Raw genomic sequence first — 121,896 nt, forward strand, 5'->3', positions numbered from 1 at the left:
GCACATATTGCGGGCGGCAGTTATTAATTGTTGTCGTTATCATCGCCGCATCGCGAAACAATTTGTTAACCGGCACACAATACAAATTACACGGTGTTTTCTAGAGAAACAATATGCCGCGTCGGACGGAAAACATACTGCAGTATAGATAAAATTTACGACGACAGCATACTAAAAATTATTATTCCATAACTACCATTCTGTAATAAAACACGGGCAGTTGTTGTTATTTTTTTGAAACGCGACTCTACGTTTCTGGATGCTGGCCAAATGTGTATAGTATTATAATAGAGTACGGCACTTGAAATCGGGATACGTGGATTCACCTATACAGACTACAGACAAAACATAAAAAACTATTGATCCAAGAAGACAAACCGAAATATACATAAATATAATAAAATACTAGCTGTATTACCAGCCGTTGCCCGGGTATAATGAAATCGAAATGGGCATCCACCTGCGGCGAATAGTAATAAGTAACTTATTTTTCTTACGTGAAACCAATTGCAAGCAGAAATAAACGAATATGCGGTTATGATTTTAATATTATTGATACAGGGTAGTCTCACCCTATATAAAACAACTAGGTTGTTTAATCAATTATCTAAACATTCTTAACCTTTCTTTAATCATAAAAATCGATTGAGATATTTTTGGATATTAACCTCAATTGTGTATTTTTTGACGCATATATAATATTAACTATCATTTAATTTTACATTTATAAAAAATAGCTATACCTATACTAGAAAATTATATCCAATCGTAATAATTTATTTTATTATATCTGTAACCAATGGCAACCCTATATAAATGCAAAACATTTTTGATTTTTGTGAGCTGAAACAAAATTTATGTGTGTATTCGACCTATAAGGGTTGAAATACAAAGCTACACAAACCCTCCGAGAGTCTCGAGGAATCTATTGATATTACTTTTATTGAAAACAGTCTGCAATAGTTGTTGAGTCTATTATAGCGGATAAAGAAAAAATAAACTTTCATTTTTATACATATAGATAGATAGATAAATCAAGCATAACTTTAGGAACATAAAAAACGTTAGTTTGAAATTCATTATTGTTTGACATTTCAAATGTTAACTATAAATTTCCTGCAGTATCATCTACGAATATAATGTCTTATTCTACATTTATGTTCAGCCCTAAAAAGTAAAAACCATCAAAACAGTTTATGAAAAAAGTAGTCTGAGAAAACTATAAGCCACTCCGACACCACGACAAGTTAAATGCCATTTGTATACCGGTGAAACATCTCTCACACACGCGTGCACTCGAGTGAGGCACATAGACATTGAACAAAAAACGTTGATCAATATCATCGCGCACAAGAAACAAAACGCTATCGTATTAATAATACTCTTTTAGACTGCACTACTGCAGTGCACAAGTTTTTGATTTCCTAACAAATAATATTAATATTATACGTGATAGCCTATAGATAATATTATTTGATTGTTGTAAAAGGCGCACACGCTCAAATACACAATATCCGGTGCTGTTTTATACTGTTGTCACATGTCAATTGAGTCTTTACAATGGATACACGATACCCGTATACACTGTCACAGATCTTTCTAATTTAGTAAAACGCTACTACTAAAAATAAAATTTTGGGCGTCTAGGGTAAATATTATAATTCTTACACCCATCTCCAAATTTGTAGAGGATACTATTTTTTAGATTTTCTATCCTATAGTTTTTGTAAAATAATGTTTAACAAAGGAGTTACAGCATTTTACACACTATATTATACTATTATTATAGTACTACAAAATATATTGTACCTCAGCATCATGAAATAGTAATAAGTGTTTGAAACTTTGAACTCTCATATTAATCTATAAACGCCGCAGTTTGAATTTTGCTATATGACTCTAATTGGATGGACAGAGATGAATACACAAACGAGCCGTATCGGCGAGCGACATGATATCGAAACGTACGCCGCGACCGTCGTACCAGTCCGCGACAACGCCCCCACATCACCGCCCAACCGTATCAATGACGTACACAGTACCGTCAAACGAGTGCCGCAGCCGCGGCCAGCCGGCTGTACCCCTGGTATGCGGTGATCTCGTTGGAGGTGAATATGGCTGCGATAAAGGGCATGCGATGAGCTGCGGCAGCCACGGAACCACTTTCCGCGGTCGACTCGGAAACGGAACCAACCGGCCGCGGCGATACCAGTGCCGGTGGTACAGCCGCTCGTCCGCTACTGTCGGGTACGTACGATATTTTTCGTTCGGCGTAATATTAATATTGTTATCGTATGCTATACGCCGTGTTAGGTATGATTGTAATAGGTAATAGTATTTTCTTATTATGGTGTTTGTGACCGACGACGGACGAACCACGGTTCCAACCGCCGCCGCCGCCGCGGTCCCGGTTGCCGCGGTTACCGTTTGTTGTCGTCGACTAGACCGTGAGCTGCGCTTAAAATTATTACTTTATGGCAACGTGAAAATTCGTTTAAAGTTCTTCGAGTGTAATTTTATGATGGAAAAAAATAAAATATCTAAAGTGTCTGGGTGAACAAAAAAAAAACATGTTTTGACAGCTCTCGTGGTTATGGGCAACGCATTGCGGTTTAAATGTATAAATTGTGCGAACGCAGACCAACGGCAACGCAGGTAACGATATTGCATAATGATAAGGCGTTTAATAGAAAATTGATTAGGATTCGGTTAGTGCCCGTGTTATTGTGTTGAAGTCCTGAACGAATGACAAATAAATGATGGTTCTTATTCAAAAATTAAAATTTCAATGTCATTTTTGTATACCTATTCGATATAAAAATAAATCGAATATAGTTTGAGCCAGAGTAATACAACTAAACTGTTTACATATCAATTGGTATTGATTATCATATTTCATGTTATATATTTGATAAAATAATGCTACCACGAGTGCCTAAGATTATTAATGATTCTAAAATTAAAATTATTGTCTTTATGTTAAGTTATAGGATTATTATTTTAAATGTAATAAGTTTAAAAAAAAATCAAAATAATAAGACTGTTCGGGACTTTTTCTTCAGAAAAATGAATGAAATCAAGTTTTCTAATTGTTACATCAAGCACTTCAATTTCAATCCAGTATAGTTTATGTACTATCTTATATATTAGCTTATTTTTAATTGAACTTGAATAATTAATAAAATCGTAACCTAATAGCTAGCTTGTATACGAAGTTATGTTAAAGTTAATCAAAATAATTCATGTTAACATCAAGTTGTATTAATATTATAATTATCTATATACTATATAGAGTATACAATTTAGTCTAACAAGCTTTATTTATAAGCTCGGTACCAAGCATTAGTTGGTTATAAACACTATAGTCTTATTTTATAATTTAAAAATCCAAAACATAACTTTTTACATACACTTATAGGAATGCTGATTCTATTAATTTAAATATATATGATCTCAAACTTAAATACAATTTTGAACACAAAAGAATCTTTAATAAAATATAATCCTTTCAGAATGTATATTACCTCGAGTACAAAGATTTTAAATTATAAACATAATTCTAGTTATCTAATAAACTTTTAACAAAAACTTTAAGAATATATAAAAAATTGTATTTATTAATCTTTATCTTATAACTCTATACAAAATATTGTATACAATTATTTAAAATTCTTTTTAACTTTTAATTTATCCTATATAATCCTTAATAATAGTCTATGACTTTTGACTTAAACGTCATGAAAATAAATTGTTTCATAAATCTAAAGATTCCCTTTATGATCGTTGATTTTGTATTCGTTATAACTATTTATGAAAATATTATATTTTCAAAGCTATTTGTAAGACAATTTGTACATTTTCAAGTTTTTTGAATAAAAAAAAAAATATATTTTATCAACATAAATTGAAAAAAATCAGACATTTCAAATTTCTCATCGAGTTATAAATTAAAAACAACCAAAATATTTTTAAAATAATTATAGTAACATGTTTATAAAGTGCTAATATAAATATTTTATAAACATTTTAAGCGTGTACGATAATTTATTTTTGAAATATGAAAAAATTATAACTTTTTTTTAATGTTTTCGGATTAGATACTCTTAAAAAGTAATTGAATTTTTCGAATATCGGTTAGATCCAATTTACCATCGGAAACTACCATTATAGTTAAAAATTGTAACATTCATAGTGCTTCTAAAGACGAATTTGTACTAATCATTAGCCAGTAGTTTAGTATCTACACTAATTAATTAGACGAAATTTTTGTACATACATCAAAAATTTTAATTTAAACCAAACATCACACATCGTCACATTAACCATCTCAAAACCAAAATATTCAATTTATTAATATAAATCATTAAATATTTTTTGGAATCGAACAACGGGTCACTTTTTATTTAAACAATTTATAGTAACCGGGAAATTTTTTTGTTACTCGATAAACCGAACATTTATATACAATTGTACATGTGTATAACTTTATGTATGTATACAAATTTGTATTTTTAAATCTATTTTTATAATTACTTATATTTATTTAATATAATTTTAAAAATAATTGTTAGTTGCTTTTTTTTTTATGTGATATATTAGAAAAATCACTGTACTCCTGGTTGGTTTGGACAACGCTGGAAAGACTTGTACTGTTAAAAGTATTATGAAAGGTAATCTTAAATTGATAATTATATATTTTATAGATAGTTTACAATTATTTGTTTAATTTTGCGTTTGATTATTTGTAAATTTTAAATTTAAAAACTGTCTTTTAGAAAAACAAAAAAATATTCTTTCTACTGTTGGGTTTTCGTCTTCCAATTGTAATTATCAAGACAATGCTATAACTATTTACGATTTAGGTGGTCACAAACAGATCAGAGATATATGGGAGCAGTATTTTGCTGATGTAATGTATTATTATTAATTACTTTTTAGTTTTTTAATTATTGATGTATAAGTTATATGTATTTATTTGAATATCGATTATTAGGTACATGGTGTAATATTTGTCGTGGATTCGGCGGATCTTAGTCGGTTAAATGAATGCAAAGAGGTTTTTCATAATTTACTTGGACACAAAAATATTGCTGGAAAACCAGTACTATTGTAAGATTAAAAAATACCTACCGATTTTTAAAATTGACTAAAAATTATATTTTATTAGATTTGCTAATAAGCAAGACAAACCAGGGGCTCTAGATGAGTTGGACATAGTAGATCGACTAAATGTAGAGACTGTAGTGAATACAAATAAGTGCCCAACACTTGTAGAAACATGTACTGCTCTACATATGGCACCTATTAATTACTGTAGTTCTGCTTTTATTGATCCAAGCATTGAAAGTGGATTTAGGTAAAATTTTAAATCCATTAAAATTAAATAAATAATTTAATTTTAAATATTCTTTAAATTATAATATATTACTTTAAATTTATCTAAATTAAGGAAAAATAAAAGTTGTGTATTATAACGATATAATAGTTAATGAATAATCGTAATAATAATACTAACATATAAAAGTTGATGATATTGTAAAAATATTGTTTTAATATACATTTATAATAATTAACTAGGTATATGCCTATGTATAAAGTATAATATTGCCAGGAGGTATAAAGTTCTTTATTTGACTTAGTTGGCTGATATTACATATTGTAAAACTATATGATACGCTCAACCGCCGTGTCATGGAAGACATGGCACAATATAAAGCTCAAGTGGATAAAAAGATTGAAGAGTGGAAAAAAAATCAACAGAATTCAAACGACTCATATTTACTATCGTTTAACGCACCACACCGGAGGTCTACCAGACGCAATCCGTTTAGAAGAATTAATAAAGTCATAGTAAGATTTTGTTTATATACGTCTGTTCAATTTTATTTTTCGTATATCTTAAGACAAGCAACCATAGCGTGTAAATTAATAATTTAAGTACTTATTTAATAATTTTGATTTTAGTAATTTTTATACTAATTAGTTATAGGTAATCTTAAATCTAACATTATATAATATGATTAAAAATTAAATGTAAATTATCTAGGTTTAAATTAAGAATTATTATTTTTCATTTATGGTACTAAGTTCTAACTTATCTATAAACTAAATATTTTTCAATAAATTTACTATACCTAACTTTATTTTAATAAACATTGCTAGCTATTGTTAATGATTTGTAATTGTTTCAAGTAATTTTAATGATAAACTTAATATTTAATAAAAACAAATTAATCTAAAGTACACAAAAATTATGTTTTTGTTTATCTATTATAACCATAATATTTGGTCATAATGTATGTATAATAAATTATCTTTATGCCTTTAATAATGCTTTTAAATTAATCCCAAAGGCCAAAATCAATTTCTGGTATTTAAATAAATATATAAAAACCCTATGAATATTTTTTTCGGATAAAGCGCATATTATATTTTGAATTTTAATCTTGGAAATTAATGCAATAGGAATTAATTATAAACATACCATATCGTATTTACTATACATAAAAACCTAATAACTATTGTATTCATAATATTAATAGATATAGAGGTATTTTTAAGTAAGTAAATAGTATAAATATGCAGTATAATTGTACCTTTATACGGTAATTTAAATATCTGACAGAATTTAAATATCCGAATAACCTAAACAGATATATAAATATCAAACTTAATTATAATTATAACGAAAAACTTCTAAATTATAATAGACAGATTCTATAAGCAACATAAAAAATTAAAAGTTATAAAAGCCATAACCAGTAGATATATAATAGTATAATAATTACTAGCAACAAACTTTATACTTTGCATTTTATTAATAAATTATTAAATCAATGGTTAAAGTTGGAATGAATTATGTTTAACTCTTTAATTCATCGTTCAACGGTCATGAAACTAGAAATATGACCAAATTAATTTATAACCAGCTTTGCAATACTTATAATTTGTATGTAAATCGGTATGCCTGCAGGATAGTTTTGATTCAAAAGCATCAAACTTGATGACTGAAATGGGGAGTACATCATATATTATACCACTTAGAAGTGAATCCGATGAGGAGTACGAACCACCTGATCTTCAACCACAGCCTGAGACAACTGCATTCCGAAATAAAGTCGCCCCAATATTACCGACAAAAATACAAACAGAATCAATGCCATCGGTCAAATCGCGATCACCACTTTTTAGGGCCAAGTCCAGAGAGTATGATAGGAATTTAGTCGAAGCCGTAACGACCACCGCTAATACCACTACCACCATTAGCTCCACTGAATTGTTTATTCAAAACGAATCTGCAGGCACAGCAAAAATGAAACGATCTATTTTTAGCAATAAGTCAAATTCAGCTGGTGCTAGTGGTAGTGGTACTACTCGTTCATCAAAACCTAATCGGTCGTCTAGTGCTAAGTCATTAAAGAAAAGTAAATATTCAAAATAACCTTATGCCAGCCATATGGTAGAGAACATTATATAATAATTGATTTTCGTTTTTTCACAGGTGAATCATCCAACAAACAAGATGATAATCAGAAATCAGAAAAGTTGTATCCAAACGATGAAGAAGATGTGGTTGTACAACAGCCGGATGTATCAATCGTTAGTTCAGAAATAATAGGCCATATGTGATTACGACTGATGGTTATAAGACAATTTACACAATTATTATTGTTTTATTGAATAAAAATAAGCGACTGTTGCTTAATAAAATAGTTTAAATGATTATCTATCTACTTCTATTTATAAATTATAAAATTCTAATATTGTCAATTTATATAGAAAAAGGCCAAATCCATTTTAAATAATCAGATTTAATATTAAATTCATTCATTTGGTAAGAGTATTTTTAATTTTAAATAAAAAATGTATATTTTATAGGTATGCTATTATGCTATATTTTTTTATTCAAGCTTAATAATTATAACATTAAAATAGATGGATTTATTAAAAAAAGCAAACAATTTTGTAGTTTACCTGTATTGTAAACTGTACTTATATAAGTAATGTATACAGTACAATATATTAATTATTAATAAACAATTTTTTAACATGGTATATCATATACTTATACAGTCCATGTATATTTTAATAATCATTAAAAGCGTATGTACCTATACACAATACAATATTGCCAAGATAGATGGACTGAAAATTAATAAATATTTAAGTTTTTTTTTATTAAATTTCATATTAATTATTAAAATAAAAATGCATAAATAATACTATTGTTTGACGTTTTTATGAATAATTACCTAAGAACTAAGATTTTAGAAAACAACTGTTTACAAAGAATTTGATATACAATAGTATTATAAATCGAGCTTGCTTTATTGACTCTCTAAAGTGGATTTTAGTTGAATACAAAACATTAATATATACCTACATATTACATTAAATATTTAACGCGTAGACATACAGCTGCAGATAAAAATAAATCATAGCAATAATGTAATAATTCCTCTAATAAAATTACCTTTTGTAAAACGAGCATGGTAAACTCTTACTTTTAAACTCCATATAACTTATTAATTTTCAAATAACTGCACGCTATAATAACAGCTTACATTAGTTTTTTTTTTTTTTTGATAATTTAATGCTTATTGCTTTAATTATAGAATTGTAAATTCGATTTTAATTAATGGTATTCATCATAAATTGAGGCGCAAAATTAAATTAATTAATTTTATTTATAGATAATTATAGTATAATCAAGATTCAAAGTAACATAATAGGCAATATAAATAAAAAATACTTGTTAAATGTTGATTACTAATATTAATCTAAAAGAAATCGAATTATTTTGAAAAATAAGTTTCTATATGCAAATTTCTTTATTATATGCATTATCTGAGTAAAGGAAATAGTTTTGACTTTTAAAACTTCACATCCACGATAAGGTTTGTTGCCAAAACGATATACGCGTACAAAAATGTAAAAAGTTACAATTTTCTCATATGGTCTACGATTCCATATTAAAAATTTGTTGAAAAAAAAACTAATTTTACGTCTTTTTAAGATTATAGACTGGCTGTGAGACTTCTACAAATAGGCTAGGTATATATGTATATATTATGTATGAAAATGTATGAAAGAATGTAGTTTATCTTTTAAAACAGTAAAAATTTCGAAAATCTTAAATTCCATTATGAAAGTACTCGAAAACCCGTTTTTTGAAAAACAAACTACATTGCTTCTTCTCAGACTGAACAGAGTGAATTAAATTTTACAATTATGTATGGTTTTTTTTGTTTTATATAAGTTAATATTATATGGTAATAGTAAATATTTATATTATTATAATAATTAAATACCAATAAACACAATATTTTCAGGAAAAATTATATAAATATACCATAGTACCTATTAAAAATAAAATAAATTAATTTAATAGTTAACAATACATAACTTTATCAAAGTATATCAAAAACACATATAAAATATAGTTTGTCATTTAGGCTGATACATCGTCTCGCTCAGAAACAATGATAGGTATAATATTGAATTCAAATGTACACACCCATAATAGTAACCTACTCGGCAACTCGACACCTAATGTATGGCAGAGCAGTACCCATATTTCAAACTTTTAGTTTAATGAACTTTACAATAACATATTAATACTTCCAGCACTCTCATTTTTTTTTAATGATTAAATTTTATTTCATTCTATTAACAATACATTCTCTAAAATCGATAGATGACACGGCTATTTTAATATCGTTATACTAGGAATATAAAAATGTATCTCGGCTCCTATACTACTATACATAGTATAGTATATATTATGTAACATACCTATGTATACTTTAGACTTAAGGTTATAATATAACAGGGGTGGCCAACATGAATGGTTTCGCGGGCCACATGATTAAATATAATGATACCAAGAGCAATCATTTAAAATAATAATAATAATACAATAATAAATAATATATATTATATTATTATTGTTATATTTTAATAAGTAAATTTTAATTTTATAAATAAGACGCGAGCCGCATCTGACGATGATGAAAGCCTCATGCGGCTCGTGAGCCTCAAGTTGGCCACCCCTGTAATATAATCTACGAGTATTCTGTATAAGTAGGAACTTACCAAAAATGTATAAATATTAATATATTATATGTATAACGTAAAGTGTAAAGAACAATCAACAAAGTTCAAGTATAAAAATAACTCAAATAACCATAACTAATAAAGACGTAGATATGAATTCATGATATAGCTGACATAAATATTTGGCACGTACGCGTTTTACTTTGATTCGTTATGGTCTTCGAATGGTAATCTTCGGTAAACGAGTGAAGCATTTTTTCGAAACAGAAACGACGAGGATCGCAAATCGCAAATATAGGAGATATATATATATTATATACAAAATTAGCTCTGCTGAAATATCATCGCACTGTGCACATGCTACATCACTTTTGTTTGTACACATTTGTAAACAACGAACGCGTAAATTGCCATTCAGGTCGAATGGTAGGATGGGTACGGCAAACGCGGAGAAAATTTCAGGTGACGACTACGTTTTCTAAGATTCACTGTTTAACGACGGAAATTATTGAGATTACCCGCCCGCAAGTATACCGTCGTAAACAATGTGAACTGAGGTCATAGAATTTATACCACAGTCGAAGTGACCATTGTCCACCGGCATAATCCTTATCATAATATGTCGTTTACGTTAATACATATTATCTAAACCAAGTTTATATAACTATACATCATCAGTCATGTCGTTTTTATCGTATTTTTTAACTGAAGATTGGCTGTTCTACCCCACACGGCAATATTATATTTTGAAAATATTTTCAACATGTTGCAAGAAAAGTTTAAGTATTAATATAATGTACTATGTTAAGGTTGTGATGTCCAGAATGTTTTTGAACGATGTCAACATATCGTCACATCGTGTTTTGTCAACACTTTTTTAGTAAAACTTTGCAACAGTATTATCATGGTGTATATTTTCAACATATTTTATGATATAGTCTGTGACAGCGTTTGATTGTATTTATTTGCCGCAATATTATACCATACATTTTACCACGTTTATATGCGGCAGTTAATGCACATTGAGTTAGTCCAAGACTCGGGTGCATATAAACACACTTTTAATTCGCATTAAAGTATTAAACTAATTCACATTTATTATTTAATTCGATTCGTCAAATCGAATAAACTCTTACTCCAGGATTAAGAAACGCGTTTAAACGCTTTAATGCGAATTAATAATTTTAGCAGGAGTTTTATAATGTAAAATAATTATTATTTTGGTCGTGATGGGATCCCAAGTATAAAGCATGGACTTAAAAACATTCGCATTACCTTTTAATTTTATTCAACATCTAATCTTTAGGTGCATATAAACCAGTTCCCTAATGCGAATTAACGCGATACACATTGAGTTAATGCGTGTTTGTAATAATAATCGATCGTAAATATTATGGTCAGTATATCGTTAGTATGCGTTTGTCATATTCACTGTACGTCTCACTATACGCATTACGGTATCATTCACTAACCACGATCTATCAGAAAATTTCTAGAATCGGGTAGAACTTAAATCCTTTATACGCGACACGATAAACGACGTATACGTCACGTTATATTATTGCTATAGCTGCGAACCCGACTTAATTCGTGAGTTGGAAACCGCGATGTTTTCTGTCGATCCGTCTGTCAGTCTCGAGGGAAAACGGTCACGGTAACCGTTGACTGTTTTTCTCACGTCAGCCACGCCGTCCGATTCTCGTTGAAATTGTTCTCACAGCCCCGTGACGCCGTGAGTGATGAGTACTTATATAAATGTTATGCAATGCGACGACATTTGAACGCTCCAACATCATATATAGTTATAGTGTATAGTAATGTTTATTTTTGGGAGGCTCACCACTTTCGGTCTGTAATGAAACGTTTTCGAAAACGGCACTCAAGGAAAAATGGCAGACGCATATCAATCAACCACATGATATTATGTATGTTATATTCACATATGTTTTACGTATACTTAGCACTACCGCTGTTTAAAATGTACCTACTGTAGTTGCACATAATGCGCGAAATAAATACCTAGTGTAAGATGTGAAATTATAGGTTTATAAAAACCAAAATAAAACATTGATAAAATATTTATGTAATCACCAAAACCCTGCTGCTCCCATTGTTGATATATTTTTTTATAGAGAATAAGAATAATTCATGCTATTTTATTAATACATTTGTTTAAAATACCTACTGTGTCTAAATACCACAATAGAATATTTAAAAAAAATATCTACAGAGTCCATACTTAAGTGTTCGAAAAAACATCATAAATTAAGATTTGAATAAATTTATATTCTAACCGTAAGAAAAGTTCAAAAAGTATAATGTTAAGTTAAGTTTGTATACCAATATTGTTTTAGTATTGTCATATTAACATAACATAAATTATAAAGTAACAGCAAGGCTACTTGAAAAGTGCACTCGGAAAACGGTGCGGTTGGTTGGCACGTGTATTATATATAGTACATTATATATTATATACACTATTATTGTGTATAGTATATATATATATACGGTGTGGCCTGTGCCCTACTCGCCATCGATTTTTAACACCCATACAACGACGCAGTACTGCAGCAGATAGTATAGTTAGAATAAGGTCCTAAATATTTACATAAGACCTATATATTACACGACATGTATCCTGCGGTATTCATTATTTGTGACGATTTTAATAACTTGAATCCATCATTAAGTATAATATATGTAGTCTACGATAGTTAGCGTTCATTATATAATGTTAATATGTTATATACTTATATCTAATCTAACCTTACTATATAAATTGAATTAAAATGTGTAGGTACTTTCCTCTCCGAGCTTTACCTACAGTAAATAAAATCTAATTGAAATAGACAAGACTCGCGACTCGAATCTTGAAAATTGAAGTTAAATACTAAAAAAATATTAACGCTCAAAAAAGTAAATTAATCAATAATAATTAAAATAATATGTATTTAATAATTAAATAATAAAAATGGGGTAAGTATATAACCGTTACGCTGTACAAAAGAAATCGAGTGGGCCTTATCATTTAGTAGGCATTGTAATGAGTATTGACTAATGGACGTGTTAAATTTAAATTCAATAATAAATCATTTTATACAATGAAAAACTATTCTGAGCGAAGATGTTCTATTTAAAGTTACCAAATAATTATTTTAATAATAATATTGACATTTTAACAAATGTTCATAATATTTTTTTATTTTTTTATTATTTAAAAAAAATACTGAATTTTTTCAATTTCCACATCTCAGAATAAGTATCAACTAGATCTAATTTTGTATCAAAAACCTCCCTTGAGATTGACGATCGGAGAATTTTTTCTACTAGAAAAAGTTTCTTCACAAAAATAAAAAAAATCACATATCACTGTAAAATCAATACATTTAGTGTTCTGTTCAGAAACTAAAATTAAAATAATGAAATAGGTATATAAATAATATTGGATTGTTAGCTTATACCCCTGTTGTTGATATTTAAAAAAAATGTAAAATAAATATTAAATAGACGATGATATGTAATAGATATTACAAAAAAATTTAATATCGTAATAATTATGATTGAAGATCTATCTTACCATTCAAAACAAAGTTAATTATACAGTAGGTGATATAATATGTATACACAGAAAAAAATATAATATGTATATTAAAACAACCTTATACCAATTAAGGTATAATTATAATAAGTTATACTAAAAAACAAAAAACATAAAACTGAAATAAATTTATGTAGGACATACCCGCTATAGGTACCTAATTATCATAGCATTTTTGCTTAACTGTTTAACTGAAATAACAGTATATACTAAAAATCATATCATGTAATACAGTAACACGTAAACTTTTTAGTTTTTCGATAAATAAAACAATAATTTGTTCAAATGGTAACTGCTGCTATTTTTTCTAGTATAGGTTTAAGAAAATAAGAGCCCTATACGACAACATCTGCGTTTTCGTTTATTGATCGACTTTAAAATTATATTTTAACATTTTACATTTCGTTCCATCTACTTTTACAGTATTGCAATAATAATATCATTGTCGACACGACAAAAACCACTCTATATAGTACATACAAATGTATACGAACCGAATATCCAATACACACATAGACCACATATAGACCATAGATCTAAAGATACACCTACGTTTTTACTTAAAGGGCTGGGTCTTGAGTGACGTCAATTCGCTACACATAAAAAGCAAGTAAATTTTTAATAATTGTTTACTGTTTTGTAAAGATACTTACGTGGTTTTTGATATTACATTAAATTGCTATCGTACTAATAAGTACATTCAAAAGCCATTCAAACGTCGACTAAATATCGTCTAAACGCTTAAAACACCAATTATCGTTTGAGTACTTAACACAAAAACAATAAATTATAATCGACCGTTATTGTTGTTTCTAAGTATACGGTTGAATGAGCATACACCGCGTATCTACATCTAACATATAGATTACTGCGGTACAATTAATATTAATATTGAATTATTATTATTGTTATTATTATATATCAACTTACACAATAATAGTCTTACTTCATTCATCGTGTACAAATCTTTTGGCCATTAGGAGGTAGGTACCTATGTATAGTATTATAGCATACATTTAAACACTATACTTCGATCTCGTTTTGAATTTCGTACTTGATCCGTCTATGGTAGGTATATTATTTTTGAAAACTACCTATTGCTGAAAGTACACGCTTGTCTCAAAGTGAATACCTACTGAACATAGAAATCAACTAAATAAATGTCAATAATGTTACTTTAGTCATAATTATTTGACCACGAACTTGGTATTTACGTAGGTATGTCGTGTAACACGTTCTACGCACAATATATACCGATTATCTATTAATGCAATTTCATTAAGGACCGAAGTGTCCGTAAAGATATTAGAATATTTTATTATTATTACGTTTTATAAGGTAGTTACATCATCACTATATACTTATCCTTCTCATTAATTTACTTGCATATTTTGATTATTATCCTATATTATTTGATGATCGCGCATTGTACAGAAAATGCACGAGAAAATTATCTTCATAAAGGATAATAATATTTGTGTTTTAGTTTTATTTAAAATTAGGTTTTTTATTACTTAAATACTCATCAGTCATCCCTAATTCGCCGTTTACTAAACGTTCAAATAAATCGATCTGCAGTTCCTATTATCTGGTATGAGATGAAAATAAATACTTCTTTCACTTTAAAAAGCAGTTATAAAATAACTAAATAGAAACTGAAATAACTGCTAAATATTCGTGATTTCACAAATATAGTTTTGCATATTATTTGAAATCGTTAGAAAATTATATTGTGGGTTGTGGCCTATAGGAGCCCTGAATCTGTAACCTAGTTTGCCCTACCCTAAATCCGGTCCTATTCCCGCCCCATAATGTTTTTAAAATATAGATGTGTTTAATTAGAAAATAAATAAAATAATATAAAATAAATGAAGATAAATAATTGCATACAAAAAATGATTTTAAGTGGAGACAATTAGTAGAACTTATGGTTCTATTTAATCAATATAATATAATAATTTCTACATTCTACAAACATAATATCAAGTATGCAACTAGCAACAATGGAACCACTTGTAAGTTACTTTGAATTAATATTTAAATATATTTAAGATTCATTATTTAAATTTTTATCAAATTTAATTCAAATAAACCATAATAAACCGTTTCAAAAGGTCTCATAATATAAAAATGTACTGTACAATTTTACTATTAAGTTGTAGGCTTAAATTTGGTTTGTTAGAAGGGAGGGTTAAAATTATAAACATAGAAAAGTCTAGCGAAGGGCTTTGCACCCGCACCCCCTACATATAAATATTACAATTGTATTATAACATTTATTGTAGATAGATTATAAAAACTTAAAAATTATTTATTTAACAAAACCACACAAATTTTAATTTAATTATTAATAAGATTTTTTTCATATTAATTTAACATAACGTATATATTTATGTTCATCTGTAAGTTGCTTAATAATGGTCTAACTGGAATAATTTTTCTGATTAACGATAATAATAGAAGCTAAATACATTACACGTCACCATTTATAGAAATCTATTTTGTTATGGTGTACATAACCTGTTATTATTGCAGTTATAAAATATTAACGTAGCTCAATCATTGAAACTTTAATAAAAAATTACAATACAAAATGCATACATGAACATTAAACGTTCACATAACACATATCTATCGGATATCCTGCTTAGGAATTACGTAGTACATATTATAATTTTCTCTAATTTAATATATGAAATTTGTTAAGAAATTTTAAAAAAAAATGTAAGGGGACTATACAAATGTTTGTAATTTACACCTATATAGGCTATATATAAAGTATCAACTAATTTTAATAAAAAAAATAAACAGAAAATTATCAATGAGAGTGAAATAATGATTGTAATAATTATTTTTAATATTTGGAAATATATGCATAGGTAACAAATTAACTTAATTCAAAAAAATATTTATCTACTATCTTTATCTAAAATATTTTTCTACTGAATTTCAATGGATAATTTGAGGAATTAATTACCAGTATTAGAAAAAGAATAATAAGATTCATAAATAATAAATTAGAGCTTTGTTCAAATTATTATAGGAGCAACTGTCTCAAAGGAATTTTGAAATAAATTTGATTAGGTATTAAATGAATAAAAGTAACATGAGCTTATTTCAACTTATACCGATTCATATATTATAATTTTAAGTTACAATAAATAATATTACCTAATAAACATAATAATAATAATAATAATTATAATAATATAATAATCATAATGATAATAATTAAATTAAAACCCACTGACGCGAGAAAATGACAAAGTCAATAATAAACACAACTCTAAACATCTATACAACAACAAGTCATCTATAATGGCAGAAATGGGCCTACTTATACTTTTGAGAAATAAAAAATTTCAACATTATAATTATTAATAAATTTGGTACAAATAATTTATTTTTAAATATTCTATGAAAATCTTATTTGATAAGTTTTGTGTTAATCAGATTAGTAAGAACATAATGATAGAAATCTGGATCATACATTATTGGTAACAAAAAAAAAAAAAAATAATAATAATAAATAATAATACAAATATTACAAATTAAAATCATGGACGGCAAATCTGCGAATGTGAATAATCGTACAATATTTTGTAGTTTTTAATAGTAGATAACCTTATTAATTATAAATGGACCAAAATAATAATATCAAAATTAAGTGTTAACAACTACATTGATATTTTGTTTAGTTAAGTAAACTATGTATAATTGGACGATTACAATTTAAGAGGTTATTTAAACTAATTGATAGCAATTTAGTCAACAAGAGAAACAATGAAGAATATCATATTACCCATGTAATCTATTGCTCGTCCATAGTTATTAAATAATATTATGTAGTTTATGAAAAAAAATCTCCTAATATACAATTAATTATGTGACCTTAAATTTAATTACAGGAGTATTTTCATATTATGCTGTTTATAAAACATATGAAGAAAAATTGTAAAATTAAAGTGCAATACACTATACTTTTTATAAATCATACAATTAAAACATAAATCATAAATATAATGTATAAAAAAAACGAATATAAAATTAATATAATGACCTACTGAAAGTAAGTATATAACATGTTAGAAGGGTTTGGTGAAAAAAATGGCACAAGGTAGAAGGGGGAAGAGGAATACAATTTAATAATCTGTTATCTATCTAATAATATTTACTTTTAATACATTCATTAAATAAAATGGGAGTACACACAACCGTACATTTACTATAGTAGTTAGTTAATAATAATAATTAATACATATAATACGCCAAATACTCTGGAGTATAAACATTGTTAATCCTATTGAGAAAAAAATGTTTTTGTTAATTTTGGAACACATACACAGCATAATACCTAATTTATAATACTAATAAAAATTGTTCAAAAAAAAAAAAAAAGCACTGAATCTAAAAACTGCATTGTAGTTAAGGGTTATGATAATTATGAACTTAGACAAATTTTGTTCGCTCTTTACTTGTTGGAAAATATTATTTATTATAACTGTTCAGTAGTTGTTCTGAAACATAAAACATAATGTCATAATAAATTATAAGTTTTTTTCATTTTATCATTGGTGTATTACATTACTGTGATAAAATTGTTATTTAATATTTTAATGGATAAGAATATGTATTAATTAAAAGTATACATAATTAAAATTCACATAGCAGAATACATATAGTGGTTGAAAACTACACATTAAGGATTTGTTAAGCTTTCTCGGAGTTAAAAAGTTAGTAAGAATATGCATTAATTTATAATTTATGTTTAACAGCATTTACATGTTAAGCTCAAAACATCTATATAAAAACAAAAAGGTTTAGGTATCTATAACTCTAATTATGTAACATTTATACTATTATCATCAGCAGGGGGTTACAATTAATTAATGACACAAACCAAGTAAGTTAATTTATTTGCTTTTATTTTTATAAAAGTTGAACATTATAAAACAAATTTTCTAAAACTAAATTTATTATTATGCTTCAAAAGAGCAATAACTAAATATTTTGGTATCATTTGGTTTTAAATTAATAATTTTATTATTATGGTAGTAATGTAGCATATTACATAAAAAATATTACAATACAATCCTCTAAATTTTAATTTAGGTAAAAAGTTAATTTGAGGTAATATCAATTTTTGATTGTTATTAAATTTATCATAGTTACTTTTTCTATACAAATGTTCTGTATAATTGATTATATATTTATATCCTCATCAATTCTATAGTTTAAATTATTTTAATATTAATAAATATCACTTTTTATTGTTGGTATATTTCATAGTATAGTAATGGTATCATTAGCATAAAGAAAGGGAAAGTAAAAATTTGCCCTGTCTAATTTAAAAAGCAGTTCAATTGCTGAATGTTAATAAAATACAATATTGTTTAATTACTAAACAATTATTGTTACAATAATTAACTAATATTTATAGTTTATAAGTTTAAATTTACTCTATACCCACCTTTATTGGATATATGTATTTTTAAGTATGAACTATTACAATTTATTCTTATTCTTTTGTCAAATGGAAAAACGTGGATATTATACAGGTTCACATTTATAAAGATTTACAGGTAGTAAAGTAAATTATGTTAGAAAGTGGTACCTAAATATATGTATGTAAAATAAATATTAAATACTTGAATTTACCAGTGATTGATGATAGAATTGTTTTTTAAAATTCCAAAGACTGATCTGCGCTGCCTTCTACTTCTGAGTCTCCATCTTCATCATCCATATCAGTATCACTGTCTAATATACCATTATCCACTGATTTATCTTTTTGGTTATCTTCTTTTCCATACCATAAGGCTGCTGCAAAGTGAATTTAATTCATGTTTAATACATTTATTACATTCAATTGTCTAGATAGGTTATATAGACTATAATAGTACACTTACAGCAATTTGGTTTTCCTCGAACACGCGAGTTAGGCACTTCTACACCATGTTTATCTACACACCAGCACATGCCTACTGAAGAATGACATTGAGTATGTTCATAGTATCCTTCTGCATCACAAGCTGGGACATAAACACCTAAAAATATACATTTATATATAATATAACAAATATGGTTTCTTAGTATTGTTTTTTCAAACATAAATGTACCAAAAGTAAAAAAAGCATTAATTAAAAGTCTATTAATTGTATAATTAAAAAATATAATCAATTAAATTTATTATAGTATTACTACTAGTATTGCAGGATTTCATTGTATACTTATTGGTATTTAAAATTGTTAATACCTAGAGCATTTGGTGATATTCTTCGTTTAATAGCTGTGCATGGGCGATCGGTTTTGTCAAAACATCGACACCATTCATAAGGGCTCACAAAAATGTCACTAAAAGATAAATATTTAGAATGAAATTAATTTTTTAGAACATATATTTTATATGAAATCCATACCCATCAGTATCACAAGTATCTAAGAAAGGTTTAATGCACATTTCATTTTTATCATGTTCTAAGTCATAGAGTTCTTGTAATGACAATTTTCCATCTGAATCCAAATCCAGATGTTGGTACATCCAACGAACTTCCCACTTACATCCATTAATAAATTTTACCGCTACAAAACATTTCAAAGTAAAATACAATTTACTTAATAACATTATAACATTAATTTAACTACCTTTTCCCTTATTCTTTGTACGTCTGCGTTTAGCATCAGCCATGATCACTGAAAACCAATCCAATAATCGGTCACCCATAGTTTGCAATGCAGAAGGTGGGCAGTCTTTGTTCCAAGAATGATGAGATACTTGGTTTGTTGCAATAATTTCATTATCCATTTTTTCATGGCGTTTGTCTTTTATTGGTTCAAAATTAGAGTTCTATAAGTAAAATCAATAAATATTATAAGATAATACATTTGTGGACAAAGGTTATTAATTTACAAACCTTGGATATTTGATTGTTGTTTTTTATATATTTGATGTATTTATAATGTTTGTTTTCATACTTGAAATCTTCTGGTGCAAAAATATACTTTTCTTCATACTTGGATACTGGAGCAACAGTACTCTGTTTCAATTTCTCACTTTCAAGTGTAGCTTTGTATTTGTTCATAAAGTTTGTCATACGTTCAGCTTGTTTTTGTTTTTTACGTTCAACATCTTCTTGTTCTGTTAAACGATAGAATTCCAAATAATAATAATAAAAGTATAATTACTTTATAAGTATTAATTATTTAATTCATACCTTTACACGGACAAAATCCCTTGCAGTTTACTTTAATGTTTGTAGTATGAAGACAATTATGATAATCTAGACGACATAGTGAACTATATGTGCGATTATCAGAACCACATAGGAATGTGGGTTTCATTACAGGACATGGGTTGCATCTACTGAAAGTTTAAATTTAATTAGTAATGATTAAATAATAATTTAAATTTAAAAATATTTGATTCAAAATCAATAACGATATTATTATTAAAAATGTCAGGCTTTTAGCATATTTCTGAAAATCCAAATGAAATAAGTTCTTTAAGGTAGTAATTGATAAAATATTGAAATATTATTTTATTTTTTAAAATTGAAAACAAAATCGTTCTTTGAATTTACTTTTTGAATAATTTATACTCGTAAATGTTTAAACATTATTATTTTATGAAACTTTATCTTCCAGTTTCTGCAATTAAGCTTTACAGTTGTTAGCAATAAATACGGCTTATATAAATAACTAACAATGACATTATTTTGTCCCTATTTAGTGTATAGTATACACTGTATACTATTAATTACACTGATTTTATAAACTTATTTTTTAAATTATATTATTTAACAAGTATCTAAACCTAAAGTGTTTTATATTACAATTGTAAAATCTTGAAAATCTGATACTTTATTGTCGGAGTATTTGTTCGTTAAAAATGTTAAGAGCTTATGTAATTTTATGTTAGTTGAGATCACGGGGTACCAATAGTAACACGGAGCGCTGTTTTTGAAAACTTGGATTGGTAGAATATTAGATAGTTTAACAGGGCTCTCCAAATGTGTCTACCATATTATGACCAAACTGATGGTTTTATTATGGCTTTGTATAGAAGTAATTCTATACATGATTATAAAAATACCTATACGTTAACCTTTTAGTCATCCGTGATTCAGAAATATTTTTATCCTTATAAAATGAAACTTTTTACAATATTTTTATTATTTACTGCATGTTAAGAAAACATAACTCTGATGTTGTCAAATAATAATATGTATATTAAGTACCTAGTTGTTTTACACAAATATTATGTATATAAGTACATTTTTCTTTTGACAGAAAAAAAACTAATACTATACATTTTTGAGCTCTTTACTTTTTATGAGTCTTTGTTAAGACGATAACAATTTATACCTAGTATTTATTCCATTGAAGAATATTTAGAACTTGTTTTCTTCCTTTAAAACTTGGTCCCTATTCAACTTTTTAAGTGAAACAACCAACAAAGGCCTTTAAACCGACGTGTATGAGGCGGGGATAAAACTTTCTTGGCGGATACCTTTACGGAAATAAGAACATTATTTTCCACAAGTATTCTACCATAGACATCTATATTTTATTTTTTATCCTAACACGAATTAGTCATAAATGAGTTTCTCAGTTCATAATAAAACATACACCTTAACACATAATAAAGTAATAAATCTTCAACTCACGCCTAATATATTAGGCCATAGATTCGAAATTAAAAACTGAATAAACTATAATACCTATAGGCAGGCATACTATAATTAAGAACCATTTAAAGTATCAACATGTTATGCATATTGTTACTAAACATCAGTTTAATAAGGCTTATACGATTCATATGCTTATAAACATATTTAAATATGTTACAATAAATGTGGTACAACAAGACCATGATTCAAGATAGACGATAGTCAAATCAATATAAACAATAAAGATAATATATATATATATATACTCAAGGTTATTATTTAAACATTTATTTATAAAATATCACCAATCATAATTATTAATTACAATTAGAATGACAAACTATACGTATAATTAACAGATTTGGTTACCAAGGTATTAATTTTAGATTCAAATAATATTAGTTGTTTCACATTTTTATACCTGTAATAGGTATTAATATAACAAAATGTTAAAAAAAAATTTATATTTTTTTTAAACGAACACATAACCTCACACTTATGTACAATTGCAATAATAGTTTAATGGAAGATAAATTAGATACTCCTAATTTTTGTCAAAATAAGTTTTATACGAGAAAGCTGTAAAATTATTCAATGTGGGATGTGTTCAATGTAAAATATTCAGCCCACAAAATATAATTACATTGTATTTTGTAAAATAGACGGCGCTGTATGGTAGGTATATACAAGTTACTATATATGGTTACTTGTTAAACTATGCGTAACATATAAAACTATTTTTGCATATATAAAAAATATATGTGCGTAATACCGAATGAGTGATAAAGTTAATAAATACTTTGCTTGAATCTTTTGAAATTTGAAATTTTAATTAAACTTATTTTTCGAGTAGTCTTAATTTAATATAACGTAATTTTTATTATATTGGCTTAACTATATCGAAATTCTTTACTATAAAATATTATTTATACGTTTTCATAAGTGACTGATGTTCATACATCGTCTAAAATACAAATTTCTTTTAATAAACAGTTTTACTTTAAAAATTAAATTTTTTATTAACAACAAAATAATAAAATGTATAACTTTCAAGTTAATAACGGACGAAATTACAAGGTTTCTTGAAGTTTGCTATAAATTCATAACTTATAAATTGCATAGGTACAGCGATTTTATCGAATAATAAATAATTAATAAAAAAATAACCGAGAAAAAATTTTTTATAGCTATCTAAAAAAGGCACTATTTAATATATTTAAACAGGCGTTTTAATTTTTAACACCTCCCTCCCCCCCGAAATGTCACGAACAAAAAATAAATTATTTGACCTATAAATGAATAGTATGAAAAATTTTCAACCCCCTCCTCCCGAAATTTTTTCCAGCGTTCACGCCTGTATTTATATAATGAATTGTTTTGATTATATTTTCATTTTTCATGATATTAATACTATTCAAAACTTCAAAAGTATTTAAGACATTGTTTTGTTACAATTGATTATTTGATCCACATTTTAAGCTATACCTAGCTTAGTAAAATACCTATTATTATTAAAATAATTTCATTAGTATTTATATTTTTGAGGTCCAAGAATAATGAATTATAATAATTTTTTTTCTACATTATGTTTCATTTAATTGTTATGTTATGTATGTCATAATTTTTTTATTTATAAAACAATATCAAGTTATTGGTCACCATTACACTTACTTAAATATTTTTATTTATTATTTTGGCGATAATTAATAAAAGTTAAAGTAAAAAATGTGATGATTGTAAATAGGTTCAAAATACAGGTAAAAATAAAATAAACTGCGGTGGGTTTTTTTTTTATCTAAAGTGAAAATAGTCGATGGAAATTACGTACTGTTTATAATTAGTTTATCACCATGTATAGTTAATAAAATAAATAACATATAAATACGAATAAATAATATGAAAAATACAAATTATATAATTTTTGACTGTCTTAGGATAATTATTAAAATATAATAATATAATTAATCATATAATTTGCACGCAGTCATCAGGTTAAATAAATTAATAGTAAGATATTGTTGATATAAACTGGTTCATTGTCGATTGATATTTTAATATTTCATTATTTGTATTTACCAAACGCATGATTTCATTTCAAGATTTAGAAAATTCTTTTATTTAATAAGTCTCTATTTGAATAAAGGCTAGAATAAATTAATATTAAAAATGTTTAGTTAATTGAATCACAAAAAGTACTAGCAGATCAATGCCACTAGATTATATAATATACTGATTAGATAAGATTATCTTAACTTTCTAAGAGATAACGTATATCATAGATATTTTTATAAAAATCATGATTTTGACTAAAATTAATATTTCTTTACCTAGTCTAATTTCAAGTATTTGTTTCAGGTACCTTTACAGTTTACATTTAATAATTATTATAACCTCAGTACAGTTAATAATCCAGACGAATTTTACTAAAAAGTTGAGCAGTTTACGTATGCCCAAAAAACGTTCATACTAAAGAGGAATATGTTATTAAAATTTAGTTGTATGGAAATAAAGAAGATATTTCTTGTTTATATAATTAATGAATTTGGTACAAAAAAAAATATTTTACTTGTTTGTAGACAACGAACTGCTAATAACACTATCATAAAATATATCATCGTCATCTTCCTCATCTTCTTCGATATCATCACTATCGTCTTCATCATCCTCGTCTTCAGCTAAAGCCTCTTCGAGAGCTTTTTTTCGAGCTGCTTCTTCAGCCATAAATTTCTCTCGGCTTATGATCACATCGCCATTCTTGTGAATTTCTTTTTTGCTCACACATACTGCTGTATATGCATCTTCAAGAAGACAGAGTTCTTTTTTTTTGCAACGCAGAGGTGTGCAAAGGTCACCTAAATTTAAAATTTAGCTAATTAGTAAAATATATAAATAGTTTAAAAGCACTATATATACTTTTTATAGGAACTTAATAATAAAAGTTTTACAAGTTCAGAAAAAAAACTGTATATATTATTTTGTAAATCTATACTTTCAAAAGCAGACTGTTGGCAATTTTCTACAGTTATTACTAAAGAAAATAAAAAAATCGTGAATTTTTATGTATCTTGTACATATCAAAAAGCACTTTTTTCGTGACTATAACATTATATTACTTCTCTTTCTCAACGACAGTTTCTCGATTGAAATTTTTCTGGGTTCGAGCCAATCCAATATAATCCCATAGCCAGTACATAAAAGTAAATAAATTCACTAATACTATAAGAGTAACGTGTCAATTGTATAAATCGATATTTTAATGTTAAGAAATACGGTGATTCATCACTATAATGTATACAATTATAATTGATGTATAATAAAATAAGAAGGTAATACAATGATGAGAAATGAAAATTTCAAATATTTTTAAAATTATTATCTTAATAATTATGTATAAAATTAAAGCATATTGTAATAAAAAAAAAGTAAATATTATCATCAATTGTTATAGCTAAGATAAAATATAATTAAGTTAAAATACGAGGCCAACTCCCATCATAAAATGATGAGTCAACCGCGAAAAATTAATATTTGAGTTAGCTATTATACAACTAGAGAACTGATTATTATTATATATTAATGAGTATTATATACATAAATAATAATAATAGTAACTATAGGTATTATTAAGTAATAATATTGCTGAATAATACCTATACGTGAAAACTGTATGGATTTAAAAATAAAGAAGCCAACCATATTATCGGTTTTTAAAGTTGTAATTTTGTATAGACTTCTTATTAACTTAAATACTATATTTCAAAAAAACAAAAACTAAATTAAAAAAATAAATAAACGAACTTAGATACACTTCTATGAAAATCAATTTCATAAATTAGCAAGGGAATTTACATTTCAAAATTAAATGAAAGGAAGCAATGTATATTTATTTTGATATTTCCGTGGTATTGTCTGCAACACTTGTGTAGCCCGTGTTTTCTTAAAATACAAACACGAACTTGGTCGATACCCCATAACTGAAGTTTAAGCATTTTTAGTACCTACCTACGCTTAGCTTCTTAACCTGTCAAATATGGAAGACATATTAGAACCGCACCCATTTTTATATAAATAATAATGTTTCAAAAAAAGTATGAAGTACCTATACTGCACGTACCGATAATGCGCCACACCCTATAAGATATACATATCACACAAATTCGACACCTGAGAAGACTTTTAAGTTATGAAGAACTACAAGGGGCTATAACGACTTCAATCTTATGAAATGGTCTACCAGTTTTAATTCTATCGCGGGGAAGGCATATATACTCCATTTCGTCTACAGTCATAAAGATCTTTTATTATACTCTGGAGATTATATTTTTGGAACAAATGTAATACTTCCCTCGTCACAATACCATTAATATGCAAATTCGAAAAGTTCAAATAACCTATATTGTATATATATAATGTTATATGCAAGACTTAAATCTTTTAAGAGTACAAAGTAAATGAAACATCCAACTTCCAAGAAAAGAAACTAATTAATTGAGATTGGCACTTACTATTCGGATCATGAATCCATCTCTTTTTTTCTCCAAACTTTCCGATATCATTTGCAGGCTTTGAGTTTTCCTGTAAACAATTAATTACAATTATTTTTTACTAATTCATTTTTAAAATATTTGTAAAAATACTTATTTTGATATAAAATTAAATAATAGTATTTACGATCATATCATAAAGATTAACATATTTTATTAAATGTTTAACTAGTTCATTTTTTTATTTAACTAGTTTTCTATATGAGATAAAATAAACATTTTCTTTTTTCATCAGTACTCATTTTTTATTTAGATGAAAACAATTTATTTCTAAAAGAAACTTTGCATGTCAGTCAATGTGAGATACATGGATTTTGACACAGTGAATGTTAATACTTGATTATTTTATTTTATAATTTTGAAGAATTATATTACTTTAAAATATGCATGACTATAATTGTTGATTAAAAAAAATATAGAAAAAAATGAATTTTATTAATTATCAAATATTAAATATAATTTATAAAAATAATATAATAAAATTGTATTAAAAAAATAGTAAAAAGACATTTAATTGTATTCTTTACCAGACATTTTTAGTAAGGACACTTTTAAAACCATACGTAGGTAAATTGTATAGTAAAAGTATAGAAAATTTGTTTGATTTTGAATTTAAAATGTGTTTAGGTAAACATATAAATTATTTTATATAATATTTTATTATATTTTAATTTTTTAATTATGTATATTTTATATTATCTAATCAAACTTTGGTCATAAATTAAAATATTCGATAAAAGTGCTCATTTTTTTACTATATACAATATGACAATGTTATTGTTAATAATTTAATTCATTCTACATTCTATCAATCAGTATAATCGTACTTTGAATAATAATTATTATAATACCTTATAAAAGCTTGTTTAATTTACTTATTAATTACAAATAGTATTTATTTTTTTATTATTTTTCACCCTATTAAATGTACGTAAACTATTAAATTTCAGAAATACAAAATAAAAATACATTGACAGTAATAATACATATTATTATGTTTCACGAAACAATAGCAACATTAAAATTCTGTTTACAATTCTAATGCAATTTACATGGATGATACGGATTAATGACCCTTTTATATTTGACGTATAATTGCCTAGTCTATAGTAATTGGGGTTTAATATCGTTATGCCTAAACGAAACTATTTTACACATCCATTGTCACTATGACACTATATACCAAACATGATACATTTATAAATCGATTATATGTGAAGATTAAAAATGCAAATGAAAGCTCAAACAAATAAACCTCATCACGGATAAACGAACGTTTCGAGAAGAAGACATGCATTGTTATATAGTTGAAGGCTCAATTTAAGGTTTAAACCTTAGAATATACTATATGAATGAGTAATCCACAACTATACGACGTACCTATACATAATAATGCTAATGCTATATAGTATACCTATTATAGCTACTACTTACTGCTACTAAACCTACCTACTCGTGTGTGCACACGATTACACGAATATAATTTAATTTGAATGTCGTTTATCCACGCGTATTACACATTGCGCAAACGTACCTATACACAACGAGCGCGGTTAGCGTTTATAATAATGTTAAATTATACAGCCGACGCTTTTGATATAAATTTATAAAGCCCGACCATAGATGTGTACCTCTATACCCCATGACTGTGCGGTACGCAGTGCGAGCGTATACTATCACAGTCGAGTTATCCGATATATAAATTATTCTAAGTCACATAGGCGAAAATCTTATTTTCAATATCGCGGTAATTTGTCGAAGCCGCATGCAAGTAGCGTCGATCACGCGTGACGGGGCCAGCGCAAGGGCGAAGTGAAAAAGTCTGTTTTTACACTTTACATGTTAATAATACACGCGCAATACATACATAATATTATATATATTATATACACAGATCGAGAAAAACGCGCATCAAATGTGACGTTTAATTTTGCGCATAATATACGTGTACACAAACTTACACTGCACCCGTGGAAAGCCAAACAATAGTTTTTAATATTTTTTATTTTTCACACGTTTTACACATTCTATTTTGTCGTAGCATGCAGTAATAATAATAATATTTCATAAATGATTAAACCATCCCCCAACCATCACCGTCATCACATAGTCGAAAGAATTTTTTTTCGCGTGCCAAATTATAATAATAACGTGGCACTCGACGGCGGTTACCTATTATAATACATTATATATAATATTTTTAAGTGCGGCAGTAAATATATGTGTAATATCATTCAAACTGCACATACACGCACGCAAACGAGATACAAATTACTGGATTATAATTATTATAACATTATACCGGTAGAAAGAGCATATCGTTGTTATACCGGCCGAGGGGGAAAATCGTGCAAAAGTAAAAGCTAAGGATGTTGATAATGAAAATACTTTGCACACTACGTATACGCGTGTACGTGTGTTGTGAGCGCGTAAATGGGTAAAGCCACGTATAAAGAGTACAAGCTGCCGAGAGGACGATGGGGTTGATGATGAGGAAAAGGATGATGTAGTGGGATGGGATGGCTGATGTGCGAAGGGGGTGTGGTGGTGGTGTCCCGCACCTACTCCGTGCCAAAGGACGCGGAGGCGGCAATCCATGTCGGCGGTGTATTGATTTTTATACTACCACTACTACTACCTACACTACCACTGCCGCCGCCGCCGCCGCCACCACTACTACAGCGGCGACGATGACGACGGCGACGACGACTACGACGTCGCCGCTGCGCGCCGGTTGCTCGTAGTGGCCGCCGCCGCGCTACGTGTCCGTACAATATTGGCCTCCAAAAACAGCATTTCAACCCTCAATCCCGACGACCCGACGCTGCACCCGAACGGATTTTACGCGCCCACACCTGGCGATTACCTTATTTACCATTATCGGTCGATATCCATTATTGATGAACCACCGGTCACCGTATATAGTTGGGGATCGATGCACGACGGCCGCGCGAGAAAAATATGATTTTTTCCACTCTTCCAGTACAATGTTATTATATATTATAATGTATACCGACGCAACTGGGCGTGCGGAATCGGAGACTGGGGCGAGTTATGTTAGCTAACGTTAATATAGCCCGAAATACCTATATGCACGTTATATATGTACGTACACATACAATCGTCTTCTTTACGATCCTATATAATATTATATACGCATAAACTGTATATGTGTGTGTGTGTGTGTGTGTACTCATGTATTACGCACTTCATATCAGAGACGCAAACGATTACACCCCGTCGAGCCTTATTGTATACTCGAAATGAATTGAATTTACATAATTAGATAAGCCACGAGAAATCGCCATCTTTCCAAAGAAATACACCCACACACACACATATTTGTATACAATGCGTTTGTGAATTTAATACACGACCGACAAAATTCGAACGATCTGAGGTCTGAACTTATACATAACTGTCATACATAATATGTAAATAAATATTACTTAAAAGCCATAGTAGATATTTTTCAATAAAGTACTTTTAGATTGATGTCTTGAAAAATATGTTCTTTATATGCGCTCGTACAAGTCATATAATATTATTATCTCATAACTTATTACGGACTATACCAACAATACCACATACAAACCAGCAATTTCCGAGTGCATAATATATTACAATTTAATAATTATACATATTATAAGTCTTACACAATAACATATTCAACTTCTTATTTTTAAATCATTAAGAACTCAAAAAACTTTGACCAGGAAAAAATTGTTTATAATCTCTAAAATAATATTGAAACAATCCATACACTAACCAATGTATAATAGTATGAAATGCTTTGATAAGTTTTTAGAGTTACGACAAGATATAAAAATCGATATTGATACAATTTCAAGAATTAGGCTTTATACAGTTCACTGCTTAATTATAGTAAACTATTAAGAAATAGTACAGAATATTGTACGATTAAGACAGTTTTAATGCTAATAAAAAATCAAAATAATTATTAGAATACAACAATTAATTTTTAAATATTTAGTAATATATATTTGCATACTTTTTAATAATGGAATTATTCAGTGAAATTTTATATTTTTTCGTAAAAAGAAATTTATTTAGTTTTATTGAAGATACCAGTAATATATTATACAAGTATTGATATCGAGTAACATTAAATTACATAAGATTGTTTTAATTGTAGTACTTAATATAGTTTAATATTAAATACTTGTATTTTTTTCTCAGTTAAGTAAAATGGTATAAATTGGATATTTGTACATCGGTGTAGTACCTTTAGTATAATCAATTCAAATAACTATTATAATATCTTTTCGAAATTAAAATCAAGAAACGCTAATATACATTGATGCACTTTATAACCATCTTTACAACGGATAATAATGTAATTAAATTATATTTGATCAAACGCACTTTATATAATGATTGTGATATAATTAATTGCATTTTTTCCCTCGACTAATTCTAACAATAGCTACGATCATCATACAATACAATTTATAAATTGCAAAAAAATATTATAACAAAGTTAATTTACATATTAATTTTCAATTATGATATAAATACATAATATCATTAAATTTAATAAAAAAAATTAAATATATAATAATATCTTATTTACCAATCTTATTCAATTTAACTAATGAGGTAAAGCTATATTTTTTAATGAAATAGTATCTTAAATTAACTTACATTTAAAGATAATACAATTTAGGATTTACAACGAAAGATTGACCTTTCATTAAATGTAATAATTGTAATTTAATTACATATTAATAGAAATCAGTAACCGGGTTTAAGATAAACAAAAATGTAGACTTTTTAAATATTCTTATTATAAATTTATATTACTAGTACCTAAATAATTATTAAATTGTGCTAGCCAAATACCAATGTACTCGTACGTTAGTAATAACTTATTTGATTAAGAACTACATTATAAGTTAATTATATTTTTAGATTTCAGATTTATGTGTAACAAGATACAATAATAAAATAATTATGAGAAATATGACTATACTAGTATATTAAACTTTAAGACAGTATACGTACGTATAATATCATTAATGTAATAAATATTTCGATATCGAACAATGTGTCGAGTATAGAGATGAGATATAGTTACAGCCGCTACTTGCCACGGTACGAACTAAACAATTTCTGAAATTAGGTTGATTTCGGTTCTAATAGATTATAATAGTTTTTCTAAAACTTGTTTGTATAAAAATCATAATTTTTAATTTTTATAATGTTTAAAAATGCAATACAAGCTGAAAATAGTATTAAGTATTAACTATGTATTTAACAATGTATGTCATCTATACGCATTTTATTGAAAAATTATAAGTGTTATAACTACTTAGAAAATATTTTTTTTAGGTAATTTAATGTCATTGTCAAACTATATTTTTAAATTTTTAATTATTATAATTTTTTAAATACTTTTTTTGAAAGAAAACATACATATTTAATTTTGATTCAAAAGTAGAATATTTTTCGAAAATTACAATATATAAACATTGAATTGTAAACGATCACCTAATTAATTTGTTATAACTTAAAAGTATTTGAAATTTAAAAAGTGGAGTGATGTCCTTGCTAAATGTTGGTTCATTTTATCAGTGCTTCTCGAACTTAGGGGCTTTGGCTATATGACTGATGGGGCATGCAATTTATGAGATATATCTAACCTAATCCTTGTAGGCCATAAAATAATTAATGATTTTGATTAAGGGGCTCTTGACAATTTCATTTTAAATTGGGGGGAGGGGCATGACAAAAAAGTTTGAGAAGCACTGCATTATATGATGCAGAATTGCAGCATACAACACTGACATCATAAGCGGACATTTGATTGAATTTGTATGAGGGTTAAGCCCCCCTAAGTCCCCCCGATGTCTGCTATGACTGACACTATATAACCACTGAATAACTATTATACTGAATTTTAATCTGAAACATAACCACTATTATAAACACGTGGATAATAATAATATATATTATATATAAATATATAAAATTAATATTTATTTACCAATTAAATACTTCAAACTTTTATTACTTTAAAATCTTATATTCATGATACATATTGCATTCATTATAATAGTAGTTAAAAGTAACACTGCATTTTTGTACGTATTCTTACAGTCACAGCATAATAATAATAAACTGCGCATACAATTTAAAAGATAATAATTATTTTTATGAAAATATTTACCACCTTACACAAAAAGAAACGTATTGTACATATATAGGTAGGTATATGTACTATAAATCCAATACCCAGCTAAAACTAAATGCACGCATGCAATGGTTATAAATTATACACCATACGCTTCATCGCTACATGAAGGAATAACGAGATATAGGCTTTTAATGTTCAAATAGTAACAAATTATTTTTACTTTCGAAAAATAATGGAATCAGTTTTAATGACCTGATGTTAAATGTTAGAGATGGGTTTGTGTAACAATAGGCTATTGTTAACTGATTTCGTTTCAAAATATGTTTGTGATATACGATGAGTTTGATGAATACGAGTGACATATATTATATGATTCATATAATATATAGAATATATAGAAAGAAAAAGAGAGAGAAGACAGACTGCAGAGAACGACAAAGACAGAAAAATTCCATTTAAAGGTAGGTTTTCTGTCAACGTTCAACGTGAATAAGTTGAAAATAATTTATAAGACGTATTAGAAAAATATTCGGGCGTTCCAAAAAGTCAATATGGTTATTGAAATCCTTACAGAGGAATATATATACAATATACAGTATATTACTTAAACCAAGTTTATTGGTAAGGTCATCGAATTCTAGTGCAATGGACCTGCCGTACGCGCGTATAGATAATAATAAATTATATAGTATTCCTCGTGGCGTTTAATGTGCAGTATACATTTTACAGACGTATAGCATAAAACAGCTGTGTACAAGGGGCGCGGGGAGACGTATGACAGCGACGACGGCGAAGGAACGCAGCTACAATACATATATATATATATAATATTTATGTGGTACAAACAAAAAGGATGACAGGTAAAGACTCTGTAACTGGCAGCTGGCATACACGATATCATAAATGTGGAATAATTAATGTTCAATTTTTCCCATGGGGTTTTTGAACATATATATATATATAATTTTTTGTATCGACCTAGCTATTACATCGAGAAATCTCTGTGCCACTGATAAAAACGTGTCGAACCTCCTCCGGAAGAATAAAGTATATACTATATATATTATATTATTATATGATGACGACCTTATAATTGTTGTAGGTATACACATTGTAATGTATTGGAACGCGCATCACGTTCGTCACACACATAGTCAGACGACTAACTGGCGCAGACAATATTTTTATTTTATCTCTCTTTTCCTATGCATTATCACTTATATTATGTTTTTTTTTACATGTTTTGGATAATTTGGATAATGAATACAAAAACTGAAAAGCGTATTATTCAGAAATACAAAACGTAATAAAATAAATTATATTTACTGGATAGATGTAAGATAAAGACTGATATACTGAAGTATTATTTTATGAGAAAAATAACGTACCGAGATATATATATTCTTCAAACACCATTAATCATAAGTAAGGCTAGGATTTATATGTTTTGAATAAACAAAAATATGTAGTATATAAATACATGTAGTGTGGTTAGTTGTTTTATTAATCTTCTAAAAATTCAAAGTTTGCAAATGTTTACATTAAATCATATTTTTAAATTATTGTTTGTTTGATTTTTGATTAGAAACTGCTAAAGTAAGATCTGACATTGCGTTGCCATCATTACTTCTTTTTTTCAAAAGTCATCTATTTTATTATTAAAAGTTTTCACAGTAGTATTTTACTGCAATAAACCATGTCTTATGTGTACATTTATTTCAACTTATCTACGCGACTTCATACTCAACACATAAATAATGTATTAATTTAAATTTAAATTATTGTCGAAAACATCCAATTATGTATAAAAACATGTATAATAAATATATGACAAAATATGTAAAAGATTATATTTTTGTAACGAAATATTTAAATATATGTAAAACAAAAATAACTCCATTATTTTGAAACAGATTTTACACCTTTTAATGCTGGTTTATTATACTTTATAAAAATATTTATTTACATACTAATCTGAACCCTATTCAACATTAGTAATGAATCTATACTCATTATAAATCTTAGTAAATACCTATTACCTGGCAACTACTCCATCATTCTAAAACTTTTGAATGTTAATAACTTCAACATAAACATTAAAATGTTTAATTTATGACATAATTGATTCATATGAGATGCACATTTTGATTAATCTATCTTATGAGTTATGACTAATTATACACAAAACTTTAAAACTGTTGCAGATGTAAACAGTTTTCAGATTATTCGTACTTTTATGATTTGTTTAAAAAACTAAAAATAGCAGTGAAGGTTTAAAATTTTATTCATTACAAAATTTTTAATTATGACATTATTACACAGTAAAATACATCATAAAATATAAAATACATATCATTATATTAATAAATTCTTAATAAAACTAATAACGTTAGCTAGATTAAAGTAGTTAAACCTCATAAAACTGCTATTTTACTTGGTTTACGTTATATTATGTTAACATTAATTCGGCAATAAATGCTAAACTCATAACGTTTTGACAGATACATGAATTCAAAAATAAAGTTTAATTTTTTCCTTTGTAATTTGCTTTAATATTTAAACTATAATACTAATTATTATTTTTTTTTTATTTAAGTTTTAACAATATTTTTACTGTAGATATATTTATGAAAATTCAAAATTTAAAATATGAACACCAAAGTTAATTATGAACTATAAATATATTATCTACATTGATTCGTTATGAAACTCTTAATCATACTTGAGATAATTTACAAATTTTCAAACTTTTTTGTTAGTCTACAAAAGTTCAAATTACTTTTTACAATTTCAAAAGTAAAAACATTTTACAAACAAAAGTTTTAGTTTTATACACACAATTGTTGAAATAATTTATAATTTTAACTTAACTTATAATACTGTGACTTGTCTGAAAGTTTTGAAAGAAATTGACTCCTAAATATTATATTTTATTTGAACCTTATTTTACACTCGACTTATAGTGGAGTACTTAATATGTATTTTAAAGAACTTGTAAAAAAAATGTTTTGATTCAAATAGATTTTGATATATTTATTTTATCTATACACTTTATTGTCGTTATTCGATATAAAATTAGTTATTTACTATCAAAGTTTCATAAGTGAATAACATTTCCAAGTGTTAAAATCAAAATTAAAAATCAATACACATAATATTATAATAAATTTAAAATATTTTGAATACACATACATTAATTAATAATTTTATTTTATTGATTAAATACCTACTTTATACTTACCCTCGGTTATTTGGTATTAGATTATACATTTAATTACCTAATTATGTTAAAATACTTGAAGTAAATTATTTAATATAATACCTATATAGCACGACCAATAATCGTCAATTTTATATGCAAAAAAAAAATATTAATTGAATACAAATCAAAATCAATAGTATTAAAATGTTATTAATTGTATGTTATATTATATCCACACATTCATTAAATTAAATTAAAACATTGACTGACGTCTGACAGTTTGATTAAATTAAATTAAATTTTAAGTAAATTTATTACCGGTATACATATTATATTCTACTTATTAGTCAGCGATGCGTGTGTGGAATGTAGATATTTCATTTTTCAAACATTGAAAGATTTATTTTCGGTAATAATGTTCCACATCTACTTAACCTAACTTACCTACTTTATTTATACTGTTTTTATTATCATATATTATTATACCCTTTATACTCACGACCAGAACGTATAGATTTTTCTATTCTGAAACACGGTGAATATCAAGTCTTCTTACCCTAAGTATTGCCTTTAAACATTATTATCACGGGTTAATATTTATTCTTGGAAAATGAATTGGACGAAATACGCGGAAGCGATTAAAAATAAAATAAAAAATAAAAATAAAACAGTGCTCCGAGCGAGTCGTGCTACGGAATCGTCTGAAAAAGGCGTGCACGACGAGTAAGGACACCGCAAGAGCAACCGAAGTGTACATCACGCGTACCCACCAGCCACCACTTCCGCGAAAATACCGCGGGACTGACGGACGGAACGTTTACGGTGTCAAACCATAATAAGTACCTACAATAATAACAACGTCCAACAACAAAAAAAAAAAAATAATAATAATATTATAATGTGTATTATTATTACCCGGACGTTTGGCGGGTGTTGTCGTTTGTGCCGTATCGCTTAAACGGGATCACGAAGGTTAAAATATTATAAGGTAGCAGCGACGGGACTGTACGTGACGGGGTGAGCGCTGTCGAGGGGTGAGTCGGGACCCGGGGCGAGGGTTGACGACGTCTACGACGATAGGGAGTACACGATCGCGTCCGTGGCGGCAGCAGTTGAGGGTGCGGGGTGAGGAGGGGGAGGATAGACGCTTGTGTACATATGCACAAACCTAACCGAGACGACGTCGACGACGTTACGACCGGCAAACGGAGAGACAGCGGACAGGCGCCGCACGCCGTATAAACACGCTATATACGTCGGCGGCACACACAACAGCGGCGCCCGACGTTTATAATGCACACACAGACACACGCGCGCGCGCGCGCGCGCGACCTGCAGCCACTGCCGCCACTGCCTGCCGGCCGACCGTCGCAGTCGCGCGTCGTCTCCAATAGACGGGACGACCGCCGACGTCTAAACGCGTGTAATAAATCCAAAGACCGTCCACTTCTATTCGGTCGGAGTATCGTTTTTTATTCTCTCTCTCTTTCTTTCTTTCTTCACTCTATAATATTAATATATTATTCTCCTTTCCGTCGTCGTCACTGCCCCCGCGTTAAACGCTTCCACGTATATCATACGCGTCACATATCGCAGTCGTCGCCGAAGATTACTGCCTCGCCTTGCCGCCGCGTCGTTCGGAAATCGCCACCGACCGACCGACCGTTACTGCGACGGTGGCGCCGCATCTCCGCCTCTGCGTCGCGATAGCAATAGTGTTCGATTGAATGTTGGTCGCGTGGGGGGAGGAGGGGAGTGTGTTGATGGTTATATGGCATGTCCTCGAGCGACGGACGAGGGTACGTTGTTATTATTATTATTATTATTATATTATCTTTATTACCAGTATAATGATAATAATACTTTTATAGGCGCTTTTTATTAGCCGTGTGTTGGTCACTCGCAGAGATTATCTATCAGGTGGACGGAGACGCGTCGTCCATAGTCTAATCTACTTATACGCGTCGCCCGATTTTGTAGCGATCCAAATGCTCTCCATATTATATGGTATATTTGGTAAATACACAACGATCTAAAAATACGTCACATATTATGTATTTTGCCTCCGTCTTACAAATGTACAACTTAGCAGACTTCCGTCAATCAATTCCAAAGTTGATATTATACAGAGTGAATTAATTTATTATCAAACTAAAAAATAACAACATAAAATCTGAGTTCTCTCGTTTGTTTTTAATAATATTTTAATTTTTAAGCGAGTTATGAGAATCTTTAAATTTTAATATTATACCCACATGCCATGACTCGCTTAAAAATTAAAATATCATAACCAACGAAAGAACATAGCTTATATTTTTACATTGAATTGTATAATATCAGTAGGTAAATTCCTTCTAATACTAAACCTTATAAGTTACAACACAAACATTGAACTTATAAACACAAATAGCTGAAGTTATAACCATATTAATGGTTTACATTAATCAAAAGAATCTTGATTCACTCAAGTCCAAGGAAAATTAAAGTTAACTCAAGCATGAAATCCAGTTTATAAGATTAGTATACCCATAGGCCTAATCTAAACCCTCTTTTTACGATACTAAATGATGCGTAGCATGAATTCTTTAAATATATAATAATTTAGATCTCCTGGAGAAGACAAATTTTACTAATATTATAAAAAGAACCAAATACAAGCATACGCTATTATAAGACTATATAGTTTTATTTTGACTTCAAAATAATAACTAATAGAATTTAAAATATTTATTTTAGATTCAACATAGCAAAATTTAAAATTTATTGAATTAACAATGAAATAGTTTTTTTTTTTTTATGTCTGTTTTCACCTTTTGGAGTAGGAATAAAGCTTCAATCTTTAATTTTTAAATTGGGATTTAGTGACAAATCAGACAAATGGATATAGGAAGTCACAAATAAAAAATTCTAAGTTTATTTCTAAATAATCAATAAAAATAAAATTAGGGAAAGGGATTAGAACATATGTCTAAGTAAACTCACTAATTTTCAACAAGTGTTTCATTATTGCGAAATTCGTCGAAAATCACAAAAATATTTAGATTAAAGTCAAACTATATTTAAATCATAAAATTAACTACACCTAAGTAAAACAGAAAACTATTCTTTGAATATTATTTGAGGAATTTAAATGTTTCAAATTTAGATACACTCGATCTTGTGTGATCAAGCATTTTATTCTATTCAAATATTTTAGGAAAGGGATTTAATAGATATTTTTTTTAAACAGTAATTAATTATTATAAAATACTTGGTAAATAGTCATTATCAATAATGTTTATAAACAAATTAAATTTGTTTACCTACGGTAAATTCGAGTAGCATAAATTACTTAAAGAGCTTTTAATTTGAGCGTTCTAAACATCAAAGTAAATAAAAATATTTGTTGATAAGAAGTGTTATAATATATTATTGCCTACCTATTTTATACCTATTCAATAAATTCCTTCTATAAATTTAAACTTATATTTTTAAATCACAGCGATAGTGTGTTCATATAAATTAATTATGTAATATGTAATAATAATAATTAAAAGCAATAATGCATTAAAAATTATATAATATACATTTTTAATTTTAATTTGAAATTTTCTAGATAAAATATTTTAATACTATTGAAATATATAGGGTACCTATTCATTGAATCTGTGAATATAATTAAATTTAACGAGTTAAATTCGTTAACAGCATAACAAATAAAAACTAAAATATGAAATATTTATTTTAAATTTGTAATTAAAAATAAAACAAGGTACAAAAATTTCAAATATACTAAGTAACGTAAAATCAATAGTTTTTAGTATATCTATAGAAGACCTGTAGTCAGCATAAAGGGTAGGTACAACGGCTTGGGCGACGGCCAATGATTAATTAGAACTTAGAGAAAAAAGAAACATATTGATAAGAAAATAAGTTACATTCTGAACATTTCACATGTATAAATTATGCATTTAGCTATGCATATTTAACGTGTTTGCTATAGTATAATAAAAGAAAATATAGCTAGGTACACAGCTTTAACTTCAAAATGTCAATATTTATATTTCACTTGAATTAAATGAACATGTTAATAAATAATTATTAGCAAAAAATACTCCAAACAATCACACAACATATTCTAAAAAATTATGCTCTGCTTATTCGAGTTATCTTAGTTTGAGCGAGTAATACTAAGATAATTATACCAGTATAAATACCATCGTTCATTAAAAATGTACATGAATGTATACTCGCGTTTCCCATTCCGAGTAAATACAGTTGGATTATAACGGTGTTGTAAATTGTATCGATTATTTGCCTTCCATTAGAGACTGTGATCAGAGAAAGAGAGACAGAATTTCCAAAAGGCTGATTCTGTCTATATTGAACGTATAACCATACGTAATTCTAAAATTAAATTAATTGAAAATCTTCGTCAGTCAGTTCATTAAATAAAAAATGCAGTTTAGTATTAAAGAGCCTTTAAATAGACGCTAAGCAATAAATATAATAAGTAAAATTTATAGTCCAAGGATGGCCAGTATTGAAGTTGAATTTATATCACAATACTCTACTGAAAAGTATTTAAAAAAAAAAAATAATATTAATTATTAACAGTCAACAGGTGATATTATAATGAAAAATATATTAGAATTTACTTTGATTATAAAATTTTAAAAATTTTGCATAGGTTAACGGTGTCCCATATATACATAATAATTAAAATAATTAAAATCATTAAATCATATATTATAGTGTATTATATTTTACTGCTGCTCTCTTAAATATCCTTGTTCAACAAGATTAAACTCAATTTTTAAAGATATTATTCAATTTTTAAAATATACTTTTATTTAATAGATTATAATTAGGACTCGAAAGTTAGGAGCTAAAATAGATAAAATTATTTAAAATTTAAAAAAAAAGATTTCTTTAAATTGAAAAAATATTTTTATTTAGGAAAATACTGTACAATTTCAATTGTGTACAACAAATTTACTAATAAATAAACAAGAAATATATTTACGATAAGTTGTCGATAACATAGCGAAAATAAGATAGTATTTCGACATATTAACGAAGTATAGAATATAGATTAAATAGATATCGCACCGTTTTCGTTAAATTAATAATTGACAGCGACGATGACAATAAATACCTACATAAAAAAATATTATAATAAATATTCTTTAAAGTACATAGACTAAGAATTTTCATTATCGCAAACTCAAAATACATATGGGTTAAGTTAATAGATATAACTTTCTATTGACGAGACTTTTGATTCTTATTTACAAAAACAATAACTAAACCAACAAGAAGTTATAAATATATTTTGAAAATAACCAAAGAAAACATTGAAAGACTAATAATAATTTGTTTAAATCATTTATTTGATTTATTATTCTAAGAAGGCACTTCATACATATACATATAACTATTATAATAATAAATATGCATATATTTTATTCCATAAAAAAAGAGTAATATATTTCCTAATGTCGATTTTACACATCTTTGTGATAAATAAATCAATGATAAAGATAGCAAAATATTTTTAATTTTTAAAAATTCAAACGAATTAAAAAACTTGTCTGTCTTAAATGTATGATTTTATAAGAGTAATTTTCTTAAATAAATACTGCTAATTATGCTTATTATGGTTATTATCCATTTAAACATTTTTATTTACTAACCTAACTTACCCTAACATTAAGAATAAAAATATGAAAAATTTTAATTTTTAAAATGATATACAGTAGGAATATTATAAAATAATTAATTACATTACTCGATACAGCTACAAGCATAACATAATAAATAAAACAAAAATATGACATCTTTAATATTTTTTTGTCGGAAAATTGAAATATTTTTTTATTACATCGTTTTATATTATTATATGAGTTACAACTACAGCCAATCCGAGAGCCAATCATTATTCCATTTTTATTATTGTTAAGTATATATTTTTTGTAAAATCCATAGATAATAATTGAGTACCATGGGCTGTTTTTGACGTACTTATGCGATGTGTATAAATACAAAAGAAGAAATATAACGGATAGATAAAAATTTAAAAATAAAAGGAATCTGAAAAAGTCACGATCGTGATCTTGAATACTTTTTCCTGATTAGACCTTAGTCTATGACTGAATCTGAGATATAATAATACATAATCTTCTAAGTTAACAATATATTTCCTTCGAACGATAAACCACCTGCAGTTTCAGTACGTCTGATCAAGTATAAAATATTATAATATGTTATTAGACACCCATAGTGCATGACTATAAGGAACAACCTCGGGAACCAGCGAAAGATCCATAACATAATAAAATATCTCACATCGTCACCATACTAAATGTTAATGTTTATATAGTAATACCTTAGTTTTAACTTATATTTAACCATCAGTAATATTGGCAAAAACAATTAAATAATTGTTAAGGCAAGATTTTGACCTTGGTATTTTCAGATCACTAATGGTCACCAAACTGAAAATACAAAGGGTGTCATACGTTAAAATAGTATTAGAGAGCATATAAAGAATATGTTCATTCATTTCCATTCAAACCATCCAATTGTTATATTTTTCTTTCTCAATTTCATGAGAGATGATAAGGACTCAATATATTATATATAATAATATAAAAGGAGAAAAAACACAATAGTGCATATACCTTGTATATTCAAAAAGTGGTCGAGTAAAATACTCTAGGAAGAATAAAAACAACATCTACGCGCGACATACAATTCGTGTACCATGGAATATTCTTTCTTCTTTTACTTTCAAAAGTAAAAAGCTTTCATTTTTTTTTTTAAAATAGAAAACTTTTTAAAATAAAACTATTCGTCATGATACTTTTTCATATATGTTATTTTATTATCGACATGTGTATACACGATTACAATAAGAACATATTTTTATTCTCCAGTAGCCTTTCGCACAAATTATTTATCTACTCTCTTTCCAAGAAATGTAGTCAATATGCAATAACATCACATATACAAGACCATTCATAGAGAGGAGAGTCAGAGGGTACCACCCCCCCCATTTTTTTGAAAAATATTTGTATAGACTATAGAGTACATTTTTAAAAGTATACATTAATATATTTATTTATATATATATATATATATACATTTCCCCCATTCCAAAATGTTTACGAGCCCCCTTGCGTATGAAAAATAAAGTGTAATTTATAAAAAAAATTAATTTAATGAACTAGACGATCCTTCTATTATGTCAATTAAAATTTATTAAACTTAATTACTAATAAGTCAGAAACAATATGTTGTATAGTATTGTACATTTTAAAATATACTTGTATAAATCAATATTATATTGAAACCTATGTCAATAATATAACTTATTTAACTCCTTTAATTTGAGTTTCAAGTTTAATAGTTAAACATTCGGTAGGTACTTATTCACAAATGTTAAAGAATAAACTAAACTCTATTTTTTTATTTTATTTTAATATTTTAAATAATTTAACATTATTGATTAGCATTAGCTATTTCAGTTAAGAACAAACATTAAGCGGCTTAGAAATAAAACGTTGATTTACTGCAGTAGTTTAATATAATATGCCATTTATCTGATAAAAGTAAAACGGAGGATATAAATAATGAGTCCAATTCCACTGTTTTTGAAAGTTAGCCAAGAAACTAAATCCTTCTCATCTTTTCTTTATATCGAATTGGTTCGGTTTTCGAAGTTTTCCACTAAGACTATTTAGACATGTTATACTGTGCTAACGTATAACCTTTTACTTTTATACATGGACATATCATTATTTCCATCCCATTTAAAACTCATAAACCCAAACTGGCGTTCCATTCACTACATTACTTACATCAGTTAATATTTATTTAAATTAATTTCATTGTTAATAGATAAATACAAAAAATAAATTTGCTTATAGAAATAATTTATAGAAAAAATCGAAAAGGGCTCTATAGGTACACAGTCATGGCGTAGTCTGAATAAATTAGCAATGTAGGAAATTCATCAATAAACCATAATATCTGAAGTTGGACATAATTTAATTTTTATAATGCATAGTAAATATTTTATTATTTGTTTTCCTAGTCAAAACAACAAGTAAAAACGAGGATTTATGTCACGTCATATAATCCATATGAAGAAAAATGTTCGTGTTTGGCAAGCTGACAATAGTCATAGTAATAAAATATATATCACGTCAGAAAAAGACCATGAAAACCATTCAGTAATAAACAACACCCTGGTATCAGCCTTCATTTCAATCACGGTCAATGTCATCTCATTATTAATGAAGTATTAAAGTACTTATGCGACCTCATAACAAATAATGCTGTCCCTATTCGATGCTTTTAATATGCATTTTATAAATCAGTTAAATTATTTTACAAATAATTAACTTTTAGTTTATTATAGACTATTTTATTCAATGTGTGATTAAAAGGTGAACAAACCGACCGATTATCACGACTAAATTTTCAGACATTTTTAACGTATTTTTAAATCTATTTTACTACTATAGCTTATTTATTCTAAAAGACGGGTAAACAATTTTATAAATGAAAATTATTCTCATACATGGAGTACAACAAATGAAGATAAATAGAACATATTTTTTTACAATGTTAAATGTATTTTGTTAATTCCATTAAAAGTATCTAGGACAATTCACCATGGCCATTTTGAAGTAGCCGTTTTGACGTGGCCATTAAACATTTTTTAATAATATAATAATAAAGGTTGAAAAATAATTATACAATTTTGGTATATTTTGTCATGTTCATAATTTTCAAATACTATAATAATAAAGGTAATCAATAATAATGGTAGTAAGGTATTATCGGATATTAAATACTAGAACTAGGTACACCTTTTAAATTTGAAATATATAGTCTTTACTGTCATATTGTTGTATTATTTTTAAAATGCATCTATCTAGAATCTAGATTGCCAATTTTTTAAATTTTTTGAGTGGACTTTTTTTTATATTTAACTGAGAATAAAAATAATTATGGTCAAATTGAACTTTTTTAACCTATACTTAACCTACAGATTTCTAAGTCGACTGTGAGCTGTATCACCAGGGAATGGAGAGTAATCAAGGACCCTTGGGAAAAATATTATATTTAAGTAAAAATTAGGTAAAAGCTACAGTCCCGGCTGTCCCCCTCTCGTCGAGCCTGATTGCCACTATTGTAATTGTGATCGTCGTCGATGGGCTATGGACGATGAGTATAGGTTTTAAAATAAGATAAGATAAATAAGTAAAATTCAATAATATCAATATAATATAACACAACATTAAACACATGGAAAATTAAAAATGTTTGGTTCTACTTATACACAATTTTTCGACTACAACAAAATGCCCCTACGACTCATTACGAAATTTTCTCTAAGAAAAATGGCCATCTATCACATTTAAATGTTTAAAGGTTGAATATCTCCTGCGATTTCGCTTAGTTTTAACTTAGTTCTAGCATATTTCTTGTTATAATTATAATTCGGAATTTAATTTAGACATTTTAGACAAAAATATAAATACGAATTAAATATATATGAACTTATTGAATTTGAATATACTTATTATAAGCAATTAACTTAATTAAAATATTTAAAACTATACTTTATTATTAATTCATTAAAAAAAAATACTAATAATATTACCTATATTACCTACGAAAGTGCACTACCTTTTTGATTTTCGAGAAATGATTTACATATTATTGAGGATATAATAAAGGGTGTTGGGGCGAAAGTGTATTAGCTAAGGAAACAAATATGTTTTGTATTATCACAGTACTTCTACTATTTATTTTTTAGGCCAAACACAGGTTTTATAATATATACTTGATATATATATATATATATTGCTCTAACTTGTATCATAAAAAAAATTATAATACATAACTAAAATAGGTATGCATTGACGGAGTAAAATTAATTTGAAATAACTAAGCGTTTGATAATAATTCAGAAGATATTATTCAGGTATAATTGCATAAGCCACTAATTATTATTATTATTTTAATTAACTGTTAAGGCTTCAACTTCAACTTGTATTAACCTACTTTTAGCTTAAATATTTAAATTAAAGATAAACCAAAAGGAAAAAAATTTACATTATTTATAATTATTTACAGTTTTTTACTTAAGTTTATACTATTGACACTAATTATCATAACTTTAATTTAGGAGTTAATAACCTATATGCATTGATATATTTAGTCTCAACCTCTCCTTTATAATAAGGATAGAATATAATCAACAGAAATATGATTAAACAAATATTATTTTACCACTTTTATATGTTTGAAAAAATATTTCAACCTAAATAATGATTAATTAAACCAAGTAGAACGTATAAATATATGCTGCATTCACATAATAATATTGGATAACTCCATTGGCGGCATGATGTGTCATTCAAATATTAATTATTTATACGTCTCTATCCATCGACAATATGATGTTTAAAAACATGCAATACAGTCTAAGTTAACAATATCATATTTTCTTATTGACATGTATTATAAAATAAATAAAAATTAATTTTAAATTCTAAGTGGATCGATAATCTTAGATTCCGAGTGGAACGATAATTTTAGACATTTTAAGTTAATTTTTTAAGAAATTGGTTACTTAAATTTTAAATAAAAATAATAATTCTAATTATTTTGTATTAATTGATACTTTTTACCAATATATTTATTATTACCTATTTATTGTCTATACACTATAAAATGTTTAAAATATTTAGATTAATTTTAAGCTATGTATTATGTATACGATAGCAACCGTACTATGCGTGCGTAGTTTCTTTCTAAGATACATCGATGTTAAGTTAATAACAATAATATGATACATAATAAATATGCAATGTTTAAAAAAAATATTAATATCATTATGTTAATAATAGTAAGTAGTATAAATAAATTATAAAACATCCTTAAAAATAAAGACTGATTTACAGTTTCCGCTCAAAATCGTTTTTTGTTTCCCAAGATAATAAATTCAAATTTAACAAATCCATTAGCCAATATTGCAGTGACCTACTCAATGATGAGGTATACTCGAAAACCAACTGTACATCAAAACGAAGACTTATTTTTTAACCTAGGCTTATTCAATTTTAACTTTAAGGCTTTAAATTCTTTAAGAAAAAAAACATTTAATTTAATTGTGCGAAAGTGGCACGATTATTTGGATGAAAACGACATGAGGGTGTCTCAATGTTTCCACGAAATGAAGAAAAAGACACTTTTATTTACGCTCAGTCAGAACATTCCATTTTCTGAAACGTAGGACAATAATAACAAGGCAATGGCTTGAGGGCTTCTATCATTTCAGTTGACGCTGACAAATCTCCGGTTCAGCCAATTTCCTTCCATCTACTCGCCGATAAACCCAAACTGTTTTCTCTTGAATTTGGACAATAATGACCATTGTTTCTGCTACCTACCATTATTTTTTTATACGGTTTTTCACTCCCCTTAGTTTTTAACACCGACAAAAAAACCGAAGTTAATAAATGTCCGCTTGTCAATATTACACAGTGATCGATTATTCGTTGAAATATAGTTTGTGACAGAAAATTTTTCCAAACGAATGATCAGTGATCATTTAAGTTTACAATAAAAAAGAGTTAATAGTTCTGATATTCCTAAAAGTGTTTTTTTAATTAACAGTAACAGCTACTAAACATAACAAATGAGCTTTTGGTATACTATTACAGTCTGCATTGTACCGATAAAATAAAAGAAATTATAAAAGAAATTATATATCTTTGTTCCTACTACTATAATATTTCCATGATACTTTCACTGCATAAATTTTAAAATTTATAAAATGTTATTAATAAAACACTTAAATGTATAGTAGTAAGAATAGTAGGGTGGTAAGACTGGTGTTTACAAGACTTTCCAAAAATATAGTCATATATCATGTAATTATCAAAAAAATGAAACAATGTTAAATGTTGATAGATAAGATAATTTATTTTTATACAGGTATGTTGTACTTCAATAATTATGTATTATAATGGAAATAATAATATACCTATTAACTTCAATTAAAAAATATTGAATTGTATCACCAAATCTATATTGTATATAATAAAAATATAATAGATACCTACATTCTTAACAACCCAATTATTATGATATTAACAGTTCAGTTTAATAAAGTAATTTACTTACAATTTAAAATAAAAAAAAAAATGTGTTTAAATTGTCACTGTTATTTCAATAGATAGTGTAAAAAACAGATAAATATATTAAATGCTAAAAAACAAAAAAGTACATGTTATTTTTTTTTCAATTTAAATAAATACAAGTTAAAATAGTTGCAATATCAAGATTATAAAGGTCAGTTAAGGTAACATAAAATATCATTCTAAATATTTTTAGAAATCTTTGATTGAATTTAAAATTATTTATACAGAATATGTGGTACGAAGCTAATAAAAATAAAATACAAACATCGTTTTGGAGTAAGAAATAACAAAAAAAATAATTCTATAAATTACCAAAGTATATTAAATCAGAGTTAAATTAAATTCCTTAGTAAAACTTTTTTTCAGTGGTTTTTAACCAAATTTATAACAAAATAATATTGTACCTCTAACTGAGATAAATATAAAAACTAAACCTCGAACTAAACATTCCTAAACATAAAAAAACGAAGGCAACAAGATTAATTTGTAAAAAAATAGTTGAACTTTGCCTAAAGGGGTGTTGTTACATACATTTTATCTCGAATTTTATGTACACCTAATCAACGTACATGTTTTTCACGCCCATTTAATCATGAACACTAATGGAAAATTATTATAATTCAACAGTTCTATTTATTACACTTCATAATAAAACCTGGTTTAAGGTTATATCCCGAACATAGTTAGATGGGGTAAAAAATATATTAGAATTTAAAAAAAATTATTTTATTTTTAACAAAATGCATAATTTATTAACTAAATATTAACGACTATTAATAAAAAGTAGCCATCTCTTTGAATATGTGGTTTTAATTTCTTTATTTTAATATGTAGTTGAATAATTATCTATATACGTCTATTGGGGTATTATACATCTCTGTAATTTTTACTTATCGACTCATAATACTTGATAAATCTTTTCGGTACTTATTTACCCTTCACTAATCAACGAATTCGCATTGTATACGAACTGTATATTATATTTGTTTTAATAATCAATATTATGAAAAAATTTAAATAAAAATTGAAATTATATAATTATTTTTATTTATTTATTTGTTATATTTACCTATACGAGTATTGATTTAAAATTATTACTAACACTACATTTATACGAGATTTTCGAAGCAAATTAAAAGCGATATTAAAAGATAAACGTTCAACAAATTATTTTAATTTTCAAATGACCGTATGGGTTTACTAGAGAATATTTACCTATAGAGATAATGTTTTTATTTCCTGTATCGTGTTAATGAATAATATCAACCCTTTTCTGTTTCTGTCTTTCACTCAATACATTAAACTATAATGACAAAAAAAGGGTATGCCACAGATATTATGCGTTGGCACGGAGGACCTGCTATGGCTGCCAAAAGGACTGCGACCTATGTCTTTGTCGAGTTTGTCGTCCTTTTATAGCTTTATTTGAACTAATAAAGCATGGCTCGGGGCGACGATGACCTGTTCCGTTTTATGCATGTATACTGACACACACAATCACCACAGTACACAACGACGCACATACAGTGTTTGTGTGTGTGAGGTCTCTAGAAAACCTGTTACTAACAAAAAACCAGTCCCTATGTGTCTTCACTCTTTCTCGCTCCCACTACAATTATACTTCGGTACTGATAGCCTCTATGTACGGTACACGCATACAACGAGCACTGTTTTTTCACCCTGATTCAAGGTTAAACTAAATGTAACACTTTTTTTCACAATTATTAAAATTTTTGACATTTTGACAACGTGTTGTGGTTATCTATAGATACTTATCAAAATGATTAAATTCTGCGTTAAAACATAAAAATTATATTGCAAACATCAAAATCGTCGATATAGAATTATAATGCTGCTTGTTTCTATTTGGCCATACATTATGAATAAGAATTTTAAAAATATAACAATATATAATACAACTGTTTTGTAATAATTACTAATTATTAAAGTATGAATAGCATCCAAATTATATATAAATACTAAACACTTTTATTAAACAATAAATGTACATATAATATACTACGTACACCACAATTCAAATTATAATAATATTTTATGTTTTCCAAAACATATTAAACACATTAAAGAATATACCTTTAATTGCTGACGACACTGTCGACACTGGTTTTTGAGTAAATTACCGTTATATTGTTAAAAATAAATTAACAAGCACAAAATAAATAACACTACATATAATTTACTCCGTAATTTACAATGATTTGTACCCACTTTCAATAAAATATACGTGATGATTTCATTGGGAGTATATGGGTGTGTAAAATCGTTGAATACCTATCAGTTTATAGGACATAAATATTTTTTGTCTAAATTCATCCCACTATTAAAAACAATACTATTACGATATTACATTTCAATCAAAACACGACACCCGCGCAATTTATTTTTAAACAAGGATACGATTTGAGTAAAAATTATATAACATATAACCTACTGAATTTAGCATATAATTAGATATACGTGATAAATTTATTTGTTATTTTCTAATTAGTAAATCACGTCATGTTAACTCATATAATAACGTAAACAGTTTACGACTTGCAGCAAAATACAACGAAACCGGTTTACGTTAATACATATTATATATTTGTAAGTATAGTGAGTGTATAAATTAAGCGTGTATTTTAAAATATAATATATAATATTTTATTATAAATAGTTTACCTACCTAATAATTAGAAGGCGGTCTCTTTTTTCATGAAAAAAAAAAATAAAGGTTCGCGTATACAAATACAGTTTTAATGATAGATTGTCCATAACGATGTTAAACGGTCGAAAGACTCAAAGACACACGTTGGGTGAAAAAGTCTTCGTATCGATAGTAAGTACGATACCTATCTAGCTATTTTGTCTGTAAACAGAAGGTAGGAGAAGTGTGTATATTATAGATTTATTGACGTATAGATATTAATAAAAATAAAGGGTAAAAGGATTTCGTATTCGGGCCAAGGTCGAGCGTAGTAGCACGGTATAGTCGTCCTCAGTACCTGGCACAGACATTGAGGAAACTTTGTTGTTTTTTTCCAAGAATAAAAAAATCCAATACCAAACACGCCAGGCGGTGTGGCTTTCTAAATAGTGACCGGGGATTATCGTTATAAAGACGGATGTGTCCGTACCGCATAATAATATATAACAATATTATAATATATATATATATATAGGTAATATTATCTAAGCACACGGGTATAGGCGTATTACAATGATAATAGAGCACCGCCTAACAAAGAGAAGATGCGGCGCACACAGGATAACACCTGGACCCGCCGTTGCCGCACGACCACCGTGTGATCTGCCGCGTGCAATATAACACTATTATAATAATATATACCTCCTACTCGGTGAAGTCGCCGTACAGTCTACACGTGCACAATGGGCCCCGGGTTCGCCGAAAATCCGTAAAGATACGCGTCATAAAAACACGCATTATCGTGTACGAGGTATCTCAAAATACAATGTACAATATTTATGACCTAAATGCGTGCCTATAAATAATAGCACGGTGTACCCCAATGATAAGTATCATAAATAGTAATATCGGCATGATGCCTCGCGGTCACCGCCAGCCCAGGTCTACGAAAACGATCAGTAGCGCTATGCGATCAACGGTACCTACGGCGAGGTGTTTGTGCACAACTCCTGTACGTAGTCATTGACAAAACTATAAGTATGATAGCAAACAATAAGTAAGCACGTACCTCTTCGAATGCAAAATCTTCGTCGGCTTTCCACTTTTTTTTTGCGTCCGCTGCGCAAACGACGAGCAGCAGCAACACAGCCGTGCCGGTAGTTAACCACCACTTGTTCATAGTCGTCGTCGTTGGTTAACGACAGCAATGATAATATTCGATCGCCGGTTTCGTGAACGGGCGCGCAAGTTATTTACCGTAAATCGCGGACAGAAAAACAAAATAAAATAAAAAAATGAACGCCCGGGCAAGCAATCTGATAGGTATCGCCTGAATAAACGAAGCGCTTTCTATTTTTTGATTTATTTACTCTTTCCCCCCTCACATTTACACGCGTCCGGCGACAAAAACGACGGTCGAACGACCATAAAAATAAAATTCAAATTGTTTTGGGAAAATTTAAAAAAACGTGACTGTCCGAACTTTTACACTCGGCGGCAGGGCAACTGGTGAAACACACTGTGATACGTGCGGCGCGGGGCGATCGACTGCAGCGGCGGCGACGAACGCGCGAGGTCGAGGAAAATACGAAATAATATTATCGTGCGCGGTAGAACGCTATGATCGGCGGTACACTGCTCGCGGCCCCCGCCCGCCAGCCGGTCAGTCAACGTCCCACGACGAACGAACCGGGAGCTGCAGTGCGTACTCCACGACCATAACGAAATTACCGTAGGATCGTCGTTGTAGTCTCAGCGTGGTTGCCCGCCGCATGTTTATCGATTCGATAAAAATGTGTCGCGCACGGTGATAAGGCAGTAGGAGTCAGCCGAGTCAGGAGACAGTCGTACAAAAAGTAATGCTGGCCGTGGTAAGAGTGTATTAGGTAATAGTCAATAAACATCTACCATCTAGGCACTAGACAGTAACCAATAAATTATAAGCACGTACGTAGATTCAAGTGTACAATTGCAATTTGGAAATCAAATTTAGCAATTGATTTTAATCGACAATACATCATTATTATTAATACACTATTAAATGTTACATCTACCTACTATAATTTATAATAACACTGTTATTTGTTAATAACTGTTTATTGTTATCGAAATATCGTCTATTGTTTATGTTTAAAAACAAAAAAATCGAACTATCAACTTCAGAGTTCATGACATAAAATATAATAATCTAGTTGCAGAAATAAAATAATATAGAAATAATAAAATTTTAATTTCTTAAAAAAAACTTGTTACTTGCTCTATTTCTAAGAATATTTTATAATAAATGAGATTAACAATAATGTATGTTATTTTTTATTTTTCGATTTGTCATCACCATTTGAAGTAGTAAAAATGTATTTAAATTTCAACTTAAATTTTTCTGATAGAAAAGTAATTCTTATTGGTATTTCGGGGTCAGAAATTAAAATCTAAGCAATTTAATTATTGATAACTGAGAAAAAATAGAAAACAGCGGGAATTTTTACGCAAATCCAATTTTTAACAAAACTGATTTTGTTATTTTGTAATTATTTAAATGGAATAACTGTACACGGTCACGGCACAGATACTTGGAATATTCTTGCTAATAGTATTTCGAAAATTTTAGTTATTTTGATGTTTTTACCAATAGTATCTAAATTAAAAGAATGTACTAGGGTAGTACTAAGCTTACTATTTCATTAATTGACTTATATTATATTCTTGTACATGGTATTGGACGTATTGGTACATACATCAAATATTATATTTATATGTACGTTACCTTCGTGCTTCATTTTTATAACTATATTGAACATTTGTTCTTTTGTCCCATCGCAGACGTAAATTATTTTGAGCTTTTTATAAGACATTTGAAATTTGCTATTATTTTCTATAAATGTCTATAAAAAATGTTTACTCGATTAAAAGCTTAAAATGTAATAAAATATTTTACTGTTTTTACTGAAATAGAAAAGTAAAACGTATTATATCTAAAAAACCACAATAATTATTTATTTTTAAATATTATATATATATTCAATATTTTATTTTCAAATTTTTCAAATTATTTTGTAGTTTTCATACAATTTTAAACATTTTTTTTGTAATAGCTTATATCATTTTGTGAATTCTAATGACAAAGCTAATGAAAATTTAAAACTGGCTGGAATTTTAAATTTTGTGTTATTTTTTTTCGTAGGTATAGTTGAGATAATAATATCTTTTTGAAAATAATAAACTTCTTAACTGCATGCAAAAAGACGCCTTTATAGAAACAATTAGTACAACATATGCTGTGAATATAATGTGTTCAAATATTTGAACGATAACGATCAATAATTGTAGAAACTTCGATTTATCCAGTACATGGCAATACAGAATACAGATTGATGAAGTCAGATTTACTAGCAAGCGGAAACTTAATCGGTGAAGATTAATTAATGGAGATCAACCACTTTTACTCGGGAGAAATAAGGCTGAAGTATAGAGAAAAGAATAGATGGACCCTTTATTTTCCGGCTCAAAAAAGTTTTTGATTGCCGATATTTATAGAAGTTGTATAGATGGGATCGAAACACGTTACGTCGTTACTTCCGATAATTCAGTGAGAGGGATTTGAAGTGTTTCATACCGAATTCTACTGTTATACATTCTGCAGACGAATTAGGTATATTGGTAGATGTTTAAATAGTATCGAGTATAATCATCAGCAAAGTTAGGTTGATTCATTGACAGGTGCTTACATTAAAAGCATAGGAAGATCATGACATGGATATGTAACCTAACATTTTAAAAATATTGAGAGGCATTTCGCACTTCGTAGTATACGCGCTAATGCTCAATTGCTCCAATTCCGCCTAGATCAATATTGTTGGAAGATCCCAAAAAAATAATATAGTTCGATTTATATTTGTTGAATTTTTAAATGGCATCCGAAAAGTTTATCATTTAAAATATAATATTAATAATTGTATAATATTTTTATAATAAGTCTTCGTTTACGTTTTTATAATATTTATTTTAAAATTATAATTTTTTATTTTATTATGTTCAATAATAATAAAAAAATATTAAATAGTAATATTTAGTAATTGGTAATAATTATATGACATCAGCGCATCAGCCAATTTATTAATGTAAACTGTAGATCACATTTCAAAGCCAAAACACGTTTGTAGACCATCAACGATAATTTATATCCGAATAACACTCATTTTTGAAACTTTTATATCAAAAAATACATTTTATAAATGCATACATTAAAAAATAACTATAAACAACCTGTCTTTTCAAATGTATTAAATAATTATTAATAATGATAAATAGCTTAAAATTATTCTGAATATTTTTTAAATGTTATTGTGTAAGTATATATATATGTACCTATATAGAAAATTATAATATAATTATGTGATTGTAAAATTATTAACTGTACGTTAATATCTTCTAAATTACAACTAAAATCGTTACATTTGAAATTTTAGTATTCATTTTCATCAAGAAATAGGTTATTTTTAAGTATAAATAAGTATTATAAAAAAATAGTTTGAAATATTTTAAATATCTATGATTTAAACTTATACAAGGAACCTATTATATTGTATTATATTTTCAAACTTTCACCAAGAACATACTAATATAACATATTATTATATAAATATTTTTTTCAAAATATTAAGTCTACATTTAATCCTTTCTAAATTACAATAAAAAAACAAAATCTAGTGATCTGTAAATATTCCTGTTTCACTGTTTTTGTTATTTTTTACCAAATTATTAAAGAAAGATTTCCTACTTTTGTCATAAAGTAACTATAGTAAACTCAATTTGCTACCAAAGATCGCCCACAGTTAGAAGATTGAAGCATTATTTTTACTCAAAAAACTATCATTATAATACATAGATACGAATAAAAAAAATCATTATTATAAAACCAATATAGCAAGGTATTTACATAATGAGTTCGCCCAGAATCTAATAATATACCTACACATTTATTGTAAATACCGTATTTAACATATTTTAGAAAAATGTTATTTTACATATTTTATATTGTGCGTCATTCTAGACTCTATATTAGGGGGCACCAAATTATGGTACCCCGCGGGCCGCATACAGCCCACGGGCAAATTTTATCAGGCCCATAGATAATGAAAAAAGTATTACTTAAAATTCTATTATAATAAAAAGAATGTTAAAAATATATACTTTGAATTTTTTTGGCCGGCAAAAAATGTCCAAATTTCTAATGTGGCCTTTCAAAAATACTAATCAGTAACCACTACTCTGCAGTAGGTACTCTAGATCTTTAAAATTTAATTGCCCAAAATCTAGATAACTTTATTGTAGCACCGTCATATAATACAATGTATGAATAGAAACAAATGCAAAATCCGCCGATACCTATATCAAAATTTGTTAGGATTCCGTAATAAGTGCAGTTAATGGTTAATTTCCTTAGATAATTTAAAACAAATGAACAATTCTATAATCGATTTTCATTCTTCTTATATTAACATTCATTTAAGTTTAATAGTTCTATACTAAAAGCTAAACAAATTTTAGCTTAATCGCTTCGATGAATTTAATAATTTTATCATTATGTATTTTTTTTTATATGCATGTGTATTGTGTACATGATAATTCATCAATAAAATGCTCTGCTTTTAAAAATTGGTATATTTTTGAAAAGTCAAACTTAAAAATTCTTAGTGTTTATTTTTATAATTAAGAAAAACAAACAGAACAATAATAAAACGCAAGAATTCTTACGTAAATTCATTTTTTGACAAAATCAATTTGTTTTTTTTTTTCAGTTAAGTAATTCGAAAACAAATAACTGTATAGGTACTTAATATTTCCACAAAATGTTCATATTATTGTTTTTCTATTAACAATAAAATTTTAAAAATATTTTTGAGCTATTAATTGGCATAAGAGTTATTATAATAATTAAAAATTATCTGCTGAACAGAAATTCTTGAAAATACTTTATTATAATTGTTTAAAGTTAGAACTTTGATAAAATTCATAAGAATCGAGAATATTAATAAATTATTTTGCAGTTAGAAATTCGTAAAAAATTTTTTTTTTTTACCTATAAATACAATGATAATATATAAATAATACAATATAAATACAATATTTTTCTAAAAAATTGTATCAACCTACTATTATACTAAAAGTAAAAATAATAACTTCAATAGCTATATTAAATAAACCCATCACTTGGTGATGTATAGGCTTTTCGCTATGAATCGTTTTTCGAATACTCATATAGGTATTATTGAATGCAAATTTAACAAACCTATAATATAGTGATGCACTCGACACCTAATGTAAACCAGAGAGGTACCCACTTATACAGTTATACCTACCTTGTTTTTAAAAGAACTATATCGTAATCCCTACAATAGAATATTATACAAATGTATATTTTCCTAACTATATAAGAACTAAAAATTATTTCATTCAATTATACAAGTAATATAGCAGTCTAGTGTTTCTCTATATTGGGTCTTGGTATATTTTTTAACAATAAAATAATTTTATGTAATAATTTGTATATGCGTTAACAATGATATTAATGATTATTAGTAAGGTGTATTTGCAATTGGCTTATAATGGAAATTTACTTATAAATATTGAAAACTAGTTATAAGTTATGGCCTATGGATCTAATATAATATGTCATATTTGGAGTAATTTTTAAGCTTTGATAAATGTTTATAGAATTTTATAGTGAAATAGATAGCAATTTAAAAAAAAATAAATTTTTATTAATTTAAAACAAATATTTGCATTTTTTTTAGGTAATTTTTAATGTTTTTAAGGTCATAAACTTCCGAACCACCCTACTAAAATATACAGTATACGGTCTATACATCTGGTTTAACTGCCAGATAAGTAAAGAAGTTTGTAACATACTCGATCTTGGAAGCATTTAAGATTTAATGATAAAATATGAATTGGAAAATTCTATGATAAATAATTTATCAAGTACATTATAAAGATGCATTATTTCTTTTATAATTAAAAATAAAAATAATATGGTCATTGGGGGGTTTGAACCCCATGACCCCCCCCCCCACTGAGCTAGCCCCTGAGCTATATAATTGTACTTATAAATCAATTATTTAATATTACGTATAACTTATACGGTATAAGTAAATATTATGCTATATAAAATAAACATTATTATAAATGTATTAATTAATATAACATTAAAATATTTTATACAGCTGCAGCTAGGGGTGGTACAGCGTACCTATGTTGATTTCCATACAATTAAAGTTAATTAATAAGTAGTATTAGGCCTAGTCAACTTAATAATTTCAAATCACCAAATAACATAACAAATAAATTGTATGGCTTCTTCAAATAAATAATGTCGCAATAAATTAAATCAAAATTTCAAATACTTGAAAATATATACAGGTACCTACTATAAATTCATAATTTTAAATTAAAAAAAAACTAAGTATTTTTTTTTCATAATATTAATATAATACCTATAGTAGATACTATTGCTGAACGGTTCCTTCTCTAAAGTTATTCGAACTAACTATACATAATTATACTTTCATATCATTTACTTAATATTTAAAACTAACTTAAATTAAGTTTTTCCAGTGAAACAAAAATAATAATAATAGTCAATTACTACAAAAGACGTAAATTAAAATTAATAGGTATAGCCTTTTATAATAAAAACTAAAGAATGCCGGAGTGAATAAAAACAACATATTATTATCCTGAAACAGTTTTAAAATTAAAATGTTAAAAGTTTAATAAATTAGAAAATAAAACGATTATAAATCATGCAAAATACGAGTATACTGTACAACATGTATGAGCTATGAAGGGTCTAGTTTCAAAGTGTACAGTTTCTAATTTTCATGAAGAATGAGATAGAAGTCGTTTCATAATATGTAATTTTTAGCACTGAATTCGAGTAACTCACTATTGTCGAGCAAAATGGTTAAATTCCAGTAGATTAAAAAGCTTGAACATTACATTTAGTATCAAAACGTATAATCTCCAATGATAAATAAGTATGTTTAAAACATCTCTTTTGACCAATATGAATATGATTCTGTTTATAATAATTAGTAAGTACTTACTGCTTACGAAAGGCCGTATTTAAAAATTTGACACCCCCGGGCATATGCCCCCCACCGACTAACAATATTTAATTAGTATAATATTAATTTTACACTAATTATTCCATCCACGATCAGGATTCTTTAATATTAAAATCTAACTTATCGATTACTAAATGAAAATTGTTATTATAATTTTTATTAACAAATTATAACATAATAAAATATAAAAATTTCATTTTTTTTTCCATTACATTTTTAAAATTAATTTCGCTAAAATATTTTGCCGCCCTTGAGATGTGCTGCCCCCGGGCCTGTACTTACGTTCTAGCGTAATGATGTTGCATTAATTATATATTTATTATTATTATAATTATTGTGGTATTCTTTGATATCATTGATTACTACAAAAAATATAATATTACATCCTACACCATTGGCAGGGTTTTTCATGTTTATTCATATTGTTCATCAGCGGTGTATTATGATGGTGTGCTCATATTCATAATCAATAATTTTTTAATAATTATGAATATTTTTAGTTTTTTAAATAAACTAAATAAAAAATGAAATCTAATACTGTAATAGTCTTAAAATTAATTTTAAAGCAAGCAATCTCCAGTTATTTGCTTCATGCTACACAATCTCTAACTAAAATCTTGTCAAAACCAAGACAAAATCTTATCCTTTTAAACAAAAAACTAATAAATCATCTTTCATAACTATATAAATAAGTTTAAAAAAAAAGAAAAAATTTTTTTATTAATAAGTTATTCTTTTTGTTGGTTTTCTGAAAATTTAGTGAACACGAAGATTGTACACTTTGAAACTAGACCCCTCACATATATCTATATACAAATAGTATTTGGTTACGTATACACTGTACAATATTATGTTACTTAGGTACATAGTTACATATTGTAACAGGTTGTGAGGTATCTACTATCTATACGTTAAAATATATTAATATATTTTTTTAAACACTACAATAAATAAGTATAATTTTATTATTTAGTATTTTGATCCAATTATCTAATTAAATTATCCTCTGTAACTTTTTGGGATATTGTTTTATTATAATATAAACGTATGTAAAGGATGATTTTTTTTAACGCAGGACACATGATTTCAAAAACAATTAAAATTTTTAAAAAAACTATTACATTTAAGTTTTATCTTTTTATATAGTATTTAATGTTTTTATAATATATTTTTTTGAATAACTTATTTTTTTGATTACCAATAAGTAACCTATAATTTCATATTCCTAGCAGAATTTTTTTCAGAGAATTTCAAGGTATTCAAATTAAATTTTGAGCTAATAGTTAATTAATTACAACTTACAAATGTTTATAGTTTATATGAGGGATAGAATTATGCACCAACATTTGGTGGAATACGAATCCCATTACCAAGAGTACCTAGATACATCACTACCTACCTTATCTAACTTTAAAATTTTAAATATTATTTTATATTTTTATGTTATAAATATTATAATTTATCAATCAAAATTCTATTTTTGTACATTGATACTTCGAAATATTTCTATGAATATTCTTCTTTTAAATATGAAATTAAAAATGTATGTTATAGTTAAAAAAATAAAAATTTCTAAATTATTACGGTAAAATATTGTTTTGTAAAATCATCAAATAATGTGAATTTTGAACAATGTTATAATAAATAGGTAGGCTAGTTTTTGAAGTTATGAGTGTTCTTTGATAAAACATCATTGTACTTGCACATACGAAAAATATGTATAAATTAATTTATTTACTTTTACATAAAATTATATGTGTTAGTAAGATATCTTTACATACCTGTCTACTGTCTAGTGTCTACCAATGATTGCAGATAAACAACCAATATAAGTTATCACTTACCTATCGGCTATCACTTTATAGTTAATAGTATTTATTCCTTGTACACTCATAGGACTCGAACTTCCAGTCTCATATATTTATATATTACATATTATAGTACAACGTACTATAATTTTTACGTTTGAATTTTTCAATGCTGAATAATTTCTATTTTTCTTTTATTCTTAACATGGTTTATGAATAGAGGGAAGGCGGACTAAAGAGCCTAAATCTCCTCTTATATAGCTCTTTAAAATCACTACTATAGTGTTCGAAAAAAACGGTTCATTTAAAGATACATAAGTATGTTGAAATGTTTAAAGTCACAATATATAAAATCACAATATACGATATAATACGAACAAAGTATCTAAACTCTTAAGTATTTAAAGTAGGTAGATTTTAAACTAAAAACATAGGCAATATTATTACACTATTTTTAATCGAATATCGAATATTGCAGCGCCATCTAGTAACATAATGATTAAAATAAAATAGTAAGATATTTTTATTTTTTTTAAGAAAAATGCATTTTTGTATATTGACATATTGTATTTTCTTAAAATTAGTATATTTCCACCTTGTAAATCATACTTTTTATAGTATGATATTAAAATATTATGTTCTTATAATTGTCTGTGTACACTTATTTACTTGTGAAATTTAATAAAATAAAAATTAAACTAGTAAAATTAATTTTTTAATAGGTAAAATAGGTATATTACTTTTTATATTTATATTTTAATATTAGAACAAGTTATAGAAACTTGGTTTAAGCAGAATTGTATTTAATTATATTTGGCATAATATAATAATCATAGAATTTTAATTATTATTTATAATTTACAAATATTGATTGGTAAAAGAAGAAGTAGGTAACTATTATTAAGGACCAAACTAAAATCTTCCACAACGTTTATGATATTTCTTTCATGACCTTCACTGCTACAAGCAGTGAATTTTTGGATTTGTATATGATTTTAATGGAAATACAATAACTGTACTTTTGTTAAACAAAACTTATATTTGATACTAGCTATACTAATTTTAAGACATTTTATTTTGGTTCTACTTTAATTAAACATTTTTTTTAAAAATTTATATAATTTTAGCTTAGAGCTAATTTAGTTATTATATTATATAATATTAATATCTTATGTTAAATCACAATAATAATTATTTTTTCTCAAAAATTTAAAACAATTTTATTTATCATTTATAAAAATGTATAAATTTTACTTGATTATTGAGACATAATGTTAATAACTTTAGGTTCAATGACCACTTTTTCATAAATGGCTTGCAATATTAGCCTATCAAGATAATTCTAAAAAATGACGTTAAATTAAGAAAAATAATGTCATATTAGTAAATTTATTCTTTACTATTTAATACAAAAATGTTCTCTCAGAAATTAATAGATATTAGTAAGCATAATTAAATATAAAGCATCCATGGCAGTTTTAAGGCAAATTTAATATTTTTTCAGTTTTGTTAACTATGTTTATAATTTAAAAGTAACAATAGACAGTCAAGGGAAAATATAATAGATATTTTTAATGATTAATAATCAATTAAAAAAAAATTTGGGAAAAGATTATCAAAAATTATTTATCAATTATGTTAAAATACAAATTAATTGCTAATTAGCCACTTGCAGAACTGAAAGCAAAATATTGCAATTTCAACAGCACCAGTTATTTTGGATTAAATAAAAAAGGCCATCGGATTGGGAAGGGACAATATGTCCTCTTTCTCTAGGTGAAAACACCCATGAGTACAAATACAAAGTACTTAAACTCAGCAAAATGTTAATTTTAAACTCTATATACAGTAAATAATAATAATAATAATAATATGGATATTCAATATCTTTATTCCTTAAAATCATGTTTCTAATCAAGTACTAAATATTTAAAACTCTTGATTAGAAACTGTATAAAAATAATTTATATTTTTTAATTTCAACAACATAATCTAATATTCCTAATATTATAAATAATTGAACAAAATATAACTATTTACTTAAAGTACCACTAAATATGCAATTAGAAAAGTTTACATTAAATGAATATTCTTTAGAAAATTCACAAGTCAATAATTCATGTAAGCTGACACCATCATGTTTGTAAATCCATTTTATACCATTAAAATCATATCGTTTTGGACCACTTATTGGTGAACTCAACCAAATTTGTTTATTTGGTGTCTGTCGATTAATAACATATGTGCCATAAGGTTCACCTAATTGAACTGTTAATACACCATCCTATAACATTTCATAAGAAAAGTTTAACATAATATATTTCATTGAATAAATAATTATAAATATGTATGTTATTTATATTATACATACACTGAATAAAATGTCAGGGTTTTCAAGACTGTGGATTATCTTCTATGATTTGTTCAAAATATTCACATAATGATTCTAATGTTTCATTGCACGTCTGTTCAAAATCTATTTCAGTCCTAAAGCAAAAACAAATAAGATTTATTTTCAATTTGTCACAATTATTATTGTATATAATAGTAGTTAAGTACTGATTATTAGAAGTAGAAAATTGTTTAGACATAGAAAACTTTTGAATGCTGAGGCTGTCATAAGGGTTGCATTTTATTTGATGTTGAAATGAGTAATATTTAAACTGTAATCGATTAATATTAAAACAACAATACTCCCGTTTGGGTTTAAGTAATATTTTAGTAAAAAATTCATTTTTTGAGACTATTGATTGTAATATCTTCAAAGACGTCATGACAAAATTTGTAATGATTGAAGATAATTGTATTAAACACTACAGAACACAGATAATAAATATTGTATATAAGTTATAAATATATATTTTTGACCCAAATTTAATCACAGACACAAAAACTAAAGCATCATACAACAATAAAAATATGGCAAATTGCTAAAGAACTCAATCACAAATTTACAAAAAAACATAACTGATATTGATGGAACATTATAGAGAATAATATATAATAATATGTATTAATGTAGGTATTATACTATTATATTCTAAGACATAAGTAGTTGTAGTAATGTAGTACGAACTTCAGGCCGCATTAGTGCAATCCTTCTTGCTTATTTACTACTTTACTAGATAACCGTGTCCTTATCAAAATTATAGATATTAGATAATATGTTATCTGTATTACAACGTGGTCTTTTCCTTATCCCGGCGTATTTTTGTTTTAAACTCTTTCAATTAGATAATAGGTATCTGATAAGTGATAATACTAATGAAAACATTCACAGTTACCAGTTATTTTTTTTTTTTTTTTAGGAAATTTTAACTTAATCTTGTTAAAATATTATTAAATTATATAATTTAGTATTTATTATATAGGTAGATGCTTCTGTGCTGATTCTTTCTATGGGCCATACTTATCTACGTAATATATTAATCAAACATTAGTCAATAAGCATATGATAATATTGGTAACATCTATTTAGTATCCATCAATCACTACATTAATAATTATAATAGTATACTTTTACATTTCCATAACCAAAAAAATTAACTTTACTTTTATATTAGATAACATTTAATTTTATTCAAATTTTACACAACTCATTACTCATTGTATATACTTATTCGAATGAAAAGGTAAGTACCTCTATTATAGTTAAATTAACACATACTATAGTCCCTAACATTTTAAATTTTTTAGGTTCCTTAATCTTAGTTCTTTAAGACTTGAATATTGAAATATAAAAAAAGAATAATAGAAAAAATTCATTTAACAAAATTTATATTATTATTGAATTTATGATTTACTTTTCTATAAAATACAATATATTATTCTGTGAAAATACTTAAAACGTCATTCCGTGTCAGAAAGTAGTATGCTAATAAATAATATTGTATCTACTTATGTCTTTTTTTATAATTACTTAATGATTAGTATTGTAAATAAAGGATACATTAAAATTATATTTAAAATACCCCTCACCTCCATCCTTGAATCCGCATTGATTATAAGCCATAAGGTCTTTATAATTAATAAATATATACAATTGTCCGTACAAAATAATAAATACCGAATATGTTTACAAATAAAATGAACCATTTGAAAATAAATAAATTCAGTATATAATCGGTGTTTGGTACCCATAATAAGTAGTTTGTTAGTATTTGAGAGTTGAGACATAGTCACTATGGCATAAGGATAAAGTTTCAGGGAGTTAAAATTAAACTCAGCACCCCTAGGTAAGCTTACTTCAAAATGTTAAAAATAAAAATTGTTTTTTTGTTACGTATTAACAAAAATAGTACCTACCTATATGGCTATATTTGACATTGGTTCATAAACTAAATCGACGGGAAAGAGTCCTGATTTTGGACCTATATATAACTAATCAAACACCTATATAGTTTATACATTAACAAAATTAATATTTATTTTTTTATTTTTTAAATGGTCATTTTTTTCGACAAGAACTACATTGTTTCACATTCAAATTTTAATGAAAAGTATTTCGCTCGTCCTGACACCTTGAAAATAGCAGGTGAACAAGTAATAAAAAGATTGATTATTATAGACAAATATAGAAATTACAATATATTATGATCAATAATAACTAATAATAGGTAGGTATGTAGAATATTAAGGACTGTCATTTTACTGATCTATAATATAATCTTTGAGGACGCCACTCTCACGGGCGTTGTTATACCAATTCAAATAAATTGCTTATTACTCGATTAAAAATTGAAATATTAATATAAAACTTACAAGACTCGATAAAATTGTGTCAATTCACTATTTTATATTAAATCTAGTATTACAAAAACGATTTTTCTACTTCTACTGAGTACATTTTCAAAGGTTGTAGGTAGTTAGTGTGTATTTATGAAGAGACAACACACGTGGAATTGGCGTCTTCTTAAATATGGTGTTTGGACGTCCCCTCTGTGTATTTCTCCATCAGTTGATTTTACTGATACTGGACATTTTCTCCCTGAATCAAAAGGGTGCGTTACGATTGCGTATGGACCTTTTTCATTATTACGATTGCGTATATTCTACCTACCCAAAATTAGTGCAACGTTGCCGTTGTTCAGAATCATGAAAATCTGTAGTATAATTTATTTTAGGAAATGATTGCTTGTATTTGATACGATTTCATAAACGTTACTGTGACTACTATTCCCAAGCCAATACTTTTCAATTATCTATAAAATACTATAATAAGATAAGACCAAATGTCAAATATCATATCGGATTTCCTGACGTATCGCACTTTAGCATCGTTATATTAGTATACCACCAACTTGTCATTCGATAAGTCACTAGTATTAGTGTTAGTGTCTTAGTGAGTAAAAGTGCGGTAACCATCATGGAGAATTCTTTAAAAATTATTCTATCAGAACGTGGGAAAGAGTTAGTTGTGGTCTCTTCTCATAAATATCGTTTTATAAGAAAACGAAAAGACGAATTGTTAAAGTGGATATGTTACATTAAAAGTTGTTATGCCAGCATTTTAACTGATGCAAATAAAACTCAAGTTAATGCTGTAATCGTTGAGCACAGCGATGAAGCATTAACAAATCAAACTATTGACCGCCAAATTCTCAGGGAAAATTGCAAACGGAAAGCCGCCGATTCAATTTCAACTCGTCCAAGCAAAATTATACGAAAAGAATTACTGACAAATTTAGATACAGATATTGTACATAAGGATATTCCTTCTGTCCAGAAAGCCATGTATATGGCAAGACGGAAAAACTTTCCTATACATCCAAAATCTTTTGACGAAGCCATAGATAAAATGTTTATTATATTTAAATTAAGAGTATACTACCAATTTAAAATAACATAAATTAATTAAGTAATACCTACCTACGTGTTGGCAACGTTGCACTCGTTTTCGTACGCAGTCGTAATGTTTTTAAGATTTAGGTAAAGAAATCGTACGCAATTGTACAAACGTACGCAATCGTTCTACTAAAAGGGACAATCATACGCAATCGTATATCACCGAATCAAAATATATTTTTTTATTTTTAATATAATAATCGGTTCCGTTTGAGGGTGGGGGGTATGACGTTGAATGAATCAGGGGGTCAAAAGACACTGAGAGAAACGTCCTAAATTTGTACCAATTCGTTTGTCCCTTATCCCTACATATATAACTATTTTTCTAGAAATTATTTTACACATATGAGTATACTATACTATACTCCTGTGGACTCGACAACCTATAGGTATCTTTCCAATAAATAACGTATTCAAATTTCAAAACCTACATATTCGTACAATAATTGAAATGCACGGTTTTACCTAAAAGTAATTTAATTAGTTAAAAAATATTATTCTCATTCACCGAACATCATACACGGTGTACCCGAAACACGAATAATACGTCGTCTCGACTTTAATATTATATTGTCGTCATTCTCTTCGCAGATGATTTATTCGAATCGCCTCGGGTTTTCGAAACGTTTGTTGGCGTTTAGACGGAATCTTTCAACCGCCGGCATGGACGACGTGCTGTTCGAAGTCAAAAACGACGTGGGCATTGTCACGCTGAACCGACCGAAAGCGCTGAACGCCCTCAACATGTCGATGGTGACCAAGATTTTGCCAAAACTGAAGGAGTACGAATCGCAGGTGCGAATGGTGATCGTCCAGGGCGCCGGCGGCAAAGCGTTTTGCGCGGGCGGCGACGTGAAGTCCATCGCCCTGAGCGGGGTGGGCGCCACGTCGCTCGAGTTGGGCGCAAACTTCTTCCGGACCGAGTACTCGATGAACAGCACGATCGGCAAATACAAAATCCCGTACGTGTCGCTGATCGACGGCATCACGATGGGCGGCGGCGTCGGCATATCCGTGCACGGCAAGTACAGGGTGGCCACCGAGCGGACGCTGTTCGCCATGCCGGAGACCGCCATCGGGCTGTTCTGCGACGTGGGCGGCAGTTACGTTCTGTCCAGGCTGGACAGGCACCTGGGCGTCATGTTGGGCTTGACCGGGTGCAGGCTGAAGGGCGCCGACGTCGTCAAGGCCGGCATAGCCACGCATTTCGTGCACAGTTCGAAAATGGACGATCTCCGGGCCAAGCTCATCCAGGACGTCCGGGACCCGGGCACCGTACTCGCGGAGAACACGGAAGACCTGAGCGCCGTGGAGTTCACCATGGCGCCGTTTGTGGAGAAAATCGATTCGATATTTTCCCACGAGAGAGTCGAAGCGATTGTCGACGCACTGAAAGCGGATGGATCGAAGTGGGCGCAAGGGGTGCTCAAATCGCTCAACGAGGTCAGTCCCACGGGAATGAAAATCACGCGAAAGGAGATTTCAAAAGGAAAAAACCTCAGTCTAGACGAATGCCTGATAATGGAACACCGATTGGCGTACAGGTGCACCGAAGCCAATTATTCTGAAGACTTTTTTGAAGGTATATTTTTATTTATTAACTACTATTATTACCGTTATTTTCATTTTTTTTTCTGTGCAGGAGTCCGAGCACTGTTGATCGATAAAGACAAGAGTCCAAAATGGTGTCCAGCTGCATTGGAAGATGTGAAAGATGAAATTATTGACAAATATTTTGAGCCATTACCAAAAGATAAAGAGCTGAAATTATTGTAAATAAATATTTAATAATACTATTTAGGTACTTATAGATTATAATTTACAATTCTTTTATGTATAAATATATATATATGTATACAGACCAAATAATTTAATAAAGTCTAATTTTTTTTTAATTTACAAATGTGATGTTCTGTAATTTTGTTGATTTATTTTTTTAATTGGGACAAATATAATATAAATTATACCCATAATTTAAAAAAAGTATACATGATATTGTAGATTTATCAGATATAAGGTAATACAATAATTTTTATTAATGTAGGTAGGTATTTAATTTAGTTTAGGCTTAAAATGTTTTCTATAATTCAATCCTTTAGACCTTAAGTTAGACTAATTAACCACTACCATGTATCAATAATCATATATTCAACATTCATACTATAATCCATTTAAAACATGTTTTTAAACTTCAAATAAGATTTAAAAAAAAAACTTTTTTTTTAAGTATTATAGTCTCATTACATTGATGCTATTTTTTTATTTAAGTTTTTAAAGTAAACCTAGAATTTATAATATATAATATCTACCAACTACTACTAAATAAATTTAATAATTTGATATTTTAGTGTTTGCATGATAAAATAATCTATTTTATCATGAATGTTTGACTGTAGACCGTATTGTAGACAGACCTACAAATACATGAAATATCCAAACATTCAGGTTGAATGCTAATGGGTGGTGTAGTCTTGCACTCTTGCCTACCAGAAACTACAATGATGCTATTCATTGCAACCAAAATATTTTGATATTATATATTACATACAATATTTTCAATATTTGTTCATTATAAGAGCATTAGGCTATGGTTTGTGTAATATTTGTACACTCAAATTTATATTTATTTTTGTATACATAAGATTTTAATGGTATAAAAACAATTATATAATTATAAAAATAGAATTAATAAAAATAAAAATCAACAAATTACATAGACTATGGCTAAATTTGTATAAAATTTATAGTTACATAGTGTTAAATATCACTATTGTTCATATTATAGTGAATAAATAAAAATATTTTATAATATATCTTAAATAATCACACTTATTATTGTGAAAGTGAATCTAGTTTTACTTGAATTGCTTCTAATGTATCATAGAGATTCTTCAACTCTTTTTTATCTAAATCCAAATTTATTTCTTTGATTTTGGGTTCATTGTGATATTGGCTGTCTTCAACTTTTAATTCTATTAAACATCTAGGTTCCGGACCAGATAATTCAATTCCAACTTTTGATGAAATATTCAAAGCCCAATTGACATCCTTTAACTAAAAAAAAAAAAAAACTATTCGCATTGAGTATTTTATGTATTGTTGAATTATAGTAAAATTATAATTACCCTGTATGAATGAGTTAAGTTTTGTTGAAGCCTAGACACAACTTGTTCAGCATTTGTAGACCAACATTCACAAAATAATTCAACTTTTTTCTCATTCAATAAAAATAGTTTAGACAACACATTTTTTAGTATCAAAGGTTTTGTTACATCACTTATAACCTGAATAAATAAATTGAAAATGTTAAAATAAAACAAGTTAAGAAAAATTTGATTTTCAAATAATATATTAACATAATATTAACCTCTTTCAGTAATTGACTTAAGCAATTCAGTAAACACTGACACTGATTACTATTCAACTTTAACGATTTTTCCATAGATGCTAGTTCGTGTTCAGAAAATGAAGATAATCGATTGGGTTCAAAATCTCTTATCATTCTATCAACCAAACGAACAAACTTCTTGTCATCGATATTGTTCAATAACTCTAATCCCGAAACAAAACTAAAATTAAAAAAATTAATTTTCTATCATTTGCAACATCTCGAAAGATAAATAAATAAATATGAGTTAGACGGTGAACACTTACGATAGATCTTTGGCCAGATTTTCAAATGACATAATTTATGATTCAATATTTCAATAATTATTAATTACTGAAATGTGGAAATAGAAATAATTAATAATTATAATTTATACATTAACGAATTTTGAACCGAGCCGCCGAATACTTTGATTCCTGGTGGGATTCGAAATTTGAATTTCAAACGATTTGATATTTCGCAGTTAGCTTTTTACACAGAGATTTTAAATCTCTGAGTTTATAGTAATTGTTATCGTAATATCATTCATCGATAAGTGATAATAGTCAATCATGGAGAATCCAAAAGTAAAATATCAAGTCAGCCTGACAATCAGCTGTTTGTTTTGTAAAACCTTGGCCCGTTGGCGACACCCATTTATTTTCCCAATTCCCATTTATTTACAGATAAGTACAAGGCGGCAGGCGCTCTTGTTCCCGTATCATCAGCTCATCTCTGCTGGGTGCTGATTGCTGATCGTCCCCGTCTTTCGTAATATTAAAAAATTGTTTTCGAAAACAAAAACATTTTAATTATTGATCGTGATGGCCAGCCAAACTCAAGGAATCCAACAATTGTTGGCTGCTGAAAAGAGGGCCGCGGAAAAAGTTGCCGAAGCTAAGAAACGTAAGTACCAAGTTCGCAAATTTAAGGTGTGGCTGATATCATCTGATACAAGATATGTTTCCAATTAGTTGAAAAAAATCCAAAAACCATTAACTACCTTATACATGGAAAATTTTAATTTTGTTTATTGTTTTTACAAAACGCTTTTCAATAAGTAGGTAAATACATATTTGTATGACCTCTTCGGTGGGCTCACCGAAAGCCACACCTTATTCATTTAAAAATTGTTTGTGATTTGTATAGGTACAATTATCTTCAATATAATACAATATTTTAGTCTATATCATTATAAGTTTTAAAATAAAATATCTAGTTATTTTATAAAATAAAAATTTTGTTTAAAACCCATGTTATTACAATAGATTTAGTAGGCGTGGTTTTTACCAAGGATCTCATTATTGGTTAATTAATGATGACGATTAATCAGTTTTTATTGTTTTTGTGTATTTAATCAATATTAAACAAAGATTCTGATGCCATGATAAACAATCACTATAAATCTAATGAAAAAACTATTAGCTAATGGTCCTTTAAACTTAATTTAGTGACCTATTAATAGTCCTAATTTTAGTAAGTCATTTAATCAATACATTTTTTATGCAACAGCATGTGCATAACAGTTAAATCATTAGATTGGGAACATGTTTTTTTTTTCTTGGGAAGTAAAAGTTTTATGTAGCACCACTAGATTTAATATTTTAACACTGATGCATTTATAATGATGTTTCAGTTGTTATTTATTTTTGTGGGATAATTGATAAAGAAAGCTTTTTTCAGTATTTTTTTTAATTCAATGATTTGTGATTGGTTTAAAATGAAGCAGTATCTCACCCAACTCTAATGTTGACATTTTATTTTATACTTATTTATAGGCAAAGCAAGACGTTTAAAACAAGCTAAAGAAGAAGCTCAAGATGAAATTGAAAAATACAGACAAGAAAGGGAAAAACAATTCAAGGAATTTGAAATTAAAGTAAAGATTTAATTGTGAATAATATTATATTGTATGGTTTTAACTATGTTTTTTTTATTTTCAATTTTAGCACATGGGTTCCCGGGAGGATGTTGCTGCTAGAATAGATGCTGACACTAAAATAAAGATTGAAGAGATGAATAAGGCTGTAATTGTTAATAAACAGGCAGTCATTGATCAAATTCTTGAATTGGTTTATGACATCAAACCAGAGTTGCACAAAAATTTTAAAGCTACAGCTAACAAAGAATGATATGTGTGTGTCATAGTATTTTTCTTTTTTTTCAATTCCATATAAGAAATATAAAGGTGTACAAATTTAATTTTGGTTTTAGTTTTCGTTTCACTGAAACATTCCATATGTTGTTCAATTTTATAGTGTATTATTATCATGATTATTTATTTGTTTAGGATTTCAATATTAAAGTGTTAAGAACATATTTTGTTTTGTTTTCGGATGTCTAAAAAAAATGTAATCAATATTACTATTGTTCCATGTTAAATAAAATGCTGTGTTATTTTTTCTGGTATAAATACAGTTTTGATTAAACATTTAACGTTTAAACACATAAACATGTAAATCATTAACGCTTATGATACAATATTGGTTCATTTATAAGAAAACAAAAGAATAATCAAAAACCTAAAAAACAACAAATCTTATTATTGATTGCATTGTCAGTGACATAACATAGTCAACTTAAAAGTAAATTGTTACTAAATTACCCCTCTATTTAATTTTAAAAATATTATCATTTTTACTTTAGTTGGTTAAATACCTAAAATATACTTTTGTGGTTTAAGTAACTTAAATATTATCATAATTCACTCATTATTGTCAGTAATAATAGTTTTTATAAATACAAATCATACCTTATATTCAAATTTTGGTGAGCACATTTTACTTGTATCCAATTTATTTTGCTTAACTACTAATAATTTTAAAAATGAATTTTTTATTTTTAATAATTCAGTATTTTAATTTGAACACTAATGAGTTTTTTTCATAAAATTTAAATGTTAAATTACAAACTTGTCCACAAATCCTCAATAATATTAATCCCAAATAATTTAATTACCTATTTTATAACTAAAAATGTGTATCACTTGAATATTTATAATTCTTTAAATTATAATGTAAGAAAAAAATATCTTAATTATCCAGTATGATTTTTATCTAGTATGGTATACTTACTTAACTACTTGTATTTAAAATAGATTATCTCAAAGAGAAATATAGGAACCCATACTACTTTTTTTTTAATTAGAGTATTATAATTAATAATTTAATACCACTAAATAAATATTTATCTCAAAATGTTACCTGTATTATAAATCTATGAACATATTATACGATTATTTTATCTTACTAAATTATACTGGCAATTTAGTTGTTTAGAATTTTAATTGTGGTCTAACAGTTTACAATAATTTACTTATGATTTAACAAAAATAATATTTTTATTAATGTTTATTCCAATTTAGTACTAATATTTTTTACCATAATATACAAAATCAGTAATGGTCCATTCGGATGTAAGTTTTCAATAATGTATAAGCTGGGATGCAATTTTAATAAAAATAAAAACTGAGTAAAAAATGAATCCTATTATTGTTAGTTAGGTAAACTTGTTGATTATGGATTACACAATGAACAAAGTTGTCATCATTCACCACTGCTGTTTGTCTATTAAATTTTTTTTTTTATTAATCCGCGGCAGCAAAGGCCATTGGATGGTTTTATTTATTTGTAGAGGGGAGGAACACGGTAAGAGGTGGAAACACGTATTTTTGTATGTGTGGCAAGGATTTGTCACTAAAATACCAGGTGGTCACCCATCCGGGAGCTAGCAATACCGGCCGATACGTACACTCTGAGCGTTTCCGCAGTTGAGTATACGATCGCACTACACCAAGTCACCTATTACATTTTTAATAATGGCTTTATATTGTATAATGTATTAATGTATATATTATTATATAAATTATTAAAATAAAAAAGAGAATTTGTACCTTTAGAGCAGTGGTTCTTAACGGGGGCGGTACCGCCTCCTTGGTGGCATTTCGGTCTCTCTGGCGATACTTTTGAAAGGGGCGGTGAGCTTTTTTAAACGAAACAAAGAAATCGGTTGGACATTTGCAACAAGGTGATCTACTTTTAGCTTTGACCAATATCTAACCAGACATCTCCACATTAGCAGCTACTCATATGGGTAAGAACCACTTAGGCTGTAGTACAAGTAAAGCAACCAAATTTTCACACTAGAAAGAGAAAATTTTGAACTGTGTAACATTGTTTTTATATTTCCAATATCGGAACAATTAAAATAGTTATTCAACTTTTAAAAACACAAAAATTATGGATTTAGAAACAATAAGAACTTTTTTCATATTAGTGATGTCAAAAAGTTAGAAACTATGTAATATAGACAATATTTTCGTTATTATATAGTGAAATTTAGTTCTATAAATTGGATTACAGCCGTAGTATTTCTTGCCCGCGTGAAACGATTTTTACTATGTTATACATTTGTAAGGTGGAGACAACTCACGCGGGTGTGACGTACTCTTAAGTATAATTAATAATGTGAAATTAACATTCTTAATTCTAAACATTTTAGTATCTGTTTTGCACTTCGGTTTGTTGCTGCAGCCTGTTTAGTGTGTTCATATTTTTTTATATATAATAATAAAATTAACTTGAAAAAAAAAATAATGGCAGACATATTATGCAAGCTTATAGCTCTATATGCCTAAATAAACAGAGTATCCACCAATAGGTATAATTATGGGATGAAACTATTATACAAAAATAAGTTTAAAAAAGCACGTCATGCATTAAAAGAATTGGAATTGTGATTGCCGTTACTGGTGGTGGTTGGATAGTGATAGCGAATAACTAGAAACTAGGTCGGTTTGGGAATCAAAAACAAATAAGAGTATATATATAATAAATACAGTAATTACCAGAGACTAAAGAGCTAATGTTAGCTAATTTTAATACCTATTAATTTATTTAAATGAATCATTTTTACCCACTAACCCACGGGCTACCAATCATTTTTTGATAATTCAAAATGTTAAAATATTTTCTTCAATGCGTTAGTGCCATAGGAATACACTAAGTCACTACAGCATATTAGTATATTTTACTATTTAATATTATTTTAATATAATCTAAGAATAGAATAGATATTGCGGACACACACACATTTCATTGAAATTAGAAATTTGTAGTAGCGGATTATGGATATTACGGTCTCAGATCATACAGTGTTATTACTGTATGTCACGATTAAAGATATACATATTATATTACAAATATATAAAGTATAACTTTAATCGTGCTCACCGTGCTGTATGTCAAAAATTCAAGATCACGATTAAAAATTGTACCTACTATCGTTTCATTTCTCGGTAACCATAATATTGTGTTATCAGTTATCACTGAACCATTCAACACGATCATCACGGACTCCATCATTTTTTACCCGCGCTTTTTAGCTCGTTCGAGATACGACGACGAAATCGGAATATTAGAATACTAGATTCTGAAAGAGTTGTGAATTTGTGGTCTGTCATCTGCATTGCGTTTTTTCTGTTTGTTCCAATTAACCGGTAATTATTTTTTCTTACGAATTTCCCAATATTAATTAATGATAATATTACATGGTCGCACACTTACTAAGTTACGAATACTATATAAGATATATTAATGTATAGCTTGATTCGTACCAACTCATTAGATCTTTGACTAATCGTACTTACTTTGTTTTGACGACAGAATCATAGTTTAAAATCAATTGTTTTCGTTTTTCATTTAATTTTTGGAACCATGTCTAAGCACCTTGTTGACATGGCATCCAAGCAAAAAGACGTCATGTTTAACATGTTGTCATTAAAGCACAAGTTATTAATCCCAGAAAAAGAATGTGAAAAATGGTATGTAATTTTTTTATTTTTAGATCATATCGCATCTTACAAGTTCGCTTATGAATTTAATTTTGTATTTTTGAAATTTTATTCATTAATCTGTTTATTTTCTTTTAGTGAACAGTATACTAAAGATTGGTTGATTATTAACGTCTGTCATCATTTACTCTGTATAAATTGTGCAAACATTCAGGACGGTACAAACTGTTGTCAAATATGCAATATCACGTTCGATCCAAATACACAAGTCAGTACAGTTACTGAAATGAAAATAGCGTTTTCTCAAGTTGAAGATATAGTGTGGAAAGTAATTGCATTAGAGTAAGTTGTGTTAGTAATTTGTTTAGTTGATGATTTTAAATGAATGTAATTTCATTTCATAGGAATGGAACATTGGATGAATTATATCCCGATGAAGAATTTAACAAGTAATTATTAATATGTATTTAAAAGATTTATTATATATAGGTGTGCTAAAACTTAAATGCTTAAGATGCTTTTATATGCTTATTAGTATATTATGCTTGCTTGGCTACTACACAACAAGAATTATTATCTATTTTAAAAAAAAAATCTTCTTGTAAAGTTAGTTAATTCTAAATGAAAAGTTGAGTGCCTCTGCATTTAATCTAGACTAAAGATATTCAAAATACATTATTAAAGATGTGTTGTGACTTATAATTTTATGAGTGTTTGTCAACAATTTTACAAAAAAAGATAATCAAATTTATATAAATATATAATATCTCATTTTGATTTATCTTACTTAACCACATTTCTTATTATTTATGAATAATATATAAATATAAATATAAATGTTATACACATTAAATATTCTGTCATTAATGATTTTGATGCCTCTAGAAGTCTAGACAAAAAAGCTATGCCATCAAAAAGTTTACATTCTTCTAACTTAGAAATTTTCATCCTTTACTTTTAGCTCAACAGCAAGTATTAAGTGACTAAAGATTACATGAGCATCAGTTTTACTGTCATTAACTTACGCTAGAGTAGCTTAACATTTTTTTTCAATTATTTAATCTCATTTAATAATGTATCATACCATTTCTCACATTTTCATGTACTTTTTTATGTACTTTTTGGATTTTGATAATTTGTAATTTTGTATAAAAAAAAAACTGAATTAATAATCTTATTACTATTGTGTATCTGATTTAGGTTTTTTATTGTTGGTATATTATATTTATTAACTTGCAGACATTTTTGCTATTCTTATATTTTTAATACTGATAACGTTTATTTAATTGTAAAATAACTGTATAACAAATTTATTACCTATGTAGACTAAGGTATTATGAATTGTCATACTTATACCATAATACTATATCATATACAGTGGCGTATCCAGGTTGAGAGGCACAGGGGCCATGGCCCTCCCTCGTTGACCGTATTTACTATTTTTTGTTTTAAAGATTTATATTTATTTGTATACGTGAATACATACTACAGTATGTCTTAAAAAATTTTAAACAGCGTGTGTGCCTCCCCCAAAACAATTGTGGATCATGTACATAACTAATTTTTTTTACAAATAACATAATTATGAATTTTAATTGCCGCCAAACTAAATTTTAAAAGTGCTTAGTATTGCTTTGAGTTATTTTATATGCATTATTTTTTTAACATTTTAAATTATAAACATATTTATATTTTTTTGGAATATTTGTTTTTATACATAGATTTATCTGTAGTGACATAAAGTAAAATATCTAATTTTTTAGATATAGTTAATGAAAAATAATTTATTATCATATTGATAATATTGTGCAAAAAAAATTAATTTAAAATCTTGAACCCATGTATATACAGTAGAAACTCGTTACCGTTACTCTCTGTTATCTATCTTCGGTCAATGTCAAAAAACAAGTTGATGATGTGATCATTGAAATTTTGAGTGACGATCAAATTAGTTTTAATGTCATTAACGTTGACAAAGAAGTTGATGACGACTTCAAAGATTCAGTGCTTGACTTAAGCCACTAACTAGCCACGCATAATCAGAATCAATGTTATCAAAATGCATTGATTGGTTTAAGGTACAAGAAGAGGCGAATGAAACGCAGGTCTTACTTCTTCGTAAAAATATAAAATATGAAACATGGCCGTTCAAAAAGCTCGTGCCTCAAAATAAAAAACAGAAGATGACGGATTATTATATTTAGTATATTTTAGTATGTTATTATTTTTGTCTGCGTAATGGCGTTGTAAAATATTTGCATTTATTGAAAAACTATGTTTTGTATTATTGTATTTTTGTTAACAGTCTAATCGATTAACCGTCAGTGTCCCGGTCCTGACAGTGACGGTTAAAAGAGTTTCTACAGTATATATATTATTATTTGAATCATTAAAATGAAATATAATAATTTAATAATAATTCAAATTTTTATTATTTTTTAAAGATTTAATTTGACTAATTGGTTTAATTTATTGATTATTATAGCAAAAACAAACCAGATATGATTCATATAAACTCAGTTAAATCTTCAATGCAAAACCATTTGTATAGCCAAAATAATGAATCTAACAGGGAATCTAATTTAAGTTTATCTCAATCATCAGTAGATCTATTTGAAGAAACTGAGGACATTGAAGTTCCAGAACAAGAAAATGATAATCATCAGTCTAATGGATCTGTTTCTATTTGTGTTAATTCTGATAAAAATGATGAACTGGTAAAATAGAATTTTCTATTAAACCTATAGGTTAGTGATAAATCATCATATGATACAGTTTTAACATTTTTGTTATTTATTTGATAATAATATGTTCTTAACAGATTTGTAAAATATTATCTAATTAATCATTTTTGTTTTTAGTTTATCCTTTATTAATATGAAGATAGTGCATAATAGGTTACCTGTCATTACTAATAGCTTGACATTATTTACTCCAATAAATTTTGAAAAAATTGTTATTTGTACATCCCCATTTATTGGAAATATCTACTCTACATAGTTTAACTTTTACTCCCTTAGTATTGAAAACACTATAGTGTATGATTATACACTAGTTAAATGTATATATTTTTTTAAAACAATAATGTTTATAAAGTATTTGGAGTTAAAACTAGCTTATTAGTAACTTATATAATATAATGTATATATTCATCATGTTAATTTATTTTGTAAAATAATAATTTTGTATACAACTATGAATTGATCATTACTATTAACTTATATATTATATTTATATTTTAAATTGTTTTAAATAAAGTAACTGCCATTGTAAGATAATTAATTATTAACCAATAATGTGGTTGTTTGTGTTTTGTGTAGTAATTTTGTAATAATTCTTAATTAAAGAAAATTTGTTTTTTATTAATAAAAATAAAAGAATGTTTACAATCATATATTTTTTTGCACAATGAGAAAATACTAAATTTGATAAACATTTAACTTAATATATTATTTTAATTAAATTATTGTTAGTTAAGGAGGAGTTCAAAAAGAAAAATAATTTTTCATAACCTATTGTTTCATTATATATTGCCGTATTGGTACATTACACAAGATGTCCATATTATATTAAATAAATACTAAACTGAATGAAAATATGGAATTACATACCTAAATTAATTATAGATACTGCTAAATGTTAACATTTAATAATTATATGCAAATATATGTATCTTAAAATTCTAGTGTTATGCACCGGATAATGCTCTTAAAACATTTAAGATATATATACAAAATATTATTACATCATGTTTCTTGGACCATGATATTATTTACTTATATTGTGCTTATATCGTGCCCAAGGTAGATATATCCACCTTGATTGTGCCTTTGACAAATCTTGTTCAGTTGTAACCTGAATATTGACTTAATTCAAATACTATAAATACTATAGTATTTGCTTGATTAAAATTTAACAAGTTTAGTAAGTACAAAATACAAAAATGTACAATAATACGATTAATAAACTTGCAGTGTATGTATTTTACTGGAATAAATTTGAAATGTGTAACCTCACGCTGTAGTCCTGCCGTTCGATCATATATGGTTTATGGTATATACCATTAAAAATGTGGTATGTTGTGGTATTAGACTGTAGATTCTAACCGTGTTGTTTACTTATCCAATTATGTATCTTGGAACCTGTACTCGAGAGATGAGATAAATAACCACTTGTTTAGATTTTACCGCTCATATTATTATTATTTTATCTTATTTATTATACCTACATATTGTTTTTATGTAATTTTACAAACTTTTTTCATACAATTATTAAATAGTTTTCAATTAAATGAATCGTTAAACCAATGAATCACTCGGTACGATCTATATTTTTTACCGTTACGTTTACAGTTTTGCTTTGGTATACGGAACAATATTAATGTTGTGGAGTTTGATGTTGTTTTAGCTCTATGAAAACCTGGACATGGCTGCAGAATGCGGACCATGACTTTACTGCTCTGTTTTATTAGGTTATTTCAACATTTTAACTCGCATATTAATACCGTATTTGTATAGTGTAATATAACATGATAATAATAATCATGCTTGTACATTTCCATTTTACTGATTGTTGAGTTATCTTTATTTTATACAGACTGCGAATGTTCCTGACATCATTGCTGAATGGGACACCGATTCGGACTCTGAAACTATTATATTAAGCGATTTGCAGATTGAAAGTTCTACTTTTATCAGTTCCGACTTAGACTTTCAACACCAAGATCTAAATATGAACGGTGATGATAATTATGATCAAAGTGCTACAGATACTAGTAACAGTGACAGTGAATCTGAAGATGACGTTGTCCAGGGAACAATAGACAGATGCTGTGTCTCGTAAGTCATAAATATTTATTTAAAAGATATTATAGTATTTACTTTCCCAACCACTAACATAATTTTATGAACTAGTAATATACAGAATTATTATTCATATAAATTTAATGCTGTTTTAGTAACCCTTGGAATCATTCTGTAAAAAATAAACATATAGTTGTAACATATACCAATATTGAAAACGATGAACTTGAAGTGATACAAGAGTTGGTAGATACGTTTAAACTAAATGCACACGTAGGTTGGAGTGATAGTGTTACACATTTAATTGTGAAAATTCTTCCAAATGGTAAATGTGTTCGAACTAGAAAAATTATGAACGCGCTATTATTAAACTGCTTTATTGTTAGTTTGGAGTGGGCCAAAGACTGTATAACTTCTAAGACATTATTGCCAGAGGTATATAATTTTTATACAATTTTAATATTTTTAACAATTTTTTTTAAAAATAAATTATTTCATTCAAGGTAGATTATATACCACCTGATTATTCTGGCGAACCATCCCCATTAGTGTCTTGGCGTGTGGGACGAGGAATAATTGATTCACCGATGGAATGGACTAGAAATTGCATTTTATATCTTCATAGTTCTATTGAATTCAATGAGTCATATATGGACATAAAAGTAAGGTTTTCAATTATTTTAGTTGTTTTTTAATAAAATAAATATTATTATGTTATAAAATGTATGTTTTTTTTAAAATCTTATTGAAATTAAATTAATTACCTAATAAAGTTCAATCATATTGAAAAAATTATCATCTCAAATATTCCACCTTAAATTGTAATAAAAAATATAATGCTATTATTATATTTTATCAGTTATGGGCTCAAAGAGCTGGTTTTGTGTTGACTAATGATTTGGGAGAGTTCAATGATGACTACAAATTGCGAATTATATTGGCTGATAAAAATAGTACAACTAATGATGTTCGAGCTAAATTACCCAACAAAACAGAAATTACAAGTAAAATAATTTTTTATTTAATAAATTGGTAAAATGTATAATATATTTATAGAATTGTGTATATTTTATAGTAAATACAATTTTTAGATTTTGAACGGAGTGATGAATGTATTGATTTTACAATAATGTGTGTTTTTTTTTAAAATTTTTGTGTCTCATCACGTTTTGGAGTAGTAATAATTCTTTGATTTTTGACTTCAGCCCCTCTTTGAATAGGAAAATTCATCTAGTTGGTACTTTGGGGGTCGAATGTTAAAAATTTCCAGTAGTTTTCAAAAGCGTCAGGAAAAACCCTGAAAAAATAACAAAAAACGGAAATTTTTACGCATAACTACTTCAACAAAATCAATTTTTTGATTTTGCTGTAACTCAAAAACGAATCATTGTATTTATTTGAAACTTTCACCAAATGTTTATATTATGGTAATCTATTTACGATTAAATTTTCAAAATATTTTGACCTTTTTTAAGCTACTTATAGACAATTAAAATTTTTGACTTTTTAAGTTTTCTTTTCTTAAAAAGCTGATAAAAAAAAATTTGGCTATCCAAAATATCTTTAAAATTTAATACAAGGTTTATTATAAGTTGTACTTATCGTAGTAAAAAAAAATCAAAAATCGTTGGTCACAACTTTTGTTTATAAGCTTTTAAAGTTCAAATGTTTACGAAATATATCAAAACCACGAAAATTTGCAAGGAAGTTTGAAGTCAAAAATTCATAAAATTTTTGTGATTTATACTTAAGGTTCAAAAATCCAATACAAGGTTTTCCTTCAAGTAACTTTAAAAAAAAATTCCAGCGTTTAGAAAACATTTTATGAGCGTATGAAATTTAATTTTTTACGAAATCGCGTAAAATAACGATATATTACAATTTAAATAATAGTACTAATATAATATATCCAACTAATTATCATTGACTGACAAATCATTTCCGTTCAGAATCGTTTTTCGTATACAATGATACCCGTCATTGCATTCAAATTTAACACATCTATTATAGTGACTTATTCTCCATCTCTACTATACAGCAGAACGATATCCACTTGCTCACTTTTTTTTTTTTTAGGTTGGATATGTGATTATAAAGCTGTTACATTATTCTTGGATTGGTTTCTTGAGTGTTTGTTTCAATACAAATTTGTTGAAATTAGTCGAGATTACCAAATTATGAAACTAAATTCAAACATGGTAGAATTTACCAATATGGAAGAATCTCTGTTTGAATTTGAAATTTGTTGAATAATACATTTTTTCATGTGTAAATTAAATATTTGATTATTAAGATATTTTTGGATTATTATGAACCATGTACCCATGAAACAAATATTTTTATTTTTATGTTAAGTTAAGTTTATTATTATGTAATTTATTTTGTTAAATTTGTGTTACTTCTTGGTTTCATGCCATTTGACTACAGTGTTTTTTTTTTATTAATTTTTTATATAATTAGTGTTAAAACAAAATAGAGTACAAATGATAGTGACAAAATATTTTATTGCTAAGTTTTACTTTGATGAGAAAAAAGATGTTGAATAAGTTTAATATGAAGTTAACTTAAAATATTTTATATTTATAATACAGTATGATTATTTATTGAATACAAATAACTGTTGATTTATTAAGTCAATATTAAGACATTATAATTGATTTTCCAACTAGAAGTCTAGAGAAATAATACAATTCAATGGTTTTTTTAGCATAAGTTTTTCATTGTACATCATTATTTAATGGAACCATATTTTTAAAAGAATTGTATATTTTTGTCTCATATCTAGCAAATGCCAAATATAATTAAACACAATACTTAAAATGGTTTGGCTAGTATACATTTTCTTTTCCAATCATGATATGTATAAAAGATGTTTTAATAAAAGTAAGCATAGCGGGCTCTAAATTATCTTTTTTCTTTTACCTCAGTCAAGAAATTCTACTTATCAACAAATAAAATATGTTTGTAATTTAAACATTTTTATATAAATAATGCTTAAGAAGTTAATAATATTAAGAAAAATGTATAAGTTCTTTTGGTGAAGTATAATTGCACATTATTTTTTTGTCAAAAGACATATAATAGTTAATTATATTATAGAAATTTAAATCAAAATTATTGTATACTTTTTAAAAATAAAAATACTTGTTACTTAATGCATAGGATATGAACAGTAATGATATAATTAATAATTATTATATATGACCATGAATTGAGATGACTAAATACTTATCAAGACTTAAGATCAGTATTCTCTTAATTTGTGCGTACAGTGTTTTTAAAATTTAATTGTTAACAAATTATTTTGTATAAAACAAATACAATTAATCACTGTACACTGTAATTCATAAAGAGTAATCCTGATGATCTCTGCCATACCTGTTCTACTTCTCTGTTTTTATTGTACAAACTATCATACTTAAATTTCATTAGGTAGGTAGTCAATTGAAAACTTAATTGTATATTATGATGCCCGGAAGTCCTTCCAGAAGAATATTTGACCAAAACCCAGGAGTATCGTCAGTGCAGGCAGTTTCTTTTCTTAATAAGCCATCATGCCAAGGTTTAAAATACTCTACATATATTATATAAAAAATATGTTTATTGTGATTGTAAAAGAGAAATAAACATCAATACCACACTTACTCAACTGGTTTTGGTTATAAGTTTTTAATAATATTTCATTATATTTTATCATATTTTTAAATATATGATTAATACCTTTTATGTAATATGTGCCCTATACAAATGGAAAATTATCACAATTCAATATCCTACTAATATATTAAATAATTAAATTTAATAATAGTTTTCGCGCTGTAAACGAGTTACAAGTATAGGATTAATATGCAATATTACAGCATGATCCTTATGAATGACACTGTCATAAAATAATAAAATTATTATGTGCATAATAAATAACAATAGATTATGACTGGTTATTGATTATAGACATTTATTGTTTTATATGTTAAGATTCCTGTATCTACAATTTTTGTTGTTTTTTTTTTCAATTTTATTATGTATTAAAGCAGATGAATTAAATGATATGACTTATAATAATATTTATACCTCCTTAAAGCAAGATAGTGTTGGTGATAGAGAAATACAATTTTTCAACAATTAAATTAAAATAACAATCATAAAATATAACTATGAATACATATAAATAGAATTTTAAATTAAGTAATATTACACATTTAATATTATTATTACATATACATAATATATAAACTAATCTAATGATGATGTGAGTAATCAAATATATATAATTATATAAATATTATTTGTTAACATCACAAAATAGAATGAAGCTATATTGCCTATCTAATGTGCCGTCCTAATAAATCTATAGTGATATCACTAAGACATGACAAAATAAATAAAGTACATCGACTCTAAAAATTCAAAAATGTATTATAATTTTCAATACAATTTTTACGTAATAAATAATTCTCCTAAAAATCATATGTGTACTTGTGGATCCAGATTTAAAATAGTAGAGTTGAAAAATATAAAATCATACAGGTTGGTTAGAAAAAATTATTTTGATGAATAACCGGGGAACTATTTTTGCGGACTAGAGAACTTCCATTATTATTCAAAGAAACCGACTAATCATCAAGTAGTATTAATAAAAGAATAATAAAATAGAAAAACACATTTTTACTTCATTTTATAATTAGTTATATATAATATAATATATATAGTGTATAATATTATAATAAGTTATAATAAAAATCGTTATCATAATAATAATAACAATCGAAGAAAATATGTTATATATATATGTAAAACGGAATAAAAATAAGGTAACATTTTGTAACTTATTAAATAAAACATAATATTTTAAGCATAAGTTACAAATTCGTAGGGCGTATAACTTATGCTTAAAATATTATTTTATTTATTATCTTATAACAATATAATATGAAAAAAAAAACGAATGAAAAATTCACACATGATAGGTACTTAAAAATTAAATATTTATCGGATACACTTATTTATTTACAAAAAAAAAAAATAGTTGTCACATTATAATTAAGTTATAAACTTACAAATAATTTTTTTTCCAAAAATAAATATTTTGTAGGTACCCAGAAGAACAGTAATTCAGCACAATCACGCCGACATTCCCCGTGAATTCAACAGCAGTTAAAAGCAATATCTGTAAATAAATAGATAAAGATACAATGTTGAATGTACACTACAGTTTTATCCTAAAAGACTAACACCATAAATAATCAAAAAAACTGCATAAATGATAGCAGGGGATTAGATACAGCCCTACTCCCTAAATGCTTAGTGCACTAAAATAAAAAAGTTATATAGTTATATATTATATCAGCCGTACTTACTTTATCTATGCATATTACCGAATATATACATCCGATGGAATGGTCTGAGGTTACCGACCGCTAGTCTAAGTCTTTGTTGTTTCCGTTTGGAAGAGCCAAAGAGAGCAGTCCGCTTACTGAAAAAAAAATTATATATATAAATAAATAAATAAGAATACCACTGGCATAAATGGTTTCTATTTTATTTTAGACGATATAGAATGCTAAATTCCTGTGGGTTTTGAGATAAATATCAGACAAGTTTGAAAGAAAAATTACTAGTTTGAACTTATTTGTTCTTCGTGTAACTTTTTTCCTCAACAAAAGACTATTTTTTTTATATAAATATTGGACAAGTAACTTTGAACTCAACAACCGTAATGTAAACTTCTGGTTTTAAAAGTCTTGTGACATACATAAGAGTATATAATACAAACATATGTGCGATGCGTTGTTCATGTCATATACTTTAATTTTATAAATTATCAGTTGATGTACCAGTTTTTTTTTCAAAAACATTTTGATTTAAATTTTTCATTTTGCGAAGTAATAAAATTGTTTATTCTAAATTTATCTTTATAATATAATATAACCCTGAAATGGTTGTTTTTATTACCATACAGGATGATATTACAGGTAAATTCATATTGCATTGCTTAATTTTTCAGAAAGAGGAAATAATGAATTACCTAATCTAACAGCAAGTCGGATTGTATTTATAAACTTACTGTTCCATAAGAAATACGTCACAAAAATACCAATTTTAATCGATATCGATATGTTTAGGTATATAAATACACGGAGTACAATAATAATTTGTGAGTATCTATTAATAGTGCATTTTTTTATTTATATCCAGCAGAAAAAACAGAAAATTTCCGCTTCAAACTTTCCATGTAATTAAAAATTCGAAAATAATAATGATCATCGTATTTGAAAAACTATTCTGAACGGCTTTTGGGTTTAGTATATACGATGACTATTTTAAAAACTTTACCCATACATGTTGTTTATAACAATAATATTTATGTGGGATAGTATTTATAGAAATTCACTTCAAAAGATTTTTGATAATTATTTTATATTTCAAATTTTCAGAGCTCTATTTTACACTAAACTATAAATATATAATAATACTAAACTATAATATATATACATATATAAATAGAAAATATTTTTAGCCCTGCACCGTCATTATAGGTTAGGTACCTATTTAATAATATATTATACGTTCGAGTTATGAAAACTTTTCGAATTTAATATTAATACGTACTTATCAACAACGAGCTGAATATGATGATTAGCAGAATGCAGTGAGAGTCTATGAGCAGTCCGAATGTGATATTGGCCATCAATGACCCAAGACGGCCGAACGTCGCTGAAGCCGCGGCTGCCATTACTCTACACGCACACCAAAAAGTATTTTATTCAATATAATTTTTTTATTTTTATATTTTTTATTAATTATTTGCCAAATAGTTTATTGGATAAATAGGTATGTACAAATAAAAAAGAGGAATCTTGATACATTTTATGGAGAGATTTACTAGATTTAGCATTTTCTAATGACTTTGAGTATTTGCCCTAATGTATAATTTATATGGTTGGCGATGGGCCTTACCTCATATTGGTGGGGAACAGATCGACCATGATGCATAGCAACACACTGATTCCCAGTCCGCTGAACGCTTCGAACAGGCACGACAGTATGAGGTTTTGCAAAGCGTTTTTCACGAAGTACAGAGCGGCGGCCACAATTCCAGATACAAATAGGCACATCACTGTAAGTAGTTAAATAGTTTAAGATAATATTATTATTGACTTTTGTGTATTGTTATTTCACTTTTGATCCAATCATAACTAGACACATTTCAAATATTTTCAATACGTTATTTTCATTTTTTGTTTTATAACATTTACTACCAACTGTTTGCAATGTGATTAATTTTTCCCTTTGCCTATATTTTTTGATCAGTAGTAAATTCATATGATTGTTTATTTTAGTGTTAAGTTGCGGTAAACTCTCTATCGAATAAAGTATGAGTATAATGTGATGTCGGCAGTAACGCGAAATATTCTTAAACTAGGCCAACCATTAGTCATTACTCATTATCGTGTTTCAGAAAAGTAAACGCTAATGCGATATAAGGATTTTGATTACAGGGATAACTCATGTTACAGATTTAACATTTAACCATTTTAACTTAATGGTTGTTCCTACCCTTCTTATATTTGAATTTGTGTTTCAATTGATAGACATTTCCTGAGCTAATTGAATTCCCCTTCCTATACAATCCAATATCAGGATTGCTGGTAGAGCAGCATACAGGTCTCGATAAGTAGTTAACATTTTACTCTCGCAAATTAATGTTTATTCCAATTTATCAAATGATTCGGTAACCGATTTTCAAAATTAATATTAAAGTGATTTTCCATATGACGAGATCAATACATTTACCACGATGATATTTGATTATTTCATCGTCTGGTATTCGCTTAGTTTAGTACCGGAGATATATTACATAATATGATAACTCAGGTTTCGATTCGATAGTAGACAGGAAATTTAAAAACGTCAAAAAGCATCCTCGAAAATGTTCTATTGGTAATCTGATTGAATTTTGTGTTCGTGTATATTTATATTAATCGAAAAATTCACCTATATTACTCATACAGTTATTTGCAGGTAATAAAACTCTGGATGAAATTTCTATTTTAAAATAATATTTTTATGTGGAAATATTTTTATACGACTAAGAATATTACAATAAACAAATATGTGTCGATATGACAATTTTATCGTAAACTTGACGACTATGTCATAGAATATTGTTGTATTATTTTTCACATAACTAATTATTTCTTAATTGTATTATTCTAAGCGATGATTTATCATATATCATATGAAAATGAGATTTAACGATTATTTCATAGCTTATATATTATTATATTTGGTGATTTCTTCACAATATTGCACAAAAATTTGTTGAAGTGTTTAAATATAACATACTTTTAAGATATCGTAGTAATTTAGGTTTTAAGACATTTAAATACATTACAGTTACAGCATGTCAAAATGCGTAACTAATTTTCCTATACATTTTTTTTTCCAATTATTTTCATTTATATATCAGTCTCAGGTATTTGGTTTCCGCTCTTCCTCACACTACATTTATACCGTTTCCAAAGATCATCAAACTTTTCAATTATGAATATAACTGTTAACCAGTTAACCATCAAATAAACTTGCATGAATGTACCTATAATAGGAGCCATTAACTGCAGTATACTGGATAGGTCGTAATAGTATCATCATATCAGGACTTATTTTTGTTTTCAATACTAAATTTATTATGTGTCGAACTGGTTGTAGTGTATTACGAAATTATGAAACTTGTACGTGTATTCAAAATGAACAATGACTAATGTGTGACATTATATTTTAAAACAAACTACAATATTTGTAAAATTGTTTAAAATAAAAATGGCGAATAAGTTTATTATCTTTTTTTTTATAAATTAAGGTATACTGTTTTAAAAGTTTGTAATTCCAAAAATGACTAAAAATTGATCCCACTTTTTATGCATAGTAAGTTAAGTAGTCTTGTAATATTACCCAAGAAGAATTTAGCGCCAAGTCGGTGCACGCATAGGGGCATCCACAACGATGTGGGTATACATGCTATGCCGATCCACAGGGTGTGCGTGTACACGGACTCGCCAACTGCCGACCCGCACAAGTCGGCCGTGTTCAAAGCGCCGTCATGTTCTATGTACACGGATGACACTTGACACACTGACACTTCCACTCCAGGTTTTTGGCGTTCGAATGTCTCGAACCTGTTGAACAGTTCCGGGAACCACATCATCAGCGTGTAGTAACTATAACGATAAGACATTATGTATAGTACTTATTTTATTTCTATTCCAGCTTGTATTCAGCAGCAGATTAGTTTACCTGGAAGTCAGTCCAAACTGTATGAGACACGTGAGCAAAGTGTTCTTCAGGTGTGGTGGTTTAAACATTTCTTTAGTCTGGTACCACACCTCGTTAAGTAGATTCTTGAGGTCCTTTGGCGTTTTGACCGTCTTCATGCTGCGTAACGAACGCTTTGACTGTATGCTGATCACACTGCATCGGACTTCGTTCTCTATGAGACTCCGAACCTTAAACATAAGTATACAAATCAATTTATGCTATTTTAACAAAGCGCGATGTATGTGAGGTGCAATAAATGAAGTAAAATGCAGTAACTACATACATGCATCGGGTGGGGAGGTTTCGTGTTATTTACTTAGCAGCATTTACTTATGACAAGAAAAGATATTCTTCTTAAAAATTCACGAAGATGTGATCAGCATCTCTAGTTAGAATAAGGATTTTATTGGCTCATACTATATATGTTTGAGGTAGTTGTAAAAAATCTCCTTTACGGCCATTTGGATTTGTATACAGTGTATCCGCAATTGCAGTGATGTAACCATAATTACCATTTTAGGTACAGCTATCTAGCCAATATAAGGTCAAGTCCCCCATGCACACATGAATTATAAAAGTTTCTATTGTTTGGTAGACGAAGTGTAAGCCACGCTCACATTCGTCAGTGAGACGGGTACATGACCTATCCGTTCCTGGACATTATATATTAGGTAATAATAATAAGGCATTGTAACGTACAGGATAAGCGTCTCCTGGTTCGCCGGTATTCTCCGTATAAATCCGTTTTAGACATTCAAGTGCCTCATCAAATTCACCGCACTCCAACAGAAACTTTGGGCTTTCCGGGAACCGGGTCAGCCACAAGGCCAAAAGGATACTGGGCAATGAGCACAACGTTAGGAACAGATTCCATGACGAATACCTGAGTATGCCGATAGTGTAGTTGGACGGCAACGGTATGATACCCCAAGCAACCACTGTTAATGAACACGATAAATTATGGTTAAATATTTTATTATTATTATTATTATTATATTATACTATAATTATTGTTAGTTACTATCTATTATGTTATACAAAGTATGCTACCAGTAAATAATTGTAGGACCCTTAAGGTTAGTAAATCCTATTATGTCATCGTATAAATGTTCTATATTATGATTATCATACTATTATACATACGTGGTAACAGTATAATGCCGACTGTCCAAAACATTTCCAACCATGACAGCACTTTTTCTCTATAGATTTTCGGTTGAAATTCACCCAAATACGAGAAACAAATTCCTAAGTATCCGGACAGACTATAAACAAATGTCATGATGTACGATTTGAATAATATAAGTACTATTCAATGTTTATTTAATGAATATAATATTTTTATAAAAAAGAAACGTCTGTAGACATTTTATATTTTTATTACACGTGTGTACTTATAAAATAATGTAATTTACTCCAATTTATTTGGATCTGCTGGATACAATAATAAAATACAAATTACAATATCACCATTAGTCATAATATAACATCAATAATATCATACATATAATATACTACAAAATATATAAAGTTTTTAAGATTATTAAAAGTATTTTTAATTGAGTTGAGATAAAATCAAACACTCAATAGATATATCCTCGTATAAATTTAACATAAAAGTGATATTGCTAAATATTAGTAGTATTTAAATATTAAATAGTATAGGTATACTATTATTATAATATTGTATTGTACTCACCCAAAACCACTGAAGAAACGACAGAACAAAAATGGCCAAAATAAAGTGAGGAAGCTCGAAAGCAAGCTGAACAGGCCATCCACGAGCAGCGCTGCGATCAAAGCCTTCTTTCTACCGTGCATGTCGGCCAGACAGCCCCAAAAGTACGCTCCCAGGAGCATGCCTATAAATTAGGTATATATATTATACACAGAAATGTCGAAATTCAATGAGTTCATTTTAATTTAGTTTTATTTACTAAAACTGAGCACAAGTTTTATAACTCTAAAAGCAAACAATATAATTACATAATAAATTTGTAACAAAATTAGACTTAGATACATAATAGCGAATAACCGATAAAGTACAAATGTAGTTAAGTTTTTTTTTATAAAATATTATTATCAAAGGTGTACAAGTAACTGAAAAAAATTAAATTGTGTTCGTTTATAGCTAAAACAACGTTACGAATGTTAAATTATAAATTTAAATAATAGTTAATTGATTAACCATAAGTTATCCCAAAACATTTAAATATAATAATATTGAGAAAAACATTAACTTAACTCATTTAAAAAAAAGTTAATTAATTATGATAATGCTTAATTTAATTATTATATTGTATAATTACCTAAAAGAGGCACGGCGTTCAATAAGCCTTTGTCTGATGAGCTGAGATTGAAGTCGCATTGCGCCGAAGGCAGGACGAAAGATACAACACTTACTGATATGGCGCAGTTCATGTAGATGAGACCACATAGTGCCAATAAGAAGTAGTGGAATCGGCCGAATTCTATTGTGTGATAACATAAATTATCGATGATAAAAAAAAAATCAAAAAAAAATCTTTGTTTATAATTTAAAATATTAATATATAGTAGTTTAAGGTATAATATAAGTGCTAGAAAAAATAATTTATTACCTGCACACGTTATGGCGTGCTCAAAAATTGAGCCATTATCCAAGAAATCCAAACCTAAACGTATAACAGAGAACAAATCATAAATTGTACGAGTTATAAATATAATATATGTATGAATGATGATAGTTTAATACGTATTCATAGGCTATCGAAGCAATTGAACACAATTAGTTTTGTATTAATGACAAAATACTGTTTGGATGTTTGTCAATATACTCAATAAATTCTCGTTAGATAAATTCCGTCAATTATAGCTTGTGCGTTAATTAAAAAAGGCTTAAATATGTAGTGACAACATTGACTAAGATTTTACACTTTTTTTCTCAACAATTTTCAATTGAAAACCAAGGAGTAAACGATAATTTTGTTATTTATTAAAGACGACTGAAGTACTTATGCAGCATTAATGATAATTTATTTATTTTTTATTTTCAATACATATGTATTATACAATTTATTATCATCATAAGTATATTATGAATAAATGGTATCAATTTTTCGTCTCTCAGCTATAAAAATGTCGTGCACTGAAGTATAGGTTTATGTATTATCTTTATTTTTCCTCATTAATTTCTTCTGTTTCTAAGTGAATTAAACAATTTTTAGAAAAATGTTTGAAGTTTCTTATTACAATATTCGATTGAAAACTAGCCCAGTTATTTTTGATCTTTATAAATATAAATTACCTACTCATTATTTTCTGTTAAAAATACAAAAATAGTTCAAATTTCTGAAATCTGTTATCACGAATACATTTGATTGTTATAAATTTTTTACTATGAATGTACATAATTCTATGATAAAAATATATATGCTGTTAATTTATTTTTACAATTTTGTTTAATGTATATATTTGTTGTTTAGTGTGAAGGACATGCACTATCATACAGAACAGTGAAGTGCACAAATGCACAGTATTGAATATATATATTATATATTTATACATTTATATGACTTTACTTATCAAGTAAACAATTATGTATGTATAATTACAATAATTATAATTTTATATAATGAATTTTTTCATAAACATGTTATACATAAATACATAATTGTACTGGGAAATTCTTAGTTTCTTATAATATTAATCATTTATCTTGTATAGAATCAACATTTTAAAACAATGGTTGTATAATTATTGCTATTATATTTTATCAGTTTTTTAGCTTTTTGAATGATTATAATAAGTTTTAAATTCCGAAGCAGAATATTTTGATATAATATAAAAACCGAATTTCGAACGAGTAATTAACTAATTTCAAAATTTAAGTTTTTATAAGTATTAAAAAAGTGGAGTGTGCACCCCTGTAAAATTTTGATGCATCATTTCACCCATCTAAACTAATTATTTATAACTAATTAAATTTTCGTTAAAAACACAATTTTTGTCCATCAAAATTCTCGGAAAATTATTTTCATTTCAAATTGTTAAAAAAAATATTTTTTAATACATCAAAACTTTTCAAAATAATTATAGCAGAATAGGTAGTGTTTTTTGTTAAAATAATCACCCAGTATGTATAGCCACTTCTGCGAAAACTTTTCAACTTCATCGCAAACATTAATTGATTAATTTTTTTTTATTGATGTATTTACACAATATTATATTAAACCTAACCTAACCAATTGGTTTACCGCAATACTAATTAAATAATATTAATCATATTTAAACAAAATGTTTTAATCTACACACTTCATGAACGGTTTTCAAGTATACATATTTAAAAAAAAACATTGAAAAAAGTTAGGTGGGTATCAATATATAAAGGGTTTAGAATTATTACATACTATATGAGTATGATTACAATAATATTACAAGATAACTTTTTATATTGATTGTGTAACCGAGTTTTTTTTTATAATTATCCGTTATTACGAGTATAATTAAATTGTTCAGTACTTATAATATCGTTGGGTTCTTAATGTGTATTTAATAAACAAAAATGTCTTGTAGCAATGATATTATGTTTGCTATATTATTTGCAGATTAGTGTACAATAGTATACTTTATTGCATATATACATATTGATATCCTTAGTTACTTGCGTTTTATTATATACGATTTTAATGTAAAAATGGGATTTTCTTGTTTTCATCTATTGTAAATCTATTTTTATGAACCTATATTTAAAAAAAAATTAAGTTGATGTCACCAATATTTGCTCTTTTAACAAAAATATATAAACGTAGCCACGTAGGTTTTTAAGATTTTATAAATATTTTTTGATTTGTTTATTTTTACTCTACATACAATGCTTTTATTATAACCGAAACATATAAATACTGCGTGTAAAATAAAATAGATTCTTATTGAAATACACTATTTGAAAGGTCCTTCAGATATTAAACATTGTGTACCGATGAAATTACTTTTTGGAAAATTTCGTTCGATATTGAATTACAAAAACAGCAATAATAAAATATTGAGCACTGCAGGTTACCTCAAAATTCAATATCAGACGGAGAATAAATAGATTTGAAACAATTTATTTTGCAGGGCAAGGTCACAAAGATTATTATACGATTTAAATGATATTCAAATGAAATAGAGATTGTTATTTTATAAAAACTGTATTACCTGGCCATCTGAATATTAATTATTAAATGAACAACCTTAAACGACTCTCAAAATCGCAATAATATTTTGATTGAATAATTTTGTTATTACTTCTTCAGCAGTAATAGAAAAATATCATGTTGAAACAGTTTAACAATTGATGACGAATTCGGCGTTTAAGTTTATAATTCTTATATTATTTATACAATTATAATATATATTATTATATACTCATCTAGAGTAATTTAAATGTTTGAATATTGCCATTACGCATCACACTGCCCCTGGCATCATAATTTTCAAATTTTAAGAACGGCGTCAACTATTTTTAGTGCCACTAACCCATTATTTGGAAAATTGATTTTGCTCCTGGCGTCTTTAACTCTTAATCTGTCGCTGCCTACATATCGTTTTCTCTATTTATTTATCTATACATAACAATTCATAAAAATCGTACATGGATTATATACATATAATGATGCAGTCAGCTTAAATAGCTATTTAGTTTATTTATTAATTTATTTTTAATAATATAGAAGTTTAAATACCGCAGTAGATGTCAGCCATCAAAGATTCAAGGAACGTTAAAGTCATTATAGTATCAGATCTTTATAAAAACATGACATCCCCTTGGACCAAGTCATATCTTAATGTTATATTTATTATAGGTATATGTACCATGTAAAATATATTTTTCAATTATTGGTTCATTAAAAATCATGGAAGATAAAAATAAACCCATAATTGTTTCTCCTATGTGTAATAATTTTTCTTGTATTAACTAGTCTATAGTACATTTAATAATATTTTGCTATTAAATATACCGAAATTTGGTGTATAAAAATTGTTTGTGTTATTATTATAATGTGATGATATTATTTGTTCATACAATCATATTTTAGTAGTTCATCTATATGTTTGTCAACACATTATGCTAATTCACAAAAATATCTACTTTCATAAAAGTAAGTAAAAATTTATAAAATTAGTTTATTATTAATGTTGTTCAAATGATAAATCTGCATGGAATAAATCTTTCTGTCGTCTAAATGTAAAAAAAAATGATTTATATAAATGAAATCCCGGAAAAATTGACAAAAATAAAAAAATATATTATTTAAATATTTTGTAAAAAAAAAAACCGTGTACCTATACTTTTTAATCTAATGTGAAGACTAAAAACAGTATAAGAGATATAGACATTTTTTAACAGCCGTGTATCACACCCAATTTGATATCAATAATAGGTACATTTATTTTCCTTATGATAATGTAAAGTGTTTCTGGGCATTAATACTTATATGATTAATAATTATTTTTTTCAATTAAAATTTAATATTTAAAATTTTAATGTATTTTAAATTGTAAGTAAAAGTTAAGTATCGAAATCTATTAAATACTTAAATATAATTTATATTATTAGTAATCCTTTGAGACCAAAGATTAATAATAGTACTGTGATTTACTTAACTATAACTGTGCAAAAAAAAGAATGCAAAAACGTTCAAACTTATAAAATATCTTAAAATATTATAACGTGTGAGATGTGAGTACTGCAGCTAACTCGATTTCGTTCTGTATTATTCGCTCATACTGTAGTGATTTAACCATAGATTCTTGTATGTAACCCAGTTCCTTTCCGCCCCACAATGTTCTTTTACAATATCCTACTATGTTTGTTCGACTTATTGGTCACGGTTTCGATCAACGTCGACTGTACAGGTCTGTTTCGCTGATAACTGGCCTACCAACCGTCGATAAGCACCGCTGCTGAAATCACCGATAACTTTTTTTCATAATTCAGGGAGCTACTCAGAACATAAGGTTTTATAGGTATAGATATTCTATCTATAAACCGTACATTTACAATGTTTAGACTTCAATTTAATTGTCCGTATTAATTTTTTGAAGTGATGGTATTATATTAAAACATATCAATGAAAAAAAAAAGATTTTCAGAACTTTACCTTTTATAGTTAATTTACTATAAAGCTTTAAAAAAAAATTTAAAAAAAATTAAAACACATTTTATTGGGCATTTTTTTATGTTTTTCAGCTTTATAGTTTTGTAAGGAATTACCGATTGGATATTCTAAAAATCTTCATAGCACTTCTCATAGACAATGTGAATTAAACAATACCCCAAATAACAAAATTCGTTCTCCAGTTTCGGTATCTAACACGCTAAATGAAAATCTAACAAAAAATAACTATTTTTTTAATTGTGAAAAATTAAATAACTTTTTTGGAAATTTTTAATCTTAAATTTCGTATCTAATTGATAATTCCTTTTTAATGAGCTATCAACCAACTTTTTAGCTATAATAGTTTTGGAGAAAAGTTAAAAAATAGAAATTTTGGGACTGTTTACGCCGACGTTTTTGTGGATTCAAATCGTTATACCGCTTGGGTGTGATTTCGGATTTATCTCATTAATATTTTATGCTAACGCTAGCTTAATTATCCACCTACTCATTACAACTGAGATATATTTTTATCATTTTCTTATTGAACAAAAATTCTTGAAGTTTTAAAAATTTAGACTTTTTTCATTTTAATTACCATACTTACTTAATTAAAATTCAAGAAAGTAAAACATTTTTTTATCCAAATTAATTTAGGTCTGAAAAAATGTTATATAAGAGCAACAAATATTAAACATATTTTACTTCTCATTAAATTATTTTTATATTATTGAATCACTGTAATAATAATTCTTCCAATATTCATGAAAAATATTTTTAACAATCATTTGTTAATATTTATAATATTTTAAATGATTTATTTTGGGAAAAATTATAGTTTTTACAATTATTTATATGGTTATGCATTTTATATCAACTTTCAATTTTGTTAAATTTACTCTAATTACCTATACTGTATACGTTGATTTTACTCATTGTTAGAAAAAATAGTATAGGTGCAATTAGGGGGTGCTTAAGGTATATAAAGCTACCTCAAATATTTTTTTATAACATCACATTCAGCAGGGATTCATCGCTAAGCCCAAAAAATGAAGAGCTTAAGCACTTTCAGTTTTTTTTTTATTGAAATTGTGCCCATGTTAGTTGGATACAATTTAACCTAGCACTCGCGAGCATTTACTATTTAAAGTAACATTAAACAAAATGAAACTTATCTGATTATTAGAGAAAATATTGATGTCTTCTCCTATAAATGTATCAATAATGGTAGATAATATGACCAATAATGATTTTTTAAATTGTGGTAATATTGGTAAGTTAAAATAATGTTTAAATATAATGAAAAAATATACTTTAAAATTATGCTCATAATTATTAGGTATATGCCGTATTATTTGTATAATATTATAACAGGAATTATAATAACTACTAAAATATGATTATTTATTCAGTATTAACTAATAACAAATTATTTTTCATCGAACACGGAAAAATACGATAATCTGTCCTTTACATACAACGTATTATAACTTATAAGTTGTAACTTGTACCATAATATTATAATATTTGAAATAGCGTATCTTAATAGTGTAATGCTATAATAAATATATTACCCATCACGTCCCTGGTGCTTCGTAAGTCTGTAGTATGAGTTTCTGCATAGATGAACCAAAACCGAAAAGTATAGTTTAAAATAAAAACAAAATCAAACCAAAAAAAATTAAATCAATAACAGCGTACAAAAATATGACGTATATGTAATAATAATATTATAATACAATATTATGTGTCCTAGGAAAAAAATAACGTTTATCTATCACACCGACACACGTGCATACGCGAACGAATACGAAGACGACACGAGGATTACAATGTAATATTATATTATATTTATCTGTATGATAATTATTCGGATCTGGTCGGGTTTTCTACTTTTGCGGGCGCACACATTCACGTGCAACCTTTAACTAAATATCGTGTATATAATATTATATCGTCGTGGTAAATTTGGGTGGTTTTTCGGTGATATTATCGCGATCGGGTACCGCGTACCTATAATTGTTGTGGTAGACTGCCGCGGTGCGCGTACAACATATATGTAAAAACGACGGCCCGAAAATAATAAGTTCAGATAAAAACACGAGTAATAGAGATACATCAGTGGCGGCGGCGGTGTACTGCGTTTATCGAGTCGGTGGTCTGCGTCGATCGTGGTAGGAGTATCATATTATAATATAGAATCAGAAAACAATAATAATATAAAATCTGACGACCGTTTTTATTATAGCTTTTAAAACGACAAATCGCGCACGCACACACGTACACACTCGCCAACCACTTTAACATAATATATATTTATATATTATGAAGGAACTGAGTTAGAATTGTCCCTGTTCACTTGAGCCGACGTGTAAGGAGAAACAACTATAGATTTACAACCAGCACCTCAACTCCCGTACGAATTTCCGGTTGTTTTTGCGCGACCGACGACGCCAAAATTATACTGCTCACCTCTTGCCGGAATGCCTAGAATATATTATTATTAATATAAAGTATATATAATTTATTGTTTAAAATTCGTCACCATATCATCGGTTATCGCCAAGGTCAACATAATTTATTGTTATTATATTTTAGTAATAACAATAATAATATTATGTCATAATCTTAATATACAAATACTCGCGTATAACCGCAAATAGGTTATTCGTATTGTTTTTATTCCAATATTATAAAGTCTTGTACATTATACATGGACTGTAGTGGATCAGCCTTCTTTTGATAATTAAAAAAATTATCTTTAATATAGTAGAATTTTCTTAGAAGCTCCCAGAAATCAACCCTAGATCTGCCAATGTATAAAAACAATTCAATATTCATCCGTGTTTTTATATTTCCTAGATAAGTAACAAGCACTGCTTTCCAGCAGCAAATCACAGTGGGCCACTTTGTGCAAGGATGCCGATATCATAAATCAATTTGTCGAGTTTATGTAAATACATTGTACCGTTGGTGCTGTTAAAATAAAATTGGTATAATGTATATTACGACCATAATCACTATAGAAGTAATTTGGTGATTTGGGCGAAATGTATTATTATTTTTCGTATTTAATTTTATGGCCCCTCTAATAATTCAGGCTATTTGTTTTCATCTACGTTTTGATATTTCGACTTAATATTGTCTTTGCTGCAGGCCTCTGTTCACCACGTTGATACTTATTATAATTTTTTTATTATTATACTGCCACTGCATGTCACGCGTACAGGTAGATATAGTATCTATGTATAATGTGTTTATATGTAAATAAAATTGCACAGAATAATTATATAGCTCATCTATCTATATTCTATGTATGCTACAGGATTATAAAACTTTGTGCAAACAATAAACACTCGACGCAAAATCAAACAAAAATAAAGAAATAAAATAAATATCGGAGATACGATGACGCCAATACAATATAATTCGACGACTACCATTCCAGTTGAGTGTTTTGTAATCGCAACTCACTAACCGCGCGGTCGGTGACAATTCTAGTACAGAATATAATATTTTATAGGCACTATAGGTAGTAAGTAGGTATTGCTATCTATTATTTAATCAATCTTTTTTGTCTACTATAGAGCAATGTGATTGTGATTCAATTTAAATGTATTGTATATGCCAATCGTATCTAACTAATATACGACGTATCGTGAATGTTAATTTTCACGTCTTTTACATTTCATGTGATGCAGGTTGAACGAAAAACGTTAGTATAAAAATGCTTTATGCCTGTATATTGTGATAAAGGAATAAATACATATTAAATTAATACATTAATTAAGCACATATGTATTTATTATAATATATAGTCTCGAGTTTCAATACGTTTCTGTTGAAGTAATGGTGATTTTATAGACCTCTTAAATGTCTTGATATTATTTTATTCTTGAAAATATTTTGTCACTACAAAGTATTTAAATATATAGTAAAACTAAAATTATGTTTAAATAATATATTGAATACATGATAATTTGTAGTAAAACAATCGACGAAATAAAGAGTATATGCACATTTACCAATACGCTTTAAGACAACACGCTTAATTAATTGAAATTAATAAATACCTAAGAAAAAAATATTTAAAATGTTTTACAGTTTAATTATAACGTTTTAGAATAAAGAAGTATTTATACTATATTATTCAAGAAATCAAGTGGAAAAATAAAATAAGCGATTTAGTACATATAATTTGTATTATGACTGTTAATTGATTATAACCTTGTAGATTGTAAGTATAAATTATTTATAAAAATGTAATTGTATTGGTATTATTAAGAAATAAACTTAATATTAATACTCCTAGTGAATAAAAGATACTGGATAGAGTATACGTAGATACTTTACTATTTACGGTTTTCAAATCTTAATAATTATATAGAGACGTACATCCTGTATCAGTATTTTTGAATGACGATTATTGATTACCAATTTATCATATAATATTTAATACAAAATTTAATAAACATACTACAACTCACATACGTAGAATGTGTGATGTGTATGTGATTAATGTTTTGTTTTAATCTTTTACACATATTATACGTGCTTGAAATTATAATGCCCAAAATCCTTTTCGAGACTGTAAACGAATTAATATTTACTTATTCGATAAAAAAAATAATAGGTACTAACCTAAGTTCTTCCCGCGTCATATAATTAAAAAAACAACAACACCGAGACTATTATATTAAGCCACCACGACGATATTGTAGACTTTAGTTTTTGCACGAGATTAAAATATTATATTTATCCTTCTAAACAAATAAACGGAACTGAAAGACTTATAAGTATAACGTATTACTAATTATTATATGTCCCCACGTGCTTAGAGTAATAACGGTTACACTCTCATCTCGGACTAGGTAAAGGTACGCATTTCAACCCATTCTTAAAAATCTGCGTCCAATCTACGTCACTTACACTCTTATCCCAGAACACCGTCATAATAACACTTAGATAGTGTCGATGTAGGCTTGGCACAAAAAGTACAAATCAAATATAATATTATAACACCGATAATTATAATAATAATAAAACTATAACAGTTTAATCATTATAGATGTACATTCGGGTGTTGTCACCATATAATCGGTTAATTATAATTTATAATACATACTTTAAAAGTGTATGACAAAATTGACTAATGTGAACATAGATTGTGATCTAAACCCACATTATTTTTTTTGAGAAAATGTGATTAAAGTATTTAGCGTATTATTACCTAATATATAATTAAATAAATTGTTTAATAAACCTTTACCATTTCGGAGTATATTATGTACAAGTATATAATACATAGGACATAGGTATATAATTAGGTCTTTCAGGAAGCAACATTTTCGTCGTTGTATTCGTTGTCTAATTGTGTTGTGAAAAAGTTTATTGCATCGTGACTCGGGACTTGTGAAGAATAGTACGCGTTGGGAGTTTGGGACTATAATAGGCTTCAGTACATTCTTAAATTAATTTCGTTTTCCCCGAACCAATACATACACATCAACCTCACGCCCAAAACATTTGCAATACTTCTGTTATTTAATTTTTAAACAAATTGAATCTAATAAATATTTTATAAAAAATATAATATAACACCTATTAATAATGAATACTTCTTCATTTTGATGTCCAGTTATATCTTTCTTCGCCAATTTTGTTGAATCGGTTTACAGCAGTCGACAGATTGTTTTTATATTTGGTTGAAATGTTCACTCCTTTTTCTGCACAAATAAATGTATTAATTTTTTTTAAATACAAATTTAAAATAGTATATATATATATAATATATATTAATATTTATATAAAATATATAAGCTAATTAATTTATAATAATAGGTACCTATGTACCTATGTATAATATAGTCTCTTAATTAATATTGACGTGGCCAACTATTTTATAAGGAACACCGATATATTTTTTTAACTTCGTGAATGGGAGGAGAATATACTTTTTTTAAACGATTCATTAATCATTAGGTATTCGATATTTGTGTATCTCTGTGAGAATCTCGCTGTATATAAGTATATTTCTTCATTAAGTAATGCAGAATTGCATAAACAATTATAAAATTAAAATTAAACCAATTATGGACCATTAAATCACAATTAAAGAATCGTAAACTTAATAATGATTCATTAAAAGTTTAGTGGTTTGTTTATATACAACCCAACTATCACAGTACATTCAGTACAAGCATATAGTTATACTTAGTCCACAGCCGAACAGGTAGATAAGATATACAATTTATTTTGTGGATCAACATTGATATAATAGTATATGTGCTATATGTGATATGTATTGTATGTTTTTTTCAATACAACTCTGCTAGTATCAGCAAATGTACTTATATCCATATACACAATGACATCTGTGGTAAATGAAGTTGGTATATCACTTTTTTTTTATTTCTAAATTTATTGACATTGCAGGCTATAATATATTAATAATTATAAATAAGAATAATAAATAATTAACATATTGATATTATATTGATGATCATTTTTTTCTTTTGCAAATAATAAAAAAAAGTTATAGTTTATGATCCTACAAAAAAACTACTATTTTCAAAAATAAATATCAATTTTGTCCACCGCACACGAATCATATGATTTTTTAAAAATTTGTTTCGTTCGATACCATCGTATAATCATTAAGACAAAAATTAATAGCATAGTGTGAAGATCGACTGAAGAATGATAACATCTAAAATAAGATTACTAGCATTGGCCTATAAGCTATAGTATCGTCAATTCATTATATTTACCTCGATATATTAGTTCAGAGCTTGATAAGAGATCGGTCGCGTTATAATATTTAGGATAGAAATTAAAATATTCGTCAATTTATTATAAGTGTATGAATATTGCTCACCTCTTTTATAAATTTAAATTTGTAACGGTGAAATTGTGGAAATAGATCTGATTATTCTTGTATAATTTTTCACTAATAAATTTTAAGGATTTATTGAATTTACGTACGATTTGAATAATAAAAACTTGATGTGTAGATAGACCCGACTATTATTCTTATAAAAGTATTTAGAAAAAAATGAACGATTATTGTGCTGGACTCGTTATAGTTGAAAACAACAGGTCACACCGGGGTTAGTCTAAGAAAAACGGAGTAAGTACATTAAGTATAGTATACTACTCGTCTACGCTCAGATTTGTTCTTTGGAACGGTCATGATATTGCCATCATTGATAATTTGAATAAATAAATGTTATTTTAATCATGTTGTGTGGATAAGATAATTAATACGAACGTATTATACATTCATAAATATAAATATATGCGCGATGACAATTAATTATAATGATAATTAAATTATTGATTGTAATATGTATTATAATAATTAATATGTCAATACAATTTTTAAATGTTAATATATTGAAATTATGAAGTAGAGTGACCGATGATCGTATATAAAATAAATGGAATAACATTAATGTGCTATGTTCATTCAATTATATTAACGATATTTAACGTTAATACGTTAACGTTATGTTTGTGTTGTCAGCGTGTATTATATCTAATCTCTAGTGACTAAATAAAATATACTATGTAAACATAATATAATATTCTTTTAACATCCCAATAACTTATTACATAAAATCAGAAATAACAAATTATTTATTAATTTCATATGGACAGTTTGGGATGATGACTATTAAAGAAATTTTAGGTAATGTTATAGACCTATAAGGAGGTTTCTAAATAATTTAGTATTGAACATAGAGAAAGTAGGAAAATGGGATTTTAAAAATAAAAAAATAAGTAGATGTACTTTAACGTTTTGTAAACATTGAGCATAAGCGAAATTTAATTAACTTATTTAGAGGAGTTGAAGGGTATTATTTTTTAAGTTTTACTATATACACGAGTAAAATAAACCTAATATTAAAAAAAAAACATTTGAACTAACTAAAGGCCTGAAGGAGTTAGTTTTATATTTGAGAGGGTAGTTTTATCGATTCCGCCGGAAATTTATTAACGAATGTTGCTTCCATATGCATATAGTATATATATCCATATAGATATATAGTACGTCAGATAAACCAATAATTTATTAAATAATAAATATAATAACTCAAATATTGATGAAGGCTATTATTTTTAAACGAATTTAAATTAAATTGTTATTTTTCAAAATAGTGATTATTGATTTGATGCCAATGTATCTATCAATTTTTTATAACCGTGAAATATGTTTGATATATACAATATACATATATTGTTTTTATTTCATAGTTTTTGTTTTTGCTGATTTAATTTATTAAGGTAAGTAACTAAAGTAGACAATTTAAATAAGCTGGTGGGGTTACAAACGTTAAATTATGCCCGGAGAGGTTTTAAATACGAATAAACCATGCGAGAATACAATAAAGATAAACTTCGCAGTTCTATTTAAGATATTATATACATTTACTATGCATTTGACATTTATATCCATAATTATATTATGTATTAGTGAATATTTTGTATATATTATATATATAGTAATATTTTATATGAATATAGGATAATATATTATACTAAGTTATATACTTATACAGTTATACTATAAAATATCAATAATCGTTAGTTGCTATGTGAAAAATGTAAAATACTTTTATTGTGAATTATTCATGTTATTGTTAATTTAGCAATTAAAATATAATTATTGAATTTTTTTTATTTCATTGATGGAGCTTATATTGTTAGCACAAATTAATATGCATAATATAATATTATTATTACAGACGTATAAAGTATAAATAAAATAATATAAAAATATTGGAATGGAGGAGAGGAGGTCAAAGAAAATAATTTGTGATTTTTAATTCAATTTATTAAGTTATGCGCGGGTATAATTAAATTGCTAATTTAAAGTCGAAGAAAAGCTTAAATCTAAGTTAATAAGCGTCTTGAAAAAATGACGGGGATTAATATTCTGGAGAGAAATTAAATTTATTAAATGTCATTAATAGTATTATATTTTCCATATATTTTTTCAAAATGTATTTTTCTATCAACCATCTGAATATTTACAATACTATTATTTATAATAATCAAGTTACCTTAATTTTTTTTTTTTTTATTACCGATTGTCAAAATATATCTTTCTAAACTAGAAAAGTTTTTTTTCTGTGTAGTACTAAAAGTATTCCTATTTTTTATTTTATTTCTCGTGTTTTTAAAGACATTGTTCACTATACATTTTCCAAAAAAAACTTCTTCTGATATAACTTGAAAGTATATAGGTACCTACAATTTTCAGTTATTCATATCGTATTATTCTATACTTATTTGAGTAACATATCATTATTTTACTTTTTATCTTCAAATAGCTTTACATTTTTTTTATTATTATACTTACCTAGTATAATGTATACTTAGCTGTTTCTAATTAATACTCTATATATTTAAGTATCAACCTAATATATAATATACTATATACTAGGTACCTGTATTGTTTTTAAAATTTTAATTTCTAAGTTTTGAAGGTTTTCTTTTCTTCGTGTAAAATTCAATAGCATTAATAATCACAGATGGTTCATTTTTTGAATAATTTTATTAATAATCTTGTCTATGTAAATTTTATGAGTAATGTAGTGTAAGTTACACTTAGTAATTCATAATTCATATTTCACTTAATTCCTATTCTATTATCAGTTTTATTTTTACTTTTTCTACTTTATAATATTCATTGTTTCGAAATCCACCAAATATCCATCGTCAAAGATGACTCATCTCGAGACTTAAATTGTGTATTGTTTTGTTTGACTTAAAATAATAGCTGTTAAATTGCGAACCTATACAAAAATAATTTTAAATATCATTCAATTCACAGGATTTAGAGTTAAAAATCATGTGTATAGTCGTAAGTATGAAAGTAAAAGCATGATGTTTTTAGTCAAACAAAATTTAGTTACGACATTAAAAATAGTCATTACTATATTATCTCATAAAATAATAAAATCCATTAAGTTCCTATTTGTTTTTTAGTGCATTCAAATGTTTAAACCAACGCTATAATTTATATTTATAAAATATATATTGATTAACCGCTTGTACATGCATTTCATAAGACTAACGTCTCCAAACCAACTGCAAACGTTAAATTATGACATTTATGTAGCGTATATAAGTACAATGCTACTTGTATAATATTATACAGTTTTATTACTCTTAAATAAATGAGAAAACAAATTAAAATTTTGTAGTAATCCAATGGTAATGTTGTAAACGTATAAAACTTGTTATATTACTGTTTGGTTAGTATATGAGCTACATTTGTAAGGTTATCCCCTAAGATTCAAATGTCCTTCACATGCCTTTGGTAACATCTATCTCATTATTATCATTATTATTTTACTCTTTCATATTTTATACGATAAGCCATAAGCTACATTAATATAGTTCTTGATATATAGTTATAAATATATATACGATAAAACTATCGAAATTTGTATACAGCTATTTTCATTTTTCGAGTTTTTTGATAAAAACCAAATATATAAGAGTCGTCAAAGTAAATTGCTAAACCCAGATACAGTCATATTAATTCGCATAGGAATTTTTCAAAACGAATAAAGACGTCTGTATTATACTAAGTCTATATGTTTAAGAATATAGCCCAACGCATAAGGTTGGTATAGAACAGTGGTTCTCAACGGATGTGACAAGGTCCCAGCATAGTGGTGACAAAAAATATCCACTGAAAAAATAAAAGAATTATTAATTTTTTCCAATAAAATCGTATTATTCCCAACTCTGTAGGTTTAATCACCACCAATGTTAAAACAACATAATAATAAAAATAACTGTTCACACTAAATGGCATACCACAAAGTTTATATCTTTATATTACGAGGCATATTCGAAAAGTAAGGGCCGTTTATCATAAAATTGTATCCAAGTTTTTCCGTGACAATTGTGTAGACAGTAGTGCGTCCAAGGATAGGAAATTCATCAGCCAGGGCACTAATCGTCAACCGACGATCAGATCGCAGTTTTTGGTCCACCACAGAAACAATTTCATCAGTTTGCATACTGGGCCTACCACTCTTCGTCATGAACATTTGTTTGTCCATTTTTGAAATCACGACACCATTGTCTAATCTTTCCTTCACTCATTTAAGTAGGTCCATAAACTAGGCATAACTCTCGATGAATTTCAGCAGCTGAAGATCCTTTTGCACACAAAAATCTTATTACAGCGCGAACTTCACAGCTGGCGGGAGCAGCGATTATCGCGGACATTGTCTACTGTACGCACAAATAGGAAAATTACTACTGAATCAAAACAACGCCTGAAATAAATGCACGAGTAGTGCACGTACAGATATGTACAAGTTTAAACGTGTTACGACTTGTCTATTTGGAAATATAAGCGAACGGCCCTCATTTTTCAAATAACCCTCGTAATTCTATTTATTCTTTGGACCGAAATATCGATATTCATTCAACACTACAGCTAAAATAAAATGTATAATTATTATTTTTCTACATACTGTATTTTTTAAAGCACTCATAGTTTTTTTCTAAAATGTATAGTAAAGTTTAGGTTGTTTAATATTTTAACTTTAGGGCGACGCAGTGTTGACTTCTTGCTAATAAGTATTACATGAATCCAAAAAGGTTGATAACCACTGGTATAGAATAATAATGTAAAAAATATAATTATGTCACTAATAACGATCTACGAAACTAAATAAAAATCTTGTAGAGACGATCACGCACATATAGACTTAGTATTATTGGATGTACAATACGATCATATTTTACAATATATTTTTATTATGTATATTATATTATGTATGTCTGTGTGCTTGGTGTAGTGTAGGTATACTATTAATGATTATTCATTATTATGATAGTGTTGTATGCGATGATGTATAAACTTATATGCAATAATTACGCATTGCGGTCACGTTTAAGGAGGTATAAGAAAACAAATATGAAACAATAAAGCGCGACAGCTAGGAACTAACATAGAAATAAATAATAATAATCAAATAGCGTGACATAATTAACGCCGTAAAATAGCATATTTTACGTATATGGCTGGTGCGGAAATCGCACGAAACGAATTTACGACACGATTTTTTTTTTTACATTTTTATTTAGAAAATTTACAAGCCAAGAGGCGCAATATAAGCAAATTATACATCATAACACAGTGTAAACAATACAAACAGGTATGGATAATTTTTAAAAAAGGCAAACTGATAATATAAAATAATTTATTTAATTAAATTAGTCTCGTAAATTGTAGACTTTACAAAGCAAAACGATAAATGTATTGATTGTGTATATTTTTCTAAAGAACACATTTATAGTAGAAAATTTAATTTGATTATCAATTTCAATATATTTTTTGGTGTAGGAAATTAAATCTAGTTGGGGTAAAAATTAAAAATTCCCAGTACTTTTCTTCATAATTTGGTGGAGGGGTGGGGAAACAGCAGTTTTAATACGAAATTAATTTTTGATAAACTCGATTTTCTGATTTTGCTGTTATTCAAAAATGAATAACCATCATAGATACTTGAATTTTCACCATATTATGTTTATAATAGGATTTTTTCGAACTCGAAAATTACATATTCAAACGAAAAAGAAGGATTATAGTTATTTTGTTGTAGTCAAAAAAAAATTATCCGTAAAAACTAGGCATTTTTACGTAGGTATATTATTATATTTTTACACACAAAGATATTTTTAAAACATTTGGATTTATTGTATTGCCTATATTTATGCGACGAACCTACTTACTTTTATCTACAGAAAGTCGGTATTGATTTAGAAGCTAGTATTTCTGAATAAAACTAAATAAAAAAAAAAGTTTGATCTAAAAATGATTTTGCGTAAAAATTGTGTTTTTTTCCTTATTTGATTTTTGTTTTTCATTATTATCAAGAAACTTTTCAGAAAAATACTGGCATTTATTAATTTTGATCTCCCAAAAGTTAACAACAATAATTTAATAAATGTAATGTTTTCGGGATAATTAATTCACCCTACCATATTACCAATAGTAAAATAAATTATATTATAAATACGATATAAATATACAATAAAAAATAGTTAGTAATATGGGCTTCGCTCATCTTCGCTTAGAATCATTTTTCACGTATCCAATGATTATCATCGAATTTAAATTGAATACATACATTAAATCAATTGTCTTCAAAGTGAATCCTAAAATTGTTTGCGTAGAGATTGAAACCTCGTCAGGATTTTTACAGACTACGGGATTAGAGTGAAAAATTACTGTTGTAAAATCTTTTTTGAAATGTTTTTGATTTTTCGCCTACAGATTTAAGTTTAAGATCAGAATGGAGAATAGTAACAATTCCTAAGATACGTAAGGTTGTACATTAGAAATTCTGCTCAATGGTGTTTCTGGAAAGTTTGAATTTTATAAATTAGCATAACCCTAAAGTTGAGACCACAATGCGGTTCTTGACTACGAAATAGTTTCTATATATTTTATTCGAAAATCTAAGTATATAACCGTATTACATGTTATATTCACAAGACTCAGCAATTTAGCAAAATCAATTGGTTGTTATGTTTTAGTAGGTTTACATCTGTTTAAATTCATATTTTATACGAATCAGTGCTATTGAGTTGAAAAAAGTATGTTATATGAAATGCTCCTACACCCTACGTCCCCACATAGGATTTAAGTATTATGCTCTTTACACGCTGTATCGTAGTACATTTAACTGTGACATTTATTATTATATGTATGTATATAGGAATAATTTTGATGGAAAGTTTTGTAGAGTATTTTACGTTAGAGCTTATACTTATGGATAATAAATTTCTGCATATAGGATTTAGCTAAACATAAAAATATAGGACGGTTTGTAAAATATTAAGGCTAGCTAAACATTTCTTAAGCTTATACTAAAAGTGGATTTGAGGGGATGTCGTTATTGATTATTTATCAAACTTTGTCCAGATTCTGAGAGGGGATAATGCGTGTTTTATATAAGCTTTTTTTCGGTCAACGCTTTTTAAGACAAAAGAAAAGCTATATAAAAGTTTCACTCAGCACTTTTTTTGGATTGAAAATACATAATTTAACACAGATTGTGCTTTAGAGAGATCATTTTTCCAATTTTCTTCGATATTTTCATTTTTATGTATCATTGAGATAATTAAATAAATACATCGCTGGTTTCTCTAACTGTTACGTAATTTATTATTATTTTTGTATGATAATACATAATAATATTGCGATAAAGTTATAAATACGATGTATATAGATGTATAATTTATAATTATATTAAACGACGTTATAACCGATTTTCCAAGATTAATGTAAGTTCAAAAAGCATTTTTCACATAATTCGTAAGCAGGTCACACATTTGTTTTTTTTCCAATATTTTAAAAATATGTTCTACAATTTAGGTTTCTATATTTACAATTACATTGTAACGTAAATACGAGTAGCTCATCGTTATCGATATTTTAACAAAAAAAAAATTATTCTAATCGACCAAATAGATTTAACTATGTTATTGGAATGTTGAACGGTGTAGAGTGAACAGAGGTAATATTATCTTTAGACTGGTTCGCTATAATCAATAAAAAAATACCTCGTAATATACCTATTAAAACGATAATTTGGCGGTTGTTGTAATAATAATATCCAAGAAAAACGGCAAATCTCTAATAATATTATTTTAATACAATGTGACAGCGGCGGCGGTGACGATCCGGTGGATCGGACCCTGGTTGTATGATCGTTTGAAAGAAAAAAAGAAAATAAAGGGGTATATTTATTTTGTGTCATGTATATAATAGTGTGTGTACCACTTTTGGCCCCGACTGGGTTGCCGACTCCGAATCGATATTCATTGGGTGAGTCATCGTCTGCGGCGGCGAGAGGGGTTGTAGTCGTTGGTGTATAATATGGTCCGTTTCGGGGCAAAGAGTGGTATGGGCGGACTCTTGCGCACGATAATCGAGCTTTTTAGGCAAGTGCGACGCGATAATATACTATATAGTACGCCATCATATTATACACTACTCCAAGACATCGATGTCTAGTGTTTCCCGATACGATAATCGAACGATTGTGACTACCGACAGCGCAAATAAGGGACGACGACGTGTACACACACGCCACTATACCGCCGTCGCCGCCGATCAGTGTGTGTCTCGAGGGCTATGCCGTGACATGAACACCGGCGAATCGTACAAGGTGCTCGTGCTGGGCGACTCGAACGTCGGCAAAACATGTCTGATGCACAGGTTCTGCGACGAGACGTATTACGACACGTACATATCGACCATTGGTAAGTTATACTTATGAACTGGTGTCCAAGACTTGACGGACTTGTTGCGAGAATTTTCTCGAATTTTCTTTCGGACAATATATTGTAACGCGCGCTGTACGTCATAGCTTGTTTATGTGTAAATTATAAATGTTTATTAATTATATATTGCATGAAATATCCTTTCCGCAGTTAGACTAGTATATTGCCTACCGATCACAATTTATTAACTGTATAGCGACTGTGTATTATATTTATACATTATATGGGTACTAAAATTCGTAATTATCTATGACGATAATCGTTGATGACGGAATCATTGCAACGTGGATATAATATGTATATTTATATTTATTTGTAATACTGAAAGCTTTCTAGCTTCTGATTTCTCAAATTCTCAGATGTTTCAATCGATGCAGTGGTGCATGTGTCGTATGTGTTGCGCGTGTATGCGTGTATACTCCTAGATGTATTTCGATCGAGTCAAAAATTCATAAGAATTACAATAGAAGTGAAGAGATTTTACTCTACACAACCCAGGTATCTAGTTTTTATAGGGAAAAATTACAAGAATAAATCTCTCTTAACCAACCATTCCTATTTTACATTTAATGTACAAATGTGAATTCATATTCATAATTTCACACACTGCTAATAATCCACAGAGAAGTCTCAATAATAATAATAATAATAATATACTTCATCCGCAGACAAATTTGCACATCCTTAAAATATAATGTTACCAGTTGTGCAGACTTCACGTCCTTTATACTAAGCACGTCGTTAAATTCATCAATGGTGACCTTTATGCGTAAGTATCAAATGTCCTTGCACTAACCTACATTATACCCAAAACCCAATGTATGAAATGTATAAATACGTATTATATATTATAAAGCGTACATGCGGTAACCGGGTAACATATTAAACAATTATATATTCAACTATGAATGAATATAATTAGCGTGCGTAAAATTACATAATATATTTTTAGCGTGCAGCAACAATAAATACAAGTAATTATATTATATATCATACGTAATAGCCAATAGGTAATACGCCTTGTATATGTGTAAAACGTTAAATATTTTGTAAGTGTTTAAATGCGATTTGACCACGACCGTCGACCACCAAATAAATACATGATAAGAATATTATGCACCACCGGTATGGCTCAGAAAAATGCAATCGATTATTTTAACGGAATCCTTTTTGACTTTATCATTTATTATTATTAATTTTAAATTCATGATATAATTTTTTAATATACATGTAGCATTCATATCGTGTATATATATACTACCTTGGTAGGTGTATGGGTAATGTCTGCGCGGTTTCGTGATAAGTATCAATGAACGGGCAATGTACTAATATACCTACGTATAAATCAGGGCCGTATACCGCTTAGGCTGTTTAGGCTAAAGCCTACGGTGGCAAATTTTAACGGTCGAAACGAAATACCAATTTTTTTTTAGTTGGTAAATTAATTTCAGTCTATGGGCGGTAAAAACCTTAATCTGGCCCAGGTATAAATTATATTAGATATATTTTACAGTTGTATATGCGCATTTTATGTTGCATGTGACTATAAGTAAAAATAAATTCTAAAACTCAAACTCAAATAGAAAAGTATTGAATTATTATCATTAATGACACTATGTATATAATATATATTGATACAAACACCCAAATATATTATTTTATACGATATTTCTGAATGATTAATGCTGTATAAAGGGACAAACAACCATCTATATATATATATATATATGTATGTATATAATGATGGATATTTATTAATATGAATATTATATAGGATATAGATACTATACACCATTGAAACTAGGTTTTGTCGTCCGAAAATCGAAACCTAACGTAATTTGACCAACATCCCGTCGGGGATTTCACCAAAGGATATATCCATCTCATATTAGATAATATGAGATGAATAATACATCGTATTATGGTAATATATTATAAGGTCGTTTTTGCAGCATACGTCAACAAAACCTTTGGTTTTAATACCTATATAATATACATACATACAAAGTGTTTCTTTGTATTCGTCCAAGTTAATACATTTTATTTTTATACTTAATATTTTCGAAGTATGATTTAAGAAAAAGGTTATTAGAGTCCCACGGCGCAATTATTAAAATTTATGATGTTTTGTATTGGGTTATAGCTGAATACAAAATAAAAATAATTAAAAAAAAAAAAAAATGTTTTTCTCATGTTTTGTAAAATTTTGAGATTGGTCCACTTTAAAAAGATAATTATGTAAATATTTTAAAAGATGAATTTATTACTGTAGATCCCATTAAATATTTAAATAGCTATGTATAGATAAATAGGAGGGTAAGAGTAACGAGTAATATTAGGTGGGTAGCAAGGACAAGTACGAAGAAAAACTCTGTATAGTAAACTATAATAAATATACAGGTTTAACGATTTTAATTAATTTTATTCCATTTTAATTCAAATTGTATCATAAATATTATAAAAGAAAAATGCCGTTATTGTTCAAATTTTAAAATCTCATTAAATAGTCGTTGCTACGTGTATTACACCCATAAAGTTATATTATACCTACCAAAAAATATTAGATATTTTAATATTTATCATTTTTTTCATGTCGTAAAAGCATTGCAAAAATTTTACAAATTACAAATTGTTTTAATTATTTACTTAATAAATTCGTGCTCTTGATGCGTAATCTGTATATCAGTATGACAGTATGGCGGTTAACAGATAAAAGATAATGATTGTTATTCGTTTAAAATTATTATTGTTATAATAACTAATATTATGATATAATAAAACTCATTCGTTGTGCACGCGTTATATTACACTCTCAAGTAAATAAATAAATTAATAAATATTACAATCCAATAGAAAAATCGAGTCAAAGGCAAACCTAAAAACAAACATTTTTTTTTGCAAATTTTAATTGAATCGGATGTACAATATTGGTACCCAACTTGTTCCGAGACTACAAAATATTAAAACAGCCGGAAATTTACAACTCGTTCATGTTTTACACGACGATTATTTTCTTTTTTGTCACAACGTTTTCTGCGACGTGTTTCTTATACAATTATCATTAAATCGCGTGGTTGTCGCGCGGTATTTAGGTTACTTTACAATGTGTACCCATGCAAATCAAACGGTTAAAAGGGGTAAAATTGTACGAGCTAACATCGTTACACGAGAGCATATTTTATTTATATATGCTAACGCGATGACTCGTAAAATGCAAATGTCGAGGCATTTTGTAGAATGTCATAAAACAATAATATACCTGCTTACTATAATATCTATATTCTACATAGGAAGCTAACAATAATAATATTTTCGGATTTCAGGAGTCGATTACAAACAGAAGATAATTCAATTGGACGAAAAGCCGGTAAAGTTACAAATATGGTAAGCTAGTTCATATAATATTATTATTTATAACGACAAGCGTATTTATTATTTAAAATATTTAATTAATATCTGTACTTAAATGATCTCTCCTTAACCTAATCTAACCGTTGGTAATATTGATACAACATTATTTTTGGAATTATCGGTGCAGTCGTCTTATTTTACGAAAACTAATATAAAAACACCAATGAATAATATAGAATAAAATATAATTGCAGTTAACTTAATTTCAATACATTTAAAACCAATTTTAATAATAATAGTACCTTTCTGAAGTTAAAATCGTTTGATTTTGAACGAATTAAATAAATAAATTGTACAACTGCGAAATTATTAACGTTATATTATGTATGCAGAATGACGCGGTGTGAAATAGTATTATTTTTCTAAAAAATACGCGAGTGTCGTTTTAAATTATTTTTATTTTATACGCGATTCAGCTTTAATTAAAATTTTTAGTCAAATACCGAAACATTGTACTGTATATACGAAAATATACAATTTAACACTGAACAAATAAAATTGCACTGTGTTATAATAACGAAATCGTTATTATATTATTATGATACAAATAATTAAAATTTGTTTTTGCATGCACATGACGTATATTATGTACCTATACCTACTTGTTACATGCCCAGTTATACCCACTATAATTGTTGTTTACTGTTTCAACCAGTGTATTTTTATGTCAAGAATGTATATAGATTGCATGTTATAGGCATTAGGTACTTACTACTTGAAAAAAATAAAAGTATCTATATCCTATAATATCGTTATGTAATATAATAAAACAATCATAATGCCAAATATAAAAGCCAACAGCTGTTTGGTATTTTTTAAATTTATGTGAAATATATTTCACCACATAACGAAAAATTGTAAGTACTATTTTAAAATGAATCCAATTTGTATTTCACAAGAAAACGCCTAATAAAATGTATTATTCAAGTATCAAATATAATTTATTTTAGTATAGAAAAATACTTCATATTTTATACAGAACCGCTTGACTGAAATAAAACTGAATATAAATCGATTAATTTAAAATGTAAATTACTACAGCAAAACATCCGCGATGTAATATTGAATTTATATTCAATAATATTATAACTGAGTAAATTAAACCAATAATATAGCTAGGTAAATCAACGTCATGATGTGTGCAAAATATGACATAAAGTCAATACAATTTTGTCGCGGTTGGTAGGATAAATAATTTTATTTCAATTATTATTATTAATTTTCAAATTATGATGTCTTGATATTGTACGTTTTCATACTTCAATTAATAATATAATTTTATTATAAGTATACAAATAAATGTCACTAGCTTATTAAATGATCGAATGATCCTTGTAATTGGATTTTTTAATCTTTCTATGACATTAACCCACTTCCTATTGTTATGTTCATTTGATAGGTATTTTTGTATAAAATGATTCAATTAGGTCTTATATGTAGGAAAATCTGTTATAGCATAATCGTTGATAACATATTATATGACTTTTAATATTGTTTTAAGTTTTGTAAAAATGAAAAAAAACCTACACAATAAAACGCAAACAAACAATTTTAGTGTATGTATTTGATGTATGAGTAATATAATACGATAATAGAACAATAAGCCCGTCTTATGAAATATCAATAAAAAAAGCAAAATTAATTAGCAAACGATAATAGGCTTATAAATATAACTATAATAAAATGCAATATATGTAGTATGTACTTAATACAATAATTATGTATACCTAACTACAATTCTACTTTACTCGACAAAATATGATGTAGACATTTATTATATAACATGTTATAAATAAAAGATATTCTTATTTCTAAGATTTTATGGTGTATAATATAATATTAAATTGTGTAAGATGGTGCAATAAAATTAATTACCGTTATTAAAATAATATCTAAAAAAGTTTAAATAAGTTATTTTTGTATCGAATCCTATGTATATTATGAAATAATAATATTCCAGCAGAATGTAAATAATAAAAGCATTGTAGGTATATTTATTTTTATTTAAGGTAGGTAAATACTAATTTTTTCGAAAAGTTTTAAAATTTTGCGAATTTTTTTTTCTATAGGTATATTTTGAAATCATAACAATTTTATTATTATTTTTGATTATCTGTTAATTGTTTTTTTTTCTTTTTTTTTTTTAATGAAATCATATATATTTCTAATTTTATAGTCCGAAAACCATCTTTTTTTAGAATTTTGAACGAGTTGTGAACTTAAAATATTTAAATACAATAAATAATAAGCTTCTAGTGTGACAGGACCCTTATATTACATTACATTTCCTATTGGCTATTACTCTATCAGCTATATGCTTAAAAATAAATTGATAGTATTTGTAATTTTAAATTATATTATTATGTTATCATTTATTAAGATTTACTAGCACACTTAAACATGATTTCTATACTTGCGTCAAATTCATTTTTTGAAAATCTAATGCACCGTCTGAAATGACAATGGTGCAGAAATTACATTTTATATAGTAAATATATAGATGCGCTGCAAATAACAAAAATAATATGAAAAAATAATTTCAAGTTAAAAATTTAAAATGTAAAAATGATCCAAAAAAGAACTTTGTTGTTCTTGTATAATATTGTTGTAACCAATTTATAATTAAAGCTGTTTAATGACCTGCAATTCATTATCACGAAATTAATTATTATACCTATTAATATATTAAAATATTTTTATTAATATATTAATAAATAATAACTTACACAGGGACACTGCCGGGCAAGAGCGTTTCCGAACACTGACTACGGCCTACTATCGAGGCGCAATGGGCATATTACTCGTCTATGACGTGACGAATTTGGATTCATTCGACCATTTGACGTACTGGTTGAAGAATATTCAAGAGGTGAGTTTTAACGAACAGTTTAATGGTATAATAATCATGAACAAGAACATGATGGTCCAATTATTCAATATATATTTGCAACTAATAATACCTAATTATAATATGAATATTACAATGTAAATTATGTAATAATTACGTACAATAATAAATAATATTTATGTTTAGAACGCTTCGCCGGATGTTATTAAAGTTTTGGCAGGTAACAAATGTGACAACGAGACAGTGAGAGCCGTGGACAAAGCTGACGGTGAAAAAGTGAGTACTCAGATAATTTTTCAATACGAAATAGTATTGTTATACTATAGCGGTCCATTGCACCGACAATTAAACATATTTTTTTACATTTTACTATCATGTTTGAAAATAAATTAATCGATACAGCACAAATGCACAATAATATTATGTATGCAGTATATATTATAACACTATACCTAGTACATTATACTGTATAATACTTTATATTACGTATTGCATCATCTTTATCTATTATGTTTAGATAGCGGAATGCTACGATATGCCGTTTTTCGAAGTCTCGTGTAAGATGGACGTCAATGTGGAAGAAGCGTTTCAAGCATTGGCTAAAATGATCAAAGAACGTTCCAAATACTCGGTGAGCTATTACACGTAAAAATTATATTATATTTAAATGATGTGATTTTGGTATTAAATCATATTACTATATGGCACAATCATACTATCAAATAAGTTTAAAAAAGAAATATTATTAATATAATTAACTATATTTTTATATACCTATGTCCTATTTATTGAAACTCTTAAAAAGATAATCTATTTCAGAATATAAAATTATACATACCTATGCTGTAATTCAAAAACACAAAATCTCATACATTTAAAGGTATCAATAAAAAAGTAAATATATATATATATATATTTGTAAACACATATTTTTATAAGGACTTAAAATTATGTAAAAAACGGTTTCTAAAATACGTTAATACTTTTCGTGGAAATGAGTGTTTAACTTTTAACTTTAAAAGTCATCTCATATATTATATTACCTACCTATATTTAAACCTAGGCAATTTTTTTTAATTTATGCAGATCGTTAAATAAAATACTTATTCTTTTTAAAGTTGCTATATTAACTCCAATACATAAAAAAAATATTTCATCTCATTTTTTAGTAATTTTTTTTACCTATTCTTAGGAAATAAAAATATTAAAAAAAAATGGAGGATTTTTAGATTTCTGCTAGAATTGAATAATCTATTAAAAAAAAATAAATAAAAAAAAAATTGAAGTTTACATGGGATAAAGGAATATCTTCAAGTCGAGCTATATAATTATATAATTTAACGAAACGCTCTATAAAAAGGAAAATAGTATGCTAGTATGCATCAATTTAATTGGATCTATTAGATCCAAATGAAACCTTCGACGCGACCAACTATAGGCATACTATAGATAATAAGTATACTAAATAAAATTAACTATTTACGGGTATCTGGTTCTGGCTCTTGTCGCATCATCCTATATCTTAATATAAGAAAACGAAAAAATAATATTATTATTTATTAGTGATGTTTGTGGACAGTAATGCTGTTTCCCTTAAATTACAAAAAAAGAAAAATGATACCCGGCGATGACACCCACTAGAACACATTATAAATACGTACCTATTTAAATATGCACGTATAACATAATGTATTATTTACATATTATTTTTGTATTCGCTTGTTAATTTGTACATATATTATTTATAGGGAGCGTTCGGGCTAAGAGACGAAACACCGAGGGAAAAATGTTCACCACTTTTCGAAAAAGCTTTTTCCGAATCCACGCGGAAGTGCAGTTCCTGTTAATGTCCATAAATTTAATAATAATAATCATAAAAGTTTAGCTGTTTTTATTTTCATGAAAAATCCTAAAGCCTATAATAATAATACACGTGTTGGCTTATATCGCGCCTATCCGACGTCGAGAAATTAAATTAACATACTTAAACGACGGAACATAAAAGTGTTTAATTATTAGTGATTACTATAATACAAATAGTAAATACATAATATAATACGCATAATATTATAACGTTATTTTAGTATTGAAATAAATATACTTAAATAATACGTAATAAAGTGAATTTATTATTTATGGTATCTTTACCCATAATCTTATTTTGTAAAATCGAAATGCACAAGATTGTTCTTTTACCGTTAGAGTAATCCACGCGTAATATTTCTAATTGAATACATATAAATATAATCTATCAACATCTATTTATTCGTTCTATCAAAAACCAAATTAAACACATAAAGACTTTAATATGATTAAATATACACACGTAAACAGTGTGTCATCAAATAATGACAGGGTCAGATATTTTACTTTTTCAGGCATAACGTTTCAATTTTAAATGTTTACTGTTTACGTAATTTTTCAAACAGTTTATATTATATTATGTATAGTCAGAACAAAATTATAAAAATATAATCCCTACATTATTATAAGAATAAATGCATATAGCTACGAATCTTTCACGTTTTGCCTTTATATATATTATTGTTTCTGATATTATTATTATTATTATTATTATATAAATCTATTAATATTTTCCTGCGAATTCACATGTATTTTTTTAAAATATTTATTTTGATTTATACTTTTTTGATGTTGTATACCTAATATTCATCTTTGTTTATTGTAATCCATTAATTCATTAATAAATTTAATAAATTGGGAACGTAATACAATTTTTGAAATAATCATCATTATTATGTTGTACCTGTTTATTATATAGAACTAGTCTACAAAATTTTCGTTAATGGACTGTGTGAATAGGTGAATTTATAATCCACTAAGAGAAAAATATGAAGCATACTGTAACCAAAATAATTTTAAACCATTGACTTGTAATATTTTATAAACGGTTTTTTTTTGTGTACGATTATATACATCATACATCTATAATATAATACATGGACTGTGAGACTTTAAAAAAAATTTAGTTAAAATTGGTAAAAATTGGTTCTTTTCTAAAAAAGTTTAGTCCTTTTTAGCTTTATGTTAAGGGGACGTTAC

General features: G+C 27.1%; 10 protein-coding genes across 14 annotated transcripts; 6 read left to right on the forward strand and 4 right to left on the reverse strand.

The window, feature by feature from the left end:
- Positions 1-2,055: 2,055 nt before the first annotated feature.
- On the forward strand, positions 2,056-7,695 carry LOC113549196 (ADP-ribosylation factor-like protein 13B). 3 transcript variants are annotated; one of them, XM_026950386.1, is made up of 8 exons: positions 2,056-2,247; positions 4,600-4,670; positions 4,776-4,909; positions 4,994-5,109; positions 5,168-5,356; positions 5,640-5,850; positions 6,974-7,424; positions 7,502-7,695. In XM_026950386.1, the coding sequence occupies exons 1-8, from the start codon at positions 2,138-2,140 to the stop codon at positions 7,627-7,629; spliced, it is 1,410 nt and encodes a 469-aa protein (XP_026806187.1). In that variant the 5' UTR covers positions 2,056-2,137; the 3' UTR covers positions 7,630-7,695. The 3 variants fall into 3 exon arrangements, with proteins under 3 accessions (XP_026806187.1, XP_026806188.1, XP_026806189.1); XM_026950387.1 differs by lacking the exon at positions 2,056-2,247 and adding an exon at positions 2,452-2,655; XM_026950388.1 differs by lacking the exon at positions 2,056-2,247 and adding an exon at positions 4,473-4,489.
- Positions 7,696-17,633: 9,938 nt separating this feature from the next.
- Positions 17,634-52,676, reverse strand: LOC113549015 (proteoglycan Cow). 2 transcript variants are annotated; one of them, XM_026950154.1, is made up of 11 exons: positions 52,146-52,676; positions 26,829-26,898; positions 24,890-25,175; positions 20,869-21,014; positions 20,569-20,792; positions 20,300-20,501; positions 20,074-20,236; positions 19,911-20,008; positions 19,564-19,701; positions 19,313-19,477; positions 17,634-18,171 (listed from the first exon to the last, which is right to left on the reverse strand). In XM_026950154.1, the coding sequence occupies exons 1-10, from the start codon at positions 52,254-52,256 to the stop codon at positions 19,338-19,340; spliced, it is 1,578 nt and encodes a 525-aa protein (XP_026805955.1). In that variant the 5' UTR covers positions 52,257-52,676; the 3' UTR covers positions 17,634-18,171; positions 19,313-19,337. The 2 variants fall into 2 exon arrangements, with proteins under 2 accessions (XP_026805955.1, XP_026805954.1); XM_026950153.1 differs by having other exon boundaries at positions 17,636-18,171; positions 20,869-21,017; positions 52,146-52,674.
- Positions 52,677-62,996: 10,320 nt separating this feature from the next.
- LOC113549089 (frataxin, mitochondrial) lies at positions 62,997-64,109 on the reverse strand. The gene is given in 4 exon segments (XM_026950245.1): positions 62,997-63,294; positions 63,382-63,408; positions 63,410-63,497; positions 63,570-64,109. Coding segments are annotated over 4 exon segments (582 nt in total). The 5' UTR covers positions 63,785-64,109; the 3' UTR covers positions 62,997-63,042.
- Positions 64,110-64,323: 214 nt separating this feature from the next.
- On the forward strand, positions 64,324-68,748 carry LOC113549504 (3-hydroxyisobutyryl-CoA hydrolase, mitochondrial). The gene is made up of 3 exons (XM_026950840.1): positions 64,324-64,642; positions 67,446-68,436; positions 68,497-68,748. The coding sequence occupies exons 2-3, from the start codon at positions 67,446-67,448 to the stop codon at positions 68,628-68,630; spliced, it is 1,125 nt and encodes a 374-aa protein (XP_026806641.1). The 5' UTR covers positions 64,324-64,642; the 3' UTR covers positions 68,631-68,748.
- An 815-nt stretch (positions 68,749-69,563) lies between these two features.
- LOC113549472 lies at positions 69,564-70,717 on the reverse strand. The gene is made up of 4 exons (XM_026950792.1): positions 70,509-70,717; positions 70,222-70,423; positions 69,980-70,138; positions 69,564-69,908 (listed from the first exon to the last, which is right to left on the reverse strand). The coding sequence occupies exons 1-4, from the start codon at positions 70,538-70,540 to the stop codon at positions 69,687-69,689; spliced, it is 615 nt and encodes a 204-aa protein (XP_026806593.1). The 5' UTR covers positions 70,541-70,717; the 3' UTR covers positions 69,564-69,686.
- A 183-nt stretch (positions 70,718-70,900) lies between these two features.
- LOC113561192 (V-type proton ATPase subunit G) lies at positions 70,901-72,540 on the forward strand. Its single transcript, XM_026967473.1, has 3 exons — positions 70,901-71,127; positions 72,000-72,100; positions 72,171-72,540. Exons 1-3 carry the CDS (start codon positions 71,046-71,048, stop codon positions 72,351-72,353), a joined length of 366 nt encoding a protein of 121 aa, XP_026823274.1. The 5' UTR covers positions 70,901-71,045; the 3' UTR covers positions 72,354-72,540.
- Positions 72,541-75,538: 2,998 nt separating this feature from the next.
- Positions 75,539-79,108, forward strand: LOC113548882. Its single transcript, XM_026949972.1, has 4 exons — positions 75,539-76,042; positions 76,151-76,354; positions 76,417-76,461; positions 78,498-79,108. Exons 1-4 carry the CDS (start codon positions 75,936-75,938, stop codon positions 78,736-78,738), a joined length of 597 nt encoding a protein of 198 aa, XP_026805773.1. The 5' UTR covers positions 75,539-75,935; the 3' UTR covers positions 78,739-79,108.
- A 1,056-nt stretch (positions 79,109-80,164) lies between these two features.
- LOC113548755 lies at positions 80,165-83,278 on the forward strand. 2 transcript variants are annotated; one of them, XM_026949800.1, is made up of 7 exons: positions 80,190-80,330; positions 80,420-80,483; positions 80,609-80,850; positions 80,970-81,249; positions 81,318-81,476; positions 81,674-81,818; positions 82,891-83,278. In XM_026949800.1, exons 3-7 carry the CDS (start codon positions 80,744-80,746, stop codon positions 83,061-83,063), a joined length of 864 nt encoding a protein of 287 aa, XP_026805601.1. In that variant the 5' UTR covers positions 80,190-80,330; positions 80,420-80,483; positions 80,609-80,743; the 3' UTR covers positions 83,064-83,278. The 2 variants fall into 2 exon arrangements, with proteins under 2 accessions (XP_026805600.1, XP_026805601.1); XM_026949799.1 differs by lacking the exon at positions 80,420-80,483 and having other exon boundaries at positions 80,165-80,330; positions 82,891-83,275.
- A 2,345-nt stretch (positions 83,279-85,623) lies between these two features.
- Positions 85,624-98,907, reverse strand: LOC113549431 (synaptic vesicle glycoprotein 2B-like). The gene is made up of 12 exons (XM_026950718.1): positions 98,825-98,907; positions 92,730-92,783; positions 92,439-92,600; positions 91,829-91,991; positions 91,273-91,394; positions 90,829-91,067; positions 90,109-90,317; positions 89,767-90,032; positions 87,772-87,931; positions 87,424-87,551; positions 86,172-86,287; positions 85,624-85,981 (listed from the first exon to the last, which is right to left on the reverse strand). Exons 1-11 carry the CDS (start codon positions 98,826-98,828, stop codon positions 86,232-86,234), a joined length of 1,563 nt encoding a protein of 520 aa, XP_026806519.1. The 5' UTR covers positions 98,829-98,907; the 3' UTR covers positions 85,624-85,981; positions 86,172-86,231.
- Positions 98,908-112,393: 13,486 nt separating this feature from the next.
- On the forward strand, positions 112,394-121,385 carry LOC113560759 (ras-related protein Rab-13-like). Its single transcript, XM_026966814.1, has 6 exons — positions 112,394-112,553; positions 115,898-115,958; positions 118,716-118,854; positions 119,020-119,109; positions 119,351-119,464; positions 120,582-121,385. The coding sequence occupies exons 1-6, from the start codon at positions 112,436-112,438 to the stop codon at positions 120,678-120,680; spliced, it is 621 nt and encodes a 206-aa protein (XP_026822615.1). The 5' UTR covers positions 112,394-112,435; the 3' UTR covers positions 120,681-121,385.
- The last annotated feature ends 511 nt before the right edge of the window (positions 121,386-121,896 follow it).

Source organism: Rhopalosiphum maidis, chromosome 4, assembly GCF_003676215.2.
Source record: "Rhopalosiphum maidis isolate BTI-1 chromosome 4, ASM367621v3, whole genome shotgun sequence".
NCBI lineage: Eukaryota > Metazoa > Arthropoda > Insecta > Hemiptera > Aphididae > Rhopalosiphum > Rhopalosiphum maidis.

Coding starts and splice junctions, on each gene's coding strand:
- LOC113561192 (XM_026967473.1), top strand. CDS start 71,046: ATGGCCAGCCAAACTCAAGGAATCCAACAATTGTTGGCTGCTGAAAAG. Junction 71,128..71,999: donor AGTTGCCGAAGCTAAGAAAC/GTAAGTACCAAG, acceptor ACTTATTTATAG/GCAAAGCAAGACGTTTAAAA. Junction 72,101..72,170: donor TCAAGGAATTTGAAATTAAA/GTAAAGATTTAA, acceptor TTTCAATTTTAG/CACATGGGTTCCCGGGAGGA.
- LOC113549472 (XM_026950792.1), bottom strand. CDS start 70,540: ATGTCATTTGAAAATCTGGCCAAAGATCTATC. Junction 70,424..70,508: donor AATCTGGCCAAAGATCTATC/GTAAGTGTTCAC, acceptor TTTTAATTTTAG/TTTTGTTTCGGGATTAGAGT. Junction 70,139..70,221: donor TAAGTCAATTACTGAAAGAG/GTTAATATTATG, acceptor TTATTTATTCAG/GTTATAAGTGATGTAACAAA.
- LOC113549431 (XM_026950718.1), bottom strand. Junction 91,395..91,828: donor CGTTTCTTCAGTGGTTTTGG/GTGAGTACAATA, acceptor ATTTGTTTATAG/TCTGTCCGGATACTTAGGAA. Junction 91,068..91,272: donor CGGCATTATACTGTTACCAC/GTATGTATAATA, acceptor GTTCATTAACAG/TGGTTGCTTGGGGTATCATA.
- LOC113549504 (XM_026950840.1), top strand. CDS start 67,446: ATGATTTATTCGAATCGCCTCGGGTTTTCGAAACGTTTGTTGGCGTTT. Junction 68,437..68,496: donor TTCTGAAGACTTTTTTGAAG/GTATATTTTTAT, acceptor TTTTCTGTGCAG/GAGTCCGAGCACTGTTGATC.
- LOC113549196 (XM_026950386.1), top strand. CDS start 2,138: ATGAGCTGCGGCAGCCACGGAACCACTTTCCGCGGTCGACTCGGAAAC. Junction 4,910..4,993: donor GGGAGCAGTATTTTGCTGAT/GTAATGTATTAT, acceptor ATCGATTATTAG/GTACATGGTGTAATATTTGT. Junction 5,357..5,639: donor AGCATTGAAAGTGGATTTAG/GTAAAATTTTAA, acceptor TATTTGACTTAG/TTGGCTGATATTACATATTG.
- LOC113548755 (XM_026949799.1), top strand. Junction 81,250..81,317: donor CTAAGACATTATTGCCAGAG/GTATATAATTTT, acceptor ATTTCATTCAAG/GTAGATTATATACCACCTGA. Junction 81,477..81,673: donor AGTCATATATGGACATAAAA/GTAAGGTTTTCA, acceptor ATATTTTATCAG/TTATGGGCTCAAAGAGCTGG.
- LOC113560759 (XM_026966814.1), top strand. CDS start 112,436: ATGAACACCGGCGAATCGTACAAGGTGCTCGTGCTGGGCGACTCGAAC. Junction 112,554..115,897: donor CACGTACATATCGACCATTG/GTAAGTTATACT, acceptor TTCGGATTTCAG/GAGTCGATTACAAACAGAAG. Junction 118,855..119,019: donor GGTTGAAGAATATTCAAGAG/GTGAGTTTTAAC, acceptor ATTTATGTTTAG/AACGCTTCGCCGGATGTTAT.
- LOC113548882 (XM_026949972.1), top strand. CDS start 75,936: ATGTCTAAGCACCTTGTTGACATGGCATCCAAGCAAAAAGACGTCATG. Junction 76,355..76,416: donor TGGAAAGTAATTGCATTAGA/GTAAGTTGTGTT, acceptor TTCATTTCATAG/GAATGGAACATTGGATGAAT. Junction 76,462..78,497: donor CCCGATGAAGAATTTAACAA/GTAATTATTAAT, acceptor TGATTATTATAG/CAAAAACAAACCAGATATGA.
- LOC113549015 (XM_026950153.1), bottom strand. CDS start 52,256: ATGAACAAGTGGTGGTTAACTACCGGCACGGCTGTGTTGCTGCTGCTC. Junction 21,018..24,889: donor AGTTCGTTGTCTACAAACAA/GTAAAATATTTT, acceptor TTAAACTTTCAG/TAGATGCAACCCATGTCCTG. Junction 20,237..20,299: donor TACAAAGAATAAGGGAAAAG/GTAGTTAAATTA, acceptor AATGTTTTGTAG/CGGTAAAATTTATTAATGGA.